This window comes from Balaenoptera acutorostrata, chromosome 17 (genome assembly GCF_949987535.1).
Source record: "Balaenoptera acutorostrata chromosome 17, mBalAcu1.1, whole genome shotgun sequence".
NCBI classification, from domain to species: domain Eukaryota; kingdom Metazoa; phylum Chordata; class Mammalia; order Artiodactyla; family Balaenopteridae; genus Balaenoptera; species Balaenoptera acutorostrata.
In genome coordinates, this window is record NC_080080.1 from 2377177 (window position 1) to 2517084 (window position 139908).

The 139908-nt window shown below is 58.2% G+C and overlaps 3 protein-coding genes across 4 annotated transcripts; 1 reads left to right on the forward strand and 2 right to left on the reverse strand.

The window, feature by feature from the left end:
• Positions 1 to 18882: 18882 nt before the first annotated feature.
• Positions 18883 to 23691, reverse strand: C17H8orf90 (chromosome 17 C8orf90 homolog). Its single transcript, XM_057532413.1, has 2 exons — positions 23613 to 23691; positions 18883 to 19364 (listed from the first exon to the last, which is right to left on the reverse strand). The coding sequence occupies exons 1-2, from the start codon at positions 23689 to 23691 to the stop codon at positions 18883 to 18885; spliced, it is 561 nt and encodes a 186-aa protein (XP_057388396.1).
• A 2444-nt stretch (positions 23692 to 26135) lies between these two features.
• On the forward strand, positions 26136 to 97248 carry LOC103010412 (maestro heat-like repeat family member 5). Its single transcript, XM_057532414.1, is given in 36 exon segments — positions 26136 to 26153; positions 31318 to 31415; positions 39287 to 39468; positions 40648 to 40793; positions 41692 to 41820; positions 45280 to 45439; positions 45735 to 45856; positions 54187 to 54294; positions 54608 to 54735; positions 54973 to 55079; positions 55446 to 55564; positions 56857 to 56979; positions 57757 to 57836; positions 59024 to 59027; positions 60013 to 60048; positions 60050 to 60147; positions 60509 to 60511; positions 61739 to 61913; positions 63545 to 63649; positions 64910 to 65045; positions 65352 to 65524; positions 69207 to 69364; positions 81929 to 81969; positions 81972 to 82087; positions 83359 to 83540; positions 84977 to 84982; positions 89639 to 89776; positions 90234 to 90274; positions 90277 to 90347; positions 91025 to 91168; positions 94729 to 94905; positions 95489 to 95644; positions 96257 to 96379; positions 96510 to 96612; positions 96824 to 96898; positions 97151 to 97248. Coding segments are annotated over 36 exon segments (3879 nt in total).
• A 2942-nt stretch (positions 97249 to 100190) lies between these two features.
• On the reverse strand, positions 100191 to 134498 carry PTP4A3 (protein tyrosine phosphatase 4A3). 2 transcript variants are annotated; one of them, XM_057532341.1, is made up of 6 exons: positions 134405 to 134498; positions 106452 to 107355; positions 104256 to 104348; positions 102896 to 103026; positions 102209 to 102283; positions 100191 to 100447 (listed from the first exon to the last, which is right to left on the reverse strand). In XM_057532341.1, the coding sequence occupies exons 2-6, from the start codon at positions 106554 to 106556 to the stop codon at positions 100330 to 100332; spliced, it is 522 nt and encodes a 173-aa protein (XP_057388324.1). In that variant the 5' UTR covers positions 106557 to 107355; positions 134405 to 134498; the 3' UTR covers positions 100191 to 100329. The 2 variants fall into 2 exon arrangements, with proteins under 2 accessions (XP_057388324.1, XP_057388322.1); XM_057532339.1 differs by lacking the exon at positions 134405 to 134498 and adding an exon at positions 110067 to 110194.
• Positions 134499 to 139908: the final 5410 nt, after the last annotated feature.

Sequence of the window (139908 nt, forward strand, 5' to 3'; positions counted from 1 at the left end):
ACGTGCCACAACTACTGAAGCCCGCGTGCCTGGAGCCTGTGCTCTGCAACAAAAGAAGCCACCGCAATGAGAAACCCATTCACGGCAACGAGGAGTGGCCCCCGCTCACCGCAACTAGGGAAAGCCCACACGCAGCAACGAAGACCCAATGCAGCCAAATATAAATAAATAAAATAAATACAGTTATTATTAAAAAAAAAAAAAACTAAGGGACAGGTGAGAAATGTCCTGTGCGGGGCCGGCTCCTCCGTGGGGCGGCACCCCCCCTCCCACCTCCAGCAGACAGGTCCCCGGAGCTGCCATTGGGTGGGATGGGAGGGCAAAGGTGAAGCAATGAGGGAAGACCCCAAGGTGGGGAGTCACGTGGTGCTGCCCCCACCCACCGTGCCCCTGCCCCTCCGGGCATTTGTCCGTGATGAACTCGGTGGGGAAGAAGGCATGCAGCGTGGGCCAGCCTGACAGCACCTTCATGGGGAGTGGGGACACCCTCAGACCTCTGCTCACTAAGAGGCACCTTGCCAGCCCCACCTGGACGTAGCGAGTGGGCCCCGGGGACCCTCCAGTCCTCTGCAGTCTGCGAGTCCCTGGTGCACAAGGGGTGGGACCCAGGTGTCAGGGTTTATTCCCAGCGATTCCGAAACCGCTTCTGCCCTGACACGCTGCTTGATCTCCCAGGGGGAAGTGGTGTTTTCAGGCAGCTTCCGAGGCCCTAGAAGGCCAGTCTGGGGGATGCTTGAGTGAGGGAGACGTTCTGGGGCTTCTGAAATCACCTCACCCCACAAATCGGGACTGTGGACCACCCGTCTCACCCGGGTGAAGACAGGAGGTTCTGGGGGAAGGCAGTGGCTCGGGTGGCCCTTTCTGAGTTCCGTGTCTGACCGAGAGCCTTCTGTGATGGAAAGTAAAGAGGAAATTCTCCCCACTTCCTCCCCCTTAATCCCACTCTGGATGAGGCAGCAGCAGAGCCGGCCCGCAGCGCTCAGATAATAGCTCCTTTCTCTCATCAGAAGCTGCTCTCATCTCCGCTCCCTGCCAGGCCACTTCCAGCTTCTCCATCAACAGCTCGGCCACCGGCAGCACCTGCAAGGAGCTTTGCAGGACCCCCCCTGAGCTGGGCTTGGAGCCTTCCCTGCACTCCCCTGCCCCTCCTGAGTGCTGTCATTAGGCTCCAAAGAGGAGGCTGATTGGAGCTGCAGCAGGTGGAAGCTGGGACATAGGGGAGGAAGGACTCCCGAACCCCAGGAGGATGATTCCAGGAGAGCCCGTAGCCCAGAGGAGTCTCCAGCCCTGCTCAGGCCTCGCCAATGTAAATTCGCATCTCTGACCACTGAGCACTGAGGCCCAGGCCCGGCCAGATGGAGAGGGGACCCAGCCCTACACAGGGTCCTACCCCATCAGGGCCCGCATCACACATGAGGGGGCTAGGAAGGGAGGACAGATGGTCCCTGCTTCTACTCCAAATGTGTGCCCCTTCCCTCAGAGCCACCCCTGGGATGGCAGGAGGAGACGCCCGATGCCAGGGCCTGGCACAGGCAGGAGTAGGGCCGCCCGAGCTGGACGTCCCACCGGGAGCTGCCCACCTCAAGTACAGTCATTGATGACACTGCATGGCTGGTGTCCCCCAGCTTGTCAGACCCTCAGCTGGACCTGAGACCCTGAAAGTGGGGCCTGATGAGGATCACTCACCTCTGGGCCCCTGTACCCCAGAACTGGGCCCAGCCCTCGGTAGGCGCCCAGGAGATGTTGGATCATAGTAACAGTCAATAGGGCCAGGCCCTGTTCTAGGGCTTTGGGTTCATGGTCTCACTGAGTCCTCCCAACCACCTGCTAAGGTAGGGACTCCCCATTTCACAGATGGGGAAACTGAGGCCCAGGGTGATCAGTGAGCCAGAGGCAGGTCAAGAGCCTGGCATGGAGTCCATGACATCCACCACTGTGCTAGGGAAGCAAAGAGAAGGATGGAGGAAGACAGACCTCATTAGTCAGTCCTCCAGGCAGCCCCCAGGAGTGGGAGGGCCCCCAAGAGTGGGAGCACAGAGGAAGAGGATGAATGGGCAGTGATGGAGGGAAATGAAGGCAAGACAGGAGGGGAGAAGCAGGCTGGCTGGGCTGTAGGGTCTGGATTTACACTAAGGAGTTAGGTGTCTCCTAACGGGGGGCCGAGCTCAGGAGGTGACTTTCACTCTCAGCCTGAGTGTTGTGGGCCCCAGATGGGACCCTTCTGTTTCACAGAAGGGGAAACTGAGGCCCAGAGAGTTCCCTGGTGTGGTCTAGGGTAAAAATGAGCCAGACCGATTTGAGGCCAGTAACTGAGGGATGGGAAGATGGATGGATGGACAGATGAATGGATAAAGAAGATGGGGTATATACACACAATGGAATACTATTCAGCCATGAAAAAGAATGAAATAATGCCATTTGCAGCAACATGGATGGACCTAAAGATTATCATACTAAGTGAAGTAAGTGAGAAAGACAAATATCACTTATATGTGGAATCAAAAATATGACACAAATGAACTTATTTACGAACCAGAAACAGACTAACAGACATAGAAAACAAACTTATGTTTACTGAAGGGGAATGGGGGTGGGGGAGGCATAAATTAGGAGTTTGGGATTAGTAGATACAAACTACTATATATAAAATAGATAGGGAATTCCCAGGCCGTCCAGTGGTTAGGACTTGGCACTTTCACTGCCGTGGCCCCAGGTTCAATCCCTGGTCAGGGAACTATGATCTCACAAAAATAAATAAAATAAAATAGATAAACAACAAGGTCCTACTATATAGCACAGGGAACTATATTCAATACCCAATAAACCATAATGGAAAAGTATATGAAAAAGAATATGTATGTAACTGAATCACTTTGCTATATATCAGAAACTAACACAACATTGTACATCAACTAGACTTCAATTAAAGAAAGAAAGAAAGAGAAAGAAAGAAAGGAGGGAGGGGGGAGGGAGGGAGAGAGGAAGGAAAGAAGGAAGGAAGGAAGGAAGGGAGGGAGGGAGATGAATGAATGGATGGGTGGTTGGATGAATGAATGGGTGGGTGGATGAATGGATGGGTTGATGGCCGGATGCATGGATGAGTGCGTAGGTGAGTGGGTGGATGGCTGGATTGGTGGATGGATGGATAGATGGGTGAGTCTGTCCCACCCACGTCGACAGCAGCACCACCTCCCTTACGGTCAGACCAACCAGCTTGGCTCTGCCGCTTCCTCTGCGTGACCCAGCCATCACTTGGCCCCTCTCCCTTTGGTTTCCTTACCTGGGGGAAGGGATAGTAGCAACCACCTGGCAGGTCCTTGAGAAGCAGCAGGCGACACGCAGAAGCGTCTGGCACACAGTAGGTGCCCCGTAAGCAGCGGCTCCCGTCTGCCATCTCCACCTCGGTGCCGGCGACACAGACACCCTGCCCCGGGAGCTGCGACCTGAGCCCGTCAGGGGCCTCCACCCTTCCCCGCCGCCCCCCAGGAGGCAGCATATGTTCATCGGCGCCAGGCTGCTATTTTTGCGCAGCATGTTTCTTCCGAGAGTGAACGTTCCAGCAGCTCTGATGAGCCAGACCTGCCCCATCACCACCGGAAGGAGGGGCAGTTGCATTTCAGGCCCCATGAAAGTCTTGGAATGCTAGGAGACAGTGGCTGGAGGGCCTGGAGGGTCCTCTGGCCCTTCACTAGCAGGTGGCCACTTGGAGAGGGCAGTGAGGGTCCAAGTTCACTCAAAGGTCAAGGACAGGGCCGGGCTGGGAATCCAGTGACCTCACGACATGCAGGCTGCCTTCGAGCCCATGTCCTGGCCAGCGGCCTCAACTCCACAGGCATGCAGAACCTCAGGCGTGCTGGGTCCAGGGGAGGGAGGAAGAGGAGTCCCACCTTCCAATGAGCCTGGGGTTAGGTGGGCTCACCAAGCTTAGAGACCCCTGGACCCCTGGTTTGGCCAAAAGTGCCGGGGAATCAGGTGGCTCCTGAGGGGTTGGGAAGGGACCGCCCACGGGACAGCATGTGAGGAATGTGGGATCCAAGGTTTCCCCTAGGGGTGCAGGTGTGTTTCCCACCTGCTGCCCCACCGAGCCAGCTGCAGTGTCCACCCTGAGGCCTCCCCCTCTTCTCCCACCACGGCCCCCATTCAACTGTCTGCCTGTCCACAGGTCCTGACACCTTGGAGCCCTGTCCTGAATCCAACCTGCCTCTTGTCCGTCCATCCCAATGACCCCCACCTAGGCCCAGGCCACCGTCAGGGCTACTGGGAGAGGGGTGAGGCCTCCGTGACAAAAGATACCTGCAGAGCCCCAGCTCGAGGCTAGAACTCTTTGCGTGGCACTGTGCCGTGCCTGCCTCAAGAGCCCCCAGCCGCTGCTATCTGTCCCTGCAACCCCCGTGCCCCTCCACGGCGGCCCGGCCGCCTCCCCCCCTCAGTGGGGTCCTGTCCCAGGCTTGGGCCCCCTTGTCCCCACTCCTACCCTCACCCTGGTCTGTGACCCACGAGAGGCCAGACCCTCTAAGAATATCCATCCAAAGCCTCCATGGTCCCATCTCACTCACGGGAAAACGCAAATCCCCAGCCATGGCCAAGACCCCTGGTGATCTTCCCCCAAACCCTTAGCTCCTCAGCTCCAGCCCTAAGACTCCTTGCTCTCCCCTGAACATACCAACTCATTCCCACCTCAGGGCCTTTGCACAGGCTGTTCCCTGATGGAATACTGTCCCACACACTCCCTCCATCCCACAGCTTCCATCCCAGTTCTCCCAGGCTTCCTGACCCACGCAGGTCAGCCTCTTTACCACGTGGGCTCACGTCCCAGCCTCCTGCCCTGACTTGGCCTTGACTAGAACCCTGCCCAGGCCACAGGGTACTCGGGCAGCTGTCAACAAGTGGCCCTTCGCTCCTCACCCTGCTTTCATCCTCGTGTCCAGCTTACCTGGTGCCGTGCCAGGTGTGGGGAGTGGGGAGGGGGTCAGTAATCGTCAGGAGCACTGGGCATTGCTGGGCCCCTGGCTGAAATCAAGGAGCGCCACGAGAACCCCTAAGGCCCACGCTGATTCCTCGTGCCTGCCAATCCCCCGAGGCCAGCCCTGCAGCCCCTCATCGTGCTCCCCCACTCTAGCCTGGCACAGGAAAGACACACACCCACCTATGGGACAGAGGTGCTCAGCCATCCAGGCCCACCTGGAAGCCATCACCCCACCGGCCCCTCGCCCCTGCTCATTCAGTGCCGGCCTTTCCTCTGTCCACCTGACCTGGCCGCCGCAGTCAGCAGCACATGGGGATGAGAGGGCAGTTCCCACGACAATGGCCACGGAGCCAGCCCTGGATGGGAGAGCCACCCTGAGAAACGGGTCTGCAAGGCCTGAGCTACAAACCAGGCTGGGGTACCAGCCTGGGAGGACCCCACGGGGTCTGAGAGAGCAGGCAGGGAAGGGGCACCGTGCGGCCCCAAGGAGGGGGCTGGCCAGCCTGGGCACCGGGCAGGCCTGGCTGGCACCCCGCCCGCTCCCTCTGGAGCCCCAGACAGGTCAGCTCCCCGCTCTGAGCCTCGGTCCCCTCCTCTTGAAAACAGGCTATTGGGGCCCATTTCGTAAGGTTTGTGAGAAGGTTCTTATTCCCAGCGATGACTGGGCCATTTTTAGAACCTCTACAAATGCCAGCACTTTACAAACACGCTGGACTTCAGAGACGGCTCAAGGAGGGTGTAACTACCCCGTGTTCCCAACGAGAGCACAGGTGCCAGGAGGTGACGACCCCCCCAGGGACACTGGGCTGCGTGGGCGGCTCTCTCCCACTCTCCGCTGGCCTGTCCTCCGTGGACCCCAGGACCCAGGCCCAGGAGGGCCCTTGGAGGGTCGCAGAGCCAGCGCTGACATCCTGGTGCTGAGGTCGCACTCGGGGACGACCACCAGGACCGCATTCTCCCAGGAAAATGTGGCTAGTTGAGCTTGTAACTCAAAATAGAGGCCCCGGGGCTCTTCTCCAAGACAACGGTGGTGGACACAGCAGAGGTGCTCGGCAGGCACCTCCCACCCCTCAGAGCGTTTGCACAGACAGGTACTTACAACTGTGAAAGGGTTGCCCTGCAGTCTTAAGTGAAGCTGACTTTGGCTGACGTCGTGGGGCCCGTTTTGCACGTGCGTGGCCTCGAAGCCTCCCATGACTGGGAGCAGGGTTGGGTGCCACCACTCTGATCTGTGCCCAAGCATCAGCCACTTCACCTGGCACTGCTTTTGCGCCATCTGTGCAAATGTCAACACAAAAGAGGCAAACAACATCTGAGTGTTATCGTGAAAGTGGCTTTGACCTTGTGGGTACCCTGAGAGCGTCATGGGGAACCCCGCTTGGGGTTCCACGGACCCCCTCTTTGAGAACTGATGAACCAAGGTGTAAGCTCCAGGAGGGCAGGCGTCCTCGTTTGCACGGTCTCCTCCTGGAACAGTGCCCGGCACACAGATGGGGCTTGCTGAGTGAATTATCATCCCACCGTACACGTGTGGAAATGAAGCCTGGAGACCAATGGTGCTGGGCCTAACACTACACACTGGCCTGGACGCAGGTCTCCTGGCTCCCTTGGGCACTCACCCTGCTTGTCCCTGTGCCCAAATGCCACGTCCCCAGCGCCTCTCCTCCCCATTCAGGCTCAGCTGCAATGTCACATCACTGGGCCTTCAAAGCGTATGAGCTGCCCCGCCAACCCTAACAGCCTCCACCCCGCCTCCCAGCCACCACTGCTCACTATCCGGGACCATCTGCCCATGTGTCTCCCCACACTGGGACCCAAGCTCCCGGAGGGCAGGGACGGCATCTCATCCACAGCACGTCGCCAGGATCTAGAACGGGCCGGCTCATAGCAGGTGCTCAGTGAATGCCCACAGAAGGCCTGAGTCCACCACCGTGCACTAGATTAGACTCTGGCATGCCTGGACGTGAACCTCAGCTTGACCCTGGGCCAGCCTCCCCAGTGCTCTCAGGCACAGTTCTTCACGGGCCTGGCTGACCTGGGCGTGGACCCAGCTGTGCTCCTTTGCAGCCCTTGAGATCCCAGGCCAGCTCGCTCATGCATTCAGCAAACCTGTGATAAAAGTCTCTTGCCTCCCAGGCTCAGTGCCAGCACCAGGGATACAACTAGACGTAAGCTGCTGTCCCTCCTTCAGGGGCTTGGGGACCCGTGAGGACAGAAGGCGGCACGCAGCCAGGGTCTGGATTCCCAACCTGGCCGGAGAGGTGGCCCAGGAGGAGAGAGGTTTGGGGCAGGCGTAGGTGAGGAGGTGATGGGCTCAGGTTGGGATTCATGGACCCCAGGAGGCGAGATCTTTGAAAGGGGAACAAGGACCCCCGCCTCGCAGCACTGAGGACACAGTGGGGGAGGGAGAAGGAGAAGGAGGGGACTTCCTGAAGTCTTAAGGGACTTCCTGTTTCCACCAGCAAAAGGAGTGAGGTCGTTGGTACGTGTCTAAGGGCTCAGTCTGTGAACAGGCTCAGTGTTCCGTCCATGGCTGGGATCGGGGCTCAGACCATGACCAGGGTCAAGGCTCAGTTAGTGCCCAGGATCGGGGCTCAGGTCATGGTCAGAGTTCAACGTGTGACTGCGATCAGGGCTCAGCCTGTGGTCAGGGATCAGGGCTCGGTATATGGCCAGGATTCAGCTTCAGTGTTTAGCCAGGGATCAGCACTCATTCTCTGGCCAAGATCAGGGCTCAGCATGTGACCAGGATCAGGGCTCAGCCTGAGACTGAGAAGTGAAAGTCAGCAAGGGCAGAGCCATCCTGGAACCCCTGCCAGGCTCCGGTGTCTGGGCACCGTCAGTGCCGTGTCTGCGAAGGGGAGAGCCAGAGAGCCTGGCTGCCGCTTCTGACAGCAAACCACGCTTGTTTTGCCTGATTTTTTTTTTCTCCCTTCCCCTACACTCAGCCCAGCCAGGCAGCAGGCGAAGGTGTAATTAAAAATCAGGTTTGTTAACACGAACACGACGTACATAATATTTAAAACATCCAAGCGCCTTTAACTCGCTACTGACATGCATTTGCTCATTAAGCAGGAATTTTTTTTATGGCGACAACACTGCAAATAGCTCTTATTAAAATGCTCAAAACACCATCTGGTCCTTCACTGAGACTCTGAAGTGCTAAGAAGGTGGCCCCGCATGCCTGGAGACCTGGAGACTCCCAGCAGGGCGGCAGGATCGGTTTTCCCACCCAGCTCCCCGACTTCTCTGGGGTCCCAGCCTGCAATCTCACACTCCTCGCCTCGCTCGGTCCCAGAGCACCCCCATCTTACAGGGACTCAGAGGCCGGGAGACTGTCACCCAGATGGCACAGCTAATAAGGGACACGCCTGAGTGTGAGCCTGAGTCTTTCTGACTCAGAGGCCCGGGCTCTCTCCAGGAGGCAGGTGGTGAGGAAGGAGCTGGGCCGCCTCACCCATCCATGGACAAGGGGCCGTGGGGAGGACGGAGGTGGGAGAAGCTGGGCTGTCATTGTCGGGCTGCTGGGCATTCAGAAAGGGGCACCATTGCCTGGGGCCTGAGTCCACTCCCTCATGGGCTGACTGTCCCACACCGGGCGCCCCAGGATGGGGAGGGGCTGTCGGGCCTCCTGAATGGCCCTCAGGGTCGGGGCTCTGGGGTCTGCGCTGTGCCTGGCGGGGCTCTGCTGGGCGCGTGGGACAGGAGGTTTTGTGCTGCCTCCCTATCTGCTGACTCTCCAGCTCCAGAATGGCTGGCACTGGGGCACCGTTGCCAGGAGAGCTGAGAGCACAGGGCCCACGCAGTGCCGCCCCTGCCCCAGTGCCTCTGCGTGAGGAGCAGGGACCCAGGCTAAACCCAGCCCCAGACAGGAGCAGGTGCGATCCTCCCGCCCTCCTCACCCTTGGGGCCCAGCCTCTGCTGCTCTTCCTCTGTCCGCTCCCACCCCACTCCTCTGCCTCCTTCAGCCACTGGGCAAGATCCCCGTGCCAGGACAGACTTACAGACACAAGAGAGCCCGAACCCTGGCCTCAGGACCCTGCCCTCAGGTGGTCTGCAGTAGGAGGGAAGGTCAAGAGCTGGCTGGCCTCAGCGGGATGCAGGCGGCCACCTCCCCGCCCACGCCCACGGCAGACATCACCAATCAATCAGGGTGCATGTCTGGCTGGGCTGAGAACTCGCTTCAGGATCTTCTCAACACCGAAGCAGAGGAAGCCCGGACCCACGGTGCAGCATGAGCCACAGCGCAGAACCTACCTGCCATCCGCCCAGTGACACGGGGCAGGAATCGGCACTGAGGGCTGGAGGTGGGGCTCCGACTCTGGCCGAGGTTCCAGCCCACGGGTCACCTCGCCAACGTAGGAGACCACAGAGCATTTGCTTTGGCCCCGTGCACGCAGACACGCGAGACTCAGCCCTGCCAGGAGCAGATGGCACACAGCAGAGAGGATCACTCAGAGTGACAACAGTCCCAGGGGAGAGCCCCGGGGGATCCCAACCCGGGGTGTGGGAGCATCCACAAAGGCTTCCTGGAGGAGGTGTGCAAAGCAGGTGGGAGTGACCAGGAGACTACCCATGCCAGAGAGGTGGACAGCGGAGAGCGGGGAGGTACCCGGGCGCCCGGTGGTGGCGTGGGGGTGAGGGAAGAGTCACTGACTCCCCGGGGCCATGGGCACACGGGGCCCAGGGGGACGGCACCTGCACCTCACCTCTGAGCTTTTGTGGGCTTAGAGGTGCTCGCCAGGAGCACAGACCCGGAGGTGGGAAGACAGATGCGGTGCTGGCACAGGGGGCGGAGGTGCGGGAGTGGTGCAGTAGCCACGAGAAGGCTTAAAGGGAGGACAGGGCCGGGCCCCACTGGGCAGGGTGGGGCTGGTGAGAGGGCAGAGACCAGCCAGGAGGGAAGGGAGAGGCGGAAGGAGGCAGGAGGGGCTGCAGAATGCTGTGTCCTGCCCCCCCCGCCCCCCAGCCCCTCCGAGCAGCAACTTCTGCGCCTTCGAAGGGGCCTTGTGGACACATGTCCCAGCTGGGCTGGTTCTCAGCTTGGGGGCCTCAGGAGAGTCCCTAAGCCCTCTCAGACTCAGTGTCCTCATCAGTAAAATGGGCCTAAAATCACAGAGCTCAGAGAGTTGGGGGGACAGACAGGGGCGAGGGGGGCAGGGCTTCAGGAACTGTGAAGGCCTTTGTGTTATTTGTGACCACAGACACACACACACATGCACACGCCTGCACACATACACAGATGCATGTGCACACGCATACACACGAGCATGCACACAGGCTCACATCTGCACACCCACCCACGTGCACAGACCCTCATGCACACTCGCGCTCGGGGCTCCGCACACCTGTTCTCGCGCCCCAGTCTTCACAGGTGTGGCCTCAGGCAGGACTAACAGACATCAGACCATTACCCCGATTATACCCCGATTATACCCCGATTATAAGAAAACACCGACCAAATATTCCAGTTAATAAACTGATTTCAGACCCGATAAAAAGGAAAACACAGAAACAACGTTCAACGCTTGAAACGTGCAGAAAGCCCTCCGAGTATCCTCTGGGTCCTGGGAGGTGAGCCCACCCCTTCCCTCCCCGACACCCCGCCCAGCCTGACCTCCCAGCAGCGAACCTGGGACAGACCCGTCCTGGCGTGCAAGGTTGGGGCTGGCTTGGGGGCTCGGCGAGCGGGGGCTCCCCTTCCTGCTCCCTTCCCAAGCAAGAAGTGGCAGTTTTTAGAAAGTGTCAACTTATTCCCAGCTGTTGTTGCCAAAAAAGGAAAAAAAGAAAAAACTCTCCTCGGTTTCAAGGAAACCCACAACAACTTCAGAAAACCGCGTGAGATGGAGGTGCTCGTTTCCCTGAATATTCAGCAGAGGCCAGAGGCCCCACGTTTGTCACACGTAGTTTGGAGCCTGGGGGAGTGGGCCGGGCAGGCCAGGCCGGGGACCCCTTCAGGGTCTGGCGTGGTTCCTCCCCTGGCGACGGGCAACGCCAGGCTTCCTGAAAGGCAGCCTCTTTTCTCTTAACTCCCAGGAATAATGGCTCTTGACATAAACGACTCCCGCTAGCAATTAGCTGTGATTAATGTAGAACTGGGCTGCAGAAGTGCAGGAAGTTTGCCTAGGGTGGGGGGGAGGGTGGGCGAAGATCGCATATTCATGCATTTGGAACAAACTCGAGTTGAACAAGAGGGAGGGAGCTCCTGGGGAATTTTTCTAGCACTCTCGGCCTGGGAACCGGCTGAGGCCAGCCTGGCCGGTTACTGATGGCAGGGTGGGGGTCAGAGGACTGAGGCCCACCCCAGGGACACTCGCCCGGCACAGACACAGGTGCCTGAGACTCCAGGCCCAAGACCTCGATGGCTAGGGGAGATGCCGGCAGTCCTGCGGCTGGGGCCAGGCTGAGCGCCGACACCTCCGTCCCCTCCTCCAATTAGCACGACAGTTAACCCCGCACCGTGCACCCCTCACTCTGTCCCACAGATGAGGAGACCAGGGATCGGGGAGGTCAGGGAGCTTGGCCAGGGCTCAGGGCCATCACAGGAGGCATGGACTTTGGAAACTGAAACCTGCTGGTCACTCTGCCCGGCCATGGTGGCATACCTTAATCTCCCCCACTGGGAAAGTGGGGAGCGATGGGACCGGCCTGGTCTGGGGCTGGGATGCTCTGGGGCCCCTCTCTCCTGGGGCCCACAGGAGCCCAGCAGATCCTTGAATGTCAGGATACCCTGTAAACCTCCAGCCCGCACCCTCCTGGGTGAAACCTGCCGTACCACACCCCCTCTCTGCCCCCCAACCCCCCCAGCCCCGTCGCCAGGATTCCCATTAACTCTATGGTGGTGGGAGAGAAGGGATGCCTGGGCCGCCAGCTCCTCTTCTTAATTTAATTTCAGGGCTCATTAGCGTTCAGTAATTAAAGGCCATGGGAACACTCATCGCCCCGGCAACAGCCCCGAACTGGGGCCTCAGATGGGCCTCAGCAGCTCCTGCTGGTGAACCAGCCTCGGGGTCGAGTGTCAGCGCTCCCATTTCACAGATGAGAAGCCTGAGGGCCTGCCAAGCCGAGGGGCTCCAAGCGCACCCCTCCTGGGCCGTTCGAGCATCTCTGCCAGCGCCGGACAGGTCCTCCTTCCGTGCTGAGCCTGTGTCCCGCACGCCCATCTGCCTGCAGGCCTCCACCGTGCTGAGCCTGCCGCTGCCTCGGGGTCCCCCAGGCTCCCCAGACGGCCTCCTCTGCAGCCTCCCCATCCCAGGGGACGGAAACTCCATCCTTCCCGCTGCTCCAGCCCAAACCTTGGGCCTACCTGACTTCTCTCCCTCTCTCTGTTCACATTAACCTTCAGGAAACCCCACTGGCACCCCCATTCCGCTCGGGAGATGCGTGGCTCAGCTGGATTATTGCAACAGACTCTAGCTCTCCCCTCCTCCCTGGAGCCCGCCCCTGAACCTATTTCAACCCATGGCAGCAAAGTGATCCTTCTAGACCAGTGTTTCTCAGCCTTTCTTCCGTTATCTCCCCCCAACACCTAAGGAGTCTTTTTAGACATGTTTTCCTGATTTGCCCCCCATGAAATTTTCATACCACAGGTGAACTGTGCACCTCTGCATGTACTGTACGCATATGTGTGCTTCAGGCATGAAGAGTAAAATTTCTTCACCCCCCCCCCCGCCAAGAACCAGGTTTTCCCCTTGGGGGCAAAATCACCAACCCCCCTTATGAGTGCATGTTTTAAAGCATTAATGAGATGGTGTCATTTCTCTGCTCCAAACCCACCCATGGGACAAGCCAAAGTCCCGTTAATCAGGTCCTGACCCCACAGGAGAAGGCGGCACCCTCCACTTCCGCCCACCTGGGCTCCCCTCCCCCAGTCTGCCTCCCCCACCCCTTCCCTGGGGGCACTAATCAAATCTCCCTTCTCTGATGGCCTCCATCCCCCCCCCTGCCCGCCCGATGCCCCTCGAGCCTCTCAGCACCCCTGGACGGCAGCATTCCTGTGGGCCTGCACCACCCACCCTGCAGGGCAGGGGCTCCTGGCCTCGCTCCCTGCCAGGTCCCAGAGCAGAGAGCCCGTCAAGTGCTTGGTGACACCATGGAAAGCAGTAGAAGGTGGGCTTCCCTGGTGGCGCAGTGGTTGAGAATCTGCCTGCCAATGCAGGGGACACGGGTTTGAGCCCTGGTCTGGGAAGATCCCACATGCCGCGGAGCAACTGGGCCCGTGAGCCACAACTACTGAGCCTGTGCGTCTGGAGCCTGTGCTCTGCAACAAGAGAGGCCCGCGCACCGCGATGAAGAGTGGCCCCCGCTTGCCACAACTAGAGAAAGCCCTCGCACAGAAACGAAGACCCAACACAGCCAAAAATAAATAAAGAAATAATTTAAATTTTAAAAAAAGCAGTAGAAGGTGCCTCGGGGCAGGATGAGCCTGGTTTAACGCTCTGCTGTCGCCCTCCTGCAATTTTACTAATTTTGAACAAGGCCCCCCCCCCCGCCCCCTGTCTCATTTTGCACTGAGCCTGCACACTCTGCAGGTGCCCCTGCCTGTGTCAGTCGGGAGAGGCTAGCTTTGCTGCAGGAGGAAACAACCCCCCGGGTCTCAGGGGCTGGGGCAACAATGGGCTATTTCTCACTCACGCTGCAGGTGCTTCCGGGACTCAGGGTGGTGGAGGAGGCACTGTCCCCAGTGCCACCGGTCACGTGGCAGAGGGAAAAAGGACTCCAGGGGGTCTCGCCCTGGCAGGAAGCGCTCTGGCCCAGAAGGGACAGATGGCATGGTGACCGCGGCTCGCTGGCCAGCACTGGTCACCGACCCCACCCAGCCGCAGGGGCCTGGCAGAGCAGCCGCCACCCGGGGAAGGGCCAGAGGCGGGACAGGAGGCGTTTGGTGAAGTACACTAGTGACCATAGGGATCTCTCTGGCCCTGGTCCCACAGCCCTACTCCGAGCCAGAGCCGAGGGGGAGGCCCTGACCTCGGCCTTGAGCTCTTCATAGGCGCAGCTGCCACCGGCCTCCACCCTCACTGTCATTCCAGGCTGAACACGGACTGCATGTAAAGGGGAGGGACCCAAAGTGGTCCTCGCAGCAACTCAATTAATCCTCCATCGGAAATTCTAACACGATCAATTCGGGGAGCCGGCCGACATCATAACACAGTAATTAGGAACAACTTTCAACTCCCAGCTTCCTTTGAAGATTGTAATTGCAATTAATTAAGCACCCTCACTGCTTCTCAGAGTCTGTTCCCGGGAAACTGGAGCAGAGGTGGGGGAGGGGGGCCCTGACCCCTGTTCCCAGCAGCCCAGGGATCAAAGGGAGCCGCCTCCTTTGGATACGAAGGCCGTGAAGCCTCCTGTCTCCCTGGGAACCCCGTGGCGGCTGGGAGGTAGAGGGAATCTACCCTCTACTCTGACTACTGCCCTCCTCCTGGGGACCCCCAAGTTGCCCAGCACCTCTGCTCAGCAAGGTTACAGCCCCGGGTCGCATTCGCACATTCAGAGCTCCCACTGCTGCCGAGCAGGTTCTAGGAGCAGAGGTCCCGAGTGAATGCTGACAGGTCACATCCCTGCCCCGCGTGTTGCTGCGCCAGCGGTGATGCGAATGACCTGGCGAGGCTGCCGGTGCCCTGAGCAGGGGGCGTGGAGAGGAGGTGTGTTCTGGGCTCCGGGGTGGGGAAACAGGACCCTGGACAGAGGAGGGGCGGCCACCCTGGGTGAAGACAAGGGAACAAGTGCTAGCCACTGGCAGAGTGGAAGATCCTGGTGGAATCAGCTGCCTCTCTGTGGGCTCTCACCATGTGCCAGGCCGACCCAGGGGCCAGACCAACGAGATCGCCCACCTCCACCCCCCAGCAACCCGCCCGGAGGCACCGTGAGTGTGCTCCTACCTACTGCTGAAGCCCCAGATTAGTGATGACCAAAGGCTGCCAGGCCGGTGGGTGGAGGACCCAGTCTCCTAGCAGAGGTCCATCGTCCCCCGTAGCCTGGACTGCAGCCGCTGCCCACCCCAGGGAGTACCAGGGCCCAACATGACAGCAGTCGGCCCCTGACACAACAGCCACAATATTCAGTGCAGACCACCAGGCGTTGTTCTGAGAAGACAGCAGAACCTTCTGGCAAGTCAATGGGAGGACGGTGTGGGTGAAAGGTTGCCACCCAGATCCAGGGTCTGCAACTTTCAAAAGTGTTTCCCTCCAATTTCCAAAAATAATTGGAAGCATCACTCTTAAAATTATAACCCCTCAGCCTAAGACTTGAAAGCCAGCCCAGGGTAAGACAGTGAAGCCAGAGGGAGAGGCACGCTGCCTGGGAGATCATGCCTGAGGAAGGTTAGAGCACCAGGGCACAGATGTGCTTTGAGCATCCCAGCAGCCAGAGCAAAAAGGGCAAGGTAAGGGCTCCATGGCTCTCCCTGTGGTGGAGGGCAGCAAGAGACCCTGTGTCCCAGAAGGGACTGCCCAGACATGCATCTAAGGGGCAACGAGCAGATGTCCTGATGTCTCCCAACCTCCAACCCAGGGGCTTCTTGATGCAGGAAGTCTTCCCTCTCCAAATGCTCTGCCCTAGCACTGGACCTGGCACTGAGTGGGTGGTCACCAGACAAATTAGATGATCAACCCTGCTTCACATGAAACAGCAGAGGACCTACTGTCGCCATTTCTGACCAAGCTTCTCCCCGGGAACAGCATATTTAATTGGAAGAGAAAATGCGTGATTTGGCAGAAGAAGTCAGCCCTGGGGCCAAATCCCAGTGCTCACATCTCCTGGCTATGATGGACACGGTGGTCATCTCCCCACCATCCCTTCCGTCCGCCTCAAGCTGGTCCACCATAGTGCTCCTGGCCTTGTTCTTCGAATCCAGTCAAGGTAATCCCACCCTCTGGTCACAGGGATTGGATCAGGAAACACAGGCCTAGGCCAATCAATACAGGGTATTCTCTGGTTCAGAAGTGGGCACATGACCTTACTGGACCAACAGGCCACTCAGGGAGGCTTCTTGGGGCTTGAGGCAGGTTCATTCTTCCATGAGAGCTCTGGGAAACCAGTGGCCTCTCTCCTTCTCAGCGGCCAGGGAGACTGAAAAGGCAGGAGGTGCATCAGCCACGCTGCCACCATTGAGGTAACTAGTCTGAGGGCTAGAGCAAACCTTGAGCCCCTGGATCACACCTTACCTGAAGCTCAGTTTATTTCTGGACCATCCAGTTACATGAACCATTTTTGAAATTTCTGTGGTCTAAGCCTATTGAAGCCAGGCCTTCTGTGGCTAGGATGTGGAGTTCTAATAACATGCTAGCTTACAGTCTTGGGTACATCCCTTCCCCTCTCTAGGCCCCAGGGTCCTCTTCCATCCACTGACCTCACGGAACTGCAGGGAGGATGAAATGATGCAGTGAATGTGGAAGGGCTTTGGGATTCTAGAGCCTTGTGCCCCCATAACGGGGAGGCCATTCACCGAATAGTGAGCCTCCCTTCTTGCTCACCGTGCCCTGGCCTCACAGCCCCCGTTTCCAGTCCTGTGACCCTTGAAGCTTTTTTTATTGCCCAGCCTTTGCCCAGGCTGTTCCCGCTGCCTGGAGCACCCTCCCCCAGAGTTCACATGACTGGTTCCTCACTCTTCCAACCTCAAGCACCACCTCCTCCGAGAGGCCCTCATGACCACCCTGTTTGAAATGGGGTTGTCCTTATTCATTTTCTTCATAGTACTTACTGCTGTTTTGCTTTTGTTTTAAAATCACATTTGTTTCTTTAATAGGTTACTTATTTGGGGTCTTTCTCCCCTAGGTCAGTGCTTCTCAAACTAGTGGTGATAAAGGACCGCCTTTTTTTATTTCCAATCGGTCACAGACAAATACTTTCATAAACTACATTTCTAGAAAAATTTCTACTTAAAGAATATAGTAATATAAACCCCAAATTCTTATTATTACACTTTACAGTCATAAAACTACTCTGACAACTTGTTGTAAAAGTTTCTAAATGGTTACTCCCCATTTCTGCTGCTTTCAGGCGAGGTGCGTGCTTGGTCCCCGCAGGACAAGGGAGGTAGCGATTAAACACTGGCTTCCCGGGGCTTCCCTGGTGGCACCATGGTTACGAATCTGCCTGCCAATGCAGGGGACACGGGTTCGAGCCCTGGTCCAGGAAGATCCCACATGCTGCAGAGCAACTAAGCCCGTGCGCCACAACTACTGAGCCCAGCCACCATAACTACTGAAGCCCGCGCCTAGAGCCTATGCTCTGCAACGAGAAGCCACCGCAATGAGAAGCCCACGCATCACAACAAAGAGTAGCCCCCGCTCATCACAATTAGAAAAAGCCCACGCACAGCAACAAAGACCCAACGCAGCCAAAAATAAATTAAAAAAAAAAAAAAACACTGGCTTCCCTGTCCCTGGGGTGGGATGGCAGTGAGGCATGCCCCACGCTGTCTCCCGGGGTCTCTAGAGGGACCTCCAGTCGCCCACAGGCCTAACTAGCTGTGCGTCACGCCCTTTATTGGCTTCTTTCCCTTCTCTGTCTCACTTCCTCCGTCCCCTACCTGTGTTTCCAAGTGTCACCTCCCAAATAAACCACTGCACTCAAATCTACGTTTAGGGACTGCTTCTGGGGCAACCCAAACAATTAATACACAACATAGGATATATGATCCCTACTGCTGCTAATTGCTGTTACCCCATCAGGATTCACATGCTTAAGGACTACAGTGTAACCATCACGCGTCTCTATAAAATTGGGAGAGAGGAGTCCACAAGAGGAAAGGAATCCGGAGCAGGGCTGGGGTTCTTATGGGGCCACCAGCAGAAGAGAGGGAAGCTGAGGACCCCTCTTGGAGAGGCTGAGCCCCTCTCCTCCAGAGCTAAGCACTTCCTGTCACCGGTTCTCCTGCAAACCAAGCGGGACTTTGGAGAAACCATTTCTGCCCACGACCAGAAAGCTATAAATAACTCCTGGATTAGAAGAAAGGAAGAAAAACTCTGATTCCATCTGCACTCGAGTGAGAATGCGTCCTCCCAGCCCACCCCACCTCGCCTGCACACCTGGAATCCAAACCCCCAACGAGAGGAAACCTGGGCCTTTGGTCTACAGGTCAGAGGAGGAAACCACTGGGGTCCTGCATGCAGCGGCTCTGCCTGGCCGCTGGCCTCCCACAGTAGACAGGCCCCTGCCAGGGCTTGTCACCTACCGAGGGAGATGCACCCAGGATGCAAGCCAGGTCACTGATGGCCGTTCCGGCCCAGCCAATTCTCTCAGCCCCACAAGGGGAGGGGGGGCAGGAGGCACGCCCTTCTCCACAGAGCCAGCGTGGAGGCCAGCAGGAAAGCAGAAGCCTGGGGACTGTGCCTGTGGTGTTCCCACCCCGGCATCCCTTTCCCTGTCACGTCCCCTCCCCCACCCACCCTGTGCTCCAACTCCGGGTGGCCCTTCCCCTCCGCTCTGCTACCCGTTGCCCTTCCCTCTGCCTCTCCACCTACCCCCCACCCCAGATCCTGATGCCCCTCTGTCATGGAAAACAGGAAGCCTGCTGAACTTGGAATCAGACACACGGGAACCAAATCCCAGCTGCATCCCTGAGGAGCTGGGACCTGGGGTCCCGACCTGCAGGATGGGAGCGCTAATGCCCACCACAGGGCAGTGGCCGGGCCCCAGAGGGCCACCACCCCCGCTATCCCGGGTCCTTTCCCTCCCACATCCACTCCTGGCCTGGCCAGCCCGCCCCCGCGGCCTTTCCCACTTACCCCCCTCGCTCATTATCCCCTTGGGACAAAGTGGACCTCCCGCACCACCGCTGACGCTGTCTGGACCCCCCGGGCGGCCCCGGGGGTCTAGCTGGCACCAGATGCCCGTCCGGGTGTGTCCGGCAAAGAGCCTCGGGGCGGGAGAAGCAGAGGCACTCTTTATTCATTTTCTTGGGGGCCGCGCTAACCCAGCCTGGGGGCGCCCCCGCCGGGGGAGGCTGCCTCAGGCCCCACGGGCCCTGGGAAGGCGCTGCCGGGGGTGGGCGCGGGCAGGAGCCGCGGGAGGCCAGGCCGGGGGCCGCCCGCCGCGTGCACGTAGCTCAGCGCCAGCTGCTCCAGGCGCCGCCTGCGCAGCGCCGCCTGCGCCGTGTTGTGCAGGGGCCGCAGCAGCGCGGGGGGCGGCGCGTCCGGGCCCCGCAGCAGGAAGTCGAAGCCCGTGCGGTCGTGCGGGTCGTAGAAGAGCGGCCCGCGGGCCGGGTCGGGCCCCGGGGGCCAGGCGAAAGGAAAAGGCAGCGTGAAGTCCTCCGTGAGCACGCGGATGGCGAAGTCGTCCTCCTTGCCCAGCGCGCAGTAGGCGCGCCCGATGCCGCGGAAGTGCTCCTCCCAGAGCTGTGCGTCCCCGCAGTAGATGTCCGGGAACGGGGGCTCCGGGGTCGCGGCGGGACCTGCGGGAAGGGGTCATGGAGCGGCCGGGATACGCGACCACCTGAAACTGTCGGGGTGTCGAGGAAAGAGAAGGGAGAACCCGCCACCTGGCTGAACCGTGAAGACCAAGAGAGGCCACGTGGAGGCTGAAAGGGGCGGGGGAGGCGCATCCCCAGGGACGGCACCAAGGAGCTAGGAGGGGCAGAAAGGCCCTAAGGGTGTAGAGTATGGCTACTAAATACTATTTGGGCGGAAAGTTCCAGAAGGAGAGGAGTCTGGATAGTTTGGCAGGACCACACAGGGCCTGCTGTGGACATGGGTTCATCCCCAGACAGTGGACTGGGGCAGGGGTGACCTGGTGGCTCTTGGTTGAAAGTTGCTCCTGGGCCCCCCCTGCAGAGGATGGACCGTGGCGGCCCAGCTGGAGGTCGGGGCAGATCCAGGATGAAGCAGGACAAGCACAGGATGAGTACTCAGCGGGGCGGACACTGAGGGACCAGTGCAGGGCCTTGTCAATGGAGGTGGGGAGGAGCCCTGCCTGGGCACAGCGACCCTGGGACGCAGCGGGCAGAGCAGCTTCACCCAGGAGAGGGGTCAGGTTGGAAGCTGGGCTGGTCTGTGCCTGTTGGACAGCACCCACCCCCACCCCAGGAGCACGTCCCAAGAGAAATGGGGACATCTTTGATCTCTGTGACTCACACGAGGATTCCCAGGCTGCGGGGGTCTGGTGAAATCTAGGGGTCCACTCTCGGAGAATCACGTGTGTATAGACACAGCACTGTGCCCTGGTTTGGGGTCCCTGCACCCTTGAAGCCCATCCACGGCCCCAGACAGCAGCCCAAGCTGCTCTTCCACGCCCACACCTTGTCTGGGCTGCTGAGCCAGCTCTGGGCCCCTCGTTCAGGAGACCTTTCCTTCCTTCCTCTCTTCAGCAAAGCCTTAGCTCTGGGGGTACTGAACTGAACGAAGCAGCCATGGGCCCTCTCTGGGTATAGACAAGCCTCAGGCTCCCCGGGGACAGGCAGGACCGGGGGGCCTTGGAGGAGGTGATGAATGAACCTCTGACCATGAATTCTCAGCTCCTCCTCCCAGCACCCCAGTGAGGGGGTGACAGTACTCAGGCCGTTTTACTGGTGAGGATACAGACCCAGAGAAGACACACGCTGAACTGACTCGCAGCCCCAGCTGCGCGATGTGATCACGCTGCACTGGGCCACCCCCACCTGGCTCAGGAGCCTCTGGACGGTGATTCTCCCCCATTCACACAAGTACCCTGGGGCACCTACTGTGTGCCCGGCTCCACCGCAGCTGCGAACAACGCACACTCAGCTTCTCCCGCGCCAGGGCCAGGAGCTGGCATACCTGGGTCAGGGGTCCTACCTTCCACCTGGGAGAGCCTGGACTAGTCTTATAACTTCCTTGAGCCTCAGTTTCCCCTTCTGAAAAATGGAAACAATCAAGCCTGATCTGCCGCCCTCGCAGATGAGGCCATGACGAACCTCTTTGTCACTGGAAAGTGCTTTCGTGGCTCGGTCCCGCAGGCAACACCAAAGTAGCTGCTCCCAGAGCCGCAGACACAGGTGGGAGAGGTGGTAGACTGGCTCTGAGCAGGGTGTGAGGCCAGAGGGGCCGGCTTGGGGCCCATAGCACTCAGCACCGTGGACAGATCCAAGGCAGCCTTGCAGGAGCCTCAGATTCTGATGGGCAGAATGGCGGTGCCCCCATCCCAGGCAGCCTGCCCTGTCCACCAGGACACCTCCTCCCTGAAGACCTCCAGGGTGAGCAACTGGAGGCACAGCACTGCCCTGGTGTCCAAAGCACTGGCCTGGCCTCACACTCAGTACCAGCAGGTGGGTGGGCTGTCGGGAGGGGCTGTGGGGTGTTGCTGTGGGCTGGGGGTGAGAAAAGCTGTGGAGAAGAGGGGAACTATGGATGGGCCTCCAGGAGAGGAGAGGAGTGGGCCCCGGGGCACAGGAGAGGAGTGACACCCTCTGACTTGCACTTAGCCAGGTGAGTCCGGTGGCTGTGGGGCAGACAGGTGAGCGGTAAGGGCAGCAGCACAGAGGCCGTGAGGCAGCCAGGGAGGAGGGGCTGGGGGCCCAGCCAGGGTGGCAGAGAGAAGTGCTCAGATTCTGACTGTGTCTGGAAGGTGGAACCCACAGGATCTGCTGATGGAGGGGCTGGTGCTGGGGGTGGGGGCAGTGGGGAAAAGGGAAGACACCGAGGTTTCTGGCCTGAGCAGCTGGAGGAAGGAAGCCCCATTTACTGAGAGAGGAGCAGCTTGGGGCTGGGGTGTCAAGCGTCTAATTTTGAACAGGTGATACCTTCAGACAGGCTGGGAACGAGGTGCGGAGGATAGTCAGCTAGAGTCTGGAGTTGAGGCGGGGTCGGGCTGCAGGCTGGAGACAGACAGACCCCGAGGAGATGGTATTGAAAGGCACAGGGAATCCCCTGGCGGTCCAATGGTTAGGACTCTGCGCTCTCACTGCCGAGGGGCCTGGGTTCAGTCCCTGGTCAGGGAACTAAGATCCCACAAGCCGCGCAAAAAAAAAAAAAAAAAAAAAGCCACAGAACTGGATGAGATCACGAGAAGAAAGAGAAGAGGCCTGAGAAGTCAGCCTGAGCCCTACCCTCACCGGGTCAGGGAGAGGAGGTAGAGCCGGCAGGGATGCAAGAGGAGAACCTCTGGGAGCACGCGGGGTTCTGGGAGCCAGCGAGGAGGAGGGGAGGTCCTGAGCCGCGCACCGCCCACGCGTCACGTCCAGCGGGACCAGAGAACGGACCTCGGGTTCAGCAGCGTGGAGGTCATCCCTGACCCCGACCAGAGCTGCTGGAGCTGAGGGACTGGGTCCAGTGGGTTCCAGAGCAAATGGGAGGGAAAGACTGGGAGACAGCAAGTATAAATAACCTTTTCCAGGAGTTTTGCTAAAAATGGGGAGCAGGGAAATAGGGCGGTAGCTAAAAGGGAAGTGGGGTCAGGAGACAGGATATATAACCGCATGCTTTTAGGTCCATGGGAAAGACCTCATGAAAAGAGAAAATGTCAGGAGGCAGGAGAGGAGGGTGGAGAGGTGCTGGGGTCATGGCCGTGGGCAGGAGGCAAGGCTGGGACAAGCGGAAAGCTGGCCTTGGCTGGGAGAGGGGTGAGTGGTGCAGGAAGCGGGCAGGGAGCACAGAGCCCCAGGGCACAGGTGCGGTTGGGTGCGCCCGAGGTGTCGGGAACCTGTGGGAATCTTCTTTCTTTGTGAAAGAGTGAGTGAGGCCAGCAACTGAATGTGAGGAGGGAGAGAGGGATGGGGGCTGTGGAGGGACGTGCAAGGTGGTTGCTAGGAGAGAGGAGGGACTGGACGGGAGGAGGGATGCAGTGGGACCCGCAGCTCTTCACGGAGGTCCCCCTGCAGCTTGCAGTCAGGAATTTAAAGAGAGCGTTAGCATGGTTGAGTTTATCCCCAGCTCCGCTCAGCTGTATGGGTGCAGGCGAGGAGTAGGCGGAGAGCTGGGGGGCGGGGGGGGGGGGGGTGCTGGTACAATCAAACGAGAGAGGGCCCAGGGAAGGAGGGTGTGTGTGAGGGTGTGATGATCATGGCAGAGCTGGATGAGCAGGGTGGGGGGGGAGCAGGACAGACTGGAGGAGGCGGGAAACAGGCTGGAAACAGTGGACTGCGGTTCCGCCCACAGAGTGCTGGGGTCCCGGTCCTGAGATCCGGGTCAGGACCCAGCTGCAGTCTGGATGCTGACAAGGCCAAGGACATGACCAGGGTGTAGGTGGCTGGGTGGGGGGACTGAAGGGCCAGGAGAAGGAGGAGATCACCAATGCGATGACAGCAGAGATGGAGAGAGGGTCAGTGGCCAGGGTCCAAAATTCAAGGGGTGGAGGAGGATGACCTTGGGTGGGTGTGGATGACCTTGGGTGGGCGTGGATGACTGCCCTCCCCAGCACGCAGTGGGTGTGCACCACTGAGGACCTGGGACCAGCCCTGGGATTTTAGGGAGCGGGTGGAGGAGGGGGGCCAGAGAATGAACAGGAAGGGACCCTGAGGAGTGAGGAGGACCCTGGCCCACCTCCAGGCTCAGGATCCAAGGGCTGCAGGACAGCAGGAAGAACCGTCAGGGGATGAGGTCTCCGCCCCCACCCTGGCCCTGCCCTGGTCAGCGACCCTGGAGGAGCCGCTCCCCAGGAAGAGGGGGCGGAGCCACTGCCGCCTTTCCCACCTTCTCAGAGCCCCGGCTGCCGCGGGCACCCCTTTCTCCTCCGTCCCTCCCCCCACCACACGTCTCACCTGGAGTGGCTACAGGACGAGGGGGCAGACCTGCCCGGCTGGGGTCCCCGGAACGGGGGGAAGCCATGTCAGCAGCCTGGGGTCAGGCTTGTTTACCTGGCTGCCTGGGAGACAGGGGGCGGGGCCTTCTGGGGAGGAGAGAACCCTGCATTTAAAGGAGCCCCACCTGGAAGTGGGCTGGGTCTGGAGGGGGAGGGTCAGCAGGCACGGGGCCCCCTCCCCCGCACTCCCACAGCTTAGCTGACCCTGCTCAGGAGCCGTCGGGACCCCACCCCGGCACTCAGAGACCTCCGTCCCCACCCCACCGACCGGCCAAGGTTAATCGGCCCCAAGAATCTTGCTCTGAACCTCAGAGCCCCACGAGGGGCCGGATGGTCTCCAGCTCTCCTCTGACAGCCCTTGTGAGTATCTTCTACGTTCACTAACAGAACGACAGAGGCCGCGCAGGGAATGAAGAGAATCCCCCTGTGTGCCCCACGCCGGCAAGAGAGGACGGCACAGTGCCCTCCTGTTCACCCTCCTGCGTGGGCCCGCGGCACGATGGCCAGGGTGCTCCCCGGCACGAGCACGAGCCCCGAGGACCGGCTCTGGGGCCCGCGTCCACCAGGGAGGCCCGGGTCCTGAGTGCCGCTGGGGATCCTGAGGCGCAACGGCCGGGAGCCCCATCAGCCCCCATGCAGGGCTGATACCCTGCCCGGCGCTCGCTGCCGCCCACCCCACCAGCACTTCCGGAGTCCCTGCCGAGCCAGGCCCCAGGCTGGGGCTCAGAGGAGGCCCAGGAGGCTGAGGACCCGGTCCTCAAGGCGCTGGTGCGCAGGAGCACAGCCAGCCCTCGGGCCTCAAAGGCAGCCGTGGGCGAGCGACGCCCGTGCTTCACAGGAGCGGCCGTGCTTTCCACGGTCCCGTGCTCCAGCCACGTGGGCCCCAAGCACCGGCCCTGGGGGCAAGCGTCGTACCGGCTCAGTTCAGCCTGGTGAGCCTTGGGTGGTGGCTCGCTATCCATACGGTGGGGCCGATGCGGGAGAAAAACCCGATACTGACGTTCTCATCCCACAGATGGGCACTGAGCACTGTGGAGAGGACAGGCCTGTGAGCGGCTGCTCAACCCCAGCGTAGCAGGGGGATCGCTCAGCTGTGCTAACGAAGAGCCCCCAGTGCAGCAGCTTCAATAAGGGGAAGCCCTGCTCTCCCTCCTACAGCTGTCCAGCCGTCCAGCCGTCCGGGTGTCCAGGCCGAGGCGGCCCTGCTCCCCAGGGCATCCAGGGTGCAGGCTCCTTCCAGCTGTGGCTCCGCCCCTCAAGGGTGTGGTCTTGTCCACTGACGCCCCCATCGCATTCTCACGGCGGGGGGGGGGGGGGGGGGGGGCAGTCACAGGCCAGCACCGTGCCCTTCACTTCTCAAATCAAATGCCAGGGTGAGAATTAAGTCACGTGGTCGCTCTCGGCTGTAAGAGAGACTGCGGGATGTAGTCCACACCTGGGCGGCCAGGTGCTCAGCATTTGGAGGGACAACTGCCAGCCTGTCACCGTAATTAAAACAGACCCAGTACGCGTTAGTTTCGGCTCCCCCTGAAGCACGTGGCATTGTTTCCTAGGGCTGCTGTAACAATCACCACGACCTTGGTGGTTTAGGACAGTATCGCTGGGATGCAGTCAAGGGCCGTGCTCCCCCCGAGGCTCCCAGGAGAATCTGCTCTTCCCTCTCCTGGCTTCTGGTGGCTGCCAGCATCCCTTGGCATCCCTGCCTCTGTGGTCACATGGCCCCCTCCTCTTGCGTCTGTGTCAAAACTCCCCCTTCCTCCCTCCATAAGGCTGCATGTGATTGCTTTAAGGGGCCACCCAGATAATCCAGATAATCTCCCCATCTGAAGATTCTTAACTTAATCACAGCCACAAAGCCCCTTTTTGCCATATAAGGTAACAATTACAGGTTCCAGGGATTGGAACATAGATCTCTTTGGGAGGTCATTATTCAGCCTAGCTCCAGGCCCTAAGGAATGACTTGAGGACAGGAGGTCATGTGGGAAGTGATCCCAGCGCACGTGGTAGGGACAGAAGGAGGCTAGTGATCAAGGGTGTTGTCAGCTAAGTGGTTTCCTCTGGGAGCCACTGGGGCTCAGTCTCATTGGGCCATCCTGTCTGAGGGGTGAGGGGCTTGTCACCCTCCCACCCCATCAGTCATGAGTTAAGTGCTGCTCCCAGGAGAGTTGATTCCCTGGCATCTTCCACCAGCAGCCAGAGAGCATTTCAGACAAAGAAACACAGGGGCTGGCCCTGAACTACAGAAATAGGAAGAGCCCAGGTGATGGGGGTGGGAGAGACCTATATCATTTGCTCCTCAGCCCCCACCTCAAGGGGCTCACAGCGGGAGAGAGAAGTAAAAGTCAAATCAATAAATAAACACCAATCATGATGAGGATGCGGGAGGAGACTGTCAGGGAACCCTGAGGTTGGCAGTGACAGGGGGAACACCCATAGACCATCCTGTAGTCAAGGTCAGCCTCTCGGGAAAATGACGTTGAAGCTGAGGGTAAAGATGGGATGTCGCATGAAGGGAGGGAAAGAGAGTTTGAGGACGTGCACATGCAATGGCCCTGTGGCAGCGAGGAGCACAGTACCCCAAGGAACAGAAACAGCCCAGGAGGCCAGGTGGCTGCTGAGCCGTGAGCCGAGAGAGGGGGCACCAAGGGAGAGTGGGGAGGCCAGCGGGGGCCTGGGGTCCCAACCCAAGCATTCCTTCCTCCTCCACCACATCACCTCCCTTCTCAGCAGCTCCCCCGCTGCGGGCTTCCCTCCCACCTCCCCCATCACGAGAGGGAGGGGCAGAGTGGGAGGTCCAGGCTGAGGCGCCCGAGGAGGAGGGGCAGGCAGGCCCGCGCAGTCCCCGCTCCCCACATAATCCCCTCCTGGTGATGCCACCGCCTCCTGGTTATTTTTAAAATCTCATTTTCAGAAAGTGGAGGAGAAAACCTCTTACTTTGGCCTTTTTCCCCCTCTTTTTTCCTGTGAAAGATTAGGAGAGGGGCGTGGAGGGAGGAGGGAGCCTGGAAGATGAGGAGGCGCCCCTGGCAGTGCGCCTGCATGGGGGCCCAGGGGCTCCGCTGACTCTGTCCCCCCCATTCCACGGGCCCCAGAGACACGAGGCAGGACCCCTCCCTGGGCAGCCTCTTCAAAGGGGCGCATCTGCTGCTTTCACCCAGCAGGCGTTCTGCGCGTGCCCACTACATGCTAGAGCACGGCAGGGAGGGGACTCCGGGTCTCCACCTTCGTGGGGCACAGGGTCTAGTGGGGAGAAAGGAACAACGGGGGATCCCCAAGGCTGGGAGACTGGGGGGCGGGCAAAGGCTGCCTGGAGCAGGGCCAGGCAGGGGGCAGGGAGGGTTCTGACAGGTGAGGACGGCACACATGGGCAGAACCAAGTGGGCCTGGGTGGGCTGGCCGGACCCAGACTGACCCCAGGGCCCGGGGACCACGTGGGCCTGTGAGGCGGGGGCTCTGACTGCCACCGCACAGGAGACGCAGTGGGGCAGGAACTACCTGAGCCAGGAAGTCCTAGAGCCCAGGATTGGAATCCCAGCTCTGCTCCTTGAGGCTGGGCTGAGTGTGCTCAGTGGCCTTAAACATCGCGGGAGGATGCCAGGTGGTCTGATGGAGCCATTGTGCTCCCGGGAACCATCCAGGAGGGAGCGTCTGTCTGCCTGGCCCCTCCTGTAGGTACCCCAGCCTCCACCACCCTGTGTCCCAGAGCTCAGAGTTCATGTTGAACCAACCTCAGCAGCGACAGAAAATGCTATGGGAGCCCACAGAAATCAGGAGTGGCATCACAGAGGAGGTGACCTGAGCTGGGGGTCTCCAAGGGTGAATAGGAAAGTGCGAAGAGTTTCTTTAGGAAAGCAGGGGTGTGGGGGGGCGGGGCTGACACTGGTTGAAGATGGTATGGCAGACTTATTCAAGGGTGGTTATCACTACCGGTGCAGGGACCACAGTGATGGGGGTGTACGGGGGAGAGACCAGGCTCAGCTCTGAATACGGCAGGGGCAGTGGGGATTTACAGCCAAGGAAGAGGATGGGGTGTTGGGGGGGGTGGTCAATAGATGGAAAATTACTAAGAGGAAATATCAGGAGCAGGGCGATTCTAGCTAAATCGATGTACCAGGATTCTGACTGAAGGCAGGCCAGGTGCTCACACCTCACCTGGGGGAGGGGGAGGGTGAGGAACCTGATCAGATGCAGGGGGGAGGGCAGGGGACAGCAGCAGGGAGGGGGTTCCTTGCTAGAACAGTATTTTACGAGGAAATGCACAGATGGGCCCAGGAGAAGGTTCTGGAAACCAAGAATCTTTGTCAAGGGCATTCCAGGAGGAAGGCACTGCACAAGCCTCAGAGGGCTGACCTGGCTGCAGCTGGGAACTGAGTTGCAGTGGAGGGGAGGCGGGCAGAGAGACCGGGTCTGGGTAGCAGGGCAGGGGCTGGTCTGCTGGGCCCTGGGTCAGGCCCCCTCCTTGCTGGGGCAGTAACAGCAGCCTCCTGTCAGGTTCCCAGCAGAAGCCGGAGCTGGAGGGAGCCCAGGAGGGGGAGGGGCCTGTGCAAAGGCTCAGAGGTGGGAGTGAGCCGACACTCTACCCATAGCTGCCGCCTCCCAGGGGGTAGCGGGGTCACACCCCCAGGTGTGCCAGTTGCCTGGGCGGTGGGATGCCAGGGCCCCCTCTCCACGACCTGCTGTCTGGGCTCGGGAGGGCTGCGGGGAGGGGGAGAGCCCATCACTGCAGGAACGTCTCTTCCGCCCTCCCCTCGTGTCCCTCCGCCTCGAGTCCTGCCTGGGCCCGCAGCGCCATCTGCCGGCGGAACAGGGAGGCGCGGGCGGGAGCAGCCCCGAGGCCCCTGCGAGCTCTGCTCTGGGGAGGGCCTGGTACCCTGGGGAGGCGGGTGTGAGATGGTCCATGGGCATCATGCTCGCCCTGAACTGAGGTTTGAGGACCTGAATTTGAACCTGGCTCTACCACCGACTGCTGTGTGACCTCCAGTCAGTTCCCGACCCTCTCTGAGCATCATCCCAATCCCAGGGTGGTGAGCAATCTGGCCCCCAGGTTGCTGTGAAAAGTGGCCACCAGGCTGAGAGCCCACATCCAGCAGAGGTGGTTCCCGCAGTGCCGAAGGTGCCCCCAATTCCTGAGGGGTCTGTGGGGGAAGCAGGCATGCGGCATGACCCAGCCAGGGACCTGCAACCCTGACGTCTACCATTTTCAAACGTGGTGAGGGGTAGTGGGAGATGGACACGGGTCAGATCCCAGGTCTCAACAGGTGTCCCTCCCCGTGTCCCGTGGGGCTGTCTGTCCACAGAGGAGGCTCATCCACTCCCACTCCCATCCCCACCACCTATATGATGCTCAAATCCCCCCCACCCCCCCAACAGCCGGCCTCCCTGGGACCCTGCAGGGATAGAAGTGTACTCCCTCTAAGGCAGCTCATTCATTACCCGGCCAGGGCTTGCTGGAAAGTTCTCCTGTGGAAATGAGATTGCAGAAAACCTGCCTCACCGTAATCCAGGTGCATTCCGAGAGCCCAGAAGGCCCAAGAGGAAGGCCTGGGGCCAGGACCCACGAAATCCCCTGAGCTCGTCCCTCGAGCTCAGCCCCCTTGGGGCCCAGCCTCTCTCTGTACCCCACTTTCTCCTCCCTTCTGCCGGGAACGCTGAGGAGGGGGGCCAGCCGTAGAGGACCCCAACCTCCACGCCTCACTCTTGGCCCCAATTCCAAATTCCTAAGGGGGGGAACTGGTTGGCCCACCTTGCCCAATCAGCCTGGTCGATGTCCAACAACGACTTGCCAAAAACAAAAAAAGAAAGAAATCCAAGGCCCTGACTTGCAGTGTTGCCCATGGCCATGGCGTAAATGCTCCCACCACGGCTGATCTCCCTCTGCCACTGTGATGGCATGGTACGCGGAGTCTGGCAGAGATGCACAGTACCTCACCATATATAGACAGAGACACAGCTATAAATAATCTCTAGGACATAGGTGACAGTAAACTATAGTCCAATAAGCAGGAAGTGATGAGTTTGGGGTACTTACTACCTCTGTTTCTAATAGAGTCCATTGAGTTGTAAGCTTCTACGGCAGTATTTAACAACCAGCTCTCAAAATCGCTGAGAATTTGAGCCCCAGTCCCGCAAGCCTGTTGGCCACCAGGCAGAGAGGCTGCGGGCGGCACACCCTGGAGGCACGAGGGCGCAGCTCTCAGAGAAGGGGCACCACCAAATGCCCGTTCTGGCCGCTGCAAGGGATCGGGCCTCCCAGGGACCCTCCTTCCCAGATGGATTTATGGACCCAGTTTTGCGCAGTCCCCTTCATGGTGCTGGAAGGATGGGAGAGCGCAAACTGGGCTACGTGCAGGAACCACCCCACCCCCAGTTAGAGTGACCTGAGCAAACAGCTTGGAGAAAGTCCCAGCTCCCAGCTCCTGGGCGCGCGGTGAGGGTGACGACTCCAGGGGCCCTGGCGAGGCCTCCAGAAACCTGCCCTCCTGCTTACTCTGCCCTCGCCCCTCCCAGCCTCGGTCTCCTCCCCATCACGGGGTGCGAATCCACGATGCGCATCTCACGGAAGGTCGTGAAGTTCGGTCGCATTTAGACCTGGTGAGGCCGCCCACGAAGTCAGGCAGCTGTGCTGCACTGGGCGTCCGTCTCGGGCCAAGCGCCTCTCAGGGAAAAGTGATTTAAGTCTCAGAACAAGCTAGGGAGCGAGCATTGTCAGCCCCTGTTTCTAAAGGGGTCATGGCCTCTGAAAGGTCATCTGGCCAGCAGAAGCGGAACTGGGGTCTGAACCCTGGGCCAGCTCCGGAGCCCCCAAGGCCTCGGCGGTGGGCGGTGGCCACCCGTTGTCTCTGTGGTTTCCCCCATGGTGGCCCGGGTCCCCTCATGACTATCTCCAGGACGCAGGGGCTGTGGGCACAGCGTGGGTTGGCTGGGCAGAGGGAGATGCCCGTGGCCCCGGAGCAAGCTGGCCCAGCAGGAGGTCCAGGCACAGCAGCCTGTGGGCCCTGGGGCCTCCTCCATGGTGGGGCCTCCAATAGCCACGTGTGGTGACAGGGGTCCACACTGGGAGTCCCGGTCTGCCTTCTGGAGCCAGCTTCCCCTGCAGCCATGGAACTGGACCAGGGGACCACAAGCAGGAGCTCTGCTCCAGAACCGCCCAGAGACAGCTTCTGCTGGGAGGCCATACAGAGTCCCAGCTCTGCCACCTCTTCCCTGGCATGGGGCACGCATTACTTATATATCGCTATGGAACAAGTGACCCCAAACTTAGGGACTTCAGACCACACACATTTACTGCCTCACGATTGCTTGGGTCGGGAATCCAGGCAGGGATTACCTGGGCCTTCTACCTTGGGGCGTCTCAAAGGTGCATCAAGGTGTCAGCTGGGACCAGCTCCACGGGTGTCCAGAAGGAGATAACTGAGAACCAGAAGTGGAGAGGCCGGGCCCGAGGCCACGCTGGGGACATAGGTGTACACACACATGCACACACACACGCACACATGCTGTGCCCAGAACACAATGTTCGATTCCACAGCACTGTTCCTGGAAAGGTGTGCTGGGTGCTGGAACCTTTGTGACCTCAGGGGTGAGGTCAGGGCTGGCTGGGGTGGCGGAGGGCATGCCCAGAGATAGGACTGCTCCGCCGGGCATGAGGACAGAGCTGGCAGCACCCCAACAGGGACGGGCAGCATTCAGAAAAGCCACACAGCCACACCATGGCCGACAGGACCTCCTCAGCCAGGTCCCAGAACCCCAGGTCAGCCCAGCGCCAGGCAGGGGCACATGGGAGCCCAGGAGAGGACCCCCAAGTGGTCTTCCAGGAGACCACCCCCTGCAGGGCAGCAGGGGGCTCACCCCCAGGCCCTGAGCCGAGGAGAGAGGGGTCCGGCAGCTGCGGTCCCCTTGACTTGGTGGAGAGGAGGCTGGGGGGTGATGTGGAGAGGGGGGTACTCGAATTCCAACACAGCCTTTGCCATCGCGCCACCTGTGGCTGCTGACTGCTTGTGGGGACCAGAGGTATGAGAACGAGTGGACAGATGGATAGACGACAGACAGACTGTCCACTGCTTCCCTGAACCTCGACTTCATCGAGAGGATACGGCAGCCCGTGACCTAACAGACTCAAGGAACGTACACCAAGGAAGGCTCCTCTGGGGACTTCGGTCTCGTGTCCCCAGCGCCCCAGGCAGGCACGAGGGCAGTTCCACCTCCCGTGTCCAGTCGCAGGTCGGAGCCTGGCCTGCAGGCTCTCTCCCCGGCCTCCTCGGCCCCCCAGCCCAGGGTGCGCCCTATGGGGACTCAGGCATGGCTCTCCAGGCCGTCCCTCGGGGGGTGGATTCCAGGGCGGGATTCCTGCCTGTGTTCCCATCCCTGCGGCTGTCCCCAGGGGAGCAGCCCGCACCCGCCTCTGAACGCAGCTCCTCTGTTCTGCACCGTTGCTTCTGCCTGCGTTGTCAGGCCTGTCTCCCCCCTCACCCCGGCGCACCCTGCATCACGTCTATGGCGAGAAAACGCTCCCCCGCAGCTGTTTGCTAGCTGTGTTCCTACTGTTTTTCTGTCTTTAAAAATACGTTCAGTCCTGGTCGCTGTGGGGCTGGGATGCGTGTTTGTGGTGAGACAGGGGTCTTGCTTGTGGCTGTGGCCATCACTGACCAGCCCGAGGCCCCTCCTGGGCGCAGAGGGAGGCCAGGCTCTGTGTGAATGGCTGAGCCCGCCCGGAGCGGCAGGGGAGTGAGTGGTTTTCTGAGAGGCCGTAGGAAGAAGGGCCTTCCAGCAGGAGTCGAGTGTGTACTGAGCCCCAGTGGCCACGTCCCCGGGATGCAGGCTTTGGAGTTGGGCAGATCTGAACGTGCACTGTCCTGCAGAGGCTGTGTGTCCAGGGACGGGTCCCTGAACCTCTCTGTGTCTCAGCACCTCGCAGGGTTGGTGTGAGGACAGTATGGACATGATCAAGCCCCCAACACATGGCCATCCTCGTTGGGGGCGGTGGAGGCGCTAGTGAGATGAGTGACGGGGCAGAGGTGACGGGAAGGGAAGTGGCCATCCCTCCCGGGCAGGGGCGAGCTGCCCTGTTCCCAGAATGCCTTCATTCATTCACCACTCAATTACTCAGTCATCCAGCACCCACTCTGGGCACCTACTTTACCAGCCAAGCCTCCCTGACCTAGCTGCTTAAAATAACCTCCACAGCTTACCCACTCCCTGTCCTGCTTGACCTTCGTCCTTCTCACTGTCCCCAGGACATAAGTGCCACGAGGGAAGGAGTTTCTGGGTGCCTTTGTCCCCTGATGAATCGCCAGGTCCTGGAGTGGTGCCCACCACACTGTAAGCATTTGCTAAATACTCAGTGAGTGAGTGGAGGCGGCAGGAAGGATGCCGCCCAGGGCATTGTGCAGACTTGGGGACTACGGAGCCAGTCAGCCACCCGCAAGCCAAGTGCCCCCCCGACCCAGTCTCTGTTCCCTGCAGTTTATAAACCCTTTCATCCCAGCAAGTCCCCTGGCCAGGGCTGAGTCCTCTGTGTCGCCAGCTCAGACATGCAGGAAGGCAACATCTCGGGCAACACCGGGAGTGTCCCCTGCCTGGCTGCACGGTCACTGGTCCCCAAAGAGGCAGATGGCGGGGAGCGGGGGAGGGTGCTCAGGCTGGGCATGGCCAAGGGATGGGGAAGGGGCCCCCCCACTCCAAGCAGGGACACCACGTGGGAAGGGAGCTGAAGGAGGCAGGGCTGCTGATAGCAGCTCCAGGTGGACGGGAGGAGGACAGTCCCACTGTCCAAGGAAGGTCCTCCCAGGAGCACGCCCTCAGCAGCATTCACTCACTCAGTCGACCTTTACTCAGGGCCTGCCCTGGGACACGTTGGGGACCCAGAGACAGCCAGCACATCCCCAGGGAAACTTGGGAAGGCAAAGGACCAGGGGTTAGTCAGTGGTGCCACCAGGGTTCCAAGGAGCTCAGGGAGAGCCAAGGAGGGCCATCAGTCAGCCAGGGAGCCGGGGGACACACCTTAGGATGCTCTTACCAAGTCAGGAAGGCTGAAGGCTGACTTCATGTGGCCTCGCAAAGGGACAAGGAGGAAGGGCACATGCTCTGGGCAGAGGGGAGAGCAAAGTCCCATGGTCAGCTAGAAAGGGCTCCGGCAGCTAATCCTGGTGTGGAGGCTGCAGGGGACAGACCACCAGGAACCTAGCGAGCTGGGAGGGCTGTCCCAGGGCTGTACCCAGAAGATCCAGGTAGGGCTGATGGCTGCTTTCGACACATCGCTCTACCATTCATTCCACAAACATTTGCCGAGCCCCTGCTAAGCATACCAGGCACTATTCCAGGCACTGGGGACACAGCTGGAAACAAGACATGAAGAGCCCTGCCTCCTGGTCTACATTCCAGTGGGGGAGACAGCCAATAAACCAGAGACATAGTACAGTGAGTTATATGATGTTACAAGGTGAAAAGGGATATGGAAAGAAATTGACAAGTTTAGGGGGTAGAGAGTGCAGGGTGAGGGTCAGATTTTAAAGAAGTTCATCAAGAAAGAAACAATTGAGCAAAGACTTGAAGGAGGTGAGAGACTGAGCCGAGCAGCTCTCTGAAGGAAGGACGCTCCCCAGACCAAAGGAACAACCAGTGCAAAGGTCCTGAGACAGAAGTGTGCCTGGCGGGTGGAGGAGCATCAAGACCTCACTGTACCTGGGGTTGATGGAGTTAGCGAGAAAGAGCAGAAGGAAATGAGGTGGAGGGGATCCTTTCTGTTCTTATTTCTTTTGTTTTTGTTTTTGTTTTTACTTACAGTATTTCTTTTTTATTTACATACATTCATTTCTTGTTATTGCTAAGTAGTATTTCTGTGAATGGAACACAGTTTGTTTATGCATTCACCAGTCGAAGGACACTTGGATTTTTTCTGTCTGGGGTTGTTATAAAGCCACTATAAACATTCGTGTACAGATTTTTGTGTGAAGTTGTCATTTCACTTGAGAAAAAGCCTAGGAGTAGAATAGCTGATCTGGATGGTAAATGTAGGTATCACTTTCTAAGAAAGTACCAAACTACTTTCCACACTGGCCGTACCATTTTGCATTTCCACTGGCGATGATGGAGACCCCAGTTACTCTGCCTCCTCACCAGCACTTGGTATTTTCTGATTTTTCTTATTTTATCCATTCTAGTAGATGTGTATTGATATCCCACTGTGGTTTTAATTGGTTTCCCTCATGAGGAATGATGTTGAGCCGTTTTTATGGGCTTATTTGCCATCTGCTTTTTTCCTTTAGTGGAATGTCTATTTGAATTTTTTGCCTGTATTTTCTTAGGTTGTTTGTGTTTTGTTTTGTTTTGTGAGTTACTTGTATATTTCAGATACAGTCCTTTATCAGATATGTGATTTGCAAATACTTCCTCCAAGTCCGAAGCTTATCGTTTCATTTTTTTATAGCTGCCTTTTGAAAAGCAGACGTTCTTAATTTTGATGAATTTATTTACCAATTTTTTATTTTATGGATAGTGCTTTTGGTGTCATATACAACATATCTTTGTCCAACTCAAGGTCACAAAGATTTCCTCCTATATTTTCTTCTAGAGGTTTTAGAATTTTAGGTTTTACTTTAAGGTCTATGATACATTTTGAGTTAATTTATGTATGTAGTGAAGTATAAATTGGGATTTTTTTTTACATGTGTATATCCAATTATTGCAACGCCATTTGTTGAATAGACTATCCTTTCTTAATTGAACTGCTTTTGTGCCTTTATCAAAATACGTGTGGGTCTTTTTCTAGACTCTATGCTTTGTTCTATTTATTTATATTTCTGTGCTTTCATCAGTACCACACTGTCTTGATTACTATAGCTTTATAATAAATCTTCAAATCAGTAGTGTCGGTCCTCCAATTTTGTTCTTCCTCAAAATTGTTTTGGCTATCTTCATTCCTTTACTTTTCCATATAAATTTTCGAAACAACTTGTTGGTTACTACAAAAAAATTCTTCTGGGATTTTGATTGGAATTGCATTGAATATTTAGATAAATTTAGAGAAAACAGACATCTTAACAATATTGAGTCATACAATCTGTGAACATGGTATGCCTCTTCACTTATTAAAGTCTTGATTTCTTTCATCAATATTTTATATTTTACAGTATATAGATCTTGCAATTATTTGACAGATTTATCCCTAAATTTCTCATGATTTTTAGTGCCATTGTATATAGTACCTTTTTTATTTTAATTCCCAATTGTTCATTGCTAGGTATATAGAAACATGACTGATTTTTGTATGCTGACTTTATATTTGCAAATTTGCTGAATTCACTTCTTAGTTCTAGTAGGGTTTTTTTTTTAGATTCTTTGGAATTTTCTATTTAGATAATACCGTTCTCTACAAATATGGATACTTCCTTTCCAGTCTGCATGCCCTTAATTTCTTTTCTTACCATTTTCTATTGACTAAGCACCTCAGTACAATGTCAAATAGGAGTAGTGAGAGCAGACATCCTCGTCTCATGTCCAATTATGTGGGGGAAACAGTATCTTTCACTACTAAGTATGATATTAGCTGTAAGATTTTTGTAAGTACTCTTTATCAGATTGAGGAAGTTCTCTTAATTCCTGCTTTTATTGTGAATGGATGTTGAATTTTGTCAGATACTTTCTCTGCATCTATTGAGATGGTTATATGCTTTTCTTCTTTAATCTGCCAATACGGTGAATTACATTGATTGATTTTCTTTTTTTTTTTTTTTTTTTTTTTTTTTTTTGGCCATGCCACATGGCATGTGGGATCTTAGTTCCCCGATCAGGGGTTGAACCTGTGCCCCCTGCAGTGGAAGCACGGAGTCTTAACCACTGGACCACCAGAGAAGTCCCCACATTGATTGATTTTCAAATGTTCAACCAGCCTTGTATTCCTCAGATAAATAGTGCTAGAAGTTTATCAAATGTTTTCATCATTTCAAAGAACCAGCTTTTGGTTTCGTTGATTTTCTCTATTGTTTTTCTGTTTTCGATTTCATTAATTTCTGTTCTACTTTTTATTTTCTTGTGTTAGCTTTAATATACCCTTCTAGGGCTTCCCTGGTGGCGCAGTGGTTGAGAGTCTGCCTGCCGATGCAGGGGACACGGGTTCGAGCCCTGGTCTGGGAAGATCCCACATGCCGCGGAGCAGCTGGGCCCGTGAGCCACAATTACTGAGCCTGCGCATCTGGAGCCTGTGCTCTGAAACAAGAAAGGCCGCAATAGTGAGAGGCCTGCGCACTGCGATGAAGAGTGGTCCCCACTTGCCACAACTAGAGAAAGACCTCGCACAGAAACGAAGACCCAACACAGCCATAAATGAATAAATTTTTTAAAAATATATATATATATACCCTTCTATTCCTAGTTTTTAAAATGGAAGCTTAGGTCATTGATTTCAAACCTTTATTCCTTTCTAGTACTATAAATTTTAATGTTATAAATTTCCCTCTAAGCACTGCTTTAGCTGCACCCCATGCATTTTGATATGTTGTGTTTTTATTTTCCTTCAGTTCAAAGTCCTTTTTACTTTCTCTTTTGATTTCTTCTTGGCCTGTGCCTTATTTTAAAATGTGTTATTTAGTTTCCAAATGCTTGGGGATTTCCCATCTCTCTTTCTATTATTGCTTTCTATTTTACCAACTTGCAATTTGTTTTCTCTTTGTCCCATCTCTTCTTTGTTCTATTTTTCTTTTCTATTTTAAAATGTTACTCCACTGTCACTTGGTTTGCACTGTTTCTGACAAGAACAGAACTAATTCTTAATCTTATGGCTCTCATTCTTATCTTTATACCTTTGTATAAAATGTGTCTTTTTTTCCTCTGGCTGTTTTTAAGATTTCCTCTTTATTTCAGTGTAACTTAGTGTAGTTTTCTTCATGTTTCTTTTCCTTGTGGTTCACTGAGTTTCCTGGATCTGTGGATTTATGGTTTTCATTAACTTGAAAACTTCAGATATTATTTCTTCAAATATTTCTCTGTCCTCTTTTCTTCTCCTGTGAAGACTCAAATAGGCCCTTTGTAGTTGTCCCACAACTCATTGATGCTCTGTTCTTTTTTTTTTTTTTCAATCTTTTTTCTATTAGTGTTACATTTTTGGATAGTTTCTGTTGTGTCTTCAAGTTCACTAATTTTTGCATCTATGGTGTCTAATCTGCTGTTAAACTCATTCTGTGTATTCTTAATCTTAAGCATTGTGTTTTTCATCTTTTTTATATTTTCCATGTCTTTCCTTAGTGTGCTTATGTTTTAATCTACCATGTTGAACATACGGAATATAATTATAATAATATTTCATGTCCTTGCCTACTAATTCTATCATTTGTGTCATTTATGTGTTGGTTTTGATCTGCTGATTTTTCTCCTCATAATGGGTCATATTTTCTTGCCGCTTCTGCATGCCTGGTAATTTTCTATTCAATTGTAGGCATTGTGAATTTTACCTTTTTGGGTACTGGATATTCCTGTACTTTATAAATATTCTTGAGCTTTGTTCTGGCATATAATTTAATTATTGAAAAACAATTTGGTCCTTTCGAGGCATTCCTTTAAGCTTTATAAGGGCAGGCCAAAGCATTCTTGTCTGGGGCTGAAATTTTTCCCCACTATTGAGATAATACCATTCATAGTACTCTGACCAATGCCCTATGAATTACAAGGTTTTCCACTCTGGTTGATGAAAAAAGGAACTACTCTCAGACTGTGTAAACTCCAAGAATTGTTTCCTCTGCTCCTTCGGGTGCTTTCTTTTCACACATGTACTGATCAGCATGCAGAGAAAGACTTGGGGGGGAGGGGGTGCTCTGAAAATGTCCAGAGCTCACAGTCTCCCCCTGTGCAGCTCTCTATTATTCTTCCCTGCAAACTCTGGCTGCTTTGGCCTCCCCAAACTTCCACCTCTATTTCCCCAACTCAAGTAGACCACTAGGTTTTCTTGGGCTCCCTCCCCCTGCACTGCAAATTAGAAACTTTTCAGGCAGCAAGCTGCAGCAATTTGGAGCTAGCCTTGTTGGTTTTCCATCCATCAGGAATCATTGTCCTGCCCTGCTTTCTGCCTAATATCTGTTATTCATGGTTTTGTATATTTTTTCCAGTTTTCCAGTTGTGTAAGGCAGGAGGGTGAATCTTGTCCTTGTGACTCCATTTGGATGGAAGCACCAGTGTCATCTTCATCATTTTTAGTACTTTGCGTTTTTCTCTGAGTGCAGTGGGAAACCATGGGAGGATTCTGAGTGACTTTATCTGACACACTGACACACATTTCATAGTTCAATATTAAGAGGGCTTGGCCCTCTTAATATTAGTATTAAGAGGGGCTGCCATACCCTGAGCCCTCTAATTCCTGCCAGCCATGTCTGTCCCACCAACACTTGCTGGGAAACAAGGCCCCACCAGGCCCACAGGTGATGCTGCCCTCTCAACCGTGTCCCTGGGGCCTCCAGACCCCTGCCCTCCTCCCAGGATTCAGTCAGTCTATTAAACAGAAGGGTGGGTGCATGGAAAAAGGTTGCCAAGCCTGATCCAGACCAAGGTGGCTCTCGGCGTCTACTGCACCTGCATCCATGAACGCACACAAGGGTACCCAGATGCGTACACCCAGGAACCCCTTTTCCATTTCAGAATCTCCTCCCACATCTCTGAATCCACGAAGAACCAGTCTTACATAAACGTGCCTCAGGATTCTGCCCGCGGGGACAGACGGATACGCCCCACCACCATCCTGCTCTGCAAGTCACAGAGCGGCCAGGCCACCCGGGTGCCCAAGGAGCACAAGACACTCATGGAGGAAGCCTACAGCGCAGGTGACCACTGGCCCCGGGACTCAGGCAGGGCAGTCAGGTTCCAGCAGACCCCCTCAGTCCCTCCACCCGAAGAAGTCCTGGGGGCGAGGACCAGAGGAAGTCCACTCTCTGGGACCTTGGGGTGTCAAGAGGTGTGGACATAGTGCAGCTTTCAGCAGAGACTGCTGCCCATCCTCCTGGGCCTCTTCATGTCTCCTGAGGCACCATCCAAAACGCCTTCTCTCAGCCGTCACCCTCCACTCTCCTCCAGCACCCTTCACACCCTAGAACCTCAGCTTACCCCTGGTCCACTCGCTGGAATGCTTTTCCCCTCATTCAAAGGATGACTTGCCCTCATCCTTCTAGGCCAAGTTAAAGTGCCACCTCCTCTGAGAAGACAGTCCCGACTCTCCACCTTAGTCAGGATTTATCACCCCTCCCCTCTCTGTGTGCCCAGGGCCTTTTATACAACTCCCCCACAGAACTAAAGTCCACCAATACTGGGTAGGGGCTCCCTTGGGCTGGAGGCTCCTTCAGAACAGAGCTGGGCCTTGACTCCCCTTTAAGCTGAACACACAGCCCTATGACCACACAGTGAATGAACATCATTGAATGTTGGGTGACTGGATGGAGGATGAAAGGATGAAGGAATGAATAGCTGGAGGGACAGAGGGATGGATGATTAATTTATGAATAGCTGAGTGGATGGATGGATAAATGGGTGGATGGGTAGATGGATTTTTAAATGGATGAAGAGTGGGTAGAAGGATGAATAGATGAATTTATGAGTGGATGGGTAGATGGATGGGTAGATAGATGGATACATTTATTAATGGTTGGATTGATGGACGAGCATAAGGGTGTGCAAGCAGGGGGAAGGAGAGGTGGGTGAGAGATGAACGGGGAAACGGATGCATGTAAAGGAGGATGAATCAATGCATGGATGGAAATATGCATGGGTGAACAAGGATGCATTCCCTGCTTGCTTTCTTGCTTCTCATCCTACCTTGAACCCTGGAAGGACAGACAGAAGAGTCAGGAGGCCCAGGATTTCCCAATGTGTTCAGTTCCCAGTCCTCCCTTTCAGATCACTGTTTCCCATTCCCAGCCCTACCCCGTCCCTGCCCACCCAGCCCTGTTAGCACAATGTGACATTCCCACAGCACACCAATCCTCACACTTTCTTGCCATCTGCTTTAGCCATCTGCTTCAAGATGCTCCGGGACCTGAACAGTTCAGACCCCCTCCACCTGAAGTACATCATCAAGAAAATCAAGAACGTGGCTCACGGGGACCCCAACCTGGTGCTGGAAACCATCCGTGACTACTTTGTAGACAACCTGGAGGTGGGAGCTGCTCGGGCCATTCAGGGCAGGCGTGGGGAGCAGAGGGGAGGGCTGGATCCCAAAGCGGGATCAAACCTTGGTTCCTCCAGACAGCAGCGCCATGATTTGGGGCAAGTCAATCTCATGTGTCCAATGAGCCAGGGGGGAAGGGAGGACAGTGGACGAAGACGTGTGCACCATCCTCCGAACTGTCTCTCGGTAAGATTATTATGATCCCCAGAGATGAGGAAACTGAGGCTTAGGGAAGGGAAATGATTTGCCTAAAGTCACAGGGGATGGATGGTTGGGTAGATGATTGGGGGAAAGCTCTGTCTGGCTTTTTAATGAATGAGTGAATAAAAGAATGAATGGAGGGGCTTCCCTGGTGGCGCAGTGGTTAAGAATCCGCCTGCCAGTGCAGGAGACACGGGTTCGAGCCCTGGTCCAGGAAGATCCCACACGCCGCGGAGCAACTAAGCCAGTGCACCACAACTACTGAAGCCTGCACTCTAGAGCCCGTGCTCCGCAATGAAGAGTAGCCCCGCTCGCTGCAACTAAAAGAAAGCCTGCGCACAGCAACGAGGACCCAACACAGCCAAAAATAAAATAAATAAATAAATAAATAAGTAAATTTATTTATTTTTTTAAAAAAAAGAATGACCGGAGGAACTGATGGAATGCTTTAAAAATCCCCTAGCTGTTCCCTGAGGATGGGGACAAATTTTTATTCATCTGTCTCTGCAGAACCTAGCCCAGGGCCTGTTCATGAAGGGGTTGTTGGACAGATGGCCAAAAGCGTCCACTTGTGCTCTCTCCCCTCTGGCCTCCTCCCCCTCCCCCGACCAATGTTCCCATTGGCGACTCCCCGCATGATCAGACCCAACTCGTCCTGAGCCTCTATCCTCTCTGCTGCCCACAGATCTCCGCCTGGCACAACTTCCGGCTCTTCCACGTCCTGGACGCTGTCATTGGAGCCAGTGAGTCCCCGGAGGAGACCTGGGAGAAGACCTTCATGCAGCTGGCCCTGGAGAACATGACCAAGACCACGGTGGGCCTCCCACTGCTGCCCCCGCCAGCAAACAGGCCGTTCCACAAGGGCTTCTGGGATGCAGGCAGCTGCCTTGGGGACCCAAAGAATGCCAGGAGTACCCAGCCTTGTGCTTGACCAAGCCATTCTGCCCATTTTCTTATTTTATTACCACCAGCCCCCTCAGAGGGACAACCTCATGCACCCACTTTACAGATGAGAAAGGCGAGGCTCTTTGCTGGTCTGTGCATCCCACCCACCCCCCAGGCTGTAACTCAGCCCTCGGCTGCCTGCCTCAGGGTGTCTGCCTGATGGTGACCACAGGTTTGGACCTGAACCGCACATCCCTTGCCACCCTCCCCGCCCATTCCCACCCCCCGCTCAGTCAGGGCTGCCCCGGGCCCAGCAAAGGTCTCGGCTGATTTCTGCTCCAGGGGCTTGGGGGCCAGCGGCTCTTATTTAGACAGACCAGCCCAGGGTTGCCCCGTGGTCGACTAGGCAATAAACACGTGGTGATCGTGGTCGGAGAGCTGTGACCAGCCACCAAGACCCATCACCACCGGCCAAGCCCTGGTGACCCACAAAGTGAGAACAGGCGTAATTTAATCCTCCCACCACGGGTTTATGACACCTATTTACAGGTGGAGGGACCGAGGCTCAGAGAGTTTAAGACACTTGCCTGGAGGAATTACCCAGCTGGTAAAGAGCAGGGGTGGCAAGCTCCCACACACCCCACAAACACGTCGTAGGTCCATCTTACTGTGAATATCGGAGAAAAGCGGGAAACAAAGTCCATATCCACTATAACTGTTTTCTTTCTAAAATTCTTTGTTTTTTAATTAAAAAAATCTTTTCACTCGTGATTGTGACACATGTCAGGGATAATTTAAAAGTGCAAAGCATCTATGTAGCGTTCACAGCCCAGTAGTCATACAGAGCTGGGGTGGGGGAGGCGGTCGGCAGGGACCCAGGCTGACCAGGGCTGCAGGACAAGCAAAGCCCGCAGGTGTCCGGGTGACAAGAGCCTCTCTGGAGCAGCCTGAGGCAGGGCCAGGGCAAGCAGGACCCCGAGGCCGGACTGCTCTTCACTCTCTGCTTCTAAATACAGCTCAGCCCACCTCCGGCTCTCCAGCAGGTGGGGGCAGGCGCTTCTGCGGGTGCCACGAGCTGGTCCAGGACTCACAGGGGAGAGCGGGTATGTCAAGGCCAGCGGAACTCGCCTTCCGGCGTCTCGGAGTCTGGGACTCCGGTTACCCAGTGCCACCAGGACCCCCCTCTCCTACACCCAAGCCTTCCTCCATCCTGATTTACTCTTGTGCTGGATTCACATCCCCCCAGGGAAGTACAGTTTTGAGACCATGAATTTCTGGAAATAGCTCTGTTCCGTTTCCCCCGGGCTCTGCGTTGTTGACCATTGTCGCGTTGTCCTCCAGCCCCGGGTGCTGCTGTAGAGACCCCAAGCCACTCTGAACCCTGGTCCTTCCTCCCTGCTTCGTGGCATCTCTGTGCTGCACGTTTTGCCGTGCCCAGCGTGTGCTTGTCTCTGGGTCTGTTTTAGCCTCTGTGCTTGGCGGTCCTGCTTCCTTGCAGTCTGGTTACTTGAGTCCTTTGCTTCTGGAAAATGCTTACTTAATTTACTAATGATATTGTCTCCTGTTCTTCTCTGTTCTAGGGTTGGGGAATGTCTAACACTCAGACGCAGAGCTTTCAAGGGTTCCTAATATTCTCATCTTGCCTCTCCTTTTCCATCTTTCTGTCCTTTGTTCCGCTCTCTGAAGATCCGTTATCTTCCAGAACTTCTACTGAGTTTTCCACTCATGTCCATGAGGCTTTAACTTTCAAGAGATCTCGATTTTTGTTCTCAGAATGTTCCCATTTCATCCTGTTTATACCTTCACGGATACAGTATCTTCTCTCATCTCTCAGGATATTAAAGGGAGTGTTTTGCTTGAAGTTTCATCTCTCTGGCCTCTATTTCTTCCAAGTAGCTTTTTTCTGGGTTTCATCGGGTTTGCAGTTGTGGCTGTGGTTTTAGTGCCTCCCGCGTCCATGGCCTTCTCTGCGTGGCCGTCTGCCTGTGCTTAGGGGTTGATAAGGCGCTCTGAGCACACAGGTGGGAGATGGGATTAGAGGTCTACCATAGAGTTATGAGGTGAGCCCTCTGCTGGCCTCCCCATGTCCCCCGCCCCCATATCAGCACCTCTGTGTCATTCCTCCTGGGCTGTCCAGATCCCAGGGAAGACCCTGATCTGGGGCCCAGCCCCTGGCAGCGTTGTGGAGGACCTGACCCAGGCAGTGTCTGTCCCCTGAGCTTGCAGGCCTGGCCTCCCCGCCCAGAGTCCCTCTGCCTGGCCTCTCCAGAGACCCTCCAGGTGTGCGGAGTAGGGACGGCATCTGGGCACCTGACTACTCCTTAAACCTCTTTGCCTTCTCCCCGGCCTCCCTAGCTGTAAACATCTGGGAGACACAACCCTCAGGATTTCTATCAAACAATGTGTGGTGTTGGGGGGGGCTGGTTCTCAGCTTGCCCTCCCAGCAGCTTAGCACTCAGCACAGTTGCCTCACCCATCTCCTTTCCAGCTTCAGAGCGTGGTGGCTATTGCCCTTGCCAAAAATCTCCTAAATGTAGTGTAGTTGAGAGCTTTTTTTGAAAGAGCAAAATCACATTCAATCCACCATCTTAACGAGAAGCTCACATATCCACCCTTTCAACAAATTATAGGGCTTCCCTGGTGGCGCAGTGGTTAAGAATCTGCCTGCCAATGCAGGGGACACGGGTTTGAGCCCTGGTCCAGGAAGATCCCACATGCTGCGGAGCAACTAAGTCTGTGCGCCACAACTACTGAGCCTGCACTCTAGAGCCCGCGAGCCACAACTACTGAGCCCACGTGCCACAACTACTGAAGCCTGCTTGCCCTAGAGCCCACGCTCCGCAACAAGAGAAGCCACTGCAATGAAAAGCCTGCGCACCACAACGAAGAGTAGCCCCCGCTCACCTCAACTAGAGAAAGCCGCGCACAGCAACGAAGACCCAACGTAGCCAAAAATAAATAAATTAAATAAATAAATAAATTTTTAAAAATTTATAAATGATATAACAATTTCATAGGATGATCAAACAGCATCACAGGGACCAGCGGCACGTGGGGAGAGACCAGAGACCCCTCACTTTCAGACGCCGCCAAGTGCAGGGCTAGGGCTTGGATAGACAGGGCAAGTGGGAACCGTACACCAGGCAGCAGGTACAGCACGAGCAAAGGCTCAGAAGCAGGAAGGATGACGATGGGTCCTTGGACCAGTAAGAGGACCAGGGATGTTGACAGTCACATGTAGTTCTGAGCCCTGAGATTGGACCTGATCTTCACCTGCCAGCTGTGTATATCGGGCTGCCTCAGTCTCAGTTTTCTATCGAAAAACTGGGTTGACGGTAGCCGTCCTGCCCACCAAACCAGACCACTCTTCCTTTCTGCCCGCACCCAGGAGCTGGAGGAGGCCCACCGGGACGCGGCCAGCAACGTGCTGGTGGCCATCTGCAGGCACGTGTGGCGGCTGGTGGCCCAGCACCTGGAGACCGAGGTCCTGTCGGGCGTCTTCCCGCCCCGCAGCCTCCTCTACGTGATGGGCGTCCTGACCTCTAACGGTACGTCCCGTGCTCAGGGCCTGGGCTTGGCCACCCTCTGTCCCCAGGCCAGCAGGGGGAGGGGGATGTCATGAGGAGAGAGCCGGAGGGCCCGTGCAGGGCTGCTGATCCGCGGGACACACGCAGGCTGTGCGACAGTGAAGCATCCCCGTGCCAGAGGGCCATGGGCTCTGGCCCGAGCACTCCCACGGCCCACCTCCCCTCGGCCAGCCTGGGCCACTTCGGGACCCCCAGGATAGGGCACCAGCGGCTAGCTGTGCCGCCCATCCCCGCTAGCCCGTGCTCCTGCTGTCAGCACTTCGACAACAGGCCTGGACAGAATCGGAACGCAGCGAGGAGGCCCAGGAGGCAGGCCTGCCCTGCCACGTGGGCCTCTCCCCGGATCACCGGCAGACGGGGGCCAAGCTCGCAGAGGCTGTGAGACGGGCCTGGGTCACCCAGCCGCACGTCCTGGGCCTGCGGGGTCCAGGTCTCTGTGTCTCCCCAGCAGCCGCTGCCTCTGAGCCCCTGGAAGGACCGCCTGGATAGCAGGGGTCTCTGAGAACCCCCAGGGAGGACTTACAGGGAAGGGTCTTGCCAGGATGAGGCTCAGCTAATGCAAGACAGCAAACACTGAGCGCCTGTCATGTGCCCGGCTCCGCCCTCAGGAGCTCGCAGCCTCGCCAGGCAGGCACGTGCCAACTGTCAGCCCTCACTCATTCATCCATTCACAAGCATGAGCTGAGCTCACTTCTGCCCAGCAGGGGAGGTACCGGGCGGCCCTGGTGGCCATAAGGGAGGGCTTCCCGGAGCAGGCAGCCAAGTCTGAGCCATGCCTTGAGGGATGAGTAGGAGTTTGAGGAGGGAATGGTGTGAGTACACCTCAGGGCCTTAGGGAGGAGCTGGTCAGCAGCCTCTGCGAGGGGTTGAGGTCAGGGGGAGGAAAGGGGGGTGGCAGGCCCTGCTCTCTACAAGGAAGCCTGGCGGGGAGGCCTCAGAGGCCGTGCTTGGGAGTGTGGACTCTTGGCTCGGCTTTGCACCCCGTGCCTGGGACTGGCAGGCTGGGTGGAGGTCCCTCTTTGCCTTGGGTGACCTCTGAAACCCCCAGGGCCATCCCTGAAGCAGCCGCTCCCTCTGAGGTTGGGTTTCCAAAGTTCTGTAAAAGCTTTCCAGCCTCCCAATGTGCCCCTCTCTGAGCCTCGTTTTCCCACCCTTGAGGAGACCCAAGTACATCCCAAGCAACCATGCCCAGAGGGAGGGGGAGGGAGGGGACAGAGGAGGAGGCAGGGCGAGGCTGTTACAGATGAGCAACAGGCTTGGAGGGGAGGGGACTTGACCACAGTCATGGGACTGGTCCCTGTGGAGTTGGGATTTGAACCTTGGTCTCTAGGCACCTGGCACAAAGTAAGTGTCCTTTCCACCCACCCTGGGGGCTGGATCTGTGACTGAGGGGCCCAGAGACGATGCAGAGGCCAGATCTGAGACCAAGGGAGGAAGGAAGAGGTCGGCGTGGACTGAAGTTGCCACAGCCGAGGATGGGTGTCATGCTGGTCCATCTCCGACCACACACCACGTGAAGGGTTTGTGGGGCAGGGAAAAGGGACATGAGGCCCTGGCAGACCTGGGTTTAAGTCCAGATTCAACCAATCACAGCTGCGTGTCGGGTGACCTACTTTGTCTCTCCGTACCTTAGTTTCCTCGTCTGTCAAATGGGGGTAAAAGTACCAACCTCAAATGTTCATTGTGAGATGACAGGAAATAATCCGTGTAGTGTTTGGCACTGTGCCTGACAGGAAGCCCTCACTCCCTACATTAGTTATTAGTATCATATAGTAGCAGCAGAATAGTAGTAATTAAATGGCACTTAGTGGAAATTACACCAGCAGCAGCAGCAATACAAGTAATTAATAGAAAAATAAAACAGCAAATCACAAGGACATAGAAGACTTGAACAACGTAATTAACCAAATTGATCTAATTGACGTTCCTTTCAAATGTAAATAGAACATTCACTGAGATAGATCATTTGCTGGGCCATATGTCAAGTTTCAATAAATTTAAAAGGACTGAAATCAAACAGAGTACATTCTCTGCCCAGAACATCAATTAGAGAACAATAGCAAAAATACATCTGGAAAAATTCCAAATATTTGGAAGTTAGACAACACTCTTTTAAATAATCCATAGGTCAAAGAAGAAATCACAAAGGAAATTAGAAAATACTTTGAACTGAATGATAAGTAAAACACAGTATGAAAATTTGAAAATCTGTGGGGTTCAACAAAAAACAATGCTTAGAAGAAATTTACATTTTAAATGCCTATATTAGAAAATAAAAAAGTGTATAAAATCTATTTTCTAAACCTCCATTTTAAGAAACTATCCCCGAAAGTGCAAATTAAGCCCAAAGTAAGTAGAGGGAAGAAAATAAAAAAAAGTAGAGTAAAAATCAAAGAAATTTTTTAAACAGACAAGCAGTAGAGAGTGAATAAAACCAAAAGTAGGTTATTCAAAAAGATTGATAAAATGATAAGCTCCTTGATAGGCCGATCAAGAAAATAAAAAATATTCAGTATCAGAAAAGAAAGAATATCACTACACATCCTTTAAACATGGAATGGTAATAAAATATGATTCCAATAAATTAGGCAATTTAGATTGAATAGACTAATTCCCTAGAAAACACAAACTACCAAACTGACGCAAGAAGACACAGAAAATCTGAGAAGTCCTGTATCAAAGAGATTGGAATCATATTTTATAAACCTTCCCACAAAGAAAACTCCAGACCCAGATACTTTGCTGGTTAATTTTCTATCACAAGTTAAGGCAGAAGTAATACCAATTCTATCCAAATTCTCTCAGAAAATAGAGGAAGAAGAAACACTTCCAAAACCTTTTTATAAGGCCAGCACAACTCTGACACCAAAGCCAGACAAAGACATTACAACAAAACTACAGACCAAAATCCTTCATGAAGATGAACTCAAAAGTCTTTAACAAAATATTAGCAAAATAAACCCGGCAATATACAAAAAGTCCACACATGTTCAGCAACCTGGAATTTCTCGGATCCCAGTCCTTTGGGGCTTTTAACGGAGGCTTCGTTAATAGGCACGATTAATGAAATCACTGGCCACTGGTGATTAAAGTCTATCTCTAGCCCCTCTCCCCTCTCTGAAAGTTGAGGAGTGAATGAAAGTTCCAACCCTCTAACCATGATTGGTTCCCCTGGCAACTTGCCCCCAGTCTGTGGTTACCTAAGGGCTTTCCAAAAGTGGAACCGGGCTTGTTATGAACAACAAAAGACACCTTTACTGCTCTAATCACTTAGGAAAGTGTTTTAGAAGTTCTGTGCCAGATGAAAATAGAGATGAAGACCAAATATATATTTTTATTATAAATCACAATATCACAAAGAGAAAGGCTCTCAACAAAGTAGGAATAGGAGGAAACTGACATCTATGAAAACCCTACAACTAACATACCTAGTGACAAATAAATGAACACCTTCCCGCTAAGATCAGAATAAGGCAAAGATGTCCACTCTCTCCACTTCTGGTCAACGTTGCACTGAAGTCCTAAGCAGCGCAGTAAGGTAAGAGGAGGGGGGGGCTTCCCTGGTGGTGCAGTGGTTGAGAATCTGCCTGCCAATGCAGGGGACACGGGTTCGAGCCCTGGTCTGGGAAGATCCCACATGCCGTGGAGCAACTGGGCCCGTGAGCCACAATTACTGAGCCTGCGCGTCTGGAGCCTGTGCTCCGCAACAAGAGAGGCCGCGGTAGTGAGAGGCCCGCGCACCACGATGAAGAGTGGCCCCCCCTTGCCACAACTAGAGAAAGCCCTCGCACAGAAACGAAGACCCAACACAGCCATAAATTAAATAAATAAATAAATAAATAAAAATTTGAAAAAAGAAAATGCTCAAAAAAAAAAAAAAAGAGGAAGGGGAACACAGACACAGATTGCAATGGAAAATGTAAAACCATCTTTCTTTGCAGACAACATAATTGCATACACAGAAAATCTCACAAAAGTTTTTTTTTAAATGCTAGAACTATTAATTACTAATAATTGAATTTAGCTAGATCTCAGGATACAAAATCAATATGCAAATGTCAATTGAATTTCTATATACTAACAACAAACAATTGGAAAGTAAGGTTTAAAAACACAATGACACAGCCACATGAAAAACATAAAAGACTCAGATAAAGTTAACAAAATATGTGCAAGATCTTTACAAACATTGCAAAAAGAAATTAAACAAAACCTAAATAAATGGAGATATATGATCATGGATAACACGAGTCAATAATGTTAAGATGTCAATTCTCCCAAAATTGATTTATAGATTCAATGCAATGTCAATCAAAATCCAACTAACTTTATTATAGAATTAAACATAATTTATAAGTTAAAAATTTATATGGAAATTTCAAAAGACCTAGAATAGCCAAAACAATCTTGAAAAAGAACAAAGTTAGAAGAATTACACTACCTGATTTCAAGATTTCCTAAATAGCTATAGTCCACAAGACAGTGAGAATTGACAGAGATTAAACAAATAAATCGATGGAACAGAATAGAAACTCCAATATAAAACCACACTTATATGGTCGATTAATTTTTTTTTACAAAGGTACCAGAGTAATTCAATGAGGAGTCTTTTGAACAAATGGTTCTACAACAATTGCGTATCTAGGGGGAAAAAAAGAACTTTAATGCCTGTCTCTAACCATTCACGAATACTAATTTGAGATGGACCCAAGGCCTAAATATAAAAAAACGAAAACATACCTAGGGGATTAACTAGAAGCTTCTAGAAGAAAACACAGGAGACAATCTTGCCAACCTTGGGGTAGGTAAATATTTCTTAGGATCCAGAAAGCACTTATCATAAAAAGAAAAAAAAAATAGATTAATTGGATTTCATCTAAATTAAAGCTTCTGCTCATCAAACAATACTATGAGGAAAGTGAAAAAAGGGAAACCACAGACGTGGAGAAAATATTCACAAGACATATATCTGACAAGGGACTGTATCCAGAATAAATGAAGAACTCTTACAAAATCAGGGAGAAAAAGACAAACAGACCAATTGCAAAAGTGAACAAAAGATTTAAATAGGTATGTCACAAAGGAAGGCATATGAATGACCAAAAGCCAAAGAAACAACAGTCAACATCTTGAATCCTCAGGGAAATGTCAGTTAAAACCCGGGAGCTGCCACTACCCACCCAGGACAGAGCTCAAAGGAAAGAGAAAGACTCCACCAAATGCTGGCGGGGAAACTCACACTGCTGGTGGGATGGTGACACCTCCTTGGAAAACCGACATTGTCTTAGTTATGACTCACCAGTTCCACTTTTAGGTATTAACCCCAGAGGCATGAAACATTCGTACACAAAATTACACATACAAGCATGTTCCCGGCAGCCTTATTCATAAGAGCCTCAAACTGGAAACAATCTGTACTAGGCACACTCATTCCCTCCCAAAGATCCACCTGAGGAAACCAGAGAAAGAAGAACGAGTTAAACTGAAACCAAGAGCGAGTTAAACTGAATTGGGAGATTGGGATTGACATATATACACATATGTATAAAATAGCTAACTAATAAGAACCTGCTGTATAAAAATAAATAAATTAAATTAAATTTTTTTAAAAAAACTGAAACCAGGGCTTCCCTGGTGGCGCAGTGGTTGGGAGTCTGCCTGCCAATGAGGGGGACACGGGTTCGGGCCCTGGTCTGGGAGGATCCCACATGCCACGGAGCGGCTGGGCCCGTGAGCCACAGCTACTGAGCCTGCGCTCCACAACAGGAGAGGCCACGATAGTGAGGGGCCCGTGCACCGCAATGAGGGGTGGCCCCCGCTTGCCGCGGCTGGGGAAAGCCCTCGCACAGAGGCGAAGACCCAGCACAGCCATAAATAAATAAATAAATTAATTAAATTTAAAAAAAAAAAACAAAAAACTGAAACCAAGCAGCAGAAATGAAATAATAAAATTCACAGCAGAAATAGAGAAGTGAACTTGAGAATGCATGCAAAAATGCGGACAAGGACTTCCCTGGTGGCACAGTGGTTTAGAATCCACCTGCCAATGCAGGGCACAGGGGTTCGAGCCCTGGTCCAGGAAGATCCCACGTGCCGCAGAGCAACTAAGCCCGTGCTCCACAACTACTGAGCCTGCGCTCTAGAGCCCACGAGCCACAACTACTGAGCCCATGTGCCACAACTACTGAAGCCTGTGCACCTAGAGCCCGTGCTCTGCAACAAGAGAAGCCACTGCAATGAGAAGCCCACACACCGCAACGAAGAGTAGCCCCCGCTCGCTGTAACTAGAGAAAGCCCGCGCTCAGCAACGAAGGCCCAATGCAGCCAAAAAAAAATTTGATTAATTAATTAATTTAAAAATAAAAAGAAATGAATCCTTTAAAAAAAAATGCGGACAAATTTCAAAAACATACTGAGTAATTGGGCGATTGGGATTGACATGTATACAGTGATGTGTATAAAATTGATGACTGATTAAAAAAAAAAAAAAATACTAAGTGAAAAAAATACCAGACACAGAAAAGTACACACAGCATGATTCCAGTTGTTATGAAATTCTAGAAGAAGCAAAAGTAACCTATGGTGAACTAAATTAAATCAGTTTTATAGGGATGGGGATTAACTAGGAAGGAGCATGTGAGAGCTTTCCGGGGTGGTGGGAAATGGTCTAGCTCTTGATGGGATGAGACATACGGGTCTGTACATTTGTCAAAATTCATTGCACTACACACTAAAGATATGTGTGTTTCACTGTAAGTTAAATGTACCTCGATTTTCAAAATATTTAAAACTTCAGGGCTTCCCTGGTGGCGCAGTGGTTGAGAATCTGCCTGCTAATGCAGGGGACACGGGTTCGAGCCCTGGTCTGGGAAGATCCCACATGCCACGGAGCAGCTGGGCCCGTGAGCCACAATTGCTGAGCCTGCGCGTCTGGAGCCTGTGCCCCGCGACGGGAGGGGCCGCGATAGAGAAAGGCACGCGCACCGCGATGAAGAGTGGCCCCCGCTTGCCGAAACTGGAGAAAGCCCTCGCACGAACCGAAGACCCAACACAGCCAAAAATAAATAAATAAATAAATAAATAAATAAGAAAATCCTTTAAAAAAAAAAAAAAAAAACTTCAAAAAAATTTAACTTTGGAAACAGACGTGCTTCAAATTTCAAAGAATTTCAGGTTTTTTTAAAGGAATACGGTGCCCACCCTGTATATTATATAAACACCCTTAGACCCTTAGCAGGGTCTGGGGAAGATGCAGAATTAAATATATGAATATATCTGCTACAGAAACATACAAAATTCACACTAATTCCCACAAATAGTGCCACATCAGTTTGGGTCCGCTTTGGCCACCAAACGCTGGTACATGCAGCAGTGAACAAAAGACAACAAAGGTTTGGGAGAGGGGACAGGGGCCCCTGGTGTTTCTGGAGAAATTAGGAGCTTCCAAGAAGCCAGGGTCCCCTGGGCATTAAGCAGACACCTGTTCTGTGGGTGGGTGAGAAAGCCACCCGGGTCCTGCTGCACCCCAGAGTTCTGCAAATGGACCAGGTGGGGGACATAACCAGGGCAGACAAGCTCCTCTCAATTCTGATGTAGGCCGGAGCAGCTTCTACTTCAGGATCCAAGGGAGTAACCCCAGAGGGGGTGCAAACGGTCCTGCCTGCAGGGGGCGCTCTGGGCAGGTGTTCGGTCCCACAAGGCCGCGGGATGCCCTTGTGCTCTAAGTATGGCATTGCTAGTGCGCCTTTAGGGTAGATTCCCAGAAACAGAATCGCTTGGGGAAATGGATGCATGTTATAAATTTTAATGAACACTGCCCAAACCTGCACTTCAGTGCAATGCAATCACCTCCCCACCAAAGGACATTTACTTGCCAAAATTTGGTGGTTTTGCTATTTGCCAGTCTTGGCCAAAATGATACATAATCTTAATTTCCATTCCTCAAATATTAGCAAGGTTGAGTTTATATATCTCCATTTTTAAGCGGACTGTCATCTTTTTCTTACAGGTTTATAAAGTACTCTGTATCAATGATATTAACTCTGGGCAGTAGGTCACAAAAAAAAAAAAACTACTGTGTCTTTCAACTTAATTTATGGTGGTTTGGCGGAACAAAGGTCTTGAAATGTGTATATTCGCATTTACCAATCTTTTCTTCTTTTAAGATTTTTGGGTTGGGAGCGTAATCAGGCGTATCTCTACCTCAAAGAATCTTAGGATCAAAAATCTCAGACTTGTTGAATTGTGGAAACATTGGAAATAGAGAAACCATGAAGTACATCATGATAAAATCATGCTATGTTATAGCAGAAATCTTAGGACTTTATATTTCGAAGAAACATTTCATTCAGTTATTTGATCATTGGTTCATTCGTTCCTTCATTCATTCAAAAAAATATTTTTTATTAATATTTTTTTCATTCAAAAAAATATTCACAGAGTGTCAACTACTTGCCGGGCACTGGTCTAGGTGCTACGGAGACAGCCGTGGGAAAACGAGACAAACCCTGCCCTCTAGGCACACACACGCTGGTGGGGCCACCTTCAGGGGACACTCACTGGGCATCTATGCCGGCCGAGCCCCTGCCCAGGGCTGGGGACATGGTCAGGCTCCAGTGGGGAGTGGGTGGGGGTAGGCCGGGCTGGTAGAGGCTCGCAGGGTGGAGGGAGAGACCTCTCCAGCCCTGCCCGCCCCCATCTGCTCACAGATGGCCGTCAAGTCAGTCCAGTTTCTGAACACAGAAATGTGGTCCAAGGAGCTGCTGGGGGTACTCACCAAGCCCGACCGGACACATCAGGAGCAACCCCTGGAGAAGGTGGGCCACAAGCACCCCTACCGCCCACCGCACAGGCCCAGGGGCTCTCTCCGTGGGACACACACCTAGAACAAAGCCTGGGCCCCAGAAAGAAACAGAGGGGCGGGGGCGAGGCAGCAGGACTTGAAGCCAAATCCTTAAAGCTTCACCACCAGGTGGAGGATTGCTAGTCCCAGAGCAGGGCGGTAGGGCAGCTACAGGAGCCCAGGGAGGCCCAGGGAGCCTGGACAGGGGAAGTGGCAGGCCGCCCGGGGTGCACAGGGATGGATAGAGATATGTCAGGTTCAGGGCAGGAAGCTGAACCCTCCCCCAGGCCTTCCTGCTCATCTACTCTGGGCTGATCCTTCAAGCCGAGGAGAACAGCACCATGGTCAGGACACACCTGAGAACCCTCCTGGCAACGTCCCACCAGTGGCCCAAGCAGAGAGAGGGGAGGACCCAGCCATCACCCAATCCCTAACTGCCTGACCCTGACCACAGGATTAGCCTGACCACTGGTCACAGCCTGAACCCCGACCCTGGTCACAAACTAAGACCCGACCTTGGTCACAGCCTGAATCCCGACCCTGGTCACACTCTGAGCCCTGATCCTGGTCACACTCTGAGCCCTGACCCTGGTCACATGCTGAGCCCTGACCCTGGTCACACTCTCAGCCATGACCCTGGTCACACCCTCAGCCCTGACCCTGGTCACACCCTCAGCCCTGACCCTGGTCCCGCGCTGAGCCCTGACCCTGGTCACACTCTCAGCCCTGACCCTGGTCACACCCTCAGCCCTGACCCCGGTCCCGCGTTGAGCCCATCACAGCTGTGTCCTCTTCATTGTTGCACATCTGCTTCCTGGACCCTCATTCCCACCTCGGGGACAGGGCTGCTCAGAGGTGGGGGTTGGGGAAGAAGGGGTAACAGGCCTCCAAGGAGTCACCTCTCCCTCCTGCCCCACCCCCCCTCCAGCCCTCATAAAGAGATGCCCCCCCACCAGGTTGGGCTCAGAGTTGCACGTCCTAAAGAGCATAGGGATGGGAGGCAGATGCCCTGTGACCTCAGACAAGTCCCCTCCCTTCCTGGGCCTCAGTTTCCACACACCCAGGTGAGAAGCAGGCCTGATCCTACCACCCCACGTCGGTGACCCTGCTTCCCGGCCCCCGCAGGGCATCGCTCTCACCGTGGGGCTGCTGTGGCCCGCCACCTGGACCACATCTGGGCCGTCCTGGAGCAGTTTGGCCGGAGCACGCCCGTCAAGTGGAGACTGCACAGCTTCTCCCCGAAGGTACCGGCTCTCGGGCTGTCAGGGGCCTCGACCAGGGGCTGGGACATTGGAACCCGCCCTGCATGAAGGGCTGGGCCTCCAGGGTGGGGATCCTGGGGCTGATTAGGGGAACAGTCTGTGGACCCTGCATCCTGGCCTCTGGTCCCTCCTCTGCGCCCACCTGCGGCGTGGCCCCCGTGCCTCAATTTCTTCCTCCTGGATAATACTCTCCCCCTCCCGAGGCTGGGATTGCAGCGAGTCTGGCTGTGAGGCCAACACAACAGGGACTTGCGTGACAGCTCTGGCTTGGCCGTGGTGCCTGCTGTGCGCTGGTTAATGGCTCTTTGATCCTGCGCCTTGTCCGAAACATGAGACAAGGGCCAAAGGTCAGCCCCGGGGCCCCACCGATGGACAGTGCGGCCACCCAGCCCTTGCTGCATCGGGATAACTCCCGAGGGTGGAAACAGTGCCAGGGACCACACGAGGGGAGCTTGGCTAGGACAAAGGGGGCAAGAGTCATAACTAAAGAGGATGGCCAGGGTCCGACCAGCCTCCTCCTCGGGGTTCCACAGCTGGCAGGTGGCAGAGCAGGGTCTGAGACGTGTGTCTCAAACCCTCAGAGAAGGTCTAGTCACTGATGGGCAACAGAACCATGATGTCCTCAGATGACAGCCGGGAGAGTCCCAGATGCGCTCCCCACTCTCTGGGTCTCACCCGGAGCCAAAGCTCTGGGCGGCCCATCCCCATCTCTCTAGTACCAGACGCGACCCTCCCAGGCCCCCAACAGCCTGAGGCAGGGTAGAAGTGGGGACAGGCCTTGGGCTCCTGGGGAAGGGGCTACCACAGGGCCGGGAGGGTGAGGGGCTTGGAATCCAGCCAGTTCTGGCAGAGGCAAGCACCTCCACCTACACCCCCAGGTGACCCCACAAGGCCCATCCCAACGCCCTAGAGAGACAATTCCATGTCCCCTCTTTTCCTGGTGAGATAAACTCAGGCCCATCACCCCTCAGAACACCCTGCCTCCGGGACCCTGCTAGGGTCTGGGGCACCTCCTGTCACCGCTCCCCCAGAGGAAGGGTTCTTACAGGCACCTCCTGATGCTTAAGCATCATCAACGTATTCGCATTGTTAAACAAAATCACCAGTTCCCCCATCAAAAAAAACCCCAGCTACGTGGCCCCAGAGCTGGAGGTCTCTGCTGAGCCCCCTTGAGCGGAGGCCCTGCTGCCACATGTGACTGCGGCTCTCCTGCCCCTCTGGTGTTCCCACTCCCTGACCCCGCCCCCTTGCTCCACCACCTGACCCCTTGCCAGGACGAAACCCCAAAGCAGAGCTTCCTCATGGCCATCCTCATGCTGGTGGGGGCTGTCAGCCGCAACGAGGGCACCCAAAGCTGCGAGCTCTCCCAGGTCTCTGAGCTCTTCGAGTGTCTGATGGTGAGTGCAAGGTCCTGGGGCAGAGGAAGGGCTTCCCGGGGCAGAGGGGGCACCTCCCTCAGAGCAGCAGCATTCATGAGAGGCACCCACTGTAAAAGGTTGAGCCGATTGGATTTCTAGAGCGTGTACAAGCCCCCCACAGGCTTTCACACCTGGAAGCACATCCATGCCCCCCCCCATGACTTGGTTCCTACAGGAACCCTGAGCTGGCCAGTTACATCCACTGCACAGCTGATGTGGCCGAGACCCAGAAAGGCCAGCACCATCCACTCTGCTAATGCTGACCTAGCTCACACCACTAGTTACTAGAGATTTTGGCCTCACAGAACCCCTGGGGTAGTGGAGGAAACACACAAGTGATGGACAATTATATAGTGATAATAAAAATAATAACAGTTCTCATTTACTGAGCCCCTGCTGTGACTCAGACACTCTGCTTCTCATTCCTTGCTTCATGTGTAACACAAGAGCAACAACATCATGTTATCTGTGAATAAAAGAAGCTCAGAGCAGTTTGGAGACTTGCCCAAGGTCATGCAACTCATATGGGAGTAGCCAGGATTCAGACATGACTTGTCTGATTCTAAAGTCTATGCTCTAGATGTCTAAGTGGGGGCCAGGCCACAGAGACCCCCCTGGGTAGGTGAGGATCTAGAGCATAATCCTGTGGGTTACAGGGGTGCTGGGCACCAAGGTCTTTAGGCAGGGTTGAGACTTGGTGGCAGAAGTGGGATAGGCCCAGGAGTGAGTGACTCAGCCTTCACCTGGGATTTCCAGCTTCTGATGGAGAAGGAGCCCCAGGACATGCTGTGCACGTCAACTCGCCAACAGGCCATCCACATCATCTCCAGCCTCTGGTAGGCTCCCCAACCCCACACAGGACCTTGCTCAGCATCAAACAGCAGCCTCACAGCTCAGGCTTGGTACCAGCAGGACAGTGAAGGGGGAGAGATCAGACATCAACACCCTACTGGGCAGGGCTAGGGACCTGAGCCAGTGCAGGCCACAGTGGGTAGGAGGTGGGCAGCTTATGGAGGCCAGAGCCACTGGGGCACAGCCACTCTCCAGAGTTGACCCACCCAGACACTCAAGGTCAGAGCAGTCATTCATGGTAAGACCCCAGCCACAGGCAGAGTCTAGAGAAGGCTCTAGCAGTTGAGCAAGGAATTGCAAAGGGAAACTGAGTCTAGACTCCAGCCAACATCCCAGGGAAAGGAGGGAAGCTAGAGTCCAGAGGGAATCCCAGGGCCACAGGTGGGTCCTGATTTAGCGGTCATGCTACAGGTGGGGTGAGGCTGTACCAGCCTCCCCACCCTGGCCAGGACAGAGTGAATCTGACAAGGAAGTGGAGGCCAGGGACTTCAGAGCTGCCTGTTCTCAGACTGCAGAGGGCCCCACACTGCACTGGGCAGGGTGGCAAGTGGAGCTGGGTGGGCCTTCCCCAGAGCAGGTAACCCAGGTACTTCACCTCTCCAAGCCCCAGATTCCTCTGTCATTCACTCCACGAATAACTGCTGAGCACCTACAATGTTTAGGCACTGTTCTGAGCTCTGGGGACCCAGCTGTGAGCCAGCAGGGAAGGTCCCTGTTCTCTGAGAGCTGACATCTGGGGAGGGGGCACAGAATGAGCAGACCGCACGTATCAAGGACTGATGAGAAAAATGGAGAAAAATGAGGTGGGGGTGATGAGACAGGGAGGGAATGTAAAACCCTCATGGAGTAAATGAGGCTCAGCGCTGAGTCGAAAGTTGGTTGACTGAGGATTGATTGATTGAGTGACCCAGGTGCACCCAGCACCCTGAGGCTTCTGTAAGAAGGAGACTGAACAAAGACCTGAAAGGTGAGAGAGTGAGCCCTGCGGGTACCCGGCCAAGGGGAAGGCAAATGCAAAGGCCCTGAGGCTGGAGCCCAGCTGGGTGCTGGAGGACAAGCAAAGGGCCAGAGTGGCTGGAGCGGAGTGAGTGAGGGGCAGGTACAGGTGAGGTCCCAGGGGTCACAGGGAAGGTCATACAGGCCACTGCAGGGACGTTGGCTCTTGGCTGAGCAAGGTGCGGCCTTTGTGGGGATTACATTTGAGAAAGGTGTCTGTCCTTTGAGTCGATGGCGAGTTGATGGCACTGCGCGGCGGGCGGTGAGTGTGGAGTTCAGGTGCAGCCCAGACTGCAGACCCAGGGTTGGGGTTGTCGGCATCCAGATGGCATGTAACGCCAGGGATGGAAAGGAGAAGCCGACCAAGGCCTGGGCTGGGGCCCCAGGGGCTGAGAGGGTGAGGAAAGGGGCAGAGCTGAAGCACAGGGGATGTAGGGGGAGGGGGAGAGATGAGTCAGGGAGCAGGGGAAGGAGTTCTGGGGCCGATCAATTCATCAAAGCTACTGATGGCCGCTCAAGACCAGGCCTCGCATCCGCTAGGTAGAGTAGGGGGTGTTCAGGGTGACAATCTGATTGGCTGGACTCGGGGGGGGGGGGGGGGAGGGCGGTGGAGAGAGCTGGGAGGTCAGTGCAGACCACCCTTCTAGGGGCTGGGGGATAAGGGGGAGGAGAGAGGCAGGCTGCCTGGAGGGAAAGTGGAGTCAGGAGAGGGTCTCAAGAAGCCGTGGGAAGGTCCTGCAGCCCTACCCCTGGTAAAACAGGTGCCCTGGCGCACAGGAGGCACTCAATAAACAGTATTATTACTCATTCAGATCTCAGAGTGAAAGTTTGGCATCATTTGCCAAAACAGAACTGCTAAGGTCCCAAAGGTGTAAGCAGGGCTCGGGCGAGACCAGCCTGCCCAGTAAAGAGAGCTGGGCTGAGGGCTTCTCAAGCCCCTGCTCCCAGCCAGGCCCGGAGTCCCTTACAAATCCTGCCCGGAGGTCAACACAGCCCTGGGGGCAAAAGACCGGGAGGCACAAGTGTGCACACGAGCCTCTGGGCAAACAGGAGGCACTGGCTCCCAAGAGGGGCCGCTGCCGCTCGGGGCTGCCGACTCCCCTCCATTCTGACCAGCGGCGCCCCCAGGCCCCGCCCTCTCCGCCTTGCCCTCCACACGGTAAGATGAGGCCGCCCCTGGCCTTGGAGAAGAGATCTCGGGCTTCTGCCCATCAGCCTCCGCAGCGTGTTGTCCTTGCCGCAGCTGGAAGTCCTGGAGAAACACACCTGCCTCTTTCTGGAGCCGCGCAGCACACAGGTGCGAACCGGGAGCCTGCCCCACTTGGAGGGGGCTCCTCGGGAAGGGTATCCAGCTCCGCCTGCTACTCTCGCTTGGGAGGGGGCGGGCTGGACGGGCAGGGCCCCTGACCCCCGCCTCAGGCAAGGGCTGGGGGGACCCTGGGTGTGTTTCTTAACTGCTCTGAGCCTTCGTTTGTCCGCCTGTAAAATGGAGATGATAATCCTAGAGCTAACGGTCTTAACACTCGGAGTGAAAGGAGACACTGGGTGACCCGTGTCTGGGGCAGAGCGGCGCTCTGTAAATAGGAATATAAGTGGTCTCTCTTCCTCCCTACCGGCCCTGAGAGCATGCAGCTCAGTGTCACCTATGCAGCTACTGCAGCTGGTCTGGTCCGGCCCGCCCTAGTGGCGGGAGGAAGGAGCTCTGATACTCGCTCTACCCCCGGCCAGAAGCCCATCCCCTCCCGAGTTCTGTTAAAGGGAGGCTGAACTGCGGGGAGACGCCTGCCATTGCGGGCATCCGCCACCAGGGGGCGCGTGCCGTCTCGCCCGGCCCCACTCCCGTCCGGCGCCCACTTTGAGTCCCCTGCAAAGGGCAGGGAGCCGGTGTTTACTGAGCACCTGCTGTGTGCCAGGCCTAGCATGTGCGTTAGCTCACCTTCCCAGCAGCGACCCGTCCAGAGAGCGAGGAAACCAGCTCAGAGAAATGGAGGTGTCTGGAGGGAGAATCAGCGTTGAACCCCACCCCTGCCCTCTGGGCCCTGCTCTTCATGCCACACCCCCAGGCTGAGTCCAGGCTGGAACTGGACAGAGAAGCAGCTTGGGTGTAGGGCGAGAGTGAAGGGCCCCCCGGACCCAGGGCAACACCACTGAAGCTGCCCTCCAGAAGGGTGTCGTCTGCCTACACCCCAGCCCTGCGGGAGTCCAGGGTGCCCAGTTACCAGATGACCTCACGGCTGACTCCCCCAGGAAATGTAGCCGGGAGCCAGGCACTGGGCTGTGGGACCTGTTCGTCTGCATCCCGTGTCCACCTCCACCCTGGCAGGGGGCTGGCTCCAGCCCAGTTCTCAAGTGACAAGGGTAACTGAGGTGGCAAAGGTGGGCTCAGAGAGCTGAAGTGAGCTGCCTGGGGCCCGCAGGGAATTGATGGCCAGCGTCCCAGGGCTCTGCTCCAGTGAGAACTCCCTGTGGCCCCTCCTTCCCTGAACAGTCCTGGCTAGCCAAGCAGCAAAGACTGTGGTGGCGGAGGGGTCTCCTGTATGAGACCCAGGAATCGGGACCAGTGCAAAATGAAAACGTGGGGCCTTTGTTTAAACCTTTTTGAGAATTTCAAGATGGCGACAGCAGCGCATTAAACTGAGCACGTGGAGCCTTCTGAGCCAGGTCTTGTGCGGGTCGCACGCCCGTGAACTTGGAAATGAACTTCCCTCGGCCGCTGAGAAACCTGTGCCCTGGGGCAGGTCCAGACCACCCCTGCCCACTTGCCCCAGCTGCCCAATGGGGATCATGGGGGACCCTTCCTGGGCATGGTGTGAGCTCGCTGGTGTGCAGCCCGGCCTGGGGAGTGTGCAGGAAGTGGGCACCACTGGCCCTGAGAGGCCAATGCACGCAGGCCCCTCGGGAGGCCTCAGGCCTCCCTTCATCCCACTGGGGCTTGGCCACCACCTGAGCTGCTCCACGTCCCTGCGCAGATCCTCTGCAACAAGACCTCGGAGGCCCTGGACCAGATGCTGCAGAGCTTCATCGTGCAGAACCCCACGGCCGACGAGCTGCACTTCCTGCTGTCGGTGAGGGCGGTGGGAGCAGTGCGGGTCTGGCAGAGGCGGGGCAGAGGGTAGACAGAGGAGGCAGGGCCTGAACCGGGGGTGGGGAGTGGTCCAGGAACACAGAGGCTCGAGGGTTGTCCGTCATGAGGGATCACAGTAGTTTGGGACAAGTTGGGGTCGGGGGGTGCAGTAGGTGCAGCCTGGTGGCCAGTGGGCCATGAATGTCACACTAAAGGGAGTTGATGAGGAAACATGGCCCTGGTGGGATCTGCCCTCCTTCCGCCTGAGAGAACCTCACCTGCAGCAGGTCCCCAGCTGCAAGGGGTCTCACAAGTGCACCCACTCTGTCACTGCCCTCTGGATGTCCCTCCCTGGTAAGAGGGAGACCAGCCAACAGAAAGGGACAGTCCAGGGTCGGGGGAGGCCCAGTCAGGGGAGGTCGTCTCTGCTGGGAGGGTGGAGGTCGGGGCCAGCCGGGCTCCTCCTGAGTGAGGACTGAGAGGGCCGATGGGCGGGAGGGGAGGGGAGAGGAGGGGCAGGGAGGGCCCTCGAGCAGAGGGCACGCGGGGGCAAAGCTGAGCCGCCTCAGCGAGCACAGTGAGCCAGAATGGAGGGAGGGTCTGCGTGGCTGGCGCCTGGGGACAGAGTGGAGGCAGGGGGCAGTGGGTCAGGGTGAGGTTAGGTCAGCAGGGGCCAGGCCACCTCAGGCTTGGGGACCCTGTGGAGGTGAAGGGAGCCGCTGCAGCAGGGGTTCCCGACCTGGGGTGCACGGAAGGAAGTCGGGGTGTATGAGCACGGCCAGGAGGAAACACCGTCTGCATTTTCCCTCACCTCGAGCTTCAGAGTAGCATGCCCCTCCCTGGGGGTGTTGGCAGCAGACCGCAGCAGTGCCAGCAGTGGCTGTCTGCCACCAACAGAAGGCACGGTGGCTGTCACAGGACGTGACGGAGTCACAAAATCTCCCAACACTTTATCCTCATCCAACGTCAGAATCACTAACTCTAATCATACATCCCCTTAACGAAGAGGCTCAAATGTGGTTTAAAGTGTTCAGCACAACTGTTTCAATATGCCTTTGTATTCCTTTGTAATTCTGTGCCTTTATGGTGTGCACAGAAAAGCATTGCTCTGGAAAGAGGTGCACTGCGGGGGAAACAGGTTAAGAACCAAGAGCCTCAAAGGGCTTTGAGCAGGAGGGGCGTGTCAGCTACAAAAGAAAGAAATGACTCCTTCTCTTGGGGCGGGGCTGTCAGGAGCAGAGAGATTAGCCAAGGCTGTGAAACGGGACTAGGAAGGCTGGACGGGGGGAGTGGTGGCCGTCCTGGGGCCTGAGCTTCAGCTGGGAGTGGGTGGGGCTTGAGCTGAGGATGTGGTCTGGTCTTGAGTGGGTGTGGCTTAGGCCGGTGGGCGGAGCCTGGGACCAGGGTGGGCTGGGCCTGAGCCAAGGAAATGGCTGAGCCGAGGGGTGTGGCCTAGGCTGAGGATAAGTGTGATCTGGGCTGATGGGTGGAGCCTGGGCCAAGGGTGGGTGGGGCCTGAACCCAGGGGTGTGGTCTGGGCTGGTGGTGGGCGTAGCCTGCGCTGGGGGCGGAGCCTGCCCAGAGCCGGGGTCCCAGGCGGCAGCACCCCTCCCTGCCCCCGCCCACCTGCAGCACATGTACGTCTGGCTGGCGTCAGAGAAGGCACAGGAGCGGCAGCGGGCTGTACACAGCTGCATGGCCCTCCTCAAATTCCTGAGACACAACCTCTACCTGGACGTGAGTACCCGGCCCTCTGACGCCACATCCACACCCGCTCTGCTGCCCTAGCCAAGCCGCCCTTCTCCCAGAGCCTGCCAAGGCGCACGGGGTCCCTGCCACCAGGACAGGCTGGATCCCCGAGTCCCCTGTGGCCCGGCCAAGTAATCCCCCTTTTTACATACAAGGAAACAGGCTGGGTTGGGGGTTGGGGACCCCTGCTCGAGGCCTCCCAGCTGGAAGCTGAACCCAGGCGCCCTGACCCCTGACTCAGGAGACTGGGCTCCTGCCAAAGCACCTTGAAGACTCAGGCAGGCTCTCCACCCTGAGCCTGTTTCTCAGGGAAACGGGAGGAAACAGTCCTCCTCAGAGGGATACAGGGGGACTCAGATGGGGGTGGAGGACCATGAAAGGGCCCACAGAGTGTGCAGCCCTGCCCCAGACTAGGGCTGGCGGCTCTGCGTGGAGCGGCCAGCATCCCTCCCCCCTCGTCCATCACGATCCCCATCGTTTCACGGATCACAGCCTAACCGCCATCTGTCACTGACGCACTTGGGTTGAATGAACATGAGCACATGCTCAGGTAGTGAGTGGTTCTGCGTTTATCAACCAAAATCAGCATCAATCCCTCCGGGAGACTCACGGGAGAGATGAGGAAATTAGTTCCTCAGCCTGGTGCCTGGCGGGCGTGCCTTTCTAATGAAGATGGACAGGCAAGCTGGCAATGCACAGACCTCACTCCAGGGGTTCAAAGTGTCTTCAATTTATTCAAAATCAACTTCTGCAACACAAGACTGGGTCTGGGAGAGGCAAGTCAGGCACTTGCCTCGGGCACAAGATTTGTGGAGGCGCCAAAACACTCTGCAAGCAAGATAAATATTTTAGTGGGATGTTTTAAACCATTAAATCAGCAAACTATGCCCCATGGGCTGGCCACCTGTTGTTGTGAATAAAGTTTTATTGGAACCAGGGCCGGGATTAGGGTGAGGTGAGCAAGGCAAGGTCATGGAAGTGCAGGCTCAGATCCTGTCTTTATTTACAATTTTGCAACTTTGTTCCTGATGGATCTTTTACATTCATTTTGATTTTTATATATATTACATTAAAATAGTATTTCTCTTGACTTCTGAGCTTTTTGGCCACCCCTTACATTTTGCCCAGACCCGAATCCCAGCCCTGGCACACAGTTTGAGGGGATCCTTGCTGGCACTGGCCGTGCTGGAGTAAGTACGTGGCAGGGCGGTGATCTGCGTCAGTGGTTCCCCTGCACTCTCACCACAGCCAAAAGAGGACTTCAAACGGATTGGGCAGCTGGTGGGCATGCTGGGGATCCTGTGCCAGGACCCAGACAAGGCCACCCAGTGCTCCAGCCTGGAAGGGGTGGGCCATCTCTACAAGCTCCTGATGCACCACAGAGGTGAGCCTTTGAGGACCACCACAGTGGACCCACTCCCACCCCTAACCACAGCCTCAGCCGAACCCACGCCAGCACCCCTGAACTCAACTCAACCCAAATCTCCCCCAGACCCACCCTCTAACTTCAGCCATAAGCCCAGGAATGGCCTTGTCCTGACCCCCAGACCCACTGACTCCCAACCCCAAACTTGGACACAGGCATGACCCTGATTTCAGATGATACTGCCCTACCTCCTACGGGTCCCAACCTAGACCCCAAGCCCACCCTTGCCCGCCCTCAACCCTGCCCAATCCCGCCCCTGGCCAGCAGGGGAAGCCTCGCAGGTGCAAGCACCGCCCCCCGAGCAGCTTTCCCAGGCCGGCGCGGATGGAGCCCCACTCTGGAGCGGCGGGGACCGGAAGGCCCCCCCCCCCAGCCCCCGGGAGAAGGCACTCTCGAAGGACCGCGTCTTCCAGCCCAGCAGCTCCCAAGTCATCAAGGTCAAAGCCCTTAGAATCCTGGGCAAGTCCAGGTGGGGGGGCATGGCCATGCTCTGTTCTAAGCCCCACCACCGCCCCTCTGACGGGGCTCCCGCTGGGGCCAGGGTGTGAGTATTAAAACCAAGGCCGGGATCTCGCCTGCATCTCTGGGGATTAACTGAGAGCTTTGGAGAACCCGTGGCCCCTGGCCTGGGAAGGGGGAGTTGGGGGAGGGGGAATTGGAGGAGGGGCTTGAGATAGACTCTGGGGTCAGGCTTGAGTCCCAGCTCTGTCTCTCGTGGCTGTGCGACCTTGAGCAAACAAACCCCTTCTGTCTGAGCCTCAGTCTTCCTCTGTGAAATGGGCAGAGTGGTGCCGAAGAGGTTCCAGCCACCAGGAGCTCCTAATAAACGGCGCTGGCAGGGTGGCTCCCATGGTAGGTGTCCTCTGAGGCACCATACGATGTCCTTCCCATTGAGACTGACTTTGCAGGATGACCATCTGCAGATATAGCCCCGCCTTCCTCATTTTCCCAGAGGCCTCTCATCATCCTCTGAAAGCCAAACCCTCCTTCTTCGAAGGCATATCGTGTCTCCCCCTTTCTGCTGTCATCTGATCTCCCATGGCCAGACCCTCCTCGGTCCGTGGCTTGGGGTGTCCAGCAGTTCCCCGGCATCCCTTTCATCATCCCAGTGAAATCCCAAGTCTCTGTGACCGTCTGTATCGATGTGCATTGTGTCTTTTCTGAAGATGAGCGAGACTGGGGCACAGGGCACGGGCTTGATGCTGGCGTTGGCTGGACTGGCCGTGTTTCGTGGGGCCTCATGTTCTGAGTGGTCAGTTCACGATGTCTCCGCTGTGGTGACTTCAGCTGGCCCCTTCTTGCTGTTGAACCCATGACTAATGAAGACCCCTGTATGTGCTGTGCTTGTCAGTCTCCCCAGGCCAGAAGTGGGGTCTCGTCTGGGCCCAGCACAGGCCCTGGTGGTAGAGCCAGGCTTCAGTAAACACCCATTAGGTGGAACTGAGTTGAACTAGATGATGAAAAAGTGGCAGCAGTTTTGGCCAGTAGGTGCCCAGTGGGTTTTGAATCCAACCCTGTTTGACTCCCAAACCCGTGCTCTCTATGGCTGCAGTGGGCTGTCAGCCTGCTGAAGTCAATCTGAAAAAGTTTAGTACAGAAACATCTAAAGTCCTGGGGCCAACACATCAATTGTCCAGGACCAGAATGGGGAAACGTGGTATGGCTTCAGTTTATGCCAAAGGACCTGGGCTGGGGGCAAAGACAGGGCTGGGGGGAAGGGTCCCCTGGGGGCCAGCTCAGTGGGGGCCAGCAGTTAAGGGGCCCTGGAGCACTTGGGCTCTCAGGTGGGCTGAGTGACTAGGAACATTGGGTCCAGGACCTGAGAAGGGCAGTCTGCCCCATTCCACATGGTCCCTGCGCACAGGGAGTGGGTGTTCAGCCCTGGCTCTCCTTGGACAGGAAGCAGCAATGCACAGAGCACAGAAGGGGGAGAGGATGGGAGGGTCTGCCAGTCAAGGGATGGTAGTGCTGGGAAGGTTTGGATGGAGAACAGACCGGGGTTCTGGTCCCAAGTCTGTCCTGGTCTTGTTCCCCATGTGGTCTTGTATACATTACACCTCCATCACCACCACTATCATCATCACCATCGCCACACCATCACCACCACCATCACCACCAGCACCATCGCCATCACCACCACTATCACCACCAGCACCATCACCATCACCACCACTATCACCACCAGCACCATCGCCATCACCACCACTATCACCACCAGCACCATCGCCATCACCACCACTATCACCACCAGCACCATCGCCATCACCACCATTATTACCATCACCACCACCATCATGACCACCATCACCACCATCACTGTCACTACCAGCCACCATCACCGCAGAACCACCATCACTACCACCATTACCACCACCTCACCACCACCATCACCACCATCACTGCCACTTCCATCTCACATTTATTCATGCTCTGGGTTAAAATAAGTTACCTCAAATGTATTTACCAATCCTGAGATTGTAGTATTCTGGGATTCTGAGAGCCTAACCACCATTTCAAGTTGAATTTCTTCAAAAACATTCTAAATACTAGAACTTTAACCAAAATTTAACATTTTAGCAAACAATTTTAAATGTAATCTTATAACAAATGTTCTAACCAGATTTTTAATAGCCTAATGTTCTAACACAAGAAGTTATTTTTAGCTACAAATATGCCATTTAAATTATCTTAACATTCTAACCAATAACTGATAACCTAACATTCTCACAAACATTTTCCCAAAATTTTAGAACAATAAGACTATAATAAATATTCTAACATCCATTATTTAATACTTATTTTTATATCTAATATACATGCAAACATCCTAACAGACTTTCAAACATCTCAACAAATATCCTAACATGCAAGGGAACATTTTACCCTCTTAACGTCCTTGCAAGCATTATAATTGTCTATCAGGCTTCCCAAGTATATCCATCACCAGCATTCTGTCTTCCTTTGGTTATCAGATGCTCAGAGTCAGAGCTTTCCAACAGAACTTTCTGGAAGGAGGAAGTGTCTGTATCTGCACTCTTCAAGGTGGCCACTGTCCCTATGTGGCTATTGAGCACTTGAAATGTGGGTAGTGCAGGGAGTTCCCTGGCAGTCCAGTGGTTAGAACTCGGGTTCCATCCCTGGTTGGGGAACTAAATCCCACAAGCTGCGTGGCACAGCCAAATTAAAAAAAAAAAAAAAAATGTGGTAGTGCAGCTGAAGAACTGAATTTTAAATTTTACTTAATTAAATTTAGAGTTAAATAACTTGGTATAACTGGTGGCTACCATATTGGGAAACCCTGCTCTAAGTCTTTCCAGAAGGTTCTGCCTGGGCAGTCTCCCTCTAGGAGACTGTGGTCTGAGGCTGTGGAGCAGGGATCCCACCCCGACCTGGCATTTCCCGAGAACCCCTGCATCCTGCTCAGGGTTTGGTGTGGGAGGTGACACCACCTCCCTGGACCTTTAGGGTCACTCCTGGGAGAATATGGGCAGCGAGCAGGGTGGGGCTCCTGGGCAGACTAAGCTACGGGATAGGAGCCCCGGGTTCTGGATTCAGCCTGGTCCTGCCCAGCCCTACCAGGAGCCATGAATGAGGGCAGCCCACACGCCTTCCCAGACCTGGGGGTTGGCCAAGGTGACCTTGAAGATCCTTAGAAGCGCTGAAGTTCAATTGCTCTGGGTTAAAACCCTGTAAGCAGGAGGACTGGGGCCTGGCACGAGACGAGCACCCAGCCGGGCTGAGGCCAGCCAGCGAGGGATCCCACGAAGTGAGGACCGGGCAGAGGAGGGGCAGAGAGGAGGCTGGCCCGGCCACGAGTGTCTCGGGACAAGCGCTGGGGTCTGAGTGACGAAGGGAGCCGTGTCCCCACCTCCTGTTGGGCGTCACGCCCTCTCTTCCTGCCCCTGGGCTGCAGTTGGCGCAGAGAGACATGCAGGAGATATGCAGACTGCAAAATGGGTGCACATGTTGGGGGACCCAGAGGCGCGGGGCTCAGGCAACTGGAAGTGCTCAGAGACTTGGGGAGCCTGGAGCAAGTGAGAAGGGCTACGATGGAGGCGGGGAGGTGGGTGCCCAGCACAGGTGACCATGGTGACAGCCGCCTCCATCCCGCTGCTACAGGAGATCATGAAGCATCTCACGATGGCAGAGCTGCCCAACCTCATCTGGACGGCTGCGGACAGCCTGGGCTCCACCAGCCCCTTCCGCGGGCAGGCGGCCGCCGACACGCTGCTCACCGTCATCCAGGAGCACAGGGCCAAGCTGGAGACCGTGACGGGGCTGGGCCCCTCCTGAGGGCCTGCCAGGATGGGGCAGGGGGTAGAGGGAAGGGCCCAGCATCAGCACGCAGGGGCTAGAGCCTCTGGGCCCCGGCCACGTCCCTGAGCTTGGGCCTGATGGGGGTGACACAGACCCCACCCTCAGCAGGAGCCACTCTGATAGGTTCCAATGAGTGAATGAATAAGTGAGTGAGTGAATGAATGAATGAGGGAATGGCCCAAGCAGGTGTCCCGGGGCCCTGGGCGGTGTTTGCAGGGTCTGGGGCAGACGTGCGTGGATTGAGCAGCTGTTCCATGCCCTCGGATGGGAATGGGAGCTGGGGGAAGAAGGCACAGCCTGGACCCAGACAGTCTGACACCAGACAGATAAGGAGGAATAGCATAGTAAATGCAGAGGCAAAGGAGTATACCCACTGGGGTGGGACCCCCAGAAAGAAGATGACTAATGCCAAGACTGCAGACTGGAAGCCTCAGGGGGGTGCTGTTGGAGCTGGGCATTAATTGATGAGACTCAAAAGTGGAAGGGGGGAGGGGCCTTTCAGGCACACAGAACAGCACGTGCCGAAGGGGTGATCAGGACATGATGAGGTGGGTGTGTCTGGACCTTCCAATGCTTGGGCAATGTTTGGACAAAGTTGGACAACCCCAAATGCCATGCAAAAGCTAGTGGAACTTGTCTCCCCATCAGCCTGGGACTCCCCTTCTGACCAGGCGTCCAGGGCAGGGAAGTGCCTCCCCCTTCAGACTTCCCTCTTAGATCTGTGTCTCTCCCCTCAGAATCACCAAGGGCAGGACTATGCCTCCCCGCTCAGACTTCCCAGGGCAGGGCTGCACGTCCCCCGCAGGAGAGCACCATATCTCTTTCTCCCTAAAATCCCAGCTCTGAATCCCAGGTCCTCAGTCTATACCACCTGCTACCCACCCACCACGTGCCTGCCCTGGGTCACTCCTTGGACCCTCTCGCTCACTCCCTCTGTCTTGATCTTGGGGATTTCACCATCTTTCCCTCACCCCGACGTCTCAAGGCCTGGATCTCCTCTCTCCCACCCTCCCTCAGCCACCCACTCCCACAGTCATACCCTTGGCTCGGTCACCTCCAGTTTCAAGCATCTCTCCCTAGCCCTGACCACCTCCCACCTCACTCCCTCTGGTACCCCAGTGAGCCTCTGCCCTCCAGGACCTCCACATTCACTGCCTTGCCCACCTTCTCATGGTCCCTCGCCTGTCCTCATCTCCCTCCTCGCCAGCAGAGAATCTACCTTCCAGTGTCAACGTAACTCCCTGAACACACCCCAAGCTCCTTGTCCCCTTTGTCACACTCAGCTGGCAAAACCCAACTCCAGTTAAACCTGGCTCTACCTACTCCACACCTGCACCTGTGCAGCCAAGCGCAGGAAAAAGCACACCACCACCCTTTAAATTCCCAGCCATACATCTCCACGGGGCCCTCGGTGCTGCCTGGAAACCAGCTGCATTTCCCACCCCTCCCCTCTCCTCAGCCCCCAACACCTCTGCTCACTATTCACAGTCAGCCGCTGACCTTGCTTCCATTCCACTGAAAAACCAGAAGCCACCAGAAGAGAACTCTCACAAGCTCCCAGCACCCAAGATCTGTTTCCAGGAAGGTTTCTAATTTCCATATGGAAGGGCCTTTTTGTTTTTGTTAGTAATGTCTAGTTTTATTGCACTGTGTGATCAGAGAATGTCATCTAATGTTTCTACTGTATGGAATTTACTGATCTTTTAAACTGTTTTCGTGAATATTCTATGGGCACTTGAAAAGGTGTTTTTTTCTATTATCAGGTGTAGGACTTGCTATATACCTGTAAGATTTACTTTACTGATTGTGTTGTTTAGGTCTTCTACCTCCTTACTTAATTTGTGTCCATTTGATCCGTCTTGTACTGAGAATGGTGTGTTAAAGTCTCCTATTATTGGGGGCTTCCCTGGTGGCGCAGTGGTTGAGAATCTGCCTGCTAATGCAGGGGACACGGGTTCGAGCCCTGGTCTGGGAAGATCCCACATGCCACGGAGCAGCTGGGCCCGTGAGCCACAACTACTGAGCCTGCGCGTCTGGAGCCTGTGCCCTGCAACGGGAGGGGCCGCGATAGTGAAAGGCCCGCGCACCGCGATGAAGAGCGGTCCCCGCACCGCGATGAAGAGTGGCCCCCACTTGCCGTAACCAGAGAAAGCCCTCGCACGAACCGAAGACCCAACACAGCCAAAAAAAAATAAAAATAAATAAAGTCTCCTATTATTAATGTGTTTCTATCTATGTATCCTTCCATCGCCTGTAGTTTTTACTTCATAAGGTTCATAATGTTATTTGGTGCACACATATTCATAAGTGTTATATCTTCTTTATGAATTGTGACTTTCAGCATTAAAAAGTGCCCTGCCTTGTCACATTTAATGCTTTGAGGGCTTGAATTTTATCAGCATCACTACCTCTGCTTTCCTATTTTTTCCCATTTGCCCAGTATGGATTTGTCCATGCTTTTATTTTAACCTTTCAGAATCCATTTGCTTTAGGTATCATCCTATATATAGCATATAGTTTGGTCTTGATCTGTAATCCAAATTGAAAATCTTTTTATTTTAAAAGGTGAGTTAAGTCCATTCACATTTATTGATATGACTGATATGCTGAATCTCAACTCTGTCATAATATTTTGTAATTGCATGTGTTTTATTTGCTGCTTTTTTTCTATGAGATGTGTATTCTTTGAGCTTTAGTTGTTTTTTTCAATTTAGGAAGGGCTGTATTTTTGTTCTAGTTGCTACCTTTGTACTCCTAACCTATTTTAATGCCCTTAGTCCCTTGTTTTCTTATTTAACCTTTTAATATCTGGTTTACCCATTTTTATTGATATCCTTAAACTCCCATCTATTGCCCATAAAACAACCAGTGAGATTATTCGTCCCTTCTCCTTCTATGTTTTCATTTGCACACTTCAAAATTTGCAATGTCATCCACCTTCCTCCTCACATTTGTTTTTAGTGAGTACACACACTCACCCTAAGTCCCTTTGCCAAAGATTTCTAGTCATCTCTTAGCTTGACAAAGCTCATCCTCTGACAGATTCCTCAAGAAGGCTCATGGATTCAGAACACCCTAGGTTCTTTTATGAAGGGCAGCTAGGCTGGATATAAAATCCTTGGTTCACACTTTCTTTTATTAAGTTTTTTTATTGTTTGTTTTTTGTTTTGTTTTTGTTTTTGGCCATGCCATGCTGCGTGTGGGATCCTACTTCCCAGACCAGGGATTAAACCCGTGTCCCCTGCATTGGGAGCACAGAGTGTTAACCACTGGACTGCCAGGGAAGTCTCTAAGTATTTTTTTAATACTGCTCTATTGTTGCCTTGCTTTGTTTTTGAAAAGTCTGATGAAAAAAAAAATTTTTTTTTTTGCCTCTGTAAGTTATTTGATCTTTTTGCCTGGAGACCTTGGAACTTTTTTCTTTATCTTTGAAATATAACAATTTTACTAAGAAATGTCTCAGAGTTGATCATTCTGTGTTAATTTTCCCAGGTACCTGGTGAGTCTTTTGAATATGTAGACTTAAGTCTTTTGTTGTTATTGTTTCTGGAAAGTTCTCTAGGTTGTAATTTTTTTCTTCCAGTTTTATTGAGACATAATTGGACATACAGCACTGGATAAGTTTAAGGTGTACAGCATAATGATTTGACTTACATAGATCATGAAATGATTACCACAATAAGTTTAGTGAGCATTCACCGTCGCATATAGATACAAAATAAAAGGAAAAAAAATTTTTTTTCCTTGTGATGAGAACTCAGGATTCACTCTCAACAAGTTTCATATATAACATGCAGCAGTGTTCATTCTATTAATCATGGTGTACATTACATCCCTAGTACTTCTTTATCTTCTGACTGAAAGTTTGTACCTTTTGACCACCTCCATCTAATCCCCCCTCCCCCAACCCCTACCTCTGGTAGTCACAAATCTGGTCTCTCTTTCTATGAGTTTGTTTGTTTGTTTGTTTTGAAGTATAATTGACCTACAACGCTGTGTTAGTTCCTGGTGCACAACATAGTGATTCTATATTTCTATACATTTCAAAATGATCACCATGATAAGTCTAGTTACCATCTGTCACCACACAAAAATATTACATTATTATTGACTATATTCTCAACACTGTGTATTTCTTTTTTTTTTTTTAAGAATTTTTTTTTTAATTTATTTATTTTTGTCTGTGTTGGGTCTTCATTTCTGTGCGAGGGCTTTCTCTAGTTGCGGCAAGTTTGGGCCACTCTTCATCGCGGTGCGCGAGCCTCTCACTATCGCAGCCTCTCTTGTTGCAGAGCACAGGCTCCAGACGCGCAGGCTCAGTAGTTGTGGCTCACGAGCCCAGTTGCTCCGCGGCATGTGGGATCTTCCCAGACCAGGGCTCAAACCCGTGTCCCCTGCATTGGCAGGCAGATTCTCAACCGCTGCACCACCAGGGAAGCCCAACACTGTATATTTCATCCCTGTGATTTATTTATTTTGTAACTGGACTTTTGTATCTCTTAATCTCCCACACCTATTTCTCTCTTGGTTATAGTTTTAAATATTAGTTCTGTTGCGTTGTTGTTTTTCTTCTTCAGAGACTCCAGTAATTCAAATGCTAGTCTTTCCTTGCCTGTCTTCCATTTCTCCTACTTTCTCTGTGACCCTTTTTACTTCTCTTAAATTCATCTTTATTCTCTTGGTGGTCTTTCTACTTTTCCTCAATGCCCCTTTCTAATTTTCATTTGAGTCTTCTCTCTCTTGAGCACCTTGAATTCTTTTTTTCACTTCTGAATTCAGTCAGCTCTCTTTTCCTTTCTTATTAGAGGCTTTTTTTTTTTTTTTGGTCCTTTTTGAATTTATAATTCAAGGTGGTTTTTCATATCTTTAAAGGCTTGCTTGAGTATATTGGCCTGCATGTGGGGTGTTGTCTTACACTTTTATCTGAATCATGGTTGTTTTTCAGGGGAGGAATTTTCTCACTGGATGTGTGCTTTTGTTTTCCAGGGGTTTTCGCAGTAACTCTATGGATCTATTAATTTTCCTCCTGTTTCTATACAACACTATTAGAGTGTTTTGTAGACTTTCAAGTTCAATGGCACCCTCTTCTGTCAGTATAGCAAAGTCCAGGTAACTTAGCAGATTTTTAGTTTTGGTGGTAGGTGAAAGGGTTATGTATCCTCCAGTTTGGGAGGTCCTTTTTCTCTTGTAGGACCTTAAATTTTTCCTTTTTGTGCCTTTACCTTTCACCAACCAATTTCAAAGGGTACTTCTTTTTTTTTGCCCTTTTTTTTCTCCCCAAAGCTGGGTGTGTTGAAGGCTGCGTGTGTTGAAGGCTGCCCTTCAAATGCGCATTCTTTTCAGTCCCTTTCCTGTGGTCAGTGCTCTGGTTTACTTGGTGTCTTTCTTCTTTATTATTTCATATTTTCAGACTTAAGATGGACCTTGTCTTCCTGAAGGTGATTTAGAACAACTTTGAGCCCTGTTGCCAGGTCCTGTCTCCTCTCCTCTCCATAGTTTCTCTCATCCTCCTTTTATCTGCCACAGAGTCTCGTGGTGGAGCAGGGGTGGGGTGGGAGTGTGAGAGACTGCAGACCGGGGCTGGCATAGTTCTCTTCTGCTTATACTGTGTTGAAGTCTGGGTGTTCTCTGAGGTCACATTGTGGTGGTTTTACTTTTCTCTTCTTGCTGTGTTGTTTTTCAAGGAAATTTTGAGAGGTGGGGGGGACCCAGGCAGCCACCGTTGTCCTCAGCTGCCCAGGTCTATAGTTCAGTTTTATCTGTATTGGAATTTATATCTAATTTCTTCAGTTCTAAGAAGCACATTTTTCACATGTCAGCATCTATGAAGTAGGAGCACATTTTACATTGATGGTGCCTTACACCTGGATTGATGTAGGCTTCTCAGTCACCTGGGGGCACTCTCAGCCTGAGACCACTTCATATTTCAAAGTCTCTACTGGAGGGTGTTTGGTGGGGGGCACAATGGTGGTGTGACTCAGACCCCAAAGTAGGTTTTGTGGTTTGGATTTGCAGGAGAACCATCCTCCTTCCCCACGGTGTGCTGAGTGAGCATGGGTTTTCTTGCTGTTCTTTCTGCAAGGCAGGGGTTTTATTTCCTTTTGTTTTGCTTTATCACATTTACACTGTACACACAGCCCTTGGGGTCCAACCTTTTTGGTGGGGCCCCTATTAGACTCCCATCTTGGATAACTGTTCTTTCTTAGTAGTGCATGAAATAATGGTGGCGTGTCCTAAAATATAAACAGAATTGGGTGATATGAGCCCTTCCAGTATTCTTTTGTTATCTGGCTTTTTCCCTCAGCATCTTGTGCTTAAGACTCCTCCCAATATGTTACATATAGTTGGAGTTCATTCATTTTGGTTGCTGTGTAGTGTCCCATCCTATGAACACCAGTTACCCTTCTTACTACGGATGGACATTTGGGTTTAGGTCTGTGGTTAACACTGCTGTGAATTTGCTCATGCGTGTGCTGTGAGGTACATCTGCATTCAATTTCCATAGTATAGGCGTGGCACCAACACTAACATATGATGCAAAATGTTTCCAAAGTACTTAAACCACCTCTCATTCCCACAGTATTTTTTTAAGAGTTCCTGTTGCTGCACATCTTCACGAACACTTAACATCAACTTTCTAGTCAACCATCAAAATTTTAGCCAATCTGGTGGGTAGTATTAATCATATTTCCATGTTAATTTTCACTTTGCTGATTAAATAATGAGGTTGTACCTCTTTTCATGCCCTTTTCGGCCATTGGAACGGCATCTTTGGTGATGCCTGTTCAAGTATCCTGCACATTTTTCTGTTGCGTTGTCCCTCTTTTTCTTATCGATTTCTAGGAATTCTTTATGTACAGTAATCTGGATACAAGGTCTCAGTTGATTTTATGTTAAATATCTTCTTCCACTTTGCAGCTTTCCTTTCGCTCCCTTACTAGGTCCTTTGATGAAAAGGAGTTCCAAGTTCCATCATTCATTCTCAGACGTTACCTTATAAAAATCCTAGAGTTTGCCTTTCTCATTCAGCCCTCCAACCACCCACATCATGGAGATGTGAATCGGGCTCCAGTTTCTTCTAAACGTCCAGCATCCTTTATCGAGTGCCCAACCCTGTTCCTGCAGCTCTGGGTACTTGCTTCCTGCAGTCAAGGGTTGTGTGCTGAGGGGCTTCCCTGGTGGCGAGTGGTTAAGAATCCGCCTGCCAATGCAGGAGACATGAGTTCGAGCCCTGGTCCAGGAAGATCCCACATGCCGCGGAGCAACTAAGCCCATGTGCCACAACTACTGAGCTTGTGCTCTGGAGCCCACGTGCCTCAACTACTGAGCCCACGAGCCACAACTAGAGAAAGCCCACATGCAGCAACGAAGACCCAACACAACCAAAAATAAATATAAAATAATAAATAAATTTTTTTTAAAAAAAGGGCTATGTGCTAGGGACCTGCCTTTGGGCTCTCCCTGCTCGGCACTGCTCTGCTTGTCTGTGCCTAGACCAACACCCAAGGTTCTCATTCCTACAACTTTATATTAATTCACCTCCCCTGATCCAGAAAGGTCTCCCCCTCCTCCTTCCGCAAGACTGCCTTGGCCATTCTTGGCCCTTTGCATTTCTACATAACTTTTAGAATCATTGCCCAGCTTCCTTGTCTTCTCTTTTTCCTCTTTCACCCTTGGGCAACTGCTTTTACTGCATTGGCCCTCAAAGCTGGCCTAAGAATAATCCTTGGTTTGGCACACTCATCCATCACGGCTCTATGCAGGGCCTGCTTTAATTTAGTTCTTTACTTAGAGCAAGGATTCTTCTCAGTAATCGAATGCACACTTGTGAAGCTGTCACCCGTACAAAAGCCAGGGCCCTAGTTATGAACTACATCTAAGGACGGGGCTGCCCACCGTCACTGCTGCCATCCCCCTGGCTCATCCACCCAAGGGTCTTCCTTCTGTTGCTGTCTTTTTATATAGTGTGATTGCATCTAAACATATTCTTAAAAACATTTTATTTGTAGTTTCAATAATTTTATATAAAGAGTATCATGCTGCATGTAGTCTTTGGAGACCTTTTTTCACCGGCCTGATATTAATGTAGATTTTTAGATCTTGATTGTCTATTCTAATCTAAATCTAGTAACACCAGTTTTCCTTTCTTTAGTATTGCATTGTATGTCTCTTTCCATTTTTTTAAATAGACTTTTCTTTTTTTGGAGCTGTTTTAGGTTTGCAGAAAAGTTAAGCAGAAAGTGCAAAGTTCCATCTCTTCCCTCCCCTGCCAGGCTCCTTTCTTGGTAACATCTTGCCTTAGTGTGGTATGTTTGTTACAGTTGATGAGCCAATACTGATATATTATTATTAACTAAAATCTATAGTTTACATTGCAGTTCACTCTTGGGGGTGTACATTCTATGGATTTGGACAAATGTACAGTGAGTGACGAGTATTCACTATTATAGCATCATACAGAACAGTTTCACTGCCCCCAAACCCCCTGTGCTCTGCCTACTCATCCCTCCCTCCCCCTAAACCCCTGGCAACCACTGATCTTTTGACTGTCTCCATGGTTTTCCCTTTTCCAGAATGTCATAGAGCTGGAATCATACCGTATGTAGCCTTTTCAGGTTGGCTTCGGTCACTTTCTGACATGCTTTCAGGTTCCTCTGTGTCTTCATGGCAACTACTCTCACTCCTAGGAACTCTTTCTCTTTCTTATTTCTTTTTTTTGGGAGGGGCGGTGGGGTGAAATGATCCCCGCAGTAAGTCTAGTTAACAATCATCATCATTCATAGTTACAGATTTTTTGCCCTTGTGGTGAGCTATTCTCTTAGCAAGTTGCAAATATACAATACAGCGTTAACAGCTATGGTCACCGTGCGTACATTACGTCCCCGGGACTTATTTATTTTATACCTGGAAGTCTGTACCTTTTGACCCTCTTCACCATTTCGCTTACCTCTGACTCCTCACCTCTAGCAACCACCAGCATGTTCTCTGTAGATATGAGCTGAGTTTTTGTTTGTGTGGTTTGGGTTTTGTTTTCATTTTGGATTCCACATGTAAGCAAGATCATGCGGTATTTCTCTTCCTCTGTCTGACCTATTCCACTAAACCTAATGCCCTCAGGGTCCATCGATGTTGTCTCAAATGGCAAGATTTCCTTCTTTCTTATGGCTGAATAATATTTCATTTTATATATATATACATATATATATATTTATATATATGCTACGTCTTCTTTATCCATTCATCTGCTGATGGGCAATTAGGTTGTTTCCATATCTTGGCAATTGTAAATAATGCTGCTATGAACATGGGGGTGCATATATCTTTTCAAGTTAGTGTTTTCGTATTTTTCAGATAAATTCCCAGAAGAGGGATTGCTGGATCACGTGGTGGTTCACTTTTTAGTATTTTGATGAATCTTCATACTGTTTTCCATAATGGCTGCACCAATTTACATTCCCGCCAACAGTGTACAAGGGTTCCCTTTTCTCAACATCCTTCTCAACACTTGTTATTTCTCATCGTTTTGATAATAGGAGTGAGATGATACCTAATTGTGGTTTTGATTTGCACTTTCCTGATGGTGAGTGATGCTGACCACCTTTTCACCTACCTGTTGGCCATCTGTATGTCTTCCTTAGAAAAATGTCTATTCAGATCCTCTGCCCATTTTTTAATCGGATTGTGTGGGGAGCTTTTGTATGTTTGTTTTTGCTATTGAGCTGTGTGTGTGTTTCAAGTATTTTGAATATTAACCCCTTTTCATAAATATGATTTGCAAATATTTTCTCCTATTCACTAGGTCGCCTTTTCATTTTGTAGATGGTTTCCTTTGCTGTGCAGAAGCCTTTTAGTTTGATGTAGTCCCGCTTGTTGATTTTTGCTTTTGCTGCCTTTGCTTTTGGTGTCAGATCCAAAAAATGACTGCCAAGACTGACGTCAAGGAGCTTACCACCTAGGTTTTCTTCCAGGAGTTTTATGGTTGCAGGTCTTATATTCAAGTCTTTAATCCATTTCGAGTTAATTTTTGTGTGTGCTGTAAGATAGAGGTCCAGTTGCATTCTTTCGTACGTGGCTGCCCAGTTTTCCCAGAACCATTTGTTAAAGAGACTGTCCTTTCCCCATTGCATGTTCTTGGCTCCTTTGTTGTAAATTAATTGACCACGTCTGCGTGGGCTTATTTCTGGGCTGGGAACACTTTCCTGACTTGGCTCCTGGAGCCCAGCCTGGCTCCTCCCCCCCAACCCCAGCCGCTCCAGCTCAGCCTCCTGGCCGCTTCCTCCTGTCTCCCTGGCTTCTTAACGCAGGGGCCACAGGGCTGAGCCTCAGGCCCCATCTTCACTTACACTCCCTGCCCTGGTGGCCACTTCCATCCCCCTGGTTTAAATATCACCTAAGCCCAGGCGCCTCCTGAATGTTCGCCCTGGCCGGATGCACGGGGATGTCTAACGGGCATCCACTTGCCATGTCCAGGCCACCCCCTGACCCTGCCCTGCACCTGTTCGTCTTGCCAGCTCCTGTGTCAGACGTGGCGATTCACCCTCCAGCTTCAGGCCAAAGCTCTCGGTGTCGCCTTGACTCTCTTCTCCACCCCACAGCCCATCCTCTGGGAAGCCCTGCGGTCCACCTGCCTCCATCTCCCCCAGCCGCCGACACCACCACCCTAGTTAGGACATAACGAGCTCTCACTGCACGTCCTGGCCCGTTTCCAGCCCCTCCGTCCCAGCAGCCAGAGTGGTCCTTTAAAACTAGGTCGGATCACGTCTCTTCTCCACTCCAGACATGCCAGTGGCCCCCATGTCATTCAAAGTCAAAGCCAAAACCTTTACAGCACCCAACAAGTCGTGACGTTGCCCCACGACCTCACTGTCTTCCCGCCCTCCGCTGCTCATGCCACGCCACCCACGCTGGCCCTGAACACACCACGCAGGCCACCGTCTCAGAGCTGCAGCCTCTCCCGTTGCTCTCAGGTCTCCGCAGGCACCCCCCTTCTTAGTGGAGGCCTCCCGACTGCCCTACTTACAATCGAGGACACCCAGGTGCATCCTCCTGCCGTGCCCCTCCCGCCCCGCTTTACGCACGTGGGGTAGTGTCTGACGCACCATTGTTTGCTGCCCAAGTCAAACCCTAGGGGGGTCACGCCCAGGATTCTTACTGGGTCTGTCTCTGCTCAGTACCCTGGGACGTTGCCTGACCGTGACGGTGCCCAGCACAGAGGTGCCGACTGAGTGACAGACACCCACAGGGAGAAGAACAGAAGCCTTGGCCCTCTGTGCACCCTCGCTCCTGGGAAGCCACCTCACCTAAGCCCCTCGAGCAGCTTTGCCCTCGAGAGGTGAAGTGACTTGGCCAAGGTCACCCAGCCAGGACGGGGCAGAGCAGGGATTTGAGTCCAGGCCCTTCTCACTCCAAAGGCCCCACTCCTTCTAGGTGGGTGGTGACCTCACTCTGGAATCTCCCAGAGTCCTCTGAGCCCACTCAGCTAGGGTCAGATGGGACTGGGGTGGCCTCCCCAGCACTCAAGGGCTGCCCCCCCTGGGGTCTCTCTGAAAGCTGGGGGTTGCAGCTCATCAAACCCCCCAACTATGCCCTCCCCGCCCACACCACATCATTCCAGGGTCTCTCCTGCCCCTCCAGCCCCTTCCACCCAGCACTCAGGCCCAAAGACACCTAGCACAGAAAACAAGAGGGCCATCATGGCCACTGACACTGGAGAGCCCCCGTGCCCCCTGCCTCCCCCGGTCTCGCAGGGCCATGCTTCCCCCCCACCAGGCAGTAAGGCCGTGGGACTAGGCAGGCCTGACCTCCTGCGCCATCTCCCGGTTACGAGGCAGGGCCCTGATCAGAGCACATCCTGTCCCCAGTCCTCAGTCTCCTCATGTGCAAAATGGGCACAAGGACACTGAAAAGCTCTGCACACGCCAATGATGGCCCGTAAGTTGACCCAGGTTGGTGCCAGGGGAGCTGGACCCCAGCAAACCCAGGCTTAGGAGGAAGCAGCCACGGCAGGCTTCCAGGAGGAAGTGACTGTAGGGCGAGCCCTAAAGGCTGAGCGGGAATAGGCCAGGTGAGGGGGCCAGAGGCAGGAGAGAAGGGAAGGCAGGCAGGCACTGGAGGTCAGAGGGCAGGGGTCAGAGGGCAATGGCTTTGGGCACCAGCTGGACTTGTCCTGACAGTACTTGGGAGCCATGGAGGGTGACAGACAGAGTCTGCAGCTGGGGTAAGAGGGGCCTGATAGAGGGGACACCCAGAAACACGGACCGGGGCCGCTGGCCCAACCTCTGCATCCCCCGGGCCACACTGCTGTCCAGGCCCCGCCCCTCATGCCCCTCCCCCAACCTCAATATGCTCTTATCCACCCCTCACCCACCTGTCCTGCCAGGGTTCAGCTCAGGACCCAGCCTGGCCTCCTCCTCTGGCCCCCACTCCAGGCCCCTGAGGCCCTGGGCATGGCGGCCCGCTGCTGGGACCCAGCCTGGCCAGGCCAGAGTTTCAGCGCTGCCTTCACGGCCACCCTTTGCCCGCAGCCATGCCGTCCGTCTGTGGAGGGCCCTGGGGGCCAAGCGGCCGTGAGCTGCCTGGTGCTGGCCGAGCTGCTGGCCTGGGCGCTAGAGCGGCCCCTACCCACCAGGACCAGTGACAGCAGCCCCCGGACCACGGAGAAGGCCTACCTGCGCTCCATGGCCGTGAGTCTCTGCCAACACCCCCAGACGCTGTCCCCAGCTGCCTTCTTGTGTGCGTTCAGCCAGACATGGGTGTGGGGCGCCCACCGTGTGCCTGGCCCAGGGGGACGGGGAGCCCCATATCCAGGCTTCAGAAGAAACCCACCCTGCCCAGCCTGGCCTGGCAGAGGGGGCCTCCGAGGTTGCCCAGCCGGGGACTGACCACACAGGCCCTGGGTCCAGGCCTGGCTCCCCACTTCCTGGTCGAGGGCCCTGGACCACGCCAGCCAGGTTCAGGCACGAGGAAGGGCGTGGAGGGATTCGTGAGCCCCTGCCCCCATACTTGGGTTCTGGAGGTTGTCCATTCTGGAGGAATCTTAGAGGCTGCCTCTGGTAGCTCCCACCCTCCTGTAGGAGCCCCCCCTACCGCCCACCCCCCAGCTTTCTGCACAAGCCCAGGCCCTCCTTGCACAGCCCCAGGAGCAGGGGCTCACTTGCTAACTCGCCACACCTGCCCCTGGGCTGCACTCTGACGGGGCAGCAGCTGCTCCCCAACCCTGTTTTATTCCAGGCTAAGAACCCACCTCCACCCCAAAAGCCCCCTGAGCAGCGAGCATGCAGCCGCCCCTCCCCGCTCAGAGCGCCCTGGACAAGCGGCCGCCTCCAGCAGAGGGGTGTGACAGCTGAACCCGCGGCGGCAGGAAGCCCCACCCTGTCTCCGGGCCTGGCCATCCATCAGCCCTGCTCCTTGATGCCCCCAGTCCCCGGGCCCCCTTCCCTGGGTCCCTCCGCGCCCCAAGCCCCTGCCCTCCCCTTGTCGTTGCTCCGCAGTGCTGGTCCCTGACCCTGAGAACGTTCTGGACCAAATGCCCCTCTGGGCACGGGAGACCCCGGGGCTGCTGTCTGGTAGCTCTGCCTTCAGGCCACGTGTCCCCTCGACATTCACTCATGGGTACCTGTTGTGTGCCAGGCTCTGTGCTGGGGATACTGTGAGGAGCAAAGCCCACGGGGTTGAGGCCCCGACACGAGGCAGTGGCAGCGCAGAGGGCAGAGTGGACGGGGCTTGTGGGATGGAGGACCCAGGCCTGCAGGGAGAGCTGCGGGAGAGGGGAGGCATGGAGGGTCCAGAGAGAGAGCCGGGCCCTGAGGGAGGGACGTCCCGGGCAAGGACTTGGCTGTGGTCCTGGAGGCTGTGGGCAGGCACAGGGAGGCGAGGTTGGACGTGGGTTTTGTCGGAAGGTTGATCCACAGGCCTGGACCCCAGACCCCTTGAGTGTCCCCTGCTGCCCCGACAGGCCATGAACACGCTGCATGAGCTGCAGTTCGCCCCAGAGTTCAAGAAGGCCGTGCAGGAGGCCTACCCCAAGCTCTTCCTGGCCCTCCTCACCCAGATGCACTACATCTTGGAGCTGAACCTGCCCAAGGAGCCCCAGCCCGGCCAGGAGACCCAGGAGGCAGCCGTGCCCAGCGCCCGGAGGTAAGGCCCAGACCCCTGGGCAGAGACGGTGTACCGGCTTCCCAGGGCTGAGTGACAGAGCTCCACACCGGGCAGCTTAGAGCAGCAGGCGTTTATTCTCGCACAGCGCCGGAGCCTGGGGGTCTGAAGTCCAGGGTTGGCAGGGCCGTGCTCCTCTGAAACCTGCGGCGGAGGGTCCTTCCCGCCTCCTTGGTGTTCCTTGGCTTGTAGACGCATCACTCCCATTTCTGCCTCCGTCTTCACTGTGTGTTTCTGTGTCTAAATTTCCCTTTTTTTTTTTTTTTTTTTAAGAGGGAGCAGTGTGTTGTACACAACAAGCGCTCTTTGTTTTTTTTTGGCTGCGTTGGGTCTTCGTTGCTGCACGCGGGCTTTCTCTAGTTGCGGCGAGCGGGGGCTACTCTTCGGTGCGGTGCACGGGCTTCTCATTGCGGTGGCTTCTCTTGTTGCAGAACACGGGCTTTAGGTGCGCAGGCTTCAGTAGTTGTGGCTCACGGGCTCTACAGCGCAGGCTCAGTAGTTGTGGCACACAGGCTTAGCTGCTCCGCAGCATGTGGGATCTTCCTGGACCAGGGCTCGAACCCATGTCCACTGCATTGGCAGGTGGATTATTAACCACTGCACCACCAGGTAAGTCCTTCCCTCTTCTTATAAGGACACCAGTCATAATGAATTAGGGCCACCCTAATAACCCTGTCTTAACTTGATTCCATCTGTAAAGACCTAACTTCCAAATGAGGTCACATTCTCAGGTACCCGGGGTTAGGACTTCGACAGCTTCTGGGGACACAGTTGAATCCCCAACAGACATGATTCCAAACACCAGCTGTGGCCAGCACAGCAGTCAGCGCGGAGGGTGGGCGTGCGTCACTCTTCCTTGTGACCACAGGTGCCTGGCCGCAGAGACACCCCATGACAGCTGACACACGGGGACTCCAGGTGCCCACACGGGACACCACATCTTACCCAAGTGTGGTCCTTGCAGGGATTCTGCGAGACAAATGTTGTCTTCCCCCTTTGACGGATGAGGAAACTGAGGCTCAGAGAGGGTCAGAGCCTTCCTCTGAGCCACACAGAATGTCCGTGCATTGCTGAGCTAGAGCCCATAGAACGGCAGGGGTGTCTGCCCAGCCACCACTCGGCCCCTGCAGGCAGACGCCCTCCGGGTTCCCTTGCACAGGGCTCCGGACCCTGGCACGTTTTCGCTCTGATGCGGTGGACAGCTGTCAGCCTCCCCCCATCCCACTCCTGACCAGTGTGGACAGGACCCACGTGGGAGGGTCCACGCCCCGCCGGCTGCACTCGGGCCGTGGCCCGAGCTGGCAGGCTTGCCTTCCCTCTGCACTGGGGCATATCTTGAGAAATCCATTAAGCGAGTCTTTAAAAGCCTCGGGGCGACCTCTTTTCATTTGTTAGTATTATGATGAGCTTCACACAAGCTGTCAGTTTTAACAGCTCTCCCCAAGACACTCACTGAAAAAAACTGTCACTTCTCTCATATTGCTTCTGAATTCGAATGTGCACCAAGTTCCTTTTTTATTCGAATCAACTATGCAAAATGCATGAATCTTCCCTAATAAGCTGTTAAAACGTTCTCCTCCCGGAAGCAGGAGGGTTAGGAGAGAGCTATGATGAGCTGCCTGGCCCATCAGCTTCCCTCTCCCGCCCCATGAGGTCCAGCCTCCCCTGCTCCCATTACCACCCCCCACTGCCCTCCACCCCTCAGTCAGATCAGGCCTCGCCTGTGCTCAGAACCCTCCTGCTTCCTCCCCCTTTAGCTCTGAGAAGGGCCCAGCCCTTCCAGTGGCCCACTGGTCCTTCCTCATCTGGGTGCCTGTCTCCTCCAGGACCTCAGCTCCCGCCACACGCCCCCACCACCCAGGCACACCCTCTGCTCCAGCCTCAGCATCTTCCTGCCGTTTCTCAAACCCAGCACACTCCTGCCTCAGGGCCTTTGCAGCTGCTGCGCCCTCTTCCCGGGATGCTCTCCCCCCAGTAGCCTCACCTCCTGTGGTCTCCCAACCATCTTCTCTAAAACAGCAGCCCTCCTCCCTCCCTGCTGTGTTCCCCCCCAGCCCATCTCCAGCTACAGCTGTCATCTGTGCCCCATATAATGGGGGCTCCGGGGAGCAGGGACATATGTCTGTCTCACACAGGGCTCCCGCAGAGAGCAGGATGGCTGTCACCTCTCTGGGAGCACCAGGGGCCCTTCTGCTCAGGCTCAGCTGTGTCAAGATGCTCCAGCAGCCTCAGCCCTCCCCCCTCCCACCTCGCAGGTCCTGGCTTTTCTCTAGGCAGGTCCTCCCGGAAGAGAAGGGCGGGGCCCCAGCAACCACAGGACAGACTCCCACCCTGGGCATGTCCATTGGCTCTCATTGGCCCAGCTTAGCTCACAGGCCCACCCCTGAACCAACTGCCTTGGCCACAGGGGCATGTGGGGCTCTGACTGACCAGGTCTGTCTCCCACACCTTCCCTGGAGCTGGGATGGGACCTGGGCCCCCTCCCCAGAGGACAACTGTGATTCTGATGCCACCCCAAGGGGCCCGAGAGCACAGCAGGCCAATCGGCAGTGATGTCCGCCAGCCATCAAGGACAGTGAGGAGGTCAGCAGCCGCTCCCGGGCCTCAGAGGGCAGCACCATCCAAGCGCATCACTGTGGTCCCAGGTCTGACACTAGGTGGATGCGGTGGTACCGTCAAGGGGGACGGGGGCCGAAGAGGGATCTGGGCACTCACTACCGAGAGGCCCACTGTCTCGTGGGTGCCCCCGGCAGCCTGGGAGTGGCACGGAACACCTGTGGCAGCCACGCAAGGCTCAAGGCAGAGTCAGACAAGTCCTGGGCCTCTGAGGTTCCTGACGTCCTGCTAAGCTGTGCCGGCCCCTGGAACCAACAAGTGAGGGTTTGGCAGGGCTTCCTGCCAGGGAAGGAGCAAGCGTGGATGGCCCTGCCTGTGGGACTCTCCCTTTCCTTTGCATCTCTGATGAACAAAACCCCTTTCTTTTAGAGACATTTCCTGCTTTGGTTGGTTCTCAGCCAGGTCCTCCTCAAGGCAATGCCCACCCTACCCCACAAAGGACTTCTCATTCCTCTTGTTTCATCCATTATGGGCTGAATCTCTTTAACTCTCATGGGACATCTCATTTCTCTTCATTTCAAAGACACTCCCTTCATCCACTTATAGGTATAATCCAACATATTTTCCTTCTTGCCCTGGCTGCCAGGAAGCTCACATATAAAATTAATGTTCAGTCATCTCTCACTGTGGCACAGGGGTGCTTCCTTTTGTTTCTCACTTCCTGATTAGTCCTCTTTTCAACTTAAAGCTTTAAGTTTAATTTAAAGCTCTTTTATTTAAAACACTGTTCGTGGTCCTGGGTTTTGGCAGTCGACAAGGAACAAATAAGCAGTTAATAATGATATGCTGTTTGGGGCCTGGATCTGAGATCTAAGATCTCCTCCTAACCCCACTGTGAGCACTCTGAGCTGGCCTCTCCATCTCACGGTCTCGGTTTCTTCTTCCGTGCGATGGGGTTGGTCCCTCCCCAGGTGTTGTGCGGGTCAGGCGCTGCAGAGGACTGGGTAGCCTCTGCTAGGGTGACCCTGTGCAAGTGACCAACACGCGGGGCCTCAGTTAAGGGTTAGATCATGACCCCAGCCCAAACATCTTCTGTTCGATTTGCCCAGTTGGGGTGCCGTGGTCTCAGGCCCAAGGACCTCCTGATTCCTCGGACCCACGGGGTTGTGACTTCCCAGGGGTTGAGCAGAGGTTCCTGAGCAGGAAGGGACAGACGGGAAGGTTGGTGCTCTGCCCCAGTCTGGAGTCCCCACGGCCCTGCTCGGACCTGCCTCCTTCCCTGGCCCCTGGCCTCAGCCTCGGCCCCCCCTTCCACTCCGTGCTCCCCACAGCTCTTGGTCGAAAAGAGGAGAGAAAGGACTAATGGATTATTTATTAGTTGGTCGATACTTGCTGAGTGTACTGTGTGTCCTGCTCTTGTTATTTAATGAATACGGATGGCGCTTGCCGTGTCACAGGCCATGCTCAGTCACCAGAGAGGCACGCCTGCACTCAGGAGCTCAGCCCCGTGGAAATGCAGATGGGGTCAAGTGACAGCCCGGTGATGCATGACACACCCTGGAGAGTGCCCTGAGGGAGAGGCACAGCCTCTGCAAAGGATGACCTTGGGGGCGCCCCCTGCATGCGGTTCCCTGAGGACCCGGCCTCTGAGCACAGACCTGAATGATGGTTAGAGCTCACTGGGTGGGGAAAGGAGGGCAGAGAGCCTTCCAGGCGGGGGGACCCCAAAGACGAAGGGACAGGAAGGAGGTGACGGCGCGGCTCAGCCCCAGAGCAGCGGGGGGCCACAGGGGGCTCCGTGCCGCGGAAGTGACAGTATCCGGTCGGCACTGGGGCGACGCACAAAGACGAGGAGACAGAGCCACCTCCTGCAGCTCACGTCAGTGGGGGGACACCCGGTGGAAAGGAAAGGAGGGCGCGCCATTCCCTCATCCCCCCGGGACAACAGCGGTCCGTGTCCCGTGGCACTGATGCATAGGAAGCCCTAGCTCTGTGTGAACCCCGCAAGCTCCCTGCACCTCTGCATCCTGCCCTCCAGCCCTCCCTCATCTTCAAAGTCGCTCTGCCCCAGGCATCCCTGGGGTGAGGCTGAAGGAGGGCACGACATCACCGCAGGAGGAAGGGAGGGGAGTCCTGCACGGCCGGGCTCGGACCCGAGGGCCTCCGCCTTCTGTCGGTCAAGGAGCGGCATGGATTTCAGGCAACATGGGTCCCTGTGCATTGCCGGGGGTCCTGGGCTGGGGGTGGTCTTAGGCTTTAGGGCCCCACCAGTAATGCTGTTCACCCCGAGAGTCAGCAAGGGAGCCCCAAGAATGCCCAACTCAGCCAAACACCATCTTTCCAGAAGCCCTGGTGTGGTGCAGGGACACGGCGACCGTGAGAGGCGATGCCCAACGTGCCCCAGGACCAGAAGCTTCTGAGACTCATCACAGAGCAGACAAAATGCCACTGTGCCCAGAGTCGCCTTCTCCTGCAACCGGCGTCACTCTGGCTGAGACCAGTGACCTGGAAAACACAGCCTCTTTTTAGTGGCACGGCTTGGGGGCAAGATGACAGGCCAGCTGACATTTGAGTCGGCCCCACCGGGGACTTTCACGGAGTGGCATTTCATCCCTTCACATTTGGTTTTGCAAATCTGATCAGAGTTGTGCCTGGTCCAAGCTGACAGCCTCGCTCTGGGGGCGCTCACACGTCCAGGTGACGCCAGCAGGCGCGGGGTGGCTGGGCAGGGAGACGAGCCACCGAGCTATTCCCGGGCCCTCTGCCTGTGCGCTGCCTGCAGGGCCTGGGGCAGCCCAGAGCCCGTGGCTCGACACCACTGTGCAGGTCTGGAGCCCGCAGCCTGGCCGCGCTTTGCTTCTGCGGCCCCTGGCCAGGCTGTGTGACCCGGATGGGGCTCGGGCAGCGCGGTCCCTGACCCGCACCCCATCCCGCCGTGCTCCGGGGCCGGCTCTCTTTCTTGAGTCCACGCGAGCACGCGGCCGGTGGACCTGGTTTCCCCGCGTCCTCAGGAGCTGCAGATGGACCCTCCTCCGGGCCCCCATGACACACACCCCCGCTGTCCTCCTCCCCTGCTGGGGCCCCTCTGCATTCTCAGCCCCACGTTTAAACGGCACCGCCCATCGAGGCTCCGCTGGCACCCCCTCCACCCTGCAACTGGGGAAACCACCTGTCCCCGGTGCCTCCTAGCTCTCTCTCTCCAGCCCTGTCCCCTCAGCCCCAGCCCTGGAAAGCCAGCCGTGGGCACCTCACACTGACCACGTGCCAAACCTGTCTCGAGCTTCCCCCTGGACCCGCCCCTCCCAGGAGGCCCCCTCCAGTCTCCTGCTCCGCAACCGGGCCTGCCCGCATCCTGCGCCCCGACATCTCTGTTGAAGGCGGCCGGGAACAAGCTGCCCCCGGGAGGCCCCAGTGCTGCCGGGCCCTGAGTACAGGCGGGAACCACAAGGCACCTTTCCACCCGCGGCGGCTGGGCACCCTCCCCAGGGGCGCGGCTGGCCAGGGACCCCTCTGCTCTGCCGCAGCATGTCGCTGGGGGCACTGCAGGGCCTGCTGCCCGCCGCCAGACACTGGCAGGACTTCGCCCACCTGGAGCTGCAGGGAGCCTGGGGCCTCTTCGCCACCACCCACACCGACCCGCAGGGCGTGGGCCTCCTTGCCAGGTAGGGGCGGGGCTGGGCCAGGGGAACGGACTGCCCGGGTCACCCTTGCCCAGAAGGCTAGGCTGTGGACTGCCGTACCTCCAGGGCCTGCCTGCGAGCACAGCCCCACGGACTCATGCATGTGCACGCAGGGCACGGAAAGCACGGGCGCCCCGCCCCCGTCTCACGCGCACACCTTGGAAGCCTAGGATGCAGGCGTCTTCCCCCCGGCCTGAGGCCTCCTAGGGGACAAGGGCCAAGTCTGCTCCCCTGTCCATCCCATGCTCAGCCCGGGCCTGGCAGCCAGTGGGCGGCCAATGGGTGCAAAGGGAGCAGGAAACGGTCGAAGAGAGATGTGCCCACCCACGCTCAGCAACACCTCTGGCCACCTGGCCCCTGGGTTGGGTTGTGTGGGGCAGGGGACACGGGGCTGCGTCCGCAAGCCCAAGCCCTGCCCCTGCCCTTCGCCTGCGCCCAGGGCCACGGTGCAGAACCGCTGCAAGCAAGTCAAGGCGCTGATCATCAGCTGCTACCCCACCTGCGGAGCCAGGAGGAGCGGGGGAGGAAGGCAGCCATCACCATCCTCACGGGGGCCTGGGTGCGGGGAGGGGGGCCCCTCAGAGACAGCCTGAGCCCCCTCGTCCGGCTGCCTCAGCCACCGCCAGAACCACACCAGGACCTCACTTGCCCAACAAACCCCTCACACCCCTCCTTCCCGCCTCCAGCTCCTTGGGGCCTGCGGTCGGGGGCTTCTGGCTGGGTCCGCACCTCCCAGGCCCCCCTCAGCCTGCAGCCTGGGGGGACTGTCTTTCCACCCACCCCCCTCCCTGATGACTCAAGGTCCCACCCCTGGGACCGTGAAGCCAAAAGGGCAGTGAAAGAGTAGAAAGAGACCCCAATCAAAGCCTGGTGCTTCTCCCCACCCCACCGCGCTAGGGGAATGTCTGGGCCTCCTTCCACGAGGCTTTGTCCCCAAGTGCCCCACGAGCCAGGCTGTTGATGTATGTTGCTCCCAGCCTCGCTGTGTGACCTCAGACAAGGCCCTTTCCCCCTCTGGGCCTCAGTCTCCCCAGCTATACATTGAAGGATCGAACCAGCTTGGAGGTGGGTTTCAAATACTCATTAACTAAGATACGCGGAGGGAGCAGGCCAGCCACCCTCCCCACACCGCCTGCCAGGCCCTGGTCCTACAGCCCTGCTCCCAGACACCGACGAGGGCCCCTAGGAGAGGGTGCCAGGACTGACCCACCTGCCCCGGGGGCCACCCAGTTCCTCTACAGCCCTGCCCTGCTGGAGGTGCTCCCCAAACAGGCCGCCCTGACCATGCTGGCCCGAAGCCTCAGGGACCCCAGCCCCGAGGTCCGCGTGCTGAGCCTGCAGGGCCTGGGAAACATCCTCTTCCACCCAGAGAAGGTAAGAGGGTGAGGGGAGCTGTGGCTGGAGCAACCCCCAGAGCGGCCGGGTGTGTGGGGTGCAGACAAGGCCCACTGGGTTGGAATCCCGGCTCTAGGGAGACAAAATCACCTCTCTGGGGCTCGATTTCCTCACTTGCAGAATGGCGCTGGTGATGGCCTCTCGGCAGGGCTGCTGGAGGGGTGCAGTGTCTACTCCCGAAGGACATTGTCTCCACCACGCCCGGGGATAGGCGGACGCTCCTGCAGACCTCCAGGCACCTAGGAGGAGCCCACCAGGCGGCACCCCAAGGCTGGCCCGCAGACAGGAGCCTCCCCTGAGAATCTTATGGGCGGGTCCCCCCGTCATTGCAGACTCAGCTTCACTCCCTCCCGATTCCACCCATCACCGTGACAACCCACATCCCGTAAGGAATGAACAGCTGGAGCATTGCCAAAGAGGCAGAAGGGAAGGCCCGCAATGCTGCCTTTGGGGGGTCTGGCCGTTCCGTCTACAGCCCCCCAGCTCATCCACCTACCTACCCACTCATCCATTCATAAAGTCAGCCATTCATCCCTCCATCCCTCCATCCATCCATCCACCCACTCATCCATCCACCCATCCTCTTGTTCCTTGGGTCCTTCATTTATGAGTCATTCTTTTATTATTTCTTTCATTCATTCATTTCACTCAGTCAGTTATTCACGTTTGCTCTCTCACTCATTCATTCATTCTGTCAGTGGTCAGCCATCCAGACACCTGTCCCCAGGTGTTCTCCCAGACAGGCAATCAGTAGGAAGTGTCCATGTGCTTTCTCTCTACCCCGCACTGAGTGTGGACCTGCAGGAACAGAGAAGACAGAGCAGAGGGGCTACCAGACCAGGACGGCCAGGGCTAGGGAAGGTGGATGGTTCCCAAGGGGGGGTCCAGCCACAGCAGGGCTGGGGGAAACAACACACCATGAGCCCCCCAGCCAGGGAGGCCTGCTTCTGTGGGGACACGTTGAACTGGGCAGGGATGGAGCGGGCCCCAGGGCTGAGGGAAGGGCCGCGGTCGCTGCCCTAGACGCCAGAGAGCCACCCTCTGCTGGGGCCCATGAGAACAAATGGCCCTGCAGGACTGTCCACTTCTGTCTACCGTCAAACACAAATCGCACTAACTGGGTGCCGGTGTGTGCACTGGGAGACCGGAGAGCAGCTACGTGCAAAAGACCCAAACCGACCGCGTACACACGGTAGAAGTGCATCTCTCTCCTGCCGCTGTGGCTGTCCTGCTCTGCACTCCCCAGGGGAGCAGGGTCCTCGTTTGCTGTGCTCCATTCTGGGTGCTGCCCTCCTCTGCAGGGCCTGGGCGGCCACCGCCATGCCCACTCCAGCCAGCAGGCACACCCTGCCCCTTGAGGCACGACCTGCAAGTTGATCACTCACTTCTGCTCCAGTGGTCACGCGAGGAGGCCGGGGAAGTCCATCCCTGCCACAGAGGGGTCCTCTTGCCAGGGAACAAGGGGCCAGCTCGGCAGGCGGAAGGAGGGCCCCCTCCACCGATCCCCCTGCTCACCTCGGGGGAGGGAATCCAGACAACCAGGCTAAAAACTACTTGACAGTCATGGGACGATCGCACTGAAAATCCGGATGCTGTTTTCAGGACTGGCGCCCGGCCATTTTTGTCCTTGTTAGAAATTATATTTTGCTTTTAGAAGATGCTACCAATGTAATGCCTACATATTAATGAAATAAATCAACTGAAAACGCTGCAAGTGCAGCCATCGAAGGAAGGCAGACACGCTCCAGGTAGCGTCCCTCCCACCCACAGCTGACCTGAAACCATTCCCGTCCAGGTCACCTGCGACCTTCCCGCAGTGGACCCGTGAGCACACGTGACTGGGTGACCTTTCCGTCCACTTGGCCCCAGGACCCCTCCCTCACGTCGAAGGTGGTGCCTTGTCATCTTCACTGGTTCTTCCTCCTGTTCTTGGACCCTTTCCCACCATTCTCCTTGGTCTACACTTGCTCCCTTGGTGGTCTCCTCCAATCTTCATGTACCACCTGTTGGCCAATTGCTCCCAAACCTGTATCCCAAACGCGGACCTGAAATCCAGCCTCGACCCTCAAACTGCTTGGATTCTAGCAGCATCTCAGACTTAACGTGTGCACAGCGGACCCCTCACCCCAAACAGGCTTTTCCTGCAGCCCCCATCTCAGGTGACGGGGGCTCCACCCGTTCAGTTGTTCCAGCCCCAAACAGAAAGGTCATTCAGCCGATCAACAAACACCCAGGTGTGCTCCTGCCTCAGGGCCTTTGCACTTGCTGCTCCTTCTGCTGGAAAGCTCTTCCAGCACCTCTTTGTAAGAATTTGCTCAGCTCTCACCTTCTCAGTAACAAATGCTCTGATCTTACTTAAAATTAAAACTTTAGGGACTTCCCTGGTGGTCCATTGGTTAAGAATCCGCCTTTCAATACAGGGGGCACGGCTTCGATCCCTGGTCGGCGATGTAATATCCCATATGCTGTGCAGCACAGCCAATAAATAAATAAATAAATAAAATAATTTTAAAAAAACCTTCATAACCACCACCTCTGCTGGTACCTCCACTCCAGTCGGTCCCACTCCTGCCCTGCTGTATCATACCACTCGTCACTGACTGACACACGCCATGTTGTGTGTTTAACTTTGGGTCCTTCTCCAGTCCACTGCCAGACCTGGGTCCCAGCACCCTGGCTGCACCCAGTTGGTGCTCAGAAAGTGTTTGTCACTGAAATGAATTTAATACTGTAAAACTAAACACAGCTTAGGAAGCCAATGAAGTCGCCTAAAACTTGCTGAAAAGTTGTAAAATCAGCCTAGTTTGCACGTCATTGATAAGGGGCTTGATGGTGGGAAACATCCATGTGCTGACATGTCACTTTCTGACATGTCCATCCAGACAGTTCATGAGCACACTGCACACAAGAGGAGCAGGAAGAATTGGCCGAAAATGAGCTTAGTTTTTCTTTGAAAGTAATGTAAAAATGGGAGACGGTCATTGCAGCATAGAAGGTCTGCGGCCACCACTGGTGCACCCACCTCCCCATGATGTGATTCGCCAGCGACCTCAGTGTGTGCCCACCTGACCAAATTTGTCTCCTCCAGCCCCCCAGGCCCTCTCTGACCCATGGGGGGGCCAGGAATGGGGGTAAAGGCAGGGTGGGGCAGAGGAAGGGAAGGGTGGTCTCCAGGGCTTGGTGGGGGCCCTCTGGCCAGCATGGGGACGGACAGGAAGGACCTGGGAGCCAACTAGCACGGGGCTAATGCTCCCCTCACCCCAGGAGGATCCCCAGTGGCTCAGGGAGGAGAAGCCTGTCCGCAGTCTGTCCACAGCTCCGAGTGGACAGACCAGGGCTCGGAGCTCATTTCCCTCATGGGCAGAGCCAGGGCGGGATCCAGCAGGGTGCGAGGGACAGTGCAGGTGCCCAGGCCTGGATGGGGGTCTGGGAAGGGCAGAGTCTGAGTTGGTTCTGGGTCTACCTGGCAGGGCTGGGGTGCGGGGGCTGCAGAGGCAGGGGTCCCAGCACCCTCGGCCCACCGGCCCCACCTCCCCCAGGGACACCTGCTCCGTGGACTGCCGCCGCCCTTCCTCGATGGCTTCTTCCACAGCAGCGAGCCGGTGGTGGTGCGCGTCATGGGCACCGTGTCGGACGTGCTGCACCGCCCGGGCGCACACAGCACAGAGGCCCAAAGCCTTGGCATCACCATCAACACCCGCTCCTTCTCCGACGACGTGAGTGCGCCCAGGGAGGGGCGAGCGCCCCCATCTCGTGCCCCTCCCGTGCCTCCCCCGCTCGCTTCCTCGAAGGCGGGGAGGACCCCAGGCCACGGTCCAGCTGGGGCGGGGAGGTGGAGGTCCAGGGCAGCTCCCTGGGTGTGCACCGGCGCTGGTGGACCAGCCAGGAGGCCACCAGGTGGCGCTCGCCCTTCTCCATGGGGCTGAACTAGCGCCGACATCCATTCTCTCCAACCCCACCTGTCCTCACCTTCCTGACCTGTCAGCACGTTTGCAATGGCAGATTTTCCTTCACTGGGAAATTAGAGGGATAAGCCCCGCCCCCCAGCTGCTTTCATGACACTCGGGTTGTCAGGATGTGACTGTGAGCATGAGAGAGAAATGATTTCAGGTCCTTGAGGATGGCCTGTGACCCTCCCCAGGAGCCCTGTCTGAGGGGGAAGGCAGAGCCCTGTCCCTGAGAGCCCTGAGCCCAGGTGAAAGGGTCCCGCTGAGGGGACTGAGCCCCATCCCCACCACGGAGTGGAGGGTCAGGACCTCCAGGCAGGTTTGGCTCTGGCCCTGAGCCTCTGCCTTGCAGGAGTGGGATGGAATCCGGGCAGCGGCCATGGCACTGTCTGGGGAGCTGGTGGCGTCAATGACAGGCAGAAAGCTAAGTGGCCTGAGAACCCAGGTGCACCAGAGCATGGTGGCCCTGCTCCTGCACCTGAAGGACAGCTGCCGGGCCGTCGTCACGGCCAGTGCCTCCCGATGGGCCTTCGCCTTGGCTGGCGGGGCTGGGGACCCACGGGTGGCAGGGGGCTGGGGGCTGGGGGTCTGCAGATGGCAGGGGGTGCTCCCTGGGGCAGCAGGTTTGGCCCCCTTCTTGGTTTCCCTGCCCCTCCCCATGTGCACACACGTGCACTCACACACGTGCACTCACACACACGTGCAAACACGTGGCCGTGCCGTCTGTGGGCAGGACACTGTCTGCCCTGCTCACTGCTATGTCCCCAGCGCCTGGCCTGTAGTCGGGGCTCAGGTTGCTCGTTGAACTTGCTGAGATATGGGCTGAGCCCTACTGTGTGTCAGCCCGTGCCCCACGCCAGGCCATTAAGACGCAGCTCAGCCTTCCTGGAGCTCCCAGCGGCCAGGGAGATGGATAATAAGCGGCCAGTTTCCCAGCCGATGGGGGCCGAGTACTGCCTTCGGTCGAGCGGGGCCTGGTGCCGCGGCCAGGGAGCTGGGTGGGCTGAGCGCAGCCTCACAGGCAGCGGGAAGGAGCCGAGGAGCCCAGGAGGGGCCGCGCCCGCGCTGCGGCTTCCTCAGACCCCACCCCAGCCCGGGCCCTCCCCTGCGGTCCCCACAGCAGGCCAAGCTCGGCTTCCACCGCGGCTCAGTGCTGCTCCGATGGCGGCGGCGGCGCACCCTCTCCTGCACGCCGGCCTGGGAGGCGAGCCTCAGCACCCGCCACGTCCTCTGGAGCCGCCTGGTTAGGGGCCGCAGCGGGGGGCGGGAGGGGAGGGAGGCCGGGAGCCGGGCTCCCCGGGGCTGGGGCTCCGGTCCATGCTCTGTGCGGGCCCAGCCCTCTGACCCCAGCGAGTGACGGGCGTGCTCCCCAGATGAGCCACAGCCAGGAGGGTCTCAGCATCCACTTGGCACAGGCCCCCAGCTACCTGCACAGCCGCCGTCGTCACATCAAGACCTGGGCGGCGCTCTTCATGGGTGGGCGGGGGCCGGGCTCAGGGACCCCCAGGCCTGCCCCGCCTGAGCACCCTGAGCCTCACCCGCCCAGCGCCTGCCATGCCACTGCAGCTGGAGCTCGAGGGCCACTGGCAAGAGGAAAGGTGGCGGGGGGCGTGGGGGGGGCCTCGGAGGGTCAGGAGCGGGTCCAAGCCCCCGTCCACCGGCCAGCGTGCTCCTCGTTGTCACGCAGGTTATACCACCTGCCACCACCCCCAGGCTGTGTCCCAGATGGTCAAGGACATGGACACGAAGCTGCTGTTCTGCAGTAAGTGGCCCCAGCCCGTCCACACCCGCACCCGTGTCGCAGGGAGGGTGGACCCCCAAACACGCGGGGCTGAGAGGGGGTGGGAGTGGGGAAGGGGAGCACCCAGGCCTGGAAGGCCCAGGAGGTGCGGTCTGGGTGCCAACCTGCCCCCCCACACCCCAGGTGGGAATGAGGGCGCTGTCCTGTCAGGGCGGGGCTGTGGGCAGACGGGACCGCAGGGGGCACCTCTGACTTGTTCCTCCTCTCCTGGAGCTTTTGAGGATCTTAAGAATGACCCAGAGCCCAGCATCCAAGAACGTGCCACCAGGCAGTCCTCCTTCCTTCAGCAGATGGCAGCCAGACCGCGGTGACCTCCAGCCGTCCTCCCTCACCTTCCTCCTCACCCACCCCCAGCCCCGTGCCCACTGTGTCAGTCAGCCCTGCCCTGTCCACACAGAGCTTGGTTGCATAACATTTTTCCATTTGAAAGAAAGATCTAGATTCAACAAAGATGCGTCACACCTGTACGCTCCCCGCCCACCATTCCGTGGGTCCCCAGGGGAACCAGGCAAGCCCCAGGAGACACTGGCAGGCCAGGGGGAGGGTGGGGAGACCGTGTCCCCCAGAGACAAACTGGGAAGTCTGTGCAGCGCCCTGCAAATGACAGCCCCTCCCCTCATGGAGATCAGGTGGGCTCCCCTTGGCCAGAGCCCAAGCCATGGCCTGCCAGTGTCCTGGGCGCTGGGAGGGCACTCCCAGGGCAGCCTTGGCCCTCGGGGCTCACGGCTGAGTGGAGCCATTCACCAAGGCACTCTGACGGAATTCAGTTTGTCTCCAGCTTAGAGCTCCATAGTCACCGGGGTGCTGATGGTGGGCAAGAGGCCCCTTGGCTGGTCTCCCTCAGCCCAGGGGACTCAATGTCTCCCTCCACCCCCATCTCTAGCTTCCTGAGTCCAGTCAGGGCTGGCAACCGGGGTTGGCAGAGGAACCAGCCTGGCCCAGAGTCAGACCTTCCTGGTGGGCCTGGCCCATCCTGGATGAGCTGTGTGGCCTGAGGCGAGGGTCTCAGCTCTCTGAGCCTCAGCTGTCCCATCTGTAAAATGGGTAGTAAGACCTTCCTCCAAGACCCCTTGGAGGGCTGAGTCTAGAAGGGGTCCCCCGACTCCCAGGGAGCCCCTGGAGACCCACCTGACCTTCCGGAGGTCCTTCCCCTCCCTGCCTTGGTTTTTCCACTTGTGCAATGGGCAGGTGGGCCCTTTCCCTGCCTGTGAGACCCTCCCTTGCCTGAGTCCTCCCTAGGGCCTCCCCCCAGGTGTCTCTCTCGGGACCCCAGCCGGCCGCCCTCCAACAGGAGGTCCAGCCCAACCCAGCCTGCCCCCTGCCTTCCCCCACCCCAACCCCATGCCCTCCCTGACCCTCCCCACTCCGTCCAGGCAGAGATTCCACCCGGAGCGCCTTGCCCACATCCCCAGCCTCGGCACCTCCACAAGCCCCATCCCTCGAGGGCCTGCCAAACAAGGCTCCCTGCCCCTCGTCAGCCCCTCCTGAGGCCGGGCACCCCCACTACCCGGCTCACCACGCCCCTTAGACTGTGAGCCCCTCGGGGCAGGGATGGGGCTGCACAGGGCTGGCACCCAGGAGACCCCAAAACTTGGATGGTGGGTTGAAAAAATACAGCAACTTCATGGAAACGCCCCAGATTCACTTGTGTTCTTGGGTGTGTTTGGGGAAAGGAGGAAATAACTCTCGGTAGGGCTGGCGGCCCCTCTCCACCCAGGAGCCCCGTCTCCCCGTCTGTGCATCTCTGAACAGGGCACCTGAGGAGGAGCTCTGGGTGGGTTTGCCTTTTCACGACTCTCCATCTTGTCCACGGACCTCCGTGGGTGCCCCCCCATCTCTCCTCCGCTGCAACCCCCTGCCTGGGGGGGAGGGGTGCACTCCTTCAGGACCAAGAGGCCTGAGGGGGAGGATCCCCTCAGCCCAGCTGGTGGGTGGCAGTGCCATCTCTCCTGAAAGGGGGGGGGTCTTCCTGGTTTCACCCAGCACTTGCCCTCTGGCCACCTCCGGGCAGTGGGCAGGCAGGCCTCCCGCACATCCCTCCACCCGGCCCCAATTCACCCTCCCTCTGGGAAGTCTGGTTTAGTAAAAGCTTAGAGCTGGGTGGGCCTGGCCCCAACAGGATCCTGGAGCCGACGGTGACTGGGCAAGCCCCCAGGGGAACCGAGACAGAAGTCTCAAGTGGAGAGAGCCCGGTCCTTGCCAGCAGGGCGGGGGGCTCTAGACCCGGGCTCACGGGAGGTGCCCCATGAACCGTACCAGCGGCAACAGTTCACTGCCAGGCCGGCCACAGCAGACCAGGGGCGGGGAGACAGGGCCTGTGAGCTGGTGGGTGGGCCACCCTCCCAACCTGGGGAAGGTGCAGAGCTGAGAGCTGCACACGGGGAGGCTGGGAGCAGGGCAACCCATGGGCCCAGGCAGACCCTGCCCCTCCCACACATACCCTGACCTATCACGGCAGGCGCGGTCGGCCACCATCACCCGCTCCCTGCTCCGCTCCCTGCTCCGGGCCTCTAAGGGCACCTGGTGGGGGCAGGGCAGGGCAGCCGCCCCACTGGACACAAGCCCCACGGCATTACCAAGGGACCCACCCTGTGCTGCACAGGAGCAACGCTGGTGACCCGGCCCTGAAACAGCACCATGGCAACTGGGTGGAGCCCGCGCAGGCCACAGCCCTTGTTCTATCTGGGATGGTTCCTGCCCCTAAGCCAGGGAGCGCAGGGACCCGGCGTGGACGCCAGGGGGCGCCCCAGCACAACCAGCCGGAGGGGCTGCCGGCCCGTCCTGCTCAGGGGCCTCCCGGGGCCCCGCCTGCTCCCTCGAGGCCGCCTGGCCCCCGACCCCACTCTCCAAGCACACACAGCCACAGGGTCCGGTTTTATTGCCTTCGAGTGTCCAGAACATCTGACCGCCCCAGGCCAAATAACTTAAGGTGCCAAGAACAGGTCAGGGTGAGGGGCTGCAGAGGAGGGGCCGGGCCCAGTGGTTAAAAAATGCACCAGCCCCCAAACAAACGGGCCAAAGAGGAGAGCTGCCCAGGGGCAGGGCACTGGCAGGAGAGCCAGGGGCGTGGGGTGAGGGGGAGATTAGGGGGGAATTAAGCCTCAGAGGGACAGAAGGAGCCGAGGGCGCAGACAGAGACACAAAGGGCACCGAGGAAGAGACAGAGACGCGGGGCATGTAGACAAAAGGAAGGATGGACCAGACAGTGGTGCGAGCACACACACACACACACTTGCACGTGCGTGTGGACAGAGACGCAGGGGGACGGTGACAGGAGACAGCAAAGGGGGCGTGGGGCGGGCCGGATCGTTGGTGGCGGGTGTGCCAAGGCGTCTGGAGAGGAGGGAGATGGAGCCCCGCTGAGCCCGAGGCCAGGGCGCCGAGGTCCTGAGCTACATGACACAGCACTTGGTCTTGTGCGCGTGTGGGTCCTTGAACCGCAGTCTCTGCTTAGGCCGGTATTTTTCCAGGTAGGTAAGCTGTTTGCTGTTGATGGCTCCACGCCGCTTCCTGGGCAGACGGAACAGGGGTGGGGATCAGGCGGGACCCGGCTCGGCCGCCTGCCCTGCCCCAGGGCCTCGAGGCACCAGAGTCCAGTGGGGCTGGAGCGGGCCCTCGTGGCCAGCAGAGCCCGTCCCACCTCTAGGTCTTTGCCCGGGCTGCTCCTGCTGCCAGGATCACCCTTCCCCCATCACCTGCGGTCACCGCTGCTGGCGTTCGACTCACCTGGCTATCACCTCCTCCAGGCTGGCTCCCTGACCACCCCCCTCCAAGGCCCCCGTGTCTACCTGGGTACCACCTCACGCCCAGGCCCTGGCACCCCAGAGGCCGCAGGGCTGGAGCCTGGGCACCCCGGCTGGCTGGGAGGGGGAGCAGAGGAGGGGGAGGTGGACCTCAGGTGCCCAGGTGTGAGGGCACCTAGGGCTGCCCACCGGGCGCTTCGGGAGGTCATGTGTCCCCACCTGCCCGTGACCTCAGACGTGGCCACAGACTTGCTCTGGCCAAGGAAACGTGAGCGGGGGAGGAGCAAGCCTGTGCTTCTCTGAGTCGCCGGGTTGGGCCCAGCCCCCCATCACGGGCCTCGCGCCTCAAGCTGGGGAACCGCCACCGCGGTGGGTGCGGGAAGGGCTCTGGTGAAGGCCCGGCCCTCCCCCTGGTGCCCCTTGGATCTGCGCCAAGGCGCAGAGCTGCACACAGGCTCACAGAGAGAAACAGCGTGTGCCTGTGTGTGCGAGTGTGTGCGCGTGTATGAAGGAGTGCCGGGCTCCCGAGGAGGCCTGAGCTCCCACGGGTGCACGCAGGGCTGGCTGCCTGGCTGGTAAACAAGCCTGCCTCTGGGAGAAAGAGGCGGCTGTGCCCTGGGAGCCGCCACTGGGGAGGCAGCACAAGAACACACCCAGGCACAGAGCGCGTGCGTGTCTCTCTCTCACACACACACACACACACGCATACACACGCATGCATGCACGCACACGGCAGCTGGGCTGGGGGCGGGCTCGGGCCCAGCGCAGGCCCAGGTCCTCTGCCATCCACCCCACTGTCCCTGCTGACACCCCAGGACCCTGCACCACCCGGGCTCTTTTCCCGGGAGCAGTGGGAGAGACAGGAGCCCCCCACCCGAGGAGGGGGAGGGGGGGAGACCCCCGTGGGGGCTGAGAAGCTGGGGCAGAGGGCCCAGGGGCCAGGGCTTCAGAAGGGTGGCTCCGAAAGACCCCCACGTGTCAGTCGTCCCTGGGGTGTTAGGGGAGGTGGGCAGGGTGCCACAGGAGGCTCCTTTCACAGAGGGGCTGGGCTGGATGGCTTCTGGGGGTCCTTCCTCTCCCAGGTAAGGAGAATGACACCCCACATCAGGAGTGCTGGAGGCTTAAAGAGTTGTTTGCCCCAGCTCCCTACGTGGGCCTGCTCGTTACTCAGCGCAGCCCAGCCTGCCTTGACTGCCACGCCCCAGGCCGAGGGAGCCGCGGGCCGTGGAGATGGGACCAGCCAGGCCCTCGCTGTAGCCTCTCCTCACTCATACCTCCCAGCCAGGGGAGAAGGCCGCACTCAGGGACCAGTCCTCAGTGAGGGCCAGGCGGCCTGAGCGGTGCGTGGGTACCACAGTGGGAGGCTGCACTGGACTGGGGGATGCCTCAGAGGACAGCCCGGGGCCAGGGGGCAGGAGTGCCCACTGGCAGGGCACTGGGCCCCTGCAGGGCGGGGAGCACAGGATACGGGCCCCCTCAACCCGGACCCCTGAGCACTCACCACCGCCCTCCCCCACCGGCCACTCACTGTCGGATGAACTGGATGGCGTCCTCGTACTTCATCCCGCTCTCGATGAGGGCCAGAGCCACGAGGACCGGAGCCCTAGAGCGGACGGCAGAACCAGATCAGCCGAGCCTCTGCTCCCAACCCGTCCCCTGACAGGCCGCCTACTGAAGACACAGAGCAATGCCTTCCCCCTCGGGGCCTAAGGGCTGCCCAGACTCCCCTAGTGCCCTGCTCCTCCCGACCCTGCTGTGTGATCTCAGGTGAGCCAGGCAACCTCTCTGTGCCTCAGGCTCCTTGTGTGTAAATATGTTGGTGGGAGGGTTGAAGGAGGGAGAGCGAAGCGCTGGGCTTAGGTCTGGTTGTGGATAAGAGATTGCCTCTTGGCTATCAACCCCACTCAGCCAGTCCCTCTGCAAACGGGGATTCCACCACCTGGGTCCTTCAGTGAAACCCAGGCTATTTGCTGGGGGCGGGGCCTTTGTGCCTGGAGAGGGGCAGAGCTGGCAGTTCCTTCCTGCTCAAGTGCACAGCCCCAACCACAGCAGGAGGGAGCAGGGTCAGACTGTGGGAAGGACTTCCTCCCCGCCCAGGTCTGGGAACTTCCAAGGAAGGAGGTCACGTGTGATGTGGGTTCAGCGCCCACATCCGAGGGTGAGCCAGGCCACAGGGTCCCCAGGCTCGAGCCAGCTGCCCCGCCGGCCGGCTCACCGTCCCAGGCCCGCCACGCAGTGCACGGCCACACAGCTGCCGGGGTCGTCACAGAACTTGGTCTTCAGCAGGCTCAGCCAGTCCTCCACCACCCTGCCGGGTGGAGGCGCCCCGTCGTCAAACGGCCAGTCCTGCAGAAGGAAGCAGCCCGTGAGGGCCCTCCACACCGGAAGGTGGGGCGAGGGGCGCAGGCCGGCCTGCCCACGGGCACTCTGAGAAGCACAGAGAGTGTCGGGAGCCCACGAGGGTGAGGGTCAGGGCACAGGGCCAGGGAGCTCCCCGCTGCAAGGCTCCTGCTCATCCTCTCCGCTCCCGCGGCCGTCCTCTCCTCCAGGAAGCCTCCCCGGAACACCCTGCTCTTTTCCTTGAGGAGCCCCGGGAGCCCTACTCCCCTCCCCATGAGCCCACACTGCGATTCTGGGGTCAAAGCCTGACCCTCACCCAAGCCTGAGAGGTTCTGGGTCAGGAGGCCCAAGGGGTCTGGCCCACACACATGGCTGACATGTGCCTGTCTGTGTCCCCAGCCCCCAGCACAGCTGCACAGAGCAGGCCGGGCCCAGTGAGGATGGAGACACTAAGTCCCAGTGGAGCAGACTCAGTGCCGTTTAGTGCATCCACATGCGCCCACCAAGACCAGGCCCCCGGGTCATCTAATCCTGCTGCCGGACTCCGGATTCAGCAACCCCTGGAGGAAACCGGTCTGCCTGGCTGCTGTAAGTCTAACCCAAATCCTTCCTGCTGCAGTGGGAGGGGTGGGAAAGGCTGCGGACTCCCTGTGCTATGGGCCGCTTTACAGCGTTCACCTGGTACCTTTCAAGCATCCACGCTCTACAGGTGAGGAACCTGGGGTCACTCAGCGGGGAAGGGGCAGAGGCGGGACTCAGGCAGGCCCGTCTGACCCCGAGGCTCCGACCCTTCCACCACTCTCACCACAGTCGCCTGGCTCGGCGTCCTCCCCAGAGGGCTGGCCCCAGGGCTCTGGTCGAGGCACCGGGAAACCCGTGGCCCATCCCACAGGGCCTGCCGCCTAGACGTCGGTCCCCAGCACCGGGGACCAAGGAGACAGCCCCCAGGGTCCCTCCCCACGGCCTCGGTAGAGCCTCCCCAGGGGCCCGCCAGGTGCCCCCAGCCCCCCCTCCCGGAGGCACCCGCTGCCCGGCGACAGGGCCCCGAACGCCAGGCAGGGAGACAGAGATGCGTCCCTGAGGCAGCCCAGACCCTTAGAGATGAGGCCTGGGCACGAACACGGCGAGGGGGGCGCGGCAGGGGGCACGCAGAGAGGCCACGCGTGCCTGCTTCCCAGCGAGGGGCCCCAGCCACCTCCACGCCCCGACCCCGCGCAGCAGCACGCAGCCCTCACCACGACGGTGATGCCGTCCTTCTCCAGCGGGGCCTTGTCATAGGTCACTTCGCACACACGCACCACGGTGGTGGCCCCGTACTTCTTCAGGTCCTGGCAGGGGGAGGAAGGCAGGGCTGAGCCGGGGCTGCGGGGCTCAGGGCTGCGGACCCCCTGACCAGGCCATGCCCCCCTTGACCAGACAGAAAGGCTGATGCCCAGCGTGAATCCCCAGTGGCTCACTGACTTTCAGGCTCAGTGACTTGCCGAGGGTGGGACAGTCTTTCCTGATGCTCCTGGGGCGACTGTCCCTGGGCCCACCCAGCAGCAGGGAGGGTGTCCCCACCGACCCTCCTGGCCATCGTGGCTACTCAGCCGGGAGCCAGCTTCCTAGCACTACCTCCCTCCTCTCGGGTGCTCAGGACCCCAGATCACATCAGCAATTTCCAGGCAAAGATCCTGGCTCCCCAGGCAGGGATAGGACACCACCAGCCCACACGTGAGCCCCTGCATGGTCCCTGCTCTGGGCAGCCCTCCCAGCCAGGGTTGCAGGGACAAGTCCAGTCAAGGGGCATAGCCAGACCCCCATCAGGGGCCTTCAGAGTCTCGGCGGGGCAGGCCCCGGGGCGGGGAGGGCAGGCACCTGCCCAGATGGCACCCAGGGGGCAGCCAGGCCCTGCACACCAGCGGGGAAGCCCCGGGCTACCAGGGAGAAGGTCAAGGCAGTTCACAGCCAGGCGTAGGGATATTTATACGCTGGGGTGGAGGGCTCCACTCCATGGGGTCCACGTGCCGGGGCTGCACCCACCCCGACCTGCTCCCAGCAGCTATTTTAGGAGCAGTGAGGAATCAGCTGCTGGACCTTGCTCATCATGTGATGGGGACACTGGACACAGTGAGGACAGCACAGAGCTATTCTGAGAATGCGGGGAGCAGGGGGCGGTGGTGCAGGGCTCTGAGGCCGAAGGGGTACCTCAGATCCCTCTGTGCCTGAAGCCGAGGGTGCTTCCACCCAGCCCAGGGCTGGGCCCTGACCCTCATCACAGACTGAGCGCTGCCCCCGGTCACACACTGAGCCCTGACCCTGGTCACACTCTAAGCCTTGACCCTGGTCACACACTGAGCCCTGCCCCTAGTGACAGACTGAGCTCTGACCCTGGTCCCACACTGAGTCCTGACCCTCATCACACACTGAGCAATGATCCTGGTCACACACTGAGCCCTAATCCTGGGCACACTCAGCCCTGACCCTAATCACAGGCTATACAGGGGGACAGCCCTCCCCTACAGGGTCCCAGCTCAATGTCCAGGGTCCAGGTCCCCCAATGGCAGGGCGCCCACTGCCTCTCTCTATGGAGTTGCTGAAGTCCTCTCGTGCCCAGGCCCCTGTTCAACCATGACAAGCGCTCAAGGGAGCTTTTCTCATGTTGCAGAGGGAATGGCTGGAGGTCTGAGGCCACAAATGGCCCTGCACACAGCCACAGGCTCTGCAAACAGCAAGGAACACTACAGAGGCCAGTCTCCCGCAGGGGCCATGTGGAGAACCGCAGGCTCCGCAGACACATCTGGCCCCATCTGCTGGGGCCATGAGCAGCACACACCTCAACCTGCTGGCTCTCAGGGTACAGTGGTCACTCTCTCCCGTGGCCGCCTCGGACTCCCGCCCAGCCCCTCCTCACGCAGATATCTGTGGCCTGAAGCCCCCAGCCGGCCTGTTCCAACCCAAGGATTCCCCCACCGCCGGTGGGCTTCCTGCGGCCTGGGCTGGCCGTGGAGCTGGCCTTCGTGCCCCAGCCCCCTGCAGCCGCCTGTGTCCAGGCTGTTTAAGCAGCCACTCCTCACCTGGGGGACCCTCCCTCCTCCTTCGCTCAGCCTCTGCACAGAGGCCGAACGGCCAGCAAAGGGCTCGGGACTGCCCCGGCCACAGGTGACGTCCTGAGGAGGCGAGGCCCGTTTCTCCTTCTGCCTCTGAACCTGCCTGTTCACGCAGCGCGGACTCCCGCTGCCCATCCTGCAGGCCCCAGCGGGCCCAGCTGATCCCCCCGCAGTCCTCACACCAGCTCTGCAGGAAGGACACCCTCGGGTGCCCCCCGGGGACCCTGTGCCCAGGCTGGCAGCTCCGCTCCCAAGCGCGGTCCTTGGGCCGACAGCTTTGCGGCTCACTCTGCGGCCCTCGGGAGGCCCCCGGCCACGCGGCCGCACGTGCTGGACACTCACCGCGATGAAGCTGCTGAGGGTGGCGTTGGTGGGGTTGTGCGTGATGAGGAAGCGCATGTTCTTGTAGCTGACCTCCACGGGGGCCGGCCGGTTCATCCGCGCCATGGCTGCGCCCCAAAGGCGGGGCGGCACCGGGGACGCGGGTGGGAGACGGCCCCGGCAGCGCCCCAGAACCCAAGGAGAACGAGACCCCTGCGCTCGTCCAACAGAGAGAAAACGCTTCTTTAAAAACCTGCCCCCCACGCCGCGCACAAATATTGTGCAAATACTTGGGAGGGGGGAGGATGCTGCCCGGGTTAACGGGTGGATAATTAAAAAAGAAAACCTAACTCTTTAAAAAACCAAAGGAACGAAAGAGCCCCCCGGAAGTAAAATGGACCAGCCCAAGCTCCTGCCTCTCGGAGCTGGATAATTACAAGGGGGCAAAAGCAAAAATAACGACAACCAAAAACAGTCAGCAAAGAAAACTCGAAAAAGCCCAAAGTGAGTCCGGCCGCTGTGGCCGTGGCCAGCGCTGTCCTGTCGCTGGGGACGCCCCGTCTGCATCCGTGGACAGGTCAACGGCCGCCTTCACTCAAAGGCCCCAGACCCCCAAGGACCAAAGGAAGAATGAACTCGAACTGAACCAACGGGGCGGCCTTGGGGTGGGTGCAGGCGGCTGTGACACGGGGCCTCCGTCACGTTACCCCATCGGGGTACGGCGAGTCCTGGAAGGGGGCAGGGGGCTCAGGCGGCAGAGCCGGCCCCGGGCCGGGCGGCGGGGGCCATGGGCGGGCGAGGGCAATGGTGAGGGCCGGAGGCGCGGGGCCTCAGCAGCAGGCGCGGCGGCGATGCAGGCCGCGGCAGCACTCAGAGGGCCGCCCTCTTCTCCATAAATCCCGGGCTGGTCAGCGGCAGGCAGCGTCTGGGGAGGAGGGGAGAACAAGAAATGAAAAGGAAAGGGGTCCCTGGGCGCCCCAACTCCCGGGAGGGGTCCCGGCCGGGGTCCCGGCCGGTGCTTCTCCCGGGCCCTGCTGCAAGGCCACGCTGAGCGAGCCACCCTCCCTGGGCCTTGGTTTCCCCATCTGGGAGCACAAGGAAGGACGGCTCCTGCCAGGGCTGACCCAGAGCCCTGAGGTGACAGGACAGCCACCAGGACAGGGCAGAGAGGGACGGAGGGAGGGACACACCCCTCCCCCGGGAGCGTGCTGAACCCCGACACACGGATTTCAGGGCAATCTGTGGTAACAGAGGCCCAGCCCCCATCCCCTGAGCCCGGGCACCCCAGGATGCCCACCCCCACCCCGGGACAGTCACCCCCTCCTCTGCAGAACACCGGCCTCTGTGGCATTTCCAAGCCCACACTGCTCTGGGCCAGCCGGTCCTCCGGGAAAGGGGCTCAGGCGCGGAGGCCAAGGCGCCAGAGCACAGCAGGGTGAGGGTGTGGCAGCCTCACTCACAGCCATGCGCCACCTTACGCATCTCTCAAGGGCTCCCCGGGGAAACCTCCGGCTCTGGTCAGCCTCTGCCCTGGGTCACCGTCCACCACTCGCCCACAGGGCTGGCCACGCACCGGAGGTAAACAAGCGGCTCTGCCCTCCAGTAGCTCGGAGAAGCGGGGACAGACCACAGGGGCCAAAGGGCCAGGGCCGACCACCAGGTGTTTGCCAAGATGGTAACAGTGCAGGTGGCCAGGGGTGGGGTCCCGCTGTGACAGGGCCTCAAGGAGGGACGCTGCTGGGCCTCAGAGACAGCCATCAAGCACCTCATGCCTGTCTCTCACTCTCTAGGCCCCAAAGGGCCAGGGCCAGGGGCCCCAGCAGGAGCACCCAGCCAGCCTCACTCCCACCCGCACAGACGGGCTGGGAGGACTTGGGCACGTCACCGGCCTCAGTTTCCCCATCTGTACAGTGAGGGGCCGAACGAGATGCTGCCAAGGTCCCTCCGGCACAACCCAGTGGTCAGCAGACCCCCCTGGCCACGGGGCTTGGCCCAATCCCACCTGCTCACCCGGCAGGTCCTCCATCCCCCGCGGCAGACAACTCTTACCTCTGCCCCGCCCAGCACCCCCTTCCCCAGCTGCCCACCAGGCCGGCTGGGCCCCTGGAGCCTCAACCTGGGTGCAGACAGGGCCCGCAGCTGGGACCCGGACACGGTGGAGGGCCTCCAGCGCTGCTCCCAGGCTCACACTCCGCTCCGTGCCTCGTCTAGGAGGGTTACGCGGGCGTCCCCGGGGAGGCGGCAAAAGACAGGGAGAAGGGATCCCGCACCATCCCAGAGCGAGCTTCGGCTCCCAGTGCAGGCAAGGAAAGAGCCAGCCGCGGGCGCCCTGAGCAGCACACAAACACCTGCCCCTCCTGGGGCTGCGGGCTGTTCCTGTGTGCGTGTGTGTTTACCAGAAGGAAAGGAGGGCAAAGGCCCAAGGAAGCCACAGGACTACAGGCCTCTCCAAGGGCCTGACCCGCCACCTCACCGCCCATAGTTGCTGGGCACCTGGGGAGACCCCGTGGGCAAGGGCACATGGCCTGGCTCTTCTGCCAGTGTCCCTGGATGGCCCTCATAGCTGAGGGCCCAGAGCCACCCCACACTGCTGCCCACGTGAGCCTCAAGGGTCACCTGTTGGCAGGGGTCAGGGGTCAGACTGGCTGCGGTCAGGGGGCCCGGCCCTAGATAGGATGGGGTCAGGGTCTGGGCCGAGGTTGGACCAAGATCACTACCCAGGCCAGTTCGGGGTCTAGCCACACACCCCACTTGTCTCCTCGATGTCTAGGGCCCACACCCCCAGGTGAGATCAAAGCAGTGAAAGCCCCCTTTCCTGCCCCAGGCAGCCAGGACCGTGGCTCAACCAGGCCTGTGGCCTCCACCCGAGGGAGGGGCCCTCCCTCCTAACCACACCCCCTCAGTGAGGTCACTGAGCAGGCCCCCAGGCAGGGCTGACCCAAGTCCACCAGCCACTGCTTCTGGCCGCCACCCCCCATGATGCGGGAGCCCTTCTGGAAGCCCAAGGCCCCTCCCTCTGGCCTTCCTACCACCGGCCCCACGTCACTGCTGGGCTGCGACCCCAGCGGCCTCCACCCAGGCCGGCTCTGAGCCCTCTTCTATGTCCAGAACAGTCCTCCTTTCCAGACCCGTTAGGGGAGGCCCCATCCTGGCCCCTGTCTGCCGATGAATAAACCAGCCAGGGAGAGATGGAGGGCCTTCTCTGGGCCCTGACCGAGCCAGGCCCCGGGAAGTGCTCCCCGCGGGCGTTCTCAATCTCAAGTCCAGGAGGCTCACTCCTGGTGGCACAGCTGGTTGAGAAGCTGGAGTTTGCAGAGGGCTTCGGAGAGCGCCAGCCTCTCTGCACCGGGGACCCTGTATGTTATGGGGGGAGGCTGGAGGACCACGGCTCAGTGGGGTCCCAGGAGAGCTAAGGAGGGCGGGCATGGGAGCACCGTGGGCGGGGCTGGGACCAGTGGGCTCGGGTGGTGCCGTGGGCGCGGGCATCCTGTCCCGCGGCGCTCGAGCAGCAGGGCGCGGGGTGGGGTGGGGGGGGGCACGAGCGTGGGGGGCTGGTTCCGAGGGATGCGGCCCCCTCCCCGGGGCGGGGCTGGGGTCCTCCCGGCACGCCCCCCGCCCTCACGCGGCCCGGCTCACCGGCGCGCAGGCGTCCCGCCTCCACCGCCTCCATTCGCGCGGGGCCGGGCAGGGCCGGGACGCGGCGGCCGAGACCCAGTGCGCGGGGCGCGCCGGCCTCCCCACGGATGCTCCGCGGCCAGGCTGCCGGGGGCTATTTATAGCGCCCGGGCATCACGTGGGCGGCGTGGCCGGTGACCGGCGAGCGACCCGGCTTGTAGTGGCTCCCACACCTGCCGCCTAAATATAACCACGACCCGGCCCGCGCGCAGGGGCAAACAAAGGGGCGGCGGAGGGCCGAGCCGGGAGAGGAAACGCCGCGGAGGAAGGGGAAACGCAAGGGCGGGGGCGCTGTTCGCGCACCCCGCCTTCCTCCCGCCGTGCTCCGGCGCCCTCCTGAACCCTCTGGGGCTCCCCATGGCCCTCCTTCTCCAAGGAAGGATTCGCTCTGCGGAGAGGGGGCGGCGCCAGGTCTCGAGGAGCTCAGCGTGGAGCCAGGCTCCTGGCGGGGACCTCAGCACAAGCCAAGGCCCAGAGGGCGAGCTCCCTACGTTGCAAATGGGAAGGAGGGTGCCTGTGGCCCAGGTGGGTTCCCGAGGGTGACACCCACAGGATGGTGGCCGACCACCTGGTCTGGCCCTGAAGCCCTCCTGCTCAGAGCCCTGCCCAGCTCTCCAGCCTCAAACCCGGGGGCCCCTCCACTGTGTGCCCCCTTCGTGGCCCAGGCAGCTCTTGCCAGACGCTGCTGTCCCTCACTGAATCCTCACCACACCCCTGGGCTAGTGCTGTCATCCCGCCCCTCCCCCCTCCCCCTCCCTCCCCTCCCCCCGTATGCAGGTGAGGAAACCGAAGCACCCGGACACACAGGGAGCGGTCTCCACATCCCGCTCATCCTCCGATGCTCAGTGCAGACGCCCCCTCCCCACAAGGCCCTCTGTGATGGGAAGCCCTCCCTGGGTCCGGGCCTGCCCCCACCAGCAGGGTCCTGGCTTCACCTCCTGGAAGCACCATGTCAGGAACACGAGTGCTCCCCAGCCTGTGAGCCCCGAGAGTGCAGCCTGGCGCCGCAGTCAACCCTGTACCTGCCCCGGCCCACGCGGAGGCCCTCGGAAGGGGGTGGAGCAGGGTGGGGAGAGCCCCCAGCACACAGGGTCCCCAGAGGCCTGGCCTCGCTGGGAACCCGGCTCTGAGCCCAGCTCCCAGACAGCCAGCCTGGCCCCTGCAATCATCGGTCAGCGCCGCAGGGGCGGGGTGGGAGGAACTGGCCAGGGGCCCAGCCCAGAGCTCGGCCCCCTCCCAGGCTCTCCCCACACACATACCCAGAGTGTCAGCCATGCCGGGACCCGCACTCTTCCCACCCTCAGCCGGGCAAGCAGGCAGAGGAGGTGAGGACAGGAGAGCTGTGTACAGGGCAGAAAGGCCCGCCGGAGCCCCCTCCCAGCCAAGCCAGGTGGCCTGCCCACCGGCTCACAGCAAGGGCTCCTCCACCCAGAACCAAGGTGGGCTCGGGCCAGGACTCCCACTCCAGGGCTCTTGGGTCCCCACTTCCGGCAGCCTCTTCCTAAAGGCCAGCTCTGGGCGCTCAGGGCCCCACCACTCTCCCACCTTGACCACTTTCTGAGAGTCTGTCCCCTCAGACACCATGCTGGACACTGTGTCCCATGAACAAGACACGTCGGCCACACTGTATTAATAAAACAGCAGCTCAGAGGGGTCGAGGGACTTGCCCAAGGAAACAGAAGAACCAAAGTTGGGCTGAGTTTTGCTGGGCCCCAGAGACCCTGCTCATCCTGACCCTGGCCCTCTGGGAGAGAGGAGCCCTGGGCAAGCTGCTTCTACCACCCCACATTGCATCCTCATCCGTACAAGGTGAAAGGTCCCATCAAGCTCTGTGACACTGCACCCAGGACCCGGAGCCCACCATGCTGCTGAGGCTGCAAACCTGGGCCCCGGCACCCCTGTCCACCCTCGCCTGGGGCACCCGCTCTGGCCAGGCCTGGGGGGCACCTGCTGCAGCTGGCACAGTCCCAAGCCCTTCAGAGAAGTCTATTTTTATCAAGGCAGGAGCCGTTCCTGGAACCCTCCCAGACGAGCCCAAGTCCACACTCTGCTCGGAGGCTGGGAGGGGAGACCCCACAGGCCAAGTCCACGCTGATCCCCCAGGAAACCTTCCCAGAACCCTCCTGCCTCTGGACCCGTGACACCGAGGGTCCAGCCCCGATCGCTGACCGAGCTCCACCGCCTCCCCTCCCACCCCACCCCCCTCCCTGCAGCCACATGCCCTTCAGAGCAGAGTCCTGGCCCCAGGGTAGGTGTGTCCTGAAGGAGGGGCTCAGAGGCTGTCGACTCCACCCACCTCCAGCACAGGGCCTGGCACCAGGAGGGCTCCCCACTTGTTGTGGAAGGAACAAGTGACCCAACGTTCTGGGCAGAGGTCCAGATCCGGGAACCATCCAGAACCCATCACAGGATCCCAGCCCCTTTAGTCCAGAGGAAACTCAAAGGTCACTACGCCATCTGATCGCCAGCCTGCACACCTCCGGTGACAGGGGGCTCACTGCTCCTGGGCAGCACCTTCCACCCTCGGGCAGCTCCCCAAGTTATGAATCCCTCCCTCTAGGGCCTCCTCAGTGCCCCCTGCTAGGATGGGGACCAGCGGCAGGGAAGTTTTGGGGCAGAATAAGCCAGCACAGCAGGCGCTGTGAAGAGCAGAACTGGAGGATCAGGTAGTCAGGGAAGGCTTCCTGGAGGAGCTGGCCGGCGAGGGGAACAGGCATGCTCCTCGTGTCTGGAACCTCATCATCAGGGCTTGACCAGCTGCCCTGACTCCCTGTGTAGCCCGGGGCCAATGCTTGCTCTCTCTGGGGCTTGAGGCCTCCTGTACAAATGGTGACACTGCCAGGAAGGGAAGGCACCTTCCAATGGGGCCCGCTCCAAGCCGGTCAGGGGCCGCCCAGGCTGTGACCTGGAAGCAGAGCTGTTGGGAGTAGGCTTGAGTTTCCAGCCGGGGAAGGCACCTGTTCTACCCTCCAGGATCTGGAGATGGGGAGGAGGGCTGCGAGCACACTCCCCGCAGCTCCACCACTGCCCCTGGGCGCTGCATGGGCCGCCCTCACCACACCGTGGCTTTAATGGTGCCTCGTGGGGCATGGTACCCACTTGCCAACCCAAGTGGCCCGCTCTCACATGCCATCAGCCGCCAGCACTGCCCGGGCCAGCCGCAGCTCCACTGCAGACCCAGAAGCCATAACTGCCACCTCCGTGGTCAGGCAGGTGGGCACTGGTGTGAGTGTGGGCAAGGCCGCTGTGCTCCACCCTGGCTGTCATGAGTGGCAGGCACAGAGCAGAGCCAGACCAGGCACGCTGGGTCTCCTGAACCCCATGCACGCCAGGCCCGCCAGGCCCCCACTAAGCACATCCCTGGCCTCGATGGCACCCACCTGGCAGGCACCCACGTGGTGAAGGGTGCCTGCTACCACTCTGCAGGCTGCCCTTGCCCCAGTCCTGGCGAGGGCTTGGGCCTCCCCACAGCCGGGCTCCCAGGCCCCTGGCCCTCCCCGCCTTGGCCTCAGCTGGCCTGGCCACACCCTGCTGGGCCTGGACACTCCCCTGAAGGGACCTGGCACGAGAGGAAAGGAGTAGGGCCGGAGGAGGGGGGCTGAGCAGCGGAGTGGCAGGAGGACAAGGGCCGATCTGCCTGCAGAGCTTTGGGCTCGCGGGTCTGGGGTTGAACCCAAAGCTGCCTGTGACCACCTGCCCCTCGGAGCCCCGGCTCCTCACCAAAAGGTATGACAAGCCCTGCCTTGCCGGGGTGTCGAGGGGACAAAGGGACAGGCATTGACGGCTGGAAAACGGGGCCTCTGTGGCCATCATGCAGCAGCTCAGACAAGGAAACTGAGGTGCAACAGGGAAAGCAGGACTGCCAGGTGCCCTGCAGGTGCCCCTTCCGCCACCCCGCTGGGGGGAGGTCCCCTGCCTGGGTGCCAGAGACAGCACCCCTCCCTCCCAGACCCAGCTTCCTGCTGGGGGCTTACAGCTGGCGGCACAGATAGCTCGGAAGGTGTGGCTACTGCTGGCCAGGCCGCCTGTGACATCACACGGGGACACACTGGCCGCAGCTCAAGCAGGTGTCCAGGTACATGGGGGACTGCACCCCTGGGGCTGCCTGCCTCTGCTTGAAGCTCCACTGTTCACCCATCGTTGCCCAAGACGCCCCACTCCCACACCGCCCACCTACCGAGGCCTCAGCACTGGCTCTGAGCTCATTCTGCCACCAGGGTCCTCCCTGCAGCCTCCCCTGCTCCCGGCCCAGAGCTCAGGACTCCCTCCAAGGGGGACAGAGGAGCCAGCATCCGTTCGTTCATTCATTCATTCATCCAACTTACGAATGTTCATTGAGCATCTTCCAGTGCCGGGTACTGGTCTAAGCTTGGGGGACACAGGGGAAGAAGTCACCAGAACAGGCATAAAGCCTGTCCGACCCTCTCCCGCCCCACCCCCAAATGGGACTGCTGACCGCCCTCCACCCCACCCCTACCCTGAGAAGCCACCTCCCATGGGCACAGGCGGGCCGGCTAATTACAATACTGCAGCTGCCCCAGGAGGGGGTGGAAGTGCCCCCCATGCAGGCAGCACTACTGAGCCTGGGGGCACCTCGCCCCTGGAGCCAAGCCCCTTGGGTTCCTCGCAGAGACCTCCCTCCACCCTGTGCCTCAGCTTCCCGCGCTGTCACTTACAGGGTTAAAGCGTAGCATTTTCGCAGCGCCACCTGTCGCTGGGCTACCCAGGTCCCACCTGGGCCACACCTGCCACCGGCCCAGCCTCCCCTCCCCTGGCAGGCATCGCCCCCATGGAATTCCAGGCACTTGACCGCGAGCCTCCTGCCCCGGGACCACCCCGTGTTCCCCTGCAGCCCACCTTCCCCAGCTCCAGATCAAACACCATCTCCTCCAAGAATCTGTACTGACCAGGTGACCTCCGCGGCTACTCTCCGTGCCTCAGTTTCCTCATCTGCAAAGAGGGAAACGACAGCAGCTGCCTGACAAGGCCTGGCACGAGCACCACCACAGCCCGGCCGTCAGCACTGCCTATGGCACCCTCACCCCGGAGCACAGACGCCGCCCCCTCCTCCAGTCCCAGCGTGGCCGCCCGCCTCGGCCTCCTCCGAGGCTGGACGCGGAGCCCTCGACCCCCGCCCCCGTGTCAGGGCCTTGCCTCCCCGGGTCCCTCCCCCGTGCTGCTATGCCCCTTCCACCCCAGCACCCCCAGGCAGCTCAGGACCCCACCCGAGACCCAAACTCGGGACACAGAGCTGTCCTCAAAGGAGGCCCGCCCACCCTGCCCCCATCAGGGGAGGGGAATCGCAGGGACCTCCAGCCCCCCACCCCTCCCTTCTCTCTCTTCCACCTCCACCCAACCAGCTGGCCCACCCTCCCCACCAGGGTGGGTAGCAAGAGACACGTGTGTTCTTATCTCAGAGGCAGGCTCAACACAGGTTTGACGGGGGCCCATCCTGCCTCCAGCCCCAGACTAGACCCGGGATCAAGGTCCCATGTCATTCACCCACCCCACCCCCAGTGAGTGGTCACCACAGCGAGGCCTGGCCTGGGGCTGGAGACGGTAAGGTGGCGCCCACCCTCCTGCTGCCCACACAGCATCCATGGCTCCCTATAGCCTAGGAAACTAAGTTCTGAATCTTCAGCCCTGCCCCTCTACCCTCAGTAGGGGGAGGGAAGGAGGGGGCTGTAGGATTCATGCCTCCAGTCTCCCTTTTCTTTCTGGGGCCCAAAATGCCCCCAGACACTCCTCACCCACAAGACCAGGTGAAGGTGCCCTCCTCCTCCAGGAAGCCCTCGGTGCCCTCCAGGCCTGGGTTTTCATTCCTATGTGTACCTACCCAGCATCCATGTGGGCACTGGGGGTCAGGGGTAAGCGAACCCTCACGACCCTACCCTCAGGGCAGGGCGGGGGTCGGTGGGGGGACACACAACCAGGCGATGGATTGAGGTCGACAGAAAGGACATTGACTGGGGGGTAAGGGGGTAGACATGGAGGCCTCTCTGAGGAGGTGGCCTCTGGGCAGAGACTCAGGACCCACACCCACGGCAGGGGCCCCCGAGCGGGGACACATCAGACTCCCCGTGAGCTCCGTGAGAACAGCGTGCCCTGTCCAGCGCTGCTCGCCAGCGCAGGACCCCTTCCACCCCCGCTGTCTCTGTCACCCTCACTGCTACACGCACCCCCATCAGAGGCCGAAGACTTATGAGCCCCATTCCACACGGAGGCCAGACAGAGAGGCGGAGCAGAGCCACCCGAAACCCGGTTTTCTGGTTCTAAGCCTAGGGTTCCTTCTCTTCACCCCAATGAATCAATGCAAACGTCATCCATTCAGAGCCCAGCCCGGGGGAGTGTTAATACAGACAAGGCCTTCAGAGCAGCCGGAACAGATGCCAGGAGGCCCAGCCACAAGCATCAGCCACCGAGCTCCCGGTCCTCAACTCAGAACCCAGCAACTCTTGCTTTGCACACAATTATGACCGACCTAGAAAGCGGGATACTTCCAACCCCCTCAGGGGGTTATTAAAACCCAAGATAACAATGGATGACAATCTAAGCTACCACTTATTAACAATAAATATTAATAACGGCAGTTACCACTTGTCGAGAACCTGCTTTCTGACAGAGCCTAAAGACTGTTAGGGTCAAACAGATCGTGAGGGCCTCTGTTTATCGGCTGGGGGTTCTGCATCCCTGAAAGCTCCACTGATTCACTTTGTACGAGGGGACTTAACGCGGCCCCACTGGTTGCTATGAGGCTCAAACTCCGAATCTGCATTGATGGCCAAACCAACCACAGACTGCATGGGGGCTGGGCTCTCTCCAGCCCCCGCAGCACCTCCAAGGGCACCTGCTGGCCAGGTGGCCCCGGACGGCTCCCTTCACGCCAGCTGGCGAGGAGTGGTTATTCACAGCACCTCCTCCTTTCACTCCCCAGCGTGATGATACGTGATCACCCGTGTGGTCACTGCATCGTGACCCTCATTTAACATGAGGACACGGGTGCAGAGGGGGCTCGGTCACTACCCAAGGGGCAGAAGAACCAGGCTGGACCCCGGCGTGCCCTGAGTCCCTTCTCTGCACTGTGACCCTGTTCCACCTCTGACCGTGTGACCAGGACCGCTGGTCACCCTCCCCCTGTACCGCCGAGGCAGGGAGTACCACAACCCGGAGGCCCGGGCTGCACAACAACATCACAGAGCCTGGGAGGAGGGTGTACGTTCCCACGTGGTCCAGTTTGGGCTCTGGAAGGAAAACGACCCCTCGCCCCATTTGACGGAGGAAACCACTGAGGCTCCCAGCTGAGCTGCGAGCATGAACAGAAAGGCCTGGGGACCCCCGGGCCCCGCCCTCTCTTGGGGTCTGCCCACTTCCCGGTCCCCCCCCACCTCCACCTGAGCCTGCCACGAGCCCGCAGACACTCACCCTCCGTCCTCAGTCCTGGAGTCCGCAGAGGCCGGCCCCCAGCCCAGCTTTATCCCCGGCCTGGCCTCCCTCCCAGCCTCCTGGCCTCCCGCCCTCCCCACGTCAAAGGCCCTGGAACCACCCGCCTGCGCGGGAGGCGGGGGCTCAGGCAGGGGCAGCCCCGGAAGGATCCCGTCTCCCAGGGCAGCCCCGGCAGCCGAGCAGGGGGGCTGGGGCACAAGTCTGAGGTCACGGCGGGCACCCTGGTCCCGGGAAGAGGGCAGGAGAGCCCCCCTCCCTTGCTGGGCCGGGCTCCGGGGCCCGCAGGGGGCAGGACAGTCCCCAGAGCCCTGTAACTGCTGGCAGCCAGAGCTGACGGGGGCAGGAGGGGCAGGCGGGGCCAGCTCAGAGACAGCGGGGAGGGGTCAGAGGCACCAGAGCCCAGGCCCTGCAGCTGGGAGGGTGGGGGACCACAGCGACAGCCTGGAGGCTTCCCGGGCCTCTGGCGTGTCTCCCCACTGCCTGCTGTGGGCTGGAAAGGGGGTCCCAGCGCCCTTCCCTCGCTGGGGTGGGGAGCCCACCGCACCCCCATCCACCCCCAGAGAAAGAGCCCAGCCCTCTGCAGCCTGCCCCCAACCTAAGCAGCCCCCTGGTGCCCTCCCCAGCCTGCTCAGGGGGCAGCCAGGTTTGCCCAGAGCCCCACTGAGCCCGGCGCTCAATTCCTCCTGTTTCCTCCAGCGAAGAGGCGGGTTAGCCCACCCGGCCCAGGCCTGGGATCCTCGGCCCTACAAAAGCACTGAGGAAGTGGGAGCCCCACCGTGGGGGAGGGACTGTTCCTGCTTCCCAGAGTCAGGGTCACGTGCCCCTCCCCCACCAGGATGCTGCCCCAGTCATGGTGACATCAGGAGGGCTGGAGCCCATGGTGGCGGGGGGGGGGGGGGGGGTATCTCAGGCCCACCCAGCCCCCAGGACTGTACTTCTTGGGGGGCAGAGGGAGGCCACCAAGAAGTCCACACTATGCCTGCTCCCTGCCAGGTGAGCAATGGGGTCAGTTCCTAGCTGTAGGAGGGGCCTCTACCCCATGCCACCCAGACGGCTACCCCATAACCTCCCCACCCCCTGCCACATCCACAAGTCCCCACTGGTTCCCACCGGCTGCCACCCCCAGACGGAGGCCCCTCCTAAGGGCCCGTCACCCAGGCTCAGCCCGTCATGGCTACCCCGGTGCCTCGGCCAGTCCCCAAAGCCCTCCCCAGCCACCCAGGCCTCCAGCCTCACACTGCCAGGGACCTCCACACACAGATGGGTGGCCCACCTTTCTGAGGCCCAGGCCTCACCACCCCCTTCGGGGCCCCGGCATCTGTATTCACACGCGCAGCTGGGCTGACCCGGGCAGTTGGCAGCAGTGCTCTGTAGGCCCCGCCGCGCCCCCGGCTCCCTGCTTGTAGAGCCCCCAGTCCCAGGGGTCTGGTTATCTGAGATGCAGAGCCCATCACTCCGGAGTATGGGGCGCTGGGTCGGGACTCTAGCCAGGAGGAGCAGAGCTTCAAAGCCCGCCCCACCCTCGGACTTGGACCTGCACCCACAGTCCCCGGCGCGTTCCTCCTGGGCCCCGTGGGGCTGGCACCAACTCCTGGCACCATGCCACCCCGTCTCCAAGGCCCCTAAAGGCCGCTGTCCAGAACGGGCGTGGCGTCCCGGCAGGGCATGGAGTTTCACGGATCCACTTGAAGCTAATGGCCCCTTTGAGGCGCTCGCACCCCCCAGGCCCCCCTGCTCAAGTGAAGGCCCCCAGGAGGCCCAGAGAAGGCCCCCGATCCTGGCCTCCCCGAGAGCTAAGTGCTCCCCAGGCAGAGCCCCGACCCGTCCTGTTCCACGAGCGCATACACGGGACCCTCAACAAGCAGAGGGAACCCCGGGCTTAAACTGGGCTCCCGGGCTGCGGCCTCAGAGAACAGGGGTGGGTGCCGGGGCCCTCACAGAGGGTCCATGTGGCCTAACAGGCCTTCTCACTGGCCGGGAGGAGGCTGCCCACCAAATCCTCACCCACCAGGATCGGCTGGAGACCCCACAGGGTCCTCAGACGGCAAGGGGACAAGGCCCACAAGGAGCACCCACTGGGATGCCCACGGCGGCTGAGAAAGTCCTCCCCTGGCTGCTGTGTGCCCTGGACCCATCTCCTCACCTCTCTGGGCCTTCTGAGTCACCAGCACAAAGCGGGAGTAACAGGCCCGTTGAAAGATAAGAAAACAGAACTGTACCCCGTAGGTGCCCACGGAGTTTTCACGTGGCCTGCAGGGCAGGAGGTGGCGTGCACACGCAGGTTCCAGCGAAGCCCACTCTGCAGAATGAAGCCTGATCAAACTGGGCCACGGCCCCAAGCCCCTCTTCGTGGAGTAGTGGCTATGGCTAACTCCTTGGGACCCCTGGACAGTGCAGGGACGGTTCCCCGAGGATGAGGAGGGACTGAGAGGAGGAGAAGGGCTGTGAGCTGCAGCCAGCACCCCGCAAGTGATGCAGCCCCTCCCCCGCCGCTCCGGGGCGCCCCAATCCCAACGGGGAGCAGGGTCGGCTCCCACCCCAGCACCCCCGGCAGGGAGGTTCTGCCCTCAGACAGAGCAGCCAGTCCCCTGTGCCCACCCAAACGCTCTGCACCCACCAGGGAGGTGGGGAGCAGAACTGGCCTGTCCTCCACGGCTGGACCTGTTAGCACAGTGCCCGGGGGGCCTGTGGGCCCCAGGGGTGAGTGGACCTTGGAGCATCAGCATGTGGTGGCCACTTCCGCTCACCACCACACCCAGGAGCCTGGACGGAGCGGGAGAGAAGCACACTCTGCCCAGGTCACAAGAGAGGAGACTGCAGCCCAGCTGAACCCAGGTCCACGGGCCACCCAGCAGCCTCAGGACACACTCAGCCACTACCCAGCTCAGCCCTCCTCTTACCTCCCATGTATGTCCCGTCCCTGGGCCCAGCGTCCAGCCCCATGAAGTGGGAGAAGGCCCAAGGACCCCTCCATGTCACGGCCCCGCACCGTGCCCTCGTCACAGGCCGCTCCCCACGTCTGTCCCCAAAGCCACACTGGAAGACACCCACCACCCCATTTTACGGATGAGGAAACAAAGGCTCAGACCATGCAATCAGTGACTTGCCTGAGGCTCCAAGCCAGGATTCCCAGCCAGCCCAGGGTGGGCACTTTCTGTGTACATTCTCCTTCAAACAGCCCCTGGAGGGAAACTGAGGCCCAGCCTCCAACAGATGTCAGGGCTCCAGGAGGCGGCCCTATCACCCGGCGCCTGCCCCAGTCCCCGGGGCGCCCCTCCCCCGCTGCGCCCGGAGCACAGGGCCACTGATGGTCAGGCGGGCAGGAAGGGGGCACAAGATCACAGAGGTGGCCGGGGCCGCTGGCCAAGGCCCTGGTGGATGCACGTCAGAGGGGCCTGCAGGAGCCGCGGGAAAGAGCTCTGACCTGGCCTCGGCAGGCCACGTCCAAAATAACCAGCCCCACCGCCCTGCAAGGACTCAGCCGGGCGCACGTAGGACTCTCAGCCCCAGACGCTGCCAAGCTGGGTGCGGAAGGTCACAGCTATTTCTGGGCCAGCCTGGCAGCAAGACGCAGCCCCCCAGCGCCCCCAAAGAGCCAGCGCAAGAGGGGCGGTCGAGGCAGGCCCCAGCCCCAGGACGCGGGGTCTCTACCTGTGGCCGAGGGCCTGCTGGGGCAGCCCGCGCCGCTGTCTGTCCTCTCTGAGCTGACTCCCTTTCAAAAAGCCCATCGGCACCATTAGTGTGTCAGGGTCACGTTGGTCCCATTGGCAGTTAAGGGCCTTCTCGGCCACCAAGCTCTGTGCTGGGCCCTTGGCCGGACAAAGAACCACATCCGACCCCTGAAACAAGCGGGGGCTCTGCTCTCCGCTCTCCAGTGGCTCCGACCCTAAGCACGCAGGGCCGCAGGAGGCTTTGACCGTGGCAGGGACCCCCCCGTGCCCACAAGGGCACCCCCTGTCCTGCCGGGCCACACCCCCGGAGATGCCAGCACTGCACCCTACCACACACAGCCTCCAGCCTGGGGCTCCACCTGCCCCATGTGGGTCCCCACCACCCCCATAACTTTGTGGGCACCGATGACCATCTGGCCCATGGGAACCTCTGGCCTCTGGGCCATTGAGGCCCAGAGAGGGCAGAAGACCCTGAGGTGCAGCCTCACTCAAACCGCCAGGCCAGGCAGGTTCTCTGGGGGCCGAGGGGGAGGAGACAGTTCCCTCTTATCACCCCAGGCCCAGGCTTCTGCCCCACAGCCTTGTTCAAGCTGCTCCTGCCCACAGAGTCTGCCCTTCCCAGCAGACCCCGAGCTCGGGAGCCTGGCGTGCTTCCCGTCCTGGCTCCCCCCGCAAGCCGTGCGACCCTGGGCACACCCCTCGACCTCCCTGTGCCTCAGTTTACTCATCGGTAGAACAGGTTCACTGGAAGCTCATCCTTCACGGAGCTGCCGTTGGCTCCTCTCCCGGGTCTAGAAGGACACTCCCCTCCCAAGCAGCCTTGCCTGCATCCCCCGAATGCTCCCACCGTGCTGGACACCCACGGGGGCTCCGACAGGACTCTGGGACCCCCAGGAGGGTCCACGTTCAGGTTCATGATTCTCCCAGTGGGTTCCTTGGGACACTCAAGGGGACCTCTTGCCCGCAGGATGTCTCTACAGACATGGGGACCTGAAGATCTGAAGGGCAGCCAGCGGTGCATTTCCAGAATGCGGTGTTTTTTTTTTTGGCTGCACCACACGGCATGTGGGATCTTAGTTCCCTGACCAGGGATCGAACCCGTGCCCCCTGCGGTGGAAGCACGGAGTCCTAACCACTGGACCGCCAGGGAAGTCCCTCCAGAATGTATTTGAAGCCAGGCCCTAGCAATGCGGCACCTCACAGAACCCCACTTCGGCAACGCCAGGCTAGGGCACCCTGGGCCCCAGCCTCCCAGCTGTGAGGGTCGGAGAGCCTCCTGGCCTGGCCCCCCGACTCCCGCTCGTCCGTGTGTCTGGGACCATCTCTCTGAGCCTGGGTGCCATCTGTGCAGAGGGACCGTGAAGACTCGCGGCTGTGAGGAGCGTTGCAGGCGGGCCACGCTGGCGGTCACTGTGTGAACGTCACAGCAGGGGTGGGGGCAGAGCACACACCCCTCCCTGCTTCCCCTGTGTCCCCACCTTGGCCATGCCGTGGCGACAATGACCTGAGGGTGGCAGGATTAGCTCCTGGATGCAGGCATCCCCTGCCCTGAGAACGGCCGAGGCTGGATGCCCAGCCCAAGCGGGCAGTGGGAAGGCCCCAGCCACAGGGAGCCCAGTGCCCGCCAAGCGCCCAGCCGTGCCACCCTCCCCGCAGCCCCTGCCGCCCCCTCGGCAGCCCCACCGATGCCAGCAGAGCTGCCGTCCCAGACAGAAGGCAGCAGAGGGCCGGGCACAGCGCGTCCTGGGGAGCTGGGCATCAGGACCCGGGCTGCCTACACCACCCGCCTTAAGCACCTGCCCAGCTCCCAGGGGAGGAAGCAAGGCACCATCAGAACGGATGACCCGAGGGAAACCCCTCCTCTCCCGGGCCTGAGCTTTTTGAGGGGCTGAGGCGCCTTCCAGCCTGGGGTCTGCACCGGGCCCTGGCTCCCTGGGAGGCTCTGGGCATTGCCGCGGGCCAGAGGGCAGACCTGCGCCAGGCACCGCGGGCTGCTCCAGCCCCTCCACCCCTCCGTGCCCAGGCGCCAACTTCAGCCCCTTTCCCTGGGCTGCACAGCACAGCACAACAGCCTCCCGGGAGGGGCGGCGGGCTGCGGGCTGGACGAGCGGGCCTGAGGGTGGCCCCCAGGGGGCACGAAAGGCTCCACCTGGCAGCATCTTGCAGGCCATTCCCACGGTCAGAAGGACACAGCGGCTCGCAGGCCTCCTAGAGCAGAGCCGGGCCAGGACTCCGGGGGGCAGCCGCGGGTCAGCCCCTCGGGGACCAGGAGGCCCCTGGGCTGCACCTTCACACCGGGCCGAAACGCCCAGAGCCAAACAACAAGGTCCTGCTGCAGAGAACAGGGAACTACTGACATAGTCAACATCCTGTGATAAACCATGATGGAAAAGAATATAAAAAGCAATGTCTGTGTACACACACACACACACACACACACACACACACACACACACACACACACACACACACACACACACACATGAATCACTTTGCTGTACGGCAGAAATTAACACTGTAAATCAACTATACTTCAATTGAAAAAAAAAAAAGTGCCCAGAGCCAGGTGGGTGCATGGGCCCGGCAGCCCTACTCGCCAGGCCCAGCAAGGCCAACATAAAAAGAAACGTACGCAGGGACAGAATGGGTAGGGGGGCACACTTCAGAGGCGACCAAGCGGGTGCCCTCTTCGCTCCATCTGACCCCTCGGCGATTCTGTGAGCCCCGCACGGGGCAGGGACCCGGGGTGCAGAGCAGGGCAGGGCAGGGGCTGCTCTGTGCCCGCGCCCCCCGGTGCACCCTGCTGCCCGGGCTCAGGGGACTGAAGCAGGGGAGAGACCGGAGACAGATCCCAGACAAAGAAGAAGACGGGCCCCACACATCAGGGTGATGAGGGTCACAGGGCAGGGGAGGGCGGGGACTTTGCACACAGCCGTCTACCTGCCCCTAAGCCTCACTCCTCCATTCACTCAGCAAAACTCAGGCCAGGGAGGAAGGATGGCCCACCTGTTCTCCCGCACCCGCTGAGCAGCCCACGTCCCAAGCAGCGAACAGGGGCTGCTTCACTTTCTCCTGCAAGCGAATCAAGCCCCTGCCTGCTCGAACCCTGGGACAGAGCTGGGTTAATCCTATTTTGCAGACTAACTGTGAGCCTGCTCAAGCCAGGCTGTGTGGGGCAGGGGAGCCGTTTACATTTTTTTTTAATGGAGATAAAATTCACCTAACGTGACGTTCGCCATTTTACTATTTGAAAGTGTGCGCTTCGGTGTTTTTTTAGTACATTCACAGTGTCGTGTAATCACCACCACCACCAATTCCAGAGCACTTCCATCACCCCCTAAAGACACCCACAACTGTTAGCAGTCACTCCCCATCCCCCCGCCCCAGCCCCTGGCAACCGGGAATCTGCTCTCTCTCTCTCTCTATGGATTTGCCTGTTCTGGACACTTTACACAAATGGAATCATCGCCGTGTGGTCCTTTGCGTCTGGCCCCCTTCATTCAGGATGACACTTCCAAGCGTCACCCAGGCTGCAGGGTAGGTCAGGCTGCTGAGTACTAGGCCACTGTGCGGAGAGACCACGTTTTGCGTGACCTGCTCTCCAGCTGACGGACATGTGGGTCATTTCCAGGTCTGTCTTTATTTCACCCACAGGGACGGGGCAGCAGCACATACCAGGGGAGCGGTGCTGGACAGGGGGGTCCAGGTGACACAGGGTGGGCGGGCAGAGAGGACCCAGGTCCACACCTGGGGGCACCCGGTCAGCCCCTTCCCGGCCCGTCAGGGCTGCGCCAGGCTGCCGAGGGCACTGGGCCTGTCTGGGAGGGACAGAGGCCCCAGCAGCCAGCCGGACGGGGAGGGGCCCTCCAGGGTTCCAGGCGGGACAGTGCTGGCCTTCAAGGATGGGAAAGGTTTGCCAAAGCCTTTTTAGAAGTTAAAAACACAACTATCACACATAAAGTGGGTACGAGTCTGAGATCTAGTCAATCACCTGTGACGGAGCTGGCAGGGGGCAACGCTGGTTCGAGAATTCACGGCACTGAGTGCTTTCAGCACGCAGATTCTGAGCGCTAAGATGGGAGAGGGGAGAAGAGACCGGCGGTGTTCAACGGGGCCCCAGGGAGGCAACCTCCTCCACCAGACAAAACTGCACATTCATGCAACTCCCCCGAATCCAGGCCCCACTCATCAGAAGCAGGTACGGACATCCCTCGAGAGCTGGACTGCCCCAGGCGGCCTGCTGGGCGGCACCCAATAGTCACAGGAGGACACGCCGTCCCCCTTTTGCCTTAAAAGATCCAGCTAGAAAAAAATCCAGCTGGGTGAATGGGGTAGGTGTCTGGGTGGAGGGCATGGCCTGAGCAAAGGCCACGAGGCAGGAAAGGGCAGGGAGCAGAAAGGTGACCCAGCCTTCAGGGGAACCACGGGAGCTGGTCCCTAGGGCAGGCGGGCTTGCGGTGGGCACCGGTCCTCAGAATCCCAAATCCAGGCGTGTCACAGAATCAAGCTCAAGGTAAGGAAATGGAAACTCCCCAGAATCCCCAGCCGGGGGCAAGAGGGCTGCCATGGGTGGTGAGATGGCAACACCTGGGCCCAGGTGCCTGGAGCCACCTGGGGTGACCAGGAATCTGAGGAGCATCTGCCCAGAACCAGACCCCCGCTGGCATCGCAGGTCCCCCCAACCCTGCCCCCGACTCCCTACGTGGTGACAGCTGAGTCCATCCTGTCCTCCTCGGCTGAAACCCTCCCACGGCACCCACATCGCGAAGAAGGAAAGCCTATGTTCGTCCTTAGGCCTGAAAGAAGGCCCCACCCCACTGACCTCCTCCTCCCCCAACTCCCTTCCTCGGCTCCAGCCTCACCTGCCCTCCTGCTGTTCCTGAAACTTGCCTCTGAGATCCTGCCTCCAGCCCTTTGCACTTACTGTGCCCTCTGCCAGCTCTCTGCCCCTGCATCATCCCACACTGCCACCAGGCCTTTGCCTATGGGTGCCACCTACCCAGGACTCCCTCCTGGCTCTCCTGTGCCTGTCTAGACCCCACCTCCTTGGAGGCCGGCTCACCAGCTCACAAACACTTACTGAGCACCTACTGGATGCCCTGGCTATGCTCTGGGTCCAAAGGAGCTCTCTGGAAGAAAAGCTCAGTTCCTAGCATGACAGCCAATTTGGCCACGGCAGCCAGGTGGTGACTCTGAGGGCCAGGCGCCCCCAGACCATGGCCCCAGCAGCAGCAAGAGAAGAAGAGAGGCCCTCGGCTGAGGAGGAGCCCCTGCCCCAGCTGGACTCCGGATGCACTGAGAAGCTCCCATCTCAACCTACTTTCTACCCAGACGCCCTGGCAGAAGGGGAGGGGCGTGGAGAGCACTATCTTGTCACGTACCATCAACAGAGCACGCGGCACCCAGGAAGAAGTGGTCTGGGGGCTGAGGCTAGCCACCGTCCCTCGGCCAGCCTCCCCCCAGCCTCCCCAGGTTCCGGGCTCTCGGCGCAGGGCTCCCCCAACACCCCTCAAGGCTTCTCCCATTTCAGCGGCATCCCAACAAGCGCCAGGGAGCCCAGCCTCAGCCTCCTGCTGCCTCCCCCACTCCTGCTCACGCACACAGCCAACGTCTCTTAAGAGAGCACCCTTCCCTCTGCTTCCACGTTCCGCTGGACATGGCATTTCATTACAAGCCAGCGGAGCGAGGCCGACACTGCTCAGACCTGGGGTCAGTGGCCCTCTACCGCCGGGAGGCAGCTGATCCTCCACAAACGGGGCACCCACACCCCATGCGGCCGTGAGGCTGGGTCAGTGCAAGCAGCACAAGCAGCAGGCTTGGGAACGGTCACTGACCCTCCCGGGACAGGCTCACGGGTGTCTGTCCTCGGCCCATGGATGCCCATGGATGCCCCTGGACCATCCAGTCTCACCCAGGACTGTTCGGTGGACACGCCTCCCGGCAGCATGCTCCTGAATCCCCGATCCGCCCGAAGCCCTGGTTCTCACGCTCACTTCCCCAGGGTGGGGTACCGTAAACTCACCCTGGCCCCGAAACCCCAGCACACGCTCTGGGAGGCTTTGCCCATAAGAACCTGCGCCAGAGCCTTCCAAAGGGAGGGAGGGGAGGAGGGGGAGGGGGAAGGAGGGGAGGAGGGGGGAGGGGGGAGGGAGGGGAGGAAACCAAGGTGGGGCGCTCCTTGGCCTCCCCAGGGCTGGCCGGGCAGGGCTGTCTGACCCCTGAGCCCACCAGGCTCCTTCTGAAGACAGGAGGCCCAGGCAGGCACAAGGCAGCCAAGCAGACAGGACACGAGGCCCTGAGGGGTCAGCGTCCCTCCTAGCGCCGGGCAGGCCCAGCTGGCAGTGTCTGTGGGAACAGTCCCCAGGCCCGGCCGGCCACACTCAGGCCAGTCAGTGGGCATCGGGGCTGCAGCAAATGCCGGGGCAGCTGGGCACGTCCCGAGGGGCGGAAGCCCAGGCCCCGACCCTGCTCCAACCACGTCCAGACCTGCAGGCTGATCTGGGGGTCTCGTGGGGGTCCTGGGGGAGGGGCGGGAGGGCTGGGGGAGGGGAGGAGAGAAAGAGGTCTGTGAGGCACGACCATCCCTACCGTCACCATCCACGCCCCCAGACCCCGCCCACCTCTAACGCCCCAGAGGCTGCCCCCTTCCACCTGCAGCGCTCTCCTCCCGGTCCTTCCCCTAGACGCCTCCCCCTTGACCCTCAGCAGGCGCGAAGTCCCTTCCTCTGACCCCTCCCCGGGGTTAGGGGCTCCTCCCCCAGCTCCCTGGACCCCACACCTCCCCTGATGTCACACGGTCCCCCCAGGGCCGAGGCTGCGGTGGCCTCACTGCTGTCTGCAGACCGTGACTTCGTGGGCTGTGGCCATGCTGGGCCTCATCGGGGGCCTGTGGGGGGCAGGGGCAGCTGACGAGGTGGACGGGCAGCTGACGAGGTGGACGGACAGACGAACACCCTTGATGAATGGTTCAATCTGCACTCCAGCCCACACGCCCAGCGGGCTCTGCCTGGCTCTGTCCTCCGCGTTCCCTGCCCCCCACGCTCCACCCAGGGACCCCCAGCCTCTGGCTGTCCTCACAGGCCAGGGGGCCCCTCGGGACGGCCCTTCCGGTGACTTCCTGCCAGGGAAGCTGGGAGGAGGGGTAAACAAGGCCTCCAGATGGCTTCCTGCGGCTGCCCGGCGACCGTGGGAACGGCCCAGCCCTCGAGGCCACGGCGGAGGGGAGAGCAGCGGGGAAGGGCTGCGCCCTCGGCAGGGCACCTTCCGCACACCCCGGGAGGCCCCCTTTTACACCTCCCAACACGCCCACAAAAGGGGCGCACACCTCCACTTACAGAGGGGGAGACTGAGGCACGGACCGGCACGTTAACACCAGAGGCCGGAAGCAGGGCTTCCTGCTCACCAGCTGCCCCTTCCTCCTCAGACTGTCACCCACCCGTGGAGGCAGGTCCTCCCAGCCCCATTTGAGAAACAGGGAAAACTGAGGCCAGAGAGGGGAGGGTCTCCCGGGCCAGATGAGCCGGTGGCTGTACTGGGGTGAGGTCCACTCCCCCCCGGTCCCACACACACCTGGGGGCCCCTCATCGGTAAACGAGGGGACGACAGTCTGGCTCCAGGCCGTTCTACAAGGACCGCACAGCCCCGACTCGAGGGGCACCAGCCAGACACGCCTGCCACCCTGGGCAGGGTACGTGGCCTGGGAGACGGGGCAGTGACAGCCACTGCCACACAGCTGGCCGTGAGGATGAAGCCCGTGCCCTGGACCAGCTCCACTCCGGCCTAGAGCGAGACCACGACAGGGCCCCTGAGGGGTGCTCTTAACTCAGGCCCCGAGCTCCCAGGAGCTGCCTTCGCCCAGCTCTCCCTTCCTGGAGCCCCTCCCGCCAGCGACTGTGATACCCACATCCTTCAAGCCCCAGACAGACACCACCTCCTCTCAGAAGGCTACCTTGACTTCCTGCGCCAACACGACCTCAAAATCTTGGGGACTCATGCTCCAGGAAGGTGACAGTCGTCTCCTGCAGGTCCTGTTCACCCATGGTCCCACCCGGGGTCAGGACCACCTTTCTCCGCCCTCTCCCGTCCCCCACAGGGGCCAGTGCAGGCCTGGCAGCCCCTCAAGGGGCACAGGAAGGCGGGAGCCAGGCCAAGCCAGTAGGCTGCCTCCCCAACACCACTACACAGCAGCCAAGCTGGTGGTGACGGGGGCAAGAGGGATGCAGGGCCCTGTTTAGAAGAGGCCGTCACGAGGGTACTGATTCATAAACAGGGTCCATCCAGACCCGGACCCCGGGCCCCCAAGTGCCATCAGGAGAGAGGCCCACAGTCAGAGGTGAGGGAAGTTTCAAGTGAGATACATCACGCTGCACGTGGGCAGCCTGTCCCTGTGAGATCCAGTATATGCCCCGCAGCCCAGAGCCCAGAGCAGCTGTGAATTTCCGGGGCTGTGTGACTGTTCGTAAGGAGCCTCACCGAATCCGTACTGAACAACAACATGGAGCGCTGTTTGGATGGTCCCCGCCCCCAACATGAGCTCCTGGGCCCAGGAGGTACCGTCACGGCAGGGCCCCAGGCCCTCTCTGCCCACTCCCTGCACAGGGTCTGGCCCAAGAGCGCAACTTGACAGACAGGGGAACTGAGACACCCACGGACGGCCCTTCCCGAGGTTGCAGGCTTCAGAGACTGTAAACGGCAAGTCTGCCGGGCCGGTCACAAGGGGCAGACGCAGGGCTGCAAGCAGGTCGCCTGGCCCAGGTGGCTTGGGCTTAACCGCCAAGACTACCAGCTTTGTCCTGACCCCCCACCCAGTCTGCTGTGGTGTCCAAGGTCTGCTCCAAGCTGTCCACTCTCTAGACAAGAAAACTGAGGCCCAGGAAGAGCAGGGGCCGGCCCAGGGTCACCCAGAGAGGCCTGGCAGAGATGGGGCCACGGCGCTGGGCTCCCTAGGGCTACGCAGAGGGGACTGCGAGGTCACCATGGGGAGCCCCGGGCACCCTCGGGCACCCCCTAATCTCCGCATGGCAATTCCCAGCAGATGGGCCACTGGGCAGCCAGCCAGAGAGAAGTGAAGGCCAGGAGAAGGCTCAGCAGCTGAGCCCATGGGGAGATGAAAGGGGAGGAAATGTTTGGCTTGGCAGGGCCTGGTCCAGGCAAGGGAGGAGGAGGGGCCTGTCCCAGCACCACCAGACGATGCCCGGAGGGTAGCAGCGGAAGCAGCAGGAAGGGGCGCCCGCTGGGGGCAGGCGCAGAGCAGACAGCAGGTGAAGCCCACCGTAGGTAGCGGTGGGGCGGTGACGGGACATGCAGGCGGTCACTGCGGGAACTCTGGGTGGGGTGGCGGGGAATCCTCGTCGCTCTCCCGCGCCTCTTCCAGGAAGCCTGAGTCACAAGAGGGGCCCCGGGGCCAGGAGAGGGGCCGGGAGCACCAATCCCATGGGAAGGGGACAGGGCAGGGCTGCCTGCCCGCCCGCCTCCTCCAGCTGGGCCAGCCCTTGCTTCGGGGTCTTTGTGGCGAGCGAGGCCATGGGAACGGGCTCCTGCAGCTCCCAGGAGGGGCTGGGGGGATGGAGGAGCTGGTGACAGCAGGTCAGAGCCCCCCTTCTGCAGAAGGGGAAACTGAGACCCCAGAGGAGAAAAGTTGGCCCAAAGCCAGATGGCGAATGACCTTTCATCGACTAAGGGGGGCTCTGGGCAGCCAGGCCGGGGTGCTGGGGAGACCCAGAGCAGCACCCACGGACATCCTGGCTGAGTCCTGTTCCAGCACATCAGCCCCCAGCCACGCACCAGAGACCATCCCTCCACCCTGCTCTAGAACACTCCATGGCTCCTGCCGCCCCGTCCCTCAGAAGCTGAGTCAGGAAATAGAACCACAGCACGACACAGTCTGGGGGCTCCCAACCTTCCACCTGCCCACATCAGCCACGGGTGCTTCCTTCCCGGGGGCATCAGCACCTCCTGGGGGACGTGTGGGTGCACCTCAGAGAGCACCAAGCATCTGGGAGCACCTCCCCCATTGACAACCTCGGATCTGATCCAGCCCCTCATTTGCTGGTGCAGAATGGAGACCCAGGGTGGTGACACCCACCCGTGGACTCATCCAGGACTCAGCCAAGCTCCGGCCAGGCACACAGTAGGTGCACAATAAAGGTGGTGGCCGGGAAGATCCAGGATAGAGAGGGCATTCGTGGCACAGAGGCCTGAGAAGCTGGGGCAGCAGGAGGAGCTGCGCGGGGCTCAGGTCTGATTGCCGGACCAGTTTCTCCTCAACTCCCTTCTGGCTGTGATGGCCAAGGACAGCGGAACCCCACTCCAGCCATCCTGGGGGATCGTCACCTTCTAGAGATGAGAACGCTGGTCTCCACAAGGCTCAAGCCACCTCCTTGCCCGCTGAGACCCTCGGGCACTGAGGCTTAGGTCCTCACATCCAAATGTACACACCAGGGACTTCACTGGTAGTCCAGCAGTTAAGGCTCCACGCTCCCAATGCAGGGGGCTCGGGTTCAATCGCTGGTGGGGGAACTAGATCCCGCATGCCGCAACTAAGAGCCCGCATGCTGCAACTAAAAGATCCTGGACGCAGCAACGAAGATCCTGCATGCCACAACTAAGACCCAGCACAGCCAAATAAATAAACAAATATTTTAAAAAAACAAATGTACACACCACCTGCCTTGCGAGGGCTCGCAGAGGACACACACTCCCAACTGAGGCCTGGGCGGAGGAAGGGACAGACTCCAGGCAGCAGAACGGTCACTGTGGCGGGAACTGGGCCTGGCTGGGGCTTCCACACACCCTTGACCTGGGCGGCCTTCCAGAGTCCCGACAGGAACAATTCCCAGCCCGCCCGGGGGACTCGGGGCACTGGGCCAGAGGTGGGGTCGGACAGAGGGGCCCCCTCCCTGAGCCATCACCGCCCAGAGCCCCTGTGACCTCGGGAAGTGAGGAGCCTTGCTGAACTTTGGCCTCTCGCTGCAGGACAGGTAGACAATGACTCCAGTTGCTGGCGGACAGACCAGGATGGAGGAGGGGCCCGGCCCACAGCAGGCACCCAACACACCTGGCGACTACCTTCTCTGCGCCTCGGCTTCCCCACCCGGAAGCGGAGCCACCACCCCTCTCCCAGAGTCCCGGCGGCAGGAGACGCTGTGACCCTGGGGACGTGGACAGAGCCCTGCTCCACACAAACGGACCTGCCCTCATTCCCTCCAGCCTTCAGAGTCCCTCCAGGCCCGGCTTCCTGGCCAGGAAAACGGCAGGGTGCATTGGCCAAGCCCTGGGCCCTCCAGCCAGCCCGGCAGCCCACCCACCCACCCGCCAGAACCCCCAGCACTGAAGGCAGGGTCCAGGAGAGCAGGGTCACACCTGTTCTGCTCCCTGGTCCTCAGTGCCTGGAGCCCCACCTGGCAGAGTGGACCCTGGCCACATGAGTCAGTGGGCACACACAGCCCCACCCGTCACGCGGCGTCACCGTCCCAAGTGAGAGAAGGGTACTGTGAGGTTCGGCGGGGACACGCCCAAGACGGCACAGCCACCTGTGTGTGTGGGCGCCTCCACTTGACTGCCAGCTCCACGGGGCCAGGGCCCAGGTCAGTCTTGATAACAGCTTATCAGGGCCTGGCACACAGTAGGTGCCCAAGTTTTGGTGACTCAGTGAGAAAGGAATGCCTGACGGGCTGCTCAGAGCCAGACTCCAAACCACCTTGTGACCCCACGGAGGACCACCACCCAGACGACAAGGACACGAGGAGGCACAGCGCCACGGCCTGAGGCGGGACCTGCCATCGTCCACCCCTCAGTCCAGCACCGGGCCTGGCACATGGTGCGCGGCAAGCACTATGGGGGTGTTGGGGGGTGGCCAGCTCCCCAGGGGGACATTTGGGGGGCAGCCTGTTCTCCTGAATACCTGCAGCAAGGGAGGCCTGGGTGGCCGTGGGGAGACCCCCCACGCCTGCCTCAGGGCCCATTTACTCCTCAAAGCAGCCTGCCGGGAAGGTCAACCAGCACCCACTTCACAGGTGGGAAAACCAAGGCTCTGGTGAGGTCTGCAGGCTGAGGGGCTGGACATGACTCCACCTCTCTGGGCCTCAGTCTCCTCATCTGAGAAGTGGGGTTAAGAACTTCATGGGAGGATTTGAGGTCAGGGAGGCAAGGCGCCTGCACAGAGCTGCAAAGGGGTCTCCATTTGGGCAAGGCCACAGGCACCCTGTGTCCGCTGACCCTCTCTGGTCCACAGCCCCACACTGCTCCAGCCTAGGAGCAGGCGCCCCTGGAGTCCACACACCACTGATGCCCAGCACCCAGGCACCCACCATCACATGCAGCGCTGACCACAGAGCCGGCCAGCCAGGAGAGGAGGCACAGCGCATGCCCACCTGCCAGGGCTGGAGTGCCCGGCACACTGTGACCAGCTGGCCTGGACTCTACCCACCCTCAGACCCGCTATCAGGCTCCGGCCTGTGGGGTCACCATGCTCCACCCAGGAAGGCCAGACCAGGGCGACAGCTGCTCTACTGGCCTGGAGCTAACACGCCACCCACCCCAACTCAGCCGGCCACCAGCTAGCTGCCCGGGAGAACACAGGAGCGCATCACAAGCCGCCTGGGACAAGGCTGAGACCTGCTCTAAGCTGGGGGACTGCTTGGACAGATGAGGCACCGCCGGGCTACCAGCCCCAGAGTGGTCTGAAAGCCGGGGCGCGGACCTGTACCGGGACCTGGAGCTCAGCCTCGGCGACGTTCGCCGGCACCCCCCGCCATCACGACGCAGGGAATCCGGTGGGGTTGTGGCGGGCAGGAGCGCTAGAGACCAAGTCCCCCCAAACTGTGCGGAGGAGGAAACTGAGCCAAGGGATGGGGGGCAGCACCCGACACCCTGCCGGCCCTTGGGGAAGAGGTACTCGGGGTGGGGGGGTCTCCCGCCCCCAGAATCGGGGCCGGGGGGAGGGGGTCACGCCTCCCAGCTCGGGCGTCCCGTTGCCGCGGGGGGCAAGCGGCGGGCGGAGTCCCGAGCCGGCCCCCGGGCTGAGAGTTGCACGTGGCAGCCTCCAGGCCCGCGCTCGCGCCGCAGCGGCCGCCGGGAGCAGGGTCCCTGGACTTGGGGAGTCGGCCCGCCCTCGGGCCGCGCGCGCCCCGCCACGCGCCCGCACCACGCGCGCGCCCCCGCCCGAGCGGGCGCGAGGAAACTGACCTGGCGGTCCGGGCGCCGGCTCCACGGGCGGAGGGCTCGGGGCGCGTGCGCGTGCACGCGGGTCCGGGGCGCGGGCGCAGCCCCGCTCCGGGCGCGCGGGCAGGGCCCGCCGCATCACGTGGGCGGCGCGGCCCAATGGGAGCTCTCCCCACACCGGGGAGACGCGGGCGCGCGCGCGCGCCCCGGAGCCCCGCCCAGGTGGGAAGGGGCGTGTCCGTGGGCTCTGACTGTGGTCCAGTATCTCTCGCAAAGCGGCTGCTGCTGGGCGCCGGGGCGGTTGGGGAGCGGCTTGACCCTGAGTGAGGGTGAAGAGGGCAGGGTGCGCCAAGGCTGAGGGATGGAGTCCGGGGTCCAGGGGTTTCACGAAACTTCTGGAGTCCTGGACTTCCTCTTGTGTCGAGTGGGGCTGAGCCCCACGCGCACGGCGGCTTGCCGTGAGGATGGGTTACGGAAAGCAGTCACCTGTCCCGGGGCTTGGGGTTAGACTGGGCCTCGAGGCCCCCAGGCCGCCCATGATACATGGGACGGGAGGTGGCTTTCGGGGGGGGGGCGGTGCTGGGGCCCTGGGAGATCTTAAGGTGCCCCCTTGGGGACTGGTGAGGAGGTCCCCTTATGGATCAGCCGTTCCTAGGGAGCTCATGGCTCGGCCAGTGGTGACATATGGAGGAAACCCAGGACAGAGGGCGCATGGAGCCTGGCCGGGGTCTCCCGGGCGCCTCACTCACCCAACCCTGTCCCCCACACCAGTCCATGGACCCCCAGCCCAGCCAAGTGCCCAGCCTCTCCTTCCAGACGCTGGTCTGCCTCCATTTCTCGGAGAGGATGACCTCCAACCACCCACCCACCTAGACCCCTGGAAGGCAAGAGTGAGTCCATCCTCCTCTGTGTGGAATCCTGCAGGGCCCCACCTCACTGTCCCCAGGCCACCTGAGCAGGCCCAGGCTCGCTCCTCCAGGTGCCCTCCACCTGCCACCTCACTGCCACAGTCTCGTGCACCTGCGTGCACTTCCTCCAATAGTCAGGGTCCGTCCCACCTAAGGGCCTTTGCACTTACTGTTCCTTCTGCCTGGAAAGTCTTGCCCCAGACTATCCCTGTGGTGTTGTCCTTCACGTGTGGTCCCTCTCAGCTGTTGTCTCCTCTGAGAACTCAGTCTCCGCTGACCATCCCCTCACTCAGCCCCAGAGCTGTGCACCAAGCTCTGCCAGAAAGTCACAGGCAACTGCTACACATAACACTGATCGTGGTCTGGGTGAGGACCTCACCCGTATCCCCATCTGTGTCTCCAGCGCACAGAACTACATCTGGCACACCAGAAGTACACTCAGTCATGGATGGGGGGTGGTCGGATGCTCCCCAGAGGCCCCCGATTCCTCCCTAAGAGGCATCAGGGGCTCAGAGGGCAGAGCCTTGCCGATCTGGGTTCAAACCTCAGTTCACCAGTTCATTTAATCCCTGCACAGCCCCATGAGGTAAGGACAATTGTTCTCTCTATCTTGTAGATGAAGACACAGAGAGGTTAAGCAACTTCCAAAGATCACACAGCAAGTCAGGAGTAGAGCTGGTCCAGGCCTCCCTCGTTGAACCACAAAGCTGGGCTTCCTTGTCCTTCGTGCCTTCAAGCAGGGAAGAGTGGGAAGGCTGTGCTGTTGGAAGAGGCAACATCTGGCATGCATTCCAGCTTTGAGGGCCTAGGACGCCTCCACTGAAATGGGAGCTGGGCACCCACTGAGGCAGCCCATTTCCAGGTCCATTTTTTTTTAACTTTTTTTTTTTTATATATACATTTATTTATTTATTTATTTTTGACCGTGTTGGGTCTTTGTTACTGTGCGCGGGCTTTCTCTATTTGCGGCAAGAGGGGGCTACTCTTCGTTGCAGTGCACAGGCTTCTCATTGCAGTGGCTTCTCTTGTTGCGCAGCATGGGCTCTAGGCGCACGGGCTTCAATAGTTGTGGCACATGGGCTCAGTAGTTGTGGCTCACAGGCTCTAGAGCACAGGCTCAGTAGTTGTGGCGCACGGGCTTAGTTGCTCTGCGGCAAGTGGAGGCTTCCCGGACCAGGGCTCGAACCCGTGTCCCCTGCATTGGCAGGTGGATTCTTAACCACCGTACCACCAGGGAAGTCCCGGGTCCATTTTAATTACTGATCTTTTTTTTTTTCAGTGTTGAGCTTGACCTCGAAGAGCAGCATCTGCCTCCCTAACTTTTCGTACTCTTCCTCCTCTCCTGCCCCAAATCTCAGAGAGGTTTCTCGCCATGGATGTGGCCTTCCTCATGGGCTGGGGTCCCTTTCACCTCCACATTCTTGGCATCACTATGGGGACCCGAGGAGGAGGATCCAAGAGTTCCACTCCCTAAACATTCACTGAACTCCAGCCTCGTACCAGACACTTACACCCACTGTCCCACCAAGTCTGCACCGTGCCCTGCAGAGGAGGGGCCACCACCCCCATTTTGCAGATAAGGAAGCCGAGGCTCAGTTAAGGCAGAGCTGGGATTCGAACCCAGGTCTGGGGAGGCCAGAGCGGGCACCCCTGCTGTGAGTGGAATGGGCGGGGCAAGAAGGGGTGAGCTGAGTGGTGATCTCATAGCAGGAAGGGTTGGCTCAGAACTGATCTCCTTTACACGGGAAACGGGGCCACAGAGCTGATGGCTGAGTGAGGGAAGGACAGAGTCAGAATCCAGACCTGAATTCCAGACACCCAAATCCTCCCTGGGATTGAGGGCCCCACCCCATCTACCCCCAGTCACTGGACCTGCCCACCACCCCCCAGCATGGCTGAGAGGAGGCCCCCAGCTGGGGAAGAGGGCATGCAGGGGGAGGTGGGTTAGGAGGATCGGACTGGGGAGGGCCGCCGGGGTGACAGGATTAGCAGATTAGCTCCAAGGAGGACAAAGGCGAGGTCAGTGCTAAGTAGATTTCCAGAAAGCGGCCTGGGGCCAGCAGGCCTGGCCCCAGCGGCGGCAGGGCCACAAGGAGGGACCCGGAGCCAGCCGTGGGCAGCGGGCAGCTGCTTTTGAGCCCCCAACACCGGGCTGCACACCTTAACCTCTCCCTGCCTCAGTCTCCTCATCCATAACGGGGTGAGAGTGACAGCTCCAGCCTTGGGGGATGAGACTTGACACCGGCTTGGTCCCACCTGTCGCTGAACAGGTGCCCAGTAGACGTTCTTAGGACTGTCCTTCCAGAATCATCCTCAGGTCTCAGCATCAAACATGAGCAAAGGGAAAAAGAACTTCTGGGTTTTTTGGGGGGTTTTTTTTGGCTGTGTCGCGCAGCATGTGGGATCTTAGTTCCCTGACCAGGGGTCAAACCCGTGCCCCCTGCAGTGGAAGTTCAGAGTCCGAACCACTGGACCACCAGTGAATTCCCAAAGAGCTTCTGGTTGAACGTTAGGTCAGGTAAACGCAAAAGCTGGGTGCGAGGTACAGGACGAGAAGAGGAACCTCGGGGACTGACTCCTGGTGGCCACGTCACACCCATTTCAGCCGCAGAAGCAAAGGCCCATCCTGAGCCCAGTGGGACCCTCCTCCCCCTGACAGTGCCCCACCCCCAGGGTGCACCGGGCCCCAAAGGTGTGAACCAGGACAGCCTTCACCTGTGTACTCACCCAGCCTCCCTCCTGCGGACAGAGGGTGTCTGGAACACCTCCAGAGGCCCTGGAAGCATCGAGAGATCTCCACAATGCCCCCATGTGTTAGCTTTCCCACCCTCACCTGGGATCACCCGAGTAAACCCCCTGCACCCAAGTCCCGACCTCAGGCTCTGCTGTCAGGGGAGCCGAACACACAACTGTGTTCCAAATATGAAGAGAAAACTGGACTTGGAGAACAAGGCCTTGGGGGTTCATCACTCTCATTCCCAAATTTCCAATAACACAGTCAAGTTGCTTAAACGATGACTTCATGTGCTCTCGGTATGCTGTGAAACAGTCACCTCAAACTAGTAGCTTGAAACAACAATGACCATCTGTCCTCTCTGGGCACCTGTGGGGCAGGAGTTCCGACGCTTAGCTGGGCAGTTCTGGCTCAGGCTCTCGTGGCAGCTGCAGTGGTGGCCTGGCCGCATCATCTGAAGTCCCACCTGGGGCGGGAGGACCTGCTCCAAGCCGACTCACTGCCCCAGCTGGCCAGCTGTACAAGCTGTTGGCTGCAGCCCATCCCTCCTCTTGAGAGCAGGTCTCCCAGGGGGGAGTCCTCACCAGACAGCAGCTGGCGTCCCCCAAGTAAGCGACCGCAGAGAGAAGCTGCCATGCATTTGTAACCCAGCCTCAGGAGTCGCTCATGCCCCTCCCCACCGTTGTGCATCCGTCACAGGCCAGCCCTGCAGCCAGTGTGGGAAGGACAGGGCCCCTTCATGGGCCTGCAATCTGATCAGGAGGCAAAGGCAGCAGCAGGATGAGCTCTGGTCCCCGCAGGGGAGGCGGGAGTCCTCCCTCCCAGTGCCAGGGTGGAGGAGGGGCAGTTCTTTTTTTTTTTTTAATTTATTTACTTATTTTATTTATATTTTTGGCTGCGTTGGGTCTTCGTTGCTGCGCGCGGGCTTTCTCTAGTTGCGGCGAGCACGGGCTACTCTTTGTTGTGGTGCGCAGGCTTCTCATTGCATTGGCTTCTCTCGTCGCGGAGCACGGGCTCTAGGCACGCAGGCTTCAGTAGTTGTGGCATGCGGGCTCAGTAGTTGCGCTTCACGGGCTCTAGAGCGCAGGCTCAGTAGTTGTGGCGCACAGGCTTAGCTGCTCCGCGGCATGTGGGATCTTCCCGGACCAGGGCTCGAACCCGTGTCCCCTGCATTGGCAGGCAGATTCTTAGCCACTACACCACCAGGGAAGTCCGGAGGGGCAGTTCTTAAGCCCAGACTTCTGAGACTGCCAATGGGGTGGGTGTGGGAGCCCTGGGGGCCATTGGAGCTGGAGCACCAGCGGAGCGGAGGGTCCCCAGCTAAGCCTGGAAGTTCCAGCCCTTTCACCGATTTCTGGCTCTGACAACCACGTGCTAAGTGCTATGCCAGGCTGTCCTGGGGATGCTGCAGACTGGAGTGGGGGAGCCCACCCAGGCAGCTCCCCAGTTACGGTGGTCAGGAGCACCTGGGGAGGCCGCTGGGCCTGGGAATTGGGAGGGTGCCTTCCAGGCATCAGCACATGAGGGGGGCCTGCAGGCCAAGCAACCATTAGGCAAGCAGGCCAGGAAGAGTGCTCCAGTGTGTGCCAAGGCCTCCCTGAGGACGGCCATGGCCGGCTGTGTCCCCCACCCAGCCCTGCTGACCCCTGGGTCCATCTACACCCACTGCTGCTCTTGGCGACCTCCAGCTCCATCCCTGGATCCCCCAGGGCACCAGATCAAGCCCACCTCCTGGCCTTTGCACAAGCTGTGCCGTCCAGCCGGGATGCTGCAGCAGAGAACTAGCAGCCAGAGGACCCAGTCGACTAGGGCTCCCACCAGTGAGGAGGCCTGGACACCGACGCAGCCTGCATTCCTGACACCTCCTGGGATGGTTACGACCAGAA

What these genes read in the sequence shown, in the direction of transcription:
- C17H8orf90 (XM_057532413.1), bottom strand. Translation starts at nt 23,691, where the DNA reads ATGGCTTCCCCCCGTTCCGGGGACCCCAGCCGGGCAGGTCTGCCCCCT. An exon ending in CACTCCAGGTGAGACGTGTG is followed by an intron (nt 19,365 to 23,612) that starts GTGGGGGGAGGG and finishes CCCTTCCCGCAG; the next exon opens with GTCCCGCCGCGACCCCGGAG.
- PTP4A3 (XM_057532341.1), bottom strand. Translation starts at nt 106,556, where the DNA reads ATGGCGCGGATGAACCGGCCGGCCCCCGTGGAGGTCAGCTACAAGAAC. An exon ending in AGGACGGCATCACCGTCGTG is followed by an intron (nt 103,027 to 104,255) that starts GTGAGGGCTGCG and finishes TTCCTTCTGCAG; the next exon opens with GACTGGCCGTTTGACGACGG. An exon ending in GCCATCCAGTTCATCCGACA is followed by an intron (nt 100,448 to 102,208) that starts GTGAGTGGCCGG and finishes CCGTCTGCCCAG; the next exon opens with GAAGCGGCGTGGAGCCATCA.